We start from the raw sequence: 144,179 nt of genomic DNA on the forward strand, positions 1-144,179 counted from the left end.
ATGCATATATTAAGAAAAAAAACAAAGCTAAAAAACTTAACTTTGACCACTGCACCATGTAAATATGGTCAAGGTCAGGTGACACCTGCCAGTTGGAATTGTACATCTTACAATGCATCCACAAACCAAATATAGAAGACCTTTTGTTTATAGTATCTGATATATGGACTTATAAATGGCGTAATGTTTTTGAAAGTTGATGTTTTTCTTATATTGTTTAGCATTTCACAGCGGTATAATACTTTCACCTTAATTACTCATCCCTTATTTTTATTAACTTTGTATTTTATTGTATCATAGATCAAATTTATTTGTTCAGTGTATGTTCATTTGTGTTACTATGTTTTTGGATTGAGCAAAGCCATTCAAATTGATATTTTATAGTGTGTTTTTCTATGTTGTGATGTTACACTATTGTAACAGATAAGGGTGAAGGTTTGGTACCATTAAAAGATATAAACCCTGCAATTGTTTGCACCTCTCCTAAGTCAGGAATCTGATATTCAGTAGTAGTTGTTTGTTGATGTGGTTCATAAAGGCATGAGGACCTTGCAAGGTACGCACATACTAAATATTGTTATACTGGTAGTTATCCCTATTAATCATAATAAGAAAAAAATTAACATTAGAAATTATTTTTTTGCCCCACTTACGATAGTCAAGGTAGTTTCTGATGAAGTTGAAGTCCAATCGACTTCAAACTTAGTACACATGTTCCCTATGATATGATCTTTCTAATTTTAATGCCAAATTTGAGTTTTTATCCCAATGTCACGGTCCACTGAACATAGAAAATGATAGTGCGAGTGGGGCATACATGTACTGAGGACATATTCTTGTTTTTCTAGTGTCACTGGACCATGAAAATGACAATGGACATATAACATGACAGGCAGAAACTTTGTAACATAAGGCATCTACCCGGTATATACAAAGAATGAAGCATCCAGGTCTTCCACCTTCTAAAATATAGAGTTTTTAAGAAGTGAACTAATGCCACCAATGCAGCCGGAACACTATTTCTATGTCAAGCTTTCCGCGACAGAAGTTACAGGCTTGAAAAAAATCAAACACTGGCATTTTGATAAACAAGAAAACAATCTACTATCATTTTGAAGCATTTATCTGCTGAAAATATTGCACCTTTTTATCTCACGATGGAAAAAATTAAAATTACATATTTTATAACAAAGAGGAATGTTCAATAAATAAATAAATAAGTACATAACAAATATCTATACATAATGGAATGGGTTATACAAACATGAAAACATGTAGTAACACATCAACATATAATTGTTCCTCATAAGCCTGGAATCCACATCACAACAAGATTACACAAGATCACATAACCTTGACATTTATGACAACCTTCTCAAACTTCTAATCATACTTTGTGTTGATTTTATAAAAAGATTGAAAAAGACAGATCAAAATTCAAATAATTAGAGATAACGAAAAATTTAAAATATTAACAAACAAGCATTTAGACCATTCCAAATTAATGAAAGTCCTGTATATTTACTTGTGATTCTTTCAGCAAATGAAATTTTCATTAAAAATATTATTTTGATGCTTCTTACTAATAAAGCACCTAAAGATTTTTAGCTGTTTCAATGTGAAAAATAAACAAATCACTTTTTGAAAACTCTATAATACATATAACTCATCATTAAAGTTGTGTGACCTATAAGTTAGAACTGCCTCTTTCCAATTTCCTTAAACAAATATATTGCACATTTAAACTCCATATATTGCACATTTAAAAACCATAAATGGCTACATGTTATAACTAAATAATAATAAGATTAAAATAAAATGTAGGATAAAATAGTTTTCAAACTGAGACCAGTCTGAACTGATTTATCATAAAGCTATTTTCTTAATTAAATCTAAAGGAAACCAGTCCATATCTGGTTAACTGACCATCAACTTAAATGCAAGCATGTTTTTTTTGGCTCAAAATTGCAGGCATTACAAAACATGACCCTGTCCCTCCTGTTAAGGAGATATTTTTGCTGTTCCAAATAAAGCATAAAGTTACTATGTAGGATATTAAAAAAAAAACTAGAAAAACTGTTTTCTTAAAAAGTTAAAACAAATGTTAGATGATAATTGTAATACAGTCTACTTAGAAACTCACAAGTTCTATATAAAACATTAGTGTAAAAAGCACCTTTTGTTTTTTCCTCATATACACTGAAGGTTTTAGTATTTACAATGGAATGATTCATAATAAATATATAAATATATAAAACATAACAAATTACTGTATCTAACATATATATCTAAAAACACTTTTTGTGGCAATTTTTTTACTTTTATCAGGGACGTATATAGATCTAATATAAGTCCTTGCTTTTATTGAAGAGTACCGTAATAATAAAAGAGTTACTAAACAGAGATGTTGTGTTTACATCACAGCAACCAAGTCATTTAATTAGATAAATGACATCCAGGTCAAGATTAGGATATCAATTACTAATGTTCATTATATGTCAACTACAAAGTGCATCAAGTCTTGACTATTTGGAAATGAATTCAACATAAGCTGTCTAATTTTTGACCTCAATAAAAATTGCTTTATGCATAAAAAAACGACCATCGTTGGCAAATTAAGAGACAAACTTTTATAATGGTGAAATACATTATTTTGGCTCTTCATTTAGTTATGGTTATTACATATTAGCTAAAGATAAGAGTGATTTCTATGGAAACAAACGTGTTTAAGTTGACAAAAATATACTACTGTGCTAACTCTCATCATGAAACAGCTGCAAGTCTAATGCATGTATTTTATACTTTAGCTAAACATTTCCTTTTTGGCACAAGCTTTTGTGAATAAGTATTGAGCAAACATTATACGGATAATATGTTTTTTTATTGAGCAATAGGGTTGAACACTAAACCAAGCACATCATTGTAGAAAATTGGACAGCAATTGTACAGAATATACAACTTTTAAACATTAATTTTCTTATTTTGTATCTGGATCTCCAAGATCAACATTTTAAAGTAATTTTTTCAGTAACTTATGACTATGTATAGGTTTTTTATATTGTCAAAAGATGAATTTCCTTCAAAGATTTCTGGCTTTACGTCTTACAAACTTTCCACAGAATTCAGATATTTTACAAGTTATTCATGGGAAATTAGAACTCCATAAGATAGCATTCACCATTTTCTCAACCTGCCTTTTGCACCTGAATAGTTTCATCATAAATAAAGCTTTAAATTACAACATTAACGTTTATAATGTAAACAAAGTCATGATATGTATACTAAGAAATCTTCGATTTTCAATTTTGATTTTTTTGCAGCAGAAAATGAGGACTTCTATCATAATTAAACACTTTGGTCTTTTATGCATGCTTAAGACACATTAGGATACTTTGGCCTTTAAAAATGAGATATAAAGCATTCATATATAAACAATGTGTTTATGCCACTTGAATTTCTGACACGCCTAGGTTAATGCCACTTCCAGCCACCATGCCACCATTTCTATTAAAACATAATGATTGGATCTGATTTATACATTCTTCTAAATTCTCCTCATTGATTAATGTTGTATTTAAATGGGGCATGTTAATTTGGGACAACACAGATAAAATTTGTCTCTTCAAGGTTGCTAAATAGTCAGTGAGTATTGTTGATTGATCCTGAATAGCATTGTTTTCCTTCTCCTCTTGTAAGACTTGGTTCTCTAAGGTTATGACCTCTGACCTCATTTTACCTAATTCTTGATCTAATTCTAAATTATATTCTTTGATTTTTGATATGTCAATTTCCAGCTGTTGAAGCTCTTCGTCATTATGTAAATCTGAAAAAAAACCAACAACATAAATATTGAAAATAACGCAATTAAATGCTTTAAATTCAAAAGAGTTTTAAAATCTCATGTAAAAGAATAGTGCACAGCTGAAATATCTAGCCTTCTTTACTAACCATTCATTCTATGTCAAAGTCTAATAGGTAAAGAAAGGTTTTATTACAAGTATCGCATAAACTTTACATTTTAAAAGAATCATGACTATGACATCAAGGTCAGATAAATCCTGTTAGACAGGCATATAAACTTTAAAATATTCCCAATATAATTGTCACTGAAAAATGAAAATGAGTCACAAACAATGGATCCATGAGACTGAAACTTTTTGTCAAAACGTATCTGCATGAAAGGGCATGAATCATCCAGGTCATCAACGTCCCAAAATATAAACTTTATACAAAAAGGTAAAGTTGTTACTGTTACTAATCCCTAGGTATTGTATACTGTGACTTTAGTCTCAAATAGACAAACATGCTAGCCCTAACCTATATTGTTTATATCACATCATTAACTTTATGAATTTGTTTCTTCAAATTTAGATTTTTTTGGGGTCAAAATGAAGTTTTAGTAAAAAAATGTGTACCTTCACCATTCTGAAGTTTGGAATGAATAATACTCAATTCAGCAGGACTGAGTTTAGCTTTCTTCATAGCTTGTGTAGCTCTGGGACATCCAGACAGACTGCGATGTGATAAGAAACTTCCATTAGCATGACCAGAACCATCACAACCAGGGGTAGGACAGCTGGAAAATAAAACACAATATATCACAATAATTTAATTCAAAATCCTTAAAGCACTTTTGTTAAGTGTATATCATTTCCTAAATTGCGTGACAAATGAGCAGGTTAGAATGTCATACTTTAAAATATGGTATGGGTTGTTGTTCATTTATGTTAATATTTAACCTGTTTCATTTCTTAATCCTATGTTTTCAAGCACATATAAAATTTTAATATAACTAATTATTGGGTGAATAGGAAAGAGCTATTTTTGCATTTTGGTTGTACTGTACAAACAAAATGCAAATATTGCTCTTTACTATATGATTGTGTAGTCTTACACAAAGTTACAGCAAGAGAAAACTTTTGAAATAGATAAAGTCAAATCTGTTTAAAATGTATTAAAATTAATTGAACTTACACAATGCCATCCATTTTTAATGACTTGGCAAGATCTGAATCCTGACAATCTAAACTGGCCAGTAGCTGTCGTTGTAATTTGTGTTTATTGGCAAGAGGACACCCAGAGGCACTGAAATTAAATATAATTCTTAATGGTGGGAACCACAGAAATCCTAAAAGGTTATATGTTTATATTTGTGGAAAGATGAAAATGTGATTTACTTTTGAAATTAAGGAAAACATTGACATCATTTTATTTCAAAATTTAAAAAAAATTTAACTCGTGTAAATACTGTGTCTTCGTTGATATATAAAACAATTTTCTGTGGAACTATTAAAGAAGATAAATTAAAAGTTTGAAGGCAATATTTATCATTTTTTTCCAAATATTATTCTCAAAATCTTAACATTTAGTCTTATTTTGTTAACTTTTGTAATTGTATAATATTTGAAATATGTTTTAAATTGTATCTGCACTATCTGGTAAAGGTATTAGAAATTTTAATAATAGTTTTTAGGTAAAAAATATCTACATTTAATTTTGTTTTAAAAATTCACTATTTTTAAGCTGTACTATAAGCGACTGTCATATCAAAGTGACAGCATTCATTTGACCTCCATAATTTTGATTGATTTATAGTGTTGAGGTATGTATCAGTTCATTTCTTAATCATATATAAAAATTTTAGGCTCAAACTGTACAACATAAGACATGAATGCCAATACTGAACACTTTGATTCAGATTTTAATAGAGAACTCTGTATTACAAACAACATGTAAAGTGGAATAAAATATGGAATATAAACTCAATTGTTTATACTTGCCAACCATTCAATGAAATAACATGACTTTTGTTCTAAGGGAAACATGCCCAATTTGGTATGTCACTTTCAAATTTCAGAAAGAAAAGAAAAGTCTATCTCTCCAACATACCCTTACCCAAACAGTCTGTTTTATATTGATGTCTATCAGCAAAAGAAATAATAGAATCAGTTGGCAAATATATTACAAACACATAAATTTAATAAAGATTATATATGTACTGGCAAAAAAAATCTGGTGCTTCAAAAATAGTTTAAAAAGTACAATTTTTCCCTTGTTTAAGCTTATGGCAAAATAGAAAATATATCAACTGTATATCCTCATTTAAAGATTATAAAAAATATGAAGATTTGGTATACTTGACAATGAAACAACTTTCTCACAGTTACCTATGAGGATGAACATAAATAACTGTAAGTCATTAAAGGTAATTTCCTTCAAAAATGAACAAAACCCATACCCTACAGTAAGCTATAAAAGGCCCAAGCTTTCCAAAATGTTTTGTAAAATATGAACATTTATACATTGACGGATGTAACTCCCCATTAGAACAAAGGGACATACATCTTGATGGAATCTTTTTAAGACAATATAAATATTTAAATTCAATGCAAAACACAACATTTAAAAGTAAAAACAAGGACAACATAGTATTGTGTATCAAGGAACATTGATGTACCTTCGATGTGACAAATATTTTCCTGTCACATGACCTGAGCCATCACATCCTGGTATCGGACAGCTGCAAGAAATTTTATAGAATTTGTTTATTTAACAATAACATACCAGACAAGGAATTTTCAACAGCCTCCTGCAAATAAATATTGTTACAATTCTGCTTTTGTACGTTTAATTATCGTCCTTCCCAACGTCTATATCACCCTGCTCTGCGGGGCGAGGCAGTGAGTTCCTCCGTAATTCTTGTATCATGGCTTTGAGACGAGAGCATGCATTATCAGCTACTTCACAATATGGGAGCAGACGTGATTAAGCATGCTTTCGTCAGGCTGAAACTGTCTTAGAGAGAGGGAAAAGATCAGTAATAGAACGATAAACATATAATCAGGTATTCTTCATAAAGATATAAAATATCAATGTGTAGATACCCAATAATCTATACTTTTTAGTCTTTTCTAACATTGATAACTATTTCAATAACTAAGAAAGAAAGAATCAACTACTGAAATGCCATTGTTCTGTACATCTTCAAAAGTAATTACGTCCTCTGTTTTCTTGGTTGGTTATTAGACTTACCGTAAAGGTTCTTCCTCTTTCCTTTCACCATCTTTTCCCATCATCCTTTTAAGCTTCGCTGCTCTAGGACATCCAGACAAACTACGATGTGATGCATAATTGCCAGTCACATGACCAGAACCATCACAACCAGGTGTTGGACATCTGAAAATACCAGTATTTAGATACTTGTACAATAAACTGCTAATAGTGTCTCTGCAAAACTTAGTAAATTGTGCCTTTGATATCAAAAGACTAAAATATTCACGAGTTTGGAAAAGGCCACCACTAAGCTTTAATCCTTAAGGAACCTTGACACCCCAACAGTGAGAGGGAAACTTATGTTTGATAATTAATAAAAAGTTTATTACAAGAAGCAGCTTATTTTTTTTACTGCCCTAGTTTATTATGATCACCTCAGATTTTAACTATGTAGTTATTGAATACTAAAAACACATATATATATATATATATATATATAAGAACGATAAAAAAATGTACAATTGTTGCGTCAGACACTTCAAATCTAGGTACAGTAGCTTACAGTATGATTATATTTTGATAATTGATACAGATTGCTATAATTCAATTACAGTTGTATGTAACAAATACATTATTTGATAGGATTACAATTGTACTTACTTTAAATCCACTTGATTTGAAGTTGCAATGTTTCTGTCAGCCAATGGACATCCAGATACACTACGATGGGAGGTGTAGTTACCAGTCACATGACCAGACCCATCACAATTAGGTGTTGGACATTGTGAATTATCTCCCTTTCCTGAGAAGCCGTCATAAAATGGATCTCCTCTGGAATCTGTACTGAATTCACTAGGACTCCTACACCTGACAATCAAAATAACTTATAATCCTAGAACATTCTTATAAAACTAACTTTTAATCCTAGAACATTCTTATAAAACTAACTTTTAATCCTAGAACATTCTTTATATAAAACTAATAGTTTGTCATACTGTTTTAAATCAATATTTTGTTTTGTTTTGTTTCTGCATCATATATATTTACAATGTTATTTTTAAAACATTGTGCTGTTTTTGCAAATATACCTTTCATTATGTAAGAGCAGGGTTTTTCTTCTTGACAATCAGACAAACTTGTATTCAAGATTCTGGTGTGTGACCAAGTTTTCTGATCTATTATTTCAATGTGATATAACCTGATATCAATGCATATCTTAAAACTGCCATCTGAACAGTTATCTTAAGTTTGACCATTAAAAAATTCAACATTTCTGCTCAAAAATGTATACTACTGGTACACAATTTTAAAAGTCCTGTCAGGCACGGATCCAGCCATTTTAAAAAGGGGGGGTGGGGGGTTCCACCTTTATGCTCCCATTCAAATGCAAATTTTCGGCCAAAAAAAGAGGGGATTCCAACCCCCGGAACCCCCCCCTGGATCCGCCACTGTCTGTAATTGCCTAAACTGTGTTTGTCAAACTACTTCAAATTGTGAATTGTTGAAGACCATAGTGTCTTACTTCTGTTTAATCAAATATTGTAACATTTAACCATATAATGGAAGGTTTCATATAAAATGTTCTTCGTTAACAGCTTGGTAAAAGTTTCTGACAAAGTGTAAATGAAGCCTTTCTATCAAATATTTCTATAACTGACACCAATTGTAGCATGCAGACAATAACTTTATATGTAAAATAAAACTTCAGTCATCCATACCATAATAGAAAATATTATAGATCATGTGATCACTAAAAATACAAGGATGTAGGTATAAAATTAATAATTTTTTTAATTTTTTTCTAGAATTCCCTTTTTCAATTTTATCTATTGAATTACTGAGAAACATACTTTAAATATCTTATATTAACTTTATTCTTATGGTATAGATATCCTCAAAAAGCAGTGCTAAATTTTCTTTGGTTTAACATCTTATCATTCATGAATCTATTTTTATTTGTACATTTTATTTTCCTTAAACAAGTTTTTTTTTATGTACATTCTTTTTACAGGAAATAGTAAATAAATCAATATTTCTACACTTTGTAAACTTACCAATTAAAAATGTAGCACTATAAATTAATCAATTTATAACAAATAATGAGTCAATAACATATGTATCTCACTTTTTTATTTAGAAAATAAAAACAAGAGTTCAACAAGGAATAAAATCTTTAACAATATGTCACAGCTTCATTATGTAACAAAGTACTAAATAAACTACATTGATTTAACAAAATATGGCAGTATAAAATATACCAAATGCATTTCCCAATGTTATAAAAAGTACAAAATGTCTCAAAAACTGACACATTTTTTTTCTATCTTATTTAAAAAAAAAAAAAGAAGTTTGCCTTAAATATATATTTCCCAATCTTCATGTTATGTTATTACAAGAGAGTTATATTCAAATTGATATTGTTTAGTTTCCTTTCAAAAGCAATAGTCTTCATAAGACTCATCAGTGAGGCTCATTTCCAAATATTTATAAAGTCAAACAAGAACTAAGTTGAAGAGCATTTAAAATCCAAAATTCCAAAAAGTTGTGCCAAACACATCTAAGGTAATCTATGCCTGGGATAAGAAAATTCTTAGTTGTGTTGTTTTGTTTTATATTGCATGTAAACCCTAAACTTCAATTGTCTTTCTAAATTGATCGATTTAAGATTCAGAACTAATTTGAAAACTTATGTTCAAAAAAAATAAATGTGAAGTATCTTCTAATCTCTGAATAGCCCATAGTTTTTTTCCCTCCTCTGGTATTTTAATACTTTTAAACTGTTAATCATTTTGAAATTGCTGTGAAATATTTTCAAAAAGATTCCTAATATTTCATAAATAATAAAATATAGGGGACAAAATTAAAAATAGAAACAGCTCAAATAACTATTAGTCATTACAGCATGATAGAAAAAAAAGAAAGAAAAACCTGAATGAAAGGGAGACAAAAAGTAAGCAGTTACAACATCAATAAATCTTTGACAAAATTACCTCTCTGTATTTAAGTCCCCGATAGATCTGTAAAGACAAATTTACACACATTAGAACAATAGAAAAAGTAATCCTTATACCTTCAAATATTATATTCACATGAAATTTGCTTGACTTCACTTTTAGTACCAGCTATTCTTTAAACAAAAAATCTTACGAGTAAAAGTTATACTGAAAGTTATGAATTTTTTTGTAACAAAATATCATTTAAATCATAAGATTTTTAGTGAAAAGAGTAGCAGATTCTGTTAAGTCTAGAAATTATGAGTATTTACAGATCATTTTCTCACGGACTTAAATGCAGGTTACATTATTCAGAACTGTCACAATCTGTAAACTGTATTACTCTCAATAGTTTCTATAAACAATACTTCTTCATACATCAATTTTTAAGTTGTAAGATCGTCAACTGTTAAAATTAAATGACCTATCAAAAGTCTTTTCAATTCATTCTAAATAATGTATAAAAATATAATTTCAAACTATTGTTTTTCTTTTAAAAGAAAAGACTAGCTTTTGTTAAATAATCTGAAAACATCAGATTAAAAAAAAAATGTAAGCGTTCTTTCCCAGAAAGTTTTCAAATTTTTAGAAAATGAAAGAGTAAACAAATTTTAATATGAATAAAATCCTGCTTATTCAAAAGTATATAACAACTGTATATCAATTCATAACATGTTTGTCAAAAATAAAAGAGTAAAATGCTTCTACAGCTGAATCAACAGTTTCTTTCTATAAAAGTTATTAACTTGAACTTGGCTGGCCAACATTTACTATGATCAAACAATATTTTGTTACTGTAGTCATAATTGTTTACTGATCAAAATATTGTAAAATTTATGAAAATGTGTTCTTAATTCTTTAAATTCAAAATTCCAAAATTCACTGAAATGAATACCCACATTGTATAAAATAATTATGCTATCAGGAAGTTTATGCTCATTAATAACTTTCGGAAAAAGAAAAAAAAGGGTCTTAACCAAGTTCAAGCCATTTCATCTTGCTGCATACATATTAAAGTTAAAACAATAATTTCATTGTGGTAAAATAATATAACCAGGTGGTAATTTATAAGTTTGTGAACCAGATTGTAAATAAATAGTTTTGGCTTTTGAAGCAATATTTTGTTGTGATGTTAGAACAGATCCATGAATTTGTGGCTGCATACTAGATTTGGCCATTATTGGATTAGGTATTGTTACCGTAGTTACAGACCTAGTATACTCAATGTTTGCTTGTTTTTGTTGACTGAGAATGTTACTGATGGTAGATGATGTTGATGATACTGGCTGACTGACTGGTAATGTAATGCTGCTCTCTGAACTGGACGACAGACTACGTGCAAGCTTTGGCTTAAAACTAGGTCGACGTAAGATGTTAGGTCGATCACTTAAGTCTTTTCTTGGTGGAGGTTTTTGTACTGGTGTTGTTGCACTGATTCCGTTTGGATCATTAAGATTTTTAGCCATTGCTGCTAAGTCCGGTCTGCTGTATTTTTCCAGCTCTTTGGCTAGATTACCACGAGGTGTCGATGTGGATACAACAGAGTCTGTTCCCTGTAGTTCTAATTGCTTGGTGAGTATCATTGGACGAAGAATTCTATCTGATTCTAGAATGCAAAAAATAATCTCACGTCCTTAATTTTCATAATAATGTTTTGTCAAACATTCAATAAGGTTTACATTTATTAATAATGATACAAGTTATTTGATTTGGTCTTTTTTTAAACTTACAGTGATATAAATATATTCTTCAATGCAATGATAAAAGATAATTATGCATTCAATTTCCATAATAGGAAAAAAATCATTAATTCTATATTTTATTGACTGATCAAATAATCACCTGGAAATCTAATTTACAAAGATTAATTATCTATTTTGGTGACAGTATATTTATTTTTACAAGAATCTGAATTTCAACTTTTGATCACAAGTTTGAACACTGACAACTTAACAAAAATACTCGTTCTAAATAGCATATCTCATTAAAATCAGATCACTGTTTAAATATAAAAAGTTATTATCTTAAAAACTATCGACAAGAGTACAAAAAAAAAACGGAGCAAACAAAAAGCAATGTACACACCACTAGCAGGCCCTGTAGACGGGACAGATTGAGACTTCTGGGCGGCAAGACGAATCAGTTCTTTTTCATTACAAGCGGCCAATACCGCTTTACTGGGGTCATCTTCTTTAGGGAGCAGGACTAAATGCAGACCTAACAAACCAAAAAATAAAAAATAATATAACTAAATGGCAACAACATAAATAACATGCAAGGCTGAATACAAATCCACAAACAAGTGGCCGTTGACTTCTAAGTATTTTTTTATATATCATAACAATTTTAACAAAGCATATCCTTTTCTGCCATTTTTTTCTGAATTGTAAGCAAGGCCACTTGTTTTTGACTTTTTAAGGCAACTATTGTTCTTGCTATTGCATAAAACTATGTGCAATAATGATGCAAAAACTATGTATAGCTATAAGCATCAAAAATGGTCAACTGAATGAATATAAAATGTATTAAACCACAATATATTTTTATTTCACAACACATAAACATACATTGTCTACTAAATTAAACATTGTGTATCCTTAGGTTGACAATGTTTAGATTTATATAACATTGTTTTGATAGAGCTGTTCAATGCTTAAATGATATTCATAATAAAAATATATTCCTACAATGTTAAGTACAACACTGAAATCTTACCCACAGGTGTTATAGGTCCTACTATAATTTTACACTTAAAACTCAGTATTGAAATTAACATTGAATCTTAAGAAATTATAAGTTAGCCTTCTTATATAAAACAAGTATTGTGATTAATTATTTAAAGAATAACCCCTTGATTTCTGTTTAAAGCTGTTAAATAAACTTTCTCAGTATAGAAATTGTCATTAAGAATGACGAACTTAAATGAGGTAAACAGAACATTTTCCTTGAAAATAATTAACCTGCATTATTCAAAATTTGTCACTTTTGGCTTCCTTTAAAACATACATAAACAGGGGAAATTTTCTTAATAAGTCTATGATCCTTGACAAGAACTTTACCTTAAGTGGCCCATATATCCATTCCATAGTGTTTTCATAGTTATTTTGGAAAAGGTTCAGTGTAGAAAATTTTCATTGAATTTGTTAAGTGCCCATGCATATCTAATGGGCCAAATATTATTTAAAGTAAAACAAACAAAAACAAAAAATGTGTGAAGTATTAATCTTATAATTGTGCAAAAATTAAGGGGAGATAATAAAATATGTAATGAAGGCCATTCTGTGGACAGTTTATTAAACATTTCTTTCTAATCTAATATGAATAACACTGACCTGTTTTTTTGGCTTGATTTGTTGTTAAACTGACTAGTTTTCCCATGGCTGCAATAGGACATCCTGACACACTGTGTAATATAACAGTAAATCAAATGTTAAATGTAAATCTTTTGGACAAAACATTGAGAAATGTTTAAGTTGTTTTTACTGTTGACTAAAAAGTTTAATTCAAAAAGCATGCATCTTTTAATTCTAATGGGTTCTCTTGTTACAAAAGATTAAAGGTAAAAAAATAAATATAATGTCATATTTCATGATGTAATATTTCATAAAAGTATAATGCAAAGTGAAGTTTTATTGGACTTGCATGTATTTCTTTAAGTATTGTTGAATTGTAAAACAAATAAAGTTTTATCATGCGAGAAATTGACAAAAAAAAATTGTTTCAAAATTGAAATTCACTATCTATCCAGAGACAACCTGTTTTTTTTTTAAATTAATCAACTAAATTCAAAATTTTGATAACATCGTATAAAGGAGTGGGGATAGGAGGGGTCCTGATCCCGAAATCCCGGACTTAAATTTTTTTTATCCTGATGTCCCGAATTTAAATAAAGTAAATCCCGAAGTCCCGAAATCCGAACTAAAGGCTCTAAAGAGCCTGTGTCACTCACCTTGGTATATGTGAATTAAACAAAGGAAGCAGACACTTCATGACAAAATTGTGTTTAGGTGATTGTGATGTGTTTGTACATCTTACTTTACTGAACATTCTTGCTGCTTACAATTATCTCTATCTATAATGAACTTATCCGTGTAGTTTCAGTGGAAAATGTTAGTAAAAATTAACAAATTTTATGAAAATTGTTAAAAATTGATTATAAAGGACAATAAATTCTAGGGGGTCAATTGACCATTTTGGTTATTTTGACTTATTTTTGAGTCTTAAATTGCTGTACATTATTGCTGTTTACAGTTTATCTCTATCTATAATAATATTCAAGATAATAACCCAACACAGCAAAATTTCCTTAAAATTACCAATTTAGGGGCAGCAACCTAACAACGAGTTGTCAGATTCATCTACAAATTTCAGAGCAGATAGATCTTGAACAGATAAACAATTTTACCCCTTGTCAGATTTGCTCTTAATGCTTTGGTTTTTGAGTTATAAGCCAAAAACTGCATTTTACCCCTATGTTCTATTTTAAGCCCTTGCGGCCATCTTGGTTGGTTTTGTTGGGTCACAAAACACAAGTTTTAAAGTAGATAGCCTAATAATGATTCTGGCTATGTTTGGTAAAATTTGGCCCCGTAGTTTCAGAGGAGAAGATTTTTGTAAAAGTTAACTAAGATTTACGAAAAATGGTTAAAACTGACTATAAAGGGCAATAACTCTTAAAGTGGTCAACTGACCATTTTGGTCATGTTGACTTATTTGTAAATTTTACTTTGCTGAACATTATTGCTGTTTACAGTTTATCTCCATCTATAATAATATTCAAGATAATAACCAAAAACAGTAAAATTTCCTTAAAATTACCAATTTATGGGCAGCAACCCAACAATGGGTTGTCTGATTCATCTGAAAATTTCAGGGCAGATAGATCTTGACCTGATAAACAATTTTACCCTGTCAGATTTGCTCTAAATGCTTTGGTTTTTGAGTTAGAAGCCAAAAACTGCATTTTACCCCTATGTTCTATTTTTAGCCATGGCCGCCATATTTGTTGGTTTGCCCGGTCAGAAAACACAAATTTTAAACTAGATAGCCTTATAATGATTCTGGATATGTTTTGTAAAATTTGGGCCCGTAGTTTCAGAGGAGAAGATTTTTGTAAAAGTTAACCAAGATTTACGAAAAATGGTTAAAAATTTACTATAAAGGGCAATAACTCCTAAAGGGGTCAACTGACCATTTCGGTCATGTTGACTTATTTGTAAATCTTACTTTGCTGAACATTATTGCTGTTTACAGTTTATCTCCTTCTATAATAATATTCAAGATAATAACCAAAAACAGTAAAATTTCCTTATAATTACCAATTTATGGGCAGCAACCCAACAATGGGTTGTCTGATTCATCTGAAAATTTCAGGGCAGATAGATCTAGACCTGATAAACAATGTGACCCCATGTCAGATTTGCTTCTAAATGCTTTGGTTTTTGAGTTATAAGCCAAAAACTGCATTTTACCCCTATGTTCTATTTTTAGCCATGGCAGCCATGTTTTTTGATGAAATGGGAATTAAAACACAAACTTTATTCTAGATACCCTAGGAATCAATCAGATGAAGTTTGGCTTGAATTGGTTCAGTAGTTTCAGAGGAGAAGATTTGTGTAAAAGTTAACGACGACCGACGCAGGAAGACGACGACGGACGACGGACGCCAAGTGATTGGAAAAGCTCACTTGGCCCTTAGGGCCTGGTGAGCTAAAAAAAGAATTCCCGGATCCCGAAAGGGTCAATCCCTAAATCCTGAGCTTAAAATCATCCGATCCCGGAGTCCTGAAAAAGGTCTTATCCCCCATCATAAAGATCATAACAATTAATATTATTTCAAATAACCTGTATAACAATTTTGATCCTTTTATATGTTTGTCAGTTCTTTGAAACAAACAAAAAGATCTTAAAGAACATTTTTAAGAACCCAACCAACAACTTTGAACCCTATATAAAATGTTCTTACCTTCTATGTGTACTACGATTACTGTTTACATGACCTTTCCCTATACATCCTGGTGTAGGACATCTGGAAACAAAATATTTATAATAATTGTTCCATTGTACATTTTTTAAATCAGAGACAATATTGAAAGGAAAACTATACTTTGCATAGATGCCAAGCCCCTTTTGACACAATCAGTAGAAATCTATAAAATTTTCCGTGATTTTGAAAAGTTTTCAGTCATTATTCAAAAACCTGCATTTACCAAAAAAAATACTGACGAGTGGTTGCAAATTGAAGTGCACTAACATGTTATGTTAATATATGTGTTCAATTCATTAATTGTTCAGAAATAATTCTGACTCGTACATTTTCTTTTTGTTAAGGACAAGTAGAGAAAGGGGGAAAGCCACTTTTATGCAAGTTTGCCTCTTCGAAAGTCAATTAGTTACCAAACAAAAGGTCGATAACTCCTGAGAAACCGGAAGCATTACATGGGCATTTTCTAAATATCTGACCAGGCTGGAAAATTCATGATAAAAAAAATATGTTTTACAAAATTAAACGGCGATGACTGGGAATGCAACACTATAAGATCCTATAAAGCAAAAAGCATTTCCTTATATACCATACACTTACCTGGTTAAACTCTCATGTGCAGCAACAACTACAAAATAGTAATGTTTGTCAGTAAATTGTAATAGAACTACGGAAAAGTTTCAATTCATGATAACTTAAGCTCTTTAACATAAGATAACTTTAAGCACTTTAAAATGAGATAGAGAAAAAATACAAAAGAATCACTCCTGGTATTTTGTAGATGAATTCAGTGAAAACTCAATTTGATTGCAAACATTATCAGTTCAAAAAACAAAACATTAAATTATTTGTGGCAAGAAAGACCAGAGGTCATAATCTACACCAGGGCTTACTTATTAAAATATTGAAGTGGACTCATTACATTAATTTATGTTTTTTACTTACCTTCAGGAGGAGCTTGGCTTTTCTTTGGACATCCAGATAAACTTCTGTGATGTGAATATAACCCAGTTATATGACCAGTTCCATCACAACCAGGGGTAGGACATTTTACATCTGAAATTGATTAGCATTCTATGCATATATATATAACATTAAACATATCAGTTTGGTCAATGAACATCAAACTTCCTAAAAATATACCGGAACACATACATTTTGAAAAGAATTCTGCTTCAAATCAGTGCTAGGGTAAGTGTTCAACTTGCAGTGAGATGGGTTTTTTGCTTCATGTTCAGTCACTGTGACTTTGAAATAAAGAACAGTAATATACACACTAATCCTTTGCTTTTTGTGTTGGTGTATTAGATTTTCTTGTGTTGAGATTTTGTTTAATACTTTAATTGCAGAGTTATTCCCCATGATGAAACAAATGTTTACTATAAAGGACACAAAGACCTACTTGTTTAGTGTGTAAATTTTATATGCATGAGATTTTAAAAAATAATTGATTTCCTTTTCACACCAACTTGCAAAAATTTGGTGGAAAAGATTTGTGTAGATCTCTGAAAATCTGAGAATCCCTGTTCTGATGTAGGGTAATAATTAATGCATTTCAAATGTATAATACTTCAGATCTAAAGTTACCTTTATCTTTCCCATCATCCTTTCCACTGTCTTCTGGGGAAAATTTTTCTTTTTCCACAGTTTGTGTTTCTTTTTCCTCATCTGTTCTCTCCATCACTTCCATTGGAGCACTCCATTCCGCCACCACCTGGAATTCTCCCTCCTCATCTGGCTTTTCTTTCTTGATCGCATCAGATATATCTATAACATCTGATTGGTCCATATCTTCATTACCAGCCTGAGATAAATCAATATGTTCAATGATAATTTGAGATGGACCAGTCTGAACAGTTTCAACATTGTTTTGGTCAATTGGTTCCACTTGTGATTGTGCATCTCCTTCTGTTATCTGAATATTTTCTTCAGAAAACTGTGTCTGTTCAGTTTGTTGTGAGGTAGACAATTCTTCCATGCATTGTGGAGATTGTTCAGTATGTATAAAAGAGACTGATGGTTCTTCCATGGCTTGTGATGACTGTTCAGTTTGTAGGGAAATGACAGGGGATTCTTCCATGGGTTGTGAAGACTGTTCTATATGTATGGAAGTGTCTGAAGATTCTTCCATGGATGATTGTTCAACATTCTCTGTTTGGTCAGTTTGTACAACTTCTGATAAACCCTGTTCCCCTGTTGAGTGATCCATGACAAACATGTCTAATTCTATTTGATTGTCGACATTTTCTTGGATGGTTTCACACTGTTGTTGTATCTTATGTAAGTTGTCTTCATCATCGGGAGCAGACTGTTCTTTTTCATTTTCAGACTTAATTTCACATTTAACAATTTTTTCATGACTAGTTTCACTGTTGGAATCTTCTGGTGTTGGTTTTATATCCTGGTCGTCAGATAATTGTTGGATAGCTTGTTTTGTTTCCTGGAAGCATGCTTGTTCTGATGATACCTCAGGATTTTCCCCTGGAATATCTGAACATACTGGCTGTACTGGAATTTCTTCTTGTGATCCATTTTCCTCATCACCTGAACTGACAACTGAACCATCATCAAGTCTGACCTTGACACATTTAATATTCCCCTCAGCATCTGTCTTTTCTACCTGTATTGACTTAGAGGTTGGAGTTGATTTTACTGTGGTAGTTTGACTTATTTTCTTTTTGTTTGCTGCCAGTGGACAGCTTTGTAAACTGTAAAAAAAAAGTATCAATGTTTGTAAGAAGTTGTATACAAGGCCTTTTGAATTTTTTAGTTTTACTTAAGAGTTTGTTGTCTTTTGCCTTCTATTTTCTTTTCTTAAAATAAAATCCCCCAATATATTTTAAGAGGTACTTCACTTCTTTTTTTAATTAGAAATGTTGATTAAGATTTTACTGTTTCAAACTGTGGTTTGAATGGCTGTGTTTGCAGCAATACACAACACACATTTGTGTTTATAGTAAAGAATCAATCAACAAGAATACAGTATGTTTTATTCATACTTTAAATACAGAAAGTAAATTTTTGTTTTGTTATATTATTGTGAGGCAGAAGTAAAACAATTGTTTTGGACATTGCAACCTTTTGGATATTTTTCACATATACTTATTCAGTTACACTAACTATTTTAAACTGTTTGGTTCAGTAATATATATATATGTCACTAGAAAATTACAAGAAAGTAAAAGCAAATAAGTAAAATATACAAACTTACCAGCGATGCCTAGCATATTTCCCAGACACATGACCAAGTCCATTGCATCCTGGGAAAGGACAGAATCCATCAGAAACTGCATCTACAATTAAAGTAGAAAAATTTGAAGAATGTTACAGATATCTTCTTTTAATGATATAAAGTAGGGATATGGTAATATTTTGAACTGCATGGAGCTAAAAATAAAATATCTTTAAATCTTTCTCCCTCTTCTTATTTCATTTATTCATTAACATTCTTTATACATTCTTTATACAAGTATGGTTTATTCATCATTAATTTTAATAATAAGCCTTATGGTCTCTTCTTTTGAATTAAACCATGTCATTAATATGAGGCAGGCATAACCTGTGAATGGGGACGAAGTCTGTATGTATTATTTTCTTAATTCAATCATGTTGATAAAAGAAACCGAAATACCGTACGTAACGTTCCCGATTTTGGTTCTGTTGTTAGGGAACTAGCTGTGACGTTCTTTAAGTTATGACGTCATATTCGATGTAAACAAAAGAAACGCTTTCATCAGGTAACGTAACGTGTTTTTTTTCATATCAAACAATTATTAAAATTGAATTTGTATTGAGATCCAATCTTATGTTTTACTAGACTGATAAATATAAAAAAAAAAATCAAAGTCTCATGCAAACAAGACAGATTTCTGCGCAAATGCGGGAAAACCGGAACAGGAACTAGATCTGAAAAAAAATGTTAACGATTTTGAGTTCATTAGTACAATGAAAAATTCGGGAAATTTTCCCAGATTTTTTTTTTTTTTTTTTTCATTGATTTTTCTACCGTAATTGGGGACTTCGTCCCCATATTATTTCATCTTATAAAACAGTATTCCATTACAGTTCAGTAGTATGTTCCCCTTGTCTAAAAGCTACCATAATTCTATACATTATAACAAATTTATTTCATCCACTATGACTACTAAGTAAACGTACCTTGTTTTGTCTTTGATTTTTTACTTTCCAAACCTTCAGCCTATTAAAAAAAAAATCAAAAGGATTTTAATGTTAAGTTAATGTATTATATATAAGCATTAAGTTTGAATATGTAAGTCTAATTAGCTCTAAGAATTTTCTTTAATATAGGACATTTGAGTAATTAAAAGTTTGAAACAGCTCAATAGTATAACCCTTAGAGTTACACGATGATATATAAGGCCTTTGGAATGCATAGGTATTTTAAAATAGCACAAAGGGACTTGAATTAGCAATGTTTCCCTAAATATTATTGTAAAAACTATTTAGATAAGAGGCTGAGTGTTACATCATTATGTTAACATAGCACTACAATAACCTTGAGATACATGCATGTTGTTCTCTAGATGTCTTTTGGTTATTTGTGTTGTTAAGTTGCAGTCGCAATGAGGTATACTTACACATTATAAGAAGTTTTGTTTCAAAATTGGGGATCTGCAGATCTGGTAGATTAGTAAATAAACTAATCTTAAATACGAGGATTGAAACTTTGTAAGCCAGAGGCATGTTTCGTCTTCAAAAGACTGATCAGTAATGCTCGAATAAAAAAAGTTAAAGCCGAATAAGTTTGAATTTTTCTTTTTCTTTAAATATTGTACCTACCTTACTTAAATCTCTGGTATCCACAGCACCTAAAAACAAACAATATTTTCATCAGACTTTTATACAGATTTTTTGGTTTATGTTATACTGTGACATGTCACATACATGTACATAAATGATACTTCTCTCTTCAGACTTAAGTAAAGTTACTCTTCTGTATAATATATGTTTATTTGATCAAATGTTTTTAAGGATTTGTGATTCGTTGAAACTTGATCACATGTACATTTGTATTAACTCAGTTTGCACCCTAATACTTAGTATCAGACAGAAATTCTTTATATTAAAAAATAAAAATTCTAGTTGTCAATACATGTACATATTATTTTTATTATATAGTAATACATGTATCATTCAAATATGGATAAAACTTACAATTGATAAATTTTAAATTACAGATCTAAAATAATACCAACACTATCATAACAGTGCTTAGGATGAAATAGCTGATTTAAAAAAAAAAAAATCAAATTAAAAAAATATATAGGCAGAATTAAATCATCAAATTCAATACTACAATTAATAATGACCAAAATTGTAAACTTTGATAACAGCTGATTTTAAATATCTACCATCTGTCATTGACAACAAAGGTACAACATGTACCTGAGGATGACAGCTGTTACACAGGGGGTAGATAAAAACTACCTAAAGTGTGAACAACTTTATATAGTGTAACATATTGAACTTTTGTGTCACATATTGAACTTTTGTGTTGCCATTCACGCACAATTAGATTATGTATTGAAATCATAAATTATTAAAAAGCTTTGAATCATTGTGTCTGTACTACAAACTTTGTCAAATTTTTACTTCATTTCTTTTGAAAAATGTGAAAGTTTTTTTTTACAACTTTTGGCTTTCCTATGAAGATATTTTTTAAAACAAAACTTAAACCATTAGGAGCAATGAATTTACAATTAAATAGTTGATAATTTTAAATTATTTATTCTGATTACAAATCAATATTTAGAAATTTCATGTAAAGTTCAGTTTCTTTTCTGTTGTCAAAATCAAAGTTATAATAATATGATGCAACACTGCTCATACCTTATAAGGAGTTAAAAAATAATATTTTAATATAAAATAACCTTTCAATTACTTTACTTACTTTTTCTTTTGTTTGTCATCTTTTCATTTCCCTCTCCGGTTCCCCTTGATTTACCACCATCAGAATTCTACAAAGAAAAAAAATCAATTTAAAAATATTATAATCTCCCAAAGGTTAATGAATCACATCTTTCCATGATAACTAACTAGCCTTTCAACTTAATTAACTAAAGCTACATCTTCCTAAAAAATCAATATCATCATTTCAAAGATTCTTTTAAAAAAGTGTCAACTTTCTAAAAAGAATCCAGCAAAATATCAAAACCTCATAAAAAAGTGAATTACTTTGACTTTAGATTATATTTCCCTGAATAATGGTCAAATAAGAACTTTTTCCTATTACTATGATTGTCAACAAGTCTTGTCTGCAAGTTCAGCCATTTTGGTCGGTAAAGGAATCTGGAAGCTTCCTCATTAGCATAAAACTTTCCAGGAAAGTCAATTTAACTGCTTAAAACCATGTAAAACCACTTATAAGTAAAACAAATATATCTATCAACCAAACATAAATCACAATCAATTACCTTTTCATTAATCTAAGCAGTTAAATAGTACAAAAAACATATATTTTTCAAATTTCCAATACCATCATTAGATGCATAAATTATGATCAGAGTTCCAATGACTTGCATGACTTTTTAATCAAGTTTAAAATCCATTAAAACAATCAAAACTAGTATAAAAAGTACTTTTCCTGTAACATGAACTATTTTCTTACCTTCAAAACCATTTATTTTATCTTAAAAATCCTTTTTTCAATAACAAAGTTAGATGTTCAAACTCTTGGAACAATGAGTAGAAGAGATGTCATCCTTTGGAAAAATCAATTATAATAATTTTGCATCTGTCTTTCGGATTGCTGCCTTTGTCATTTGTATAAACTAATTTGATTGGCTAAGAACTATGCATACTAATGAAGGTGAAATATTAACTGTAGTATAAGGACATATAAAGGAGCAGATGTTTTAGTGGTAGTAATTGGTATAGATTTATGGCTGATGGGGTGTTACACAAAGAAAACTACCTGTAATGGACAACTTTTGTTTGTTCAGAAATGATACCGTTATAAACAAAAAACAATCAATAGTCAAATATGGATATATATCATTCAATATTTTACACTTGACAAAATTAAATCTTTCTTAATAAAATAAGATTCAGGAACTTTCTTTTTATTTATTTTTTATATCAAAGGCAAATTAATCTTTGCATAAATCAATTGGATTTGCATATTATACAATTTCTGAAGTAAGTAAGCTATTGTTCTAGTTTTCTTCTGAAGGCGGGTTAAATAAGTTTTGAAATGTTATTAAGTTCAAAAATTGATTTTTTTAATACACAGCTGAGACTATAATACAGGATAAAAGTTTTATGTATTTCCAACAAGAAGATTTAAGTAGGAAAGCAAAGAACAATATCTTTATCAATAGTGCTCAGCTCAAATATACAGGAAATTTAAATATGCCATTCAATAAATGCAGGAGTCAAAAAGTATTATTCAATGAGGGATAATACATTTATTATCTAACAATTCCTCTCATATAGCTACTAAGTCCAGAGTTCCTTAATATTACAGTCATGGCAATTACTAATCCCTCTGAAGTCTTCAGGACACATTTGAAAATGTCAGATTTTTCAGTTTGGAATCATTTATCCTGAATTTGTGAGATACTTTGATTTTAATTTGAAACATATATATTATGTATCAGGTAAAAGATAGATTAATTTTACCATTAAAGCTCAGATTATACCATTAATTGCTATACAAATACCTATCAATAAAATGATAGCTGGGAGAATTATTACCATGGCAACATAAAACAAATTATTCACCTGAGAGATCTATCGACATATACAGGTGTGCCGTATTGAAGAATTGTCACCTTTTCAATTTTTTTCTTGGAAATCATTGCCATTAAAAAACTGAATGTTCTTTTATTTCTAAATTTTTTTGTTTTATATGTAATTTTCAATTGATTTACTCATCTATATATCTTTACCTGTACACAACATTTATTTCTTTTTAAACAAAGTGCTTTTCTCTGCCTTTTCTTGTTTTTCCATTTGAATTTTCAAACTTTTTTGACATTCATAAAATAAACAAGCCTTTAGCACATGTAAAAACAAATTTCCTTTCCTTTCAGTTTTGTTTTTATAAAAGATTTAAGGACTTATTTTTCACCTAAAAAAATTCTAAAACATTTCAAAATAAACTTTCTAAATGCAACAAAAAATACTTTTACTTATTATCTTAAATAAAAGAGCATATATATATATATTCTTAAAATGTAAAAGAATAACCCAATATAAATTATATAGTTGGTGATGAAACCTGTATACAAGAAATTGTATGCTTCCAGATAACCACCACACCTCCCAAAAAACAATTCTTCCACAAAAAATACTTGTATGCAAATTTGAATATCCTCAACTTTGCCTATTTTGTGTGATTTTTGTGGATTTGCATCTTATAAGCATTCAAGAATGTATAACCTCCTTTTTCAAACCATTATCATTTAGCAAATTAACCACCACGCCCAACCCCATCCCCCTGTATTTAAAACTCACACTCACCCTATCTCTTATATCAAAAGTCTATAAATAAGCAAACAAACAAATTAAACATTAACATAAACCAACCAAATTTACATCTGCTTAATATACACTAGTCAATTTAATACAAAACTTTGGGAAAATTTATCTTTTATATGTATGATCAGCTTCAAACACTTTCCAATAAGGTACTAGTATATGAAATATCTGCAATCTCCTAAAGCAGTTTATATATTGGTCATATTGGTCATTTTGTATTTATATCTACACAGAATGATCTTTAATAAATCTTGAATAATTTAGTGTTGTAAGTATAGAAGGTTTTCAATTGACGTAATTTGAGAAATAGTGATTTTTCCTGTGATGCAATTCTAAGGGAAAAAGTAAACAAATTCCTTCATGAATCAACCAAACTCACTGCTAAACTTTAGAAAAGGTTATTAGCTAAACTTAGAATCTAATTCAAACTTTTTATAATAATCACAATCTAAAAGATGGAGCATTTATCTGACCTGCAGATATCACATGTTTTAGTCGGTGAAGTAAGAAAACCGACCAGTTTGCCCTCCAATTTAACAGCCATTTGGAAATAACTCCCTACTCAAATCACATCATTTTGAAAACTATATATGAGCCCTATTAAAAGTTTGTGCAAATATTTGATTTTCAAAATTTTGGTTTACCAAAAAATCATACCAACTAAAAATGGGTGGCAATAAAGCCTGAAAGGTGTGCCATTTGTTTTATATTTGATGTTGTGTGTGCGTCTCACTTTAATCACATGTCATGTGTGTGTCTCATTGCATTTTTCTGGTTTATATATGTGCTGTTTGTTGTCTGTATCACTGTTTCATTCTGTTGGGTGTCAGTCTCAGTGCATTTCATTTGAATTGCATGTGCTGTTGGGTGTCTGTCTAACGAATGCCAATCATAAATGTCCTTTTATTCTATGTATATTATGTAAACACATTCTTTTTTTTATCTTTTTTTCAAATCTCATTTATTTTCAATAATTAGAAATAAGTGATTTTAATAGCTACATGAATTAATCTTCACACATTTTTTACAGACCATACAGAACTTTTTTTGGCTTTTCTAGCCTTTAAATCTAATTTATACTATAATTGAATTTTTTCACTACTTGCACACAAAAGTTGTGTTTTCCTCACAAGAAACTTTGATTTTCTTCATCAACATGGCAGTATGTGATATTGATTTTACTGTCTTGTTTGAAAGTTAGAAAGAAAAATCAATAGCTTGTTGTGGAAACTCTAGAACTAATTGAGACCTCACATAAATACTTCCCTGGTAGTTATTATCTGGATCATGACTTTGCTCAAAACATTACTATATTTCTTAAACTCTCCTATTGAAGTTAAAAGCAATTTCCTCTCATTCTTGGTAACATTTTTAAATTAAGAAACCCCAAACATAAGACAATGAAACGTTAGGAAATTATATATCATCAATGTGCTTTAGTATCTTAGATCCACTTTTGTTTTCTGTATCATGAATAACAACACAACTCCAGTATCTTTAGTCCAACCCATTATCCATTTACGAAATGAGAAGGTAAAATTCAAGGTAAATTTTGCCTAAACATATTCTCATGTATTTTAAATGGCCTCTGGCTTAAAGACATAGTCAGGTGTTGAATGGACATGTGCTCAAATATAATATATCCGTTTTAGTTTTAAATACTGTTGATTCATTCATTTTCATGGATTGGGGAAAACTGAAACTAATATTTTCCCTTGGGTAAATTGCTTAAGTCTGTATAACTAAGCTTTTAAAAAAATTGTACTTCCTTGGACATCTAATTCAAAAGTAGTGTACCATAAGCAATAATATCCATGAAAATATTTAAAAAAAATAAATGGTATTCAACAAATATTATTGGATCCACAGTATACCTGGTATATTTATTGTCAATGCCTATTCAGTTATAAAAATTTGACATTAAAATCAGATAATGGCAAAATTACATCAAATTTGACTCACAAGGGCAATAAAGCCAGAGGGTGATTTACATGGGGGAGTCAACAGATATGGTTAATGCATAGACCTTTTATAGTTTCACTCCTGACATTGCCTTGTTGACTAATAATTCTTTTTAAAGTATTTGGTAGTGGCGTCATACAATGTTTATTGTTTTAGGTACCCAAAATCCTTCCTTTGTCAGGTTTTTCTACATACATCTATATATTGACCTGAAGCCCTTTGCCATTTGAATTCAGTATTTGTAATTAATAATTCAGAAATGAATGTTTGAATTATCCTTTTAATCCCTGACGACTGTAAATTAAGACAGCATATATTATTCATCAAACACCTTAGATCAATTGAAATAAATAATAAAAAATCAAATGCGAGATTATTAATGAAAATTTAAATGTGAGATTATTAATGAAAATTCAAATGTGAGATTATTGTGATTAAAGGTGACAAAACTTTCCTAACCTTGATTTACAACCATATGATATTACCTATGTTATATTACCTATGTTATATTGGCAACTTAGAGAATGATTTCCCCTTGTGTATTCTGTACTCTACAGTGTGACCTTGAGCTTTTATCTACTGAACTTAGAATCAATGGAAGTCTTGTTCTTTCTGAAGGGCTGAAAGGCCAAGCTTTAGCTCAGTTTGGCAAAGGTTTCAAATAGACATATTCTTCAAAAGATATCCTCCATAAACCCTTCTACCTAAACTTTAGTCTATCAATGGTTCCATTCTCAATTTTATCTTGTACTTAAACAAGTTCTGTATAAGATGGACATTAATTTTCATAAAATACCATCTACAAATTAAAATTTTGGCAATTTCAGTCCATCAATAGCTGCTGTAAATTTAACCTTTAACCCCTAAAGTGATAGAGGTATACCGTACCATGGGGTGCTGTCACAAACCAAGTAACAAAGTTAGACATGCAGATTAAATAATTCCACCAAGAAACTAAAATTTTACTTAATATCAGTATAACAATAAACAGCCGTGCCATGAGCGCATGATATGCCCGTTGTTTAATGCAATATTCATAAATAGCTTCTGAGATACAGCATGACATGTGAAAACACACCTTTTTTAACAAAAAACTCAATAACTTTAAAATAAAGTTTTGAATCATCAGAATCAAAAGAATACAGATCTTAAGATTAATATAACTGAGTAGGGTGTGAAGTTTTAAGTAATAATCATAAATTGTTGTTGAGATACAGTGCGACATGTGAACACCCCCCTTTTTTTTTTACAAAAAACTCAAAATCTCTAAAATAAAATTTTGGATCAAATCCAAAAAGTATACAGATCTTTAGATTAATATGACTAAGAAGTGTGTAAAGTTTTAAGCAATTATCAGAAATTGTTTTTAAGATACGACGCGACATGTAACAAAACCCTCCCCCTTTTTTTACAAAATACTCAATAACTCAAATAAAATTTTGAATCATCACCAAAAAGTATACATTTTTTTTAGATGAATATAACTGAGAAGTGTGTTAAGTTTTAATCAATTATCATAAATCGTTTTTGAGATATGGTGCGACATAGGAAAAAAACACACACCAGTTTTAGTTACAAAGACCCTTAACTCAAAAAGTTTGAATCTAATTTTCACCAAAAGGCATACAGATCATTTGACCATCATGAGAAACAATAATATGAAAATTCATGAAATTTGGATAAGTTTTTCTCAAGTTTATATGGTGAAACATTTGTGTGACGCTGGACATTTGTATACAATAATACATCCAGTCAAGTATAAAAACCCAATTACCACTAAGATCTAGACTACCTCATCATAAAGGTTTTTATCAATCCAAGTTGGCATGCAGGAACAGATCCAGAGGGGGGTTGTGGGGGCTGGAACCCCCCTTCTTTTGGGACGATCAATGCATTTGAATGGGGACATGTAGTTGGAACCCCACCCCTTTTGGTCCTGGTTTAGGACCCCCCTTTTTTAAAATGGCTGGATCGGCCCCTGGCATGTTTGGTAAAGATACTCCTTAAGGTTCCAAATATTTCGTCAATAAATAGAAATGATATTCATTGAGCATTCAGCAAATTATCAGTGAACTGGCATGAAGATGCAACAAGTTAGTCAAACTCATATAGATTGACTTTTTGGTAAATGATGCAAAAATGATGGACATGCTTTTTTAAAAAACTAATCTATTGTCGAACATAACACAAATTATGTCTCAAACATCTTTTTATTAATCCACATCACTTGACCCTAACTCCTGCAGATTGCTGTTAATAATATCCAGGACTCGTAGAACTTATTACCCAGTTGCTATTTCTTAGATAGCAATACACAGTTAGGAAAAAAACTTAAAATTGACACTCATAATTTTTAAACACCCTCTTTCCCCTCCTGTCTAACAAAGAAGGCTTTATATGTGTGATATGCATGTATATACTTATAGAAAGATAATGTTCCATAGATTTGATTTCTAATGGTCATAAGGGTGAAATATAATCCCTTTTGGGTATAACCATGGCAACAATCTGCATTTCTTAGATACAATATATAGCAAAAAAGGGGGGTGAACATGTCACAAAAGTCTCCAAAATTTGGTCTAAAGGAAAATTTCAATCAATTACAGTGATACCTTTCCAGAATCCATAGGTTTATATCTATCAAGTGGTCCAAAAAATTGAATTGAAAAGATCGAGCAGAAAATCTTTGTTGATAAACACTACAATAATTTATGGACCAACAATATATGGACATTACCGATAGGAAAATACGGACTGTCAATCATATAAATGGCCTATAAAACATGTTAAAAACAAGAATGTGTCCATAGTACACGGATGCCCCACTCGCACTATCATTTTCTATGTTCAGTGGACCTTGAAATTGGGGTCAAAACTTTAATTTGGAATTAAAATTAGAAATATCATATCATGGGGAACATGTGTACTAAGTTTCAAGTTGATTGGACTTCAACTTCATCAAAAACTACCTTGACCAAAAACTTTAACCTGAAATTCACACTATCATTTTCTATGTTCAGTGAACCATAAAATTGGGGTCAAACTGAATTTGGCATTAAAACTAGAAAGATCATATCATGGGGAACATGTGTACTAAGTTTCAAGTTGATTGGACTTCAACTTCATCAAAAACTACCTTGACCAAAAACTTTGAACCTGAAGCGAACGGACGCACAGACGGATGAACGAACGAACAGAGGCACAGACCAGAAAACATAATGCCCCTCTACTATCGTAGGTGGGCATAACAATCTAAATGTTCATATAAACCCACTAAGAAGGCTATATTATTCTTCAATTATCTAAAAATCAATTTTATTGTACAACAACTTTCATATTTAAAATATTCACAGGGGCCACAATGCGAAACTAAACTTATAACTGTGTATTGCTACCTTAGGAGCATATTATCCAAATGCTGAGAAGATTTAGTGCAAATAAAAGCAGAATGAAATAATACAAGCTTCACATGATATAATACATTACCTCATTGTCAGAATCTTCTTGAGCCATTCCATCCTGCTTCTCTTCAATAACTAGTTCAGATGAGATGCCTGAAATAAGAGCAATGTAAAGTCTAAGGTTTGTGAAAAGTTGAGGCACTATGATCATGATGATGTTGTTATCTTAAACGGTTCATATTTCTAGGTTTTCTATTAACTATTTCTGCAAACAAAGTAATTTTATAGCAAACATCTTTACATTATAATTTTGAATCAGTTTCAGGGGCAGATCCAGAATTTCAGGCATAAAAATTGTGTATAATAAGCAGTAGCAAGGAGTGGAGGAGCAAACATTTAGTTAGCTCAATCTGTTTTAATTTTCTACTCAAATTTAGAAAAAGTTACTATTGTCCTATTGTCCACATTTTAGCTTAGTTTTAGGCTTTTGTCATCTTTTATTATTGTTTATATCATTGGCGGAATTAGGGGAGGGTTCCATGGTTGGAACCCGCCTTTTTTTCGACGACGCATTTGAATGGGGACATATAGTTGGACCCCCCCTTTGTCCTGGGTTGGGAACCCCCCTTTATATTTAGGCTGGATCCACCCGCTCCCGTATATCCTATTTTAAAAACCTAAAATTCTCAGTCTAAGGCTTTTATTCTCCTCTTTAATATCCTATTTTAACATGTTTAAGAATCTTTAAATCTCAAGTCTAAGGCTTTTGTCCTCCTCTTTTATATCCTATTTTAAAAATCTTAAAATCTTAGTCTTAGGCTTTTGTCCTATTCTTCAATATCCTATTCTAAAGACCATGAATTCTCAGTTTTAGGCTTTTTTCATCTTCAAATTCTTTTTTAGTAATCTTAAAATCACAGCCAATAGATTTTTAGTGCTCTTCTAAGTATTTTCAAATCCAAATCTTGTACTGAAAAGCACATGATTTTCCCTTGTATCCAACTTAGAAAAAGTCTAAAAGAAGCAATAGCAATGCATGGATGTTCTTTAAGGTATCAGCATTTAATCCATATAATTATTATAGACTACATTCCACCTTATTATAACTAGAGATGACCACTGAAGACTGCAGTCTAATTAATCTAATGTAAACATAAATAGAAATGTATGTAGACACATGTACACAAGCACATACATGTACAATCATCTTATGATGACTTTTCTATGTCTCATTTCATGTTGTATGGGATAAAATATAATGAAATTATCATTTTATCTTTATAAGAATGATTTTGTGTGCAGTGATGAGTCAACAAAAGGGTTTTACTGATGTCTCCCTTTTTTCACATTCTTTTCTTTTTTATGAATGAACATACTGAGTTACTGACCATGGTGAAATGCCATGTCAGAGAACATACATGTACATGTACACAACCATCTGGCTATAAATTAAAGTTGTATAACCCTCATTGTACATGTTGTAGTTGTGGGATTTATATGACATGTATGAGTTGCAAGCCAATAATACTGTTTACATCAACAATTTTTTTAGCATATATTGACAAAATTGAATCAAACTGACTACTTAAACATTTAAAGCAAAATATTATTTTCACGTTCAGCTTTGATTATTAATGTTTGAAACAAAACAAAATTGTATCTTAATCATATATTATCTAATTCATGGCATATTTTTCGCAGCCATAAAAAAATTGCACTAAGCTTCTGTATTTTCATAGAGATTGAATGGTTAGTATTTCCTGGGAATAATATGTAAACAGATGCAGAATTAGATCCCAACTCTGAAATAGGGGGTCCCTATACAAAGCTTGGGACGGACAATAGATAAAACGGTTAGATGATCCATAAAGTAGCTCCATAAAGGCACCCTACCCAACTAGAACCTCTGGAAAATATAATTTAACTATTAGTCAGACTGTCCCAGATATTTGTCATGTTTGTTAACCTCAAATGACCAAATAACACTGTTAATATCCGAATAACACTTGAATTTCAATATTAGCACATATTGGTGACTTTTAAACATTGATTATTAATTAATAGTATATAATCGATGTATTTTATTACTTATAAATAATTTACAGAAAGCAGATAAGTTCATAAAAAACTTTTAAAATTTAGTGTGTACATCGAATATGGCGACCACAGAAATCACAATGGATGTACACACTTATAATCTAAAATTATCTTTATGAACTTATCTGCTTTTTGTAAATCATTTTTAAGTTATAAAATACATTGATATACATTATTATTTAATAATCAATGTTCAAAAGTCACCAATATGTGATAATATTAAAATTTCAAGTGTTATTCGGTCATTACAAGCGTTTTTTTCGGATAATAAGTGTTATTCGGTCATTTGTGTTACCTTCTCAAAGTTGTTTTACAATACAAATATTTTATTGGCACAAACACAATTACAATAATTGGCAATGGCCCATACAACTGGTATACAAATAGTAATAATGCATAGAATATCAATAGGCACATTTCGAACAATATCATGGAACAATATCAATATCATCAACAGTAAATGATTAAAAAAAAATAATACTACAGACATAACCAAACAATATTTTAATATTTTGTCTCCTTTTTTATCTTTTAATTGGTATACATATCATGACATACTCAAGTGATGTAAATTTATTTGTGAATTTGCATACATATTCTTTTATAAAAAAAAAACCAGACTTTGTTTAAAAACCGCCATTCACCTTTAATGCACTTCCATGCACTCTCTAAAATAACTTCACTATGGCGGGAGATTTTAGGTCAACTTCGCCATGTTCGTGTTTCTTGTTTATATTGAATAAAACTTCAGAATTATGGGCATTAAACAATAGGTATACGAAAACAAATTATAGTAGTTGTCAATTTCAATGTGTTGAAATCTATTTCAATGTGTATTTCAGAATGACAATGTGTACATCGTGTTGACAATGTGAACTTTATAAGGTTGACAATGTGTAAACACCATTCTGGTAATTCTGCTGTTATGTTCATGCAAACTTTGTTCAGATTTGCAAAAATATATTTTTGTGACTTATGTATACCTGTGGTTAGGTCTGTCATTTGTCTGTTTGTGTATTTGAAAACCGATTTTGCATTAAAAAGATATTCAAATTTCACTTCGCCACAACACTCGTATATCCCATAATATCCAACATGTCGTTCACGCAAACTCATTTGTGATCAAGTTTCCTGGCGGCAAATTTAAAATACGTAAGTGTTCAAACTATTATAACTTGTTGCTTTATCAATGTCAAATGTACATTTCTCAACATTTGAAATTCATGCTCCCAAGTAATTTTCGCATCTGTAATCTGTAATCTGTAATATATATTCTGCCAATGTAGGCACACCTCTTCCGAGTATTGGTTTTTCACATCATGAATAAAAATATCTTCCACCAATATCACTATACACTATTTACATTGTTCATCATATTCTTGACGATAAAATTGGACTTAATGTCAATATCATCAAATCATTAAATATTTTAAAATCTAAAAATATTTATCTAAAGATATCACTGTTTAAGAGTAGACAACCAATTGACACTTAGGATTCATAAAATGTTACTTTCTTTTCTTTTTCTTTATATCATCTAATTGCAACAGTCTATATCTTTCACAATGGAGATTGTAACATAATCGCCTACATTTTGGATCTATAATGTTCTGTATCACTTTAAAAACTTTTTCATTTCTTAACATTGTCATATAATTAAAGGGATCTATGATCAGTTGTAAAATGTCAAAATGTTCACCTTTCATATTAAAAGCAGCTAGTTCTTCACTACAGGAATTAATTAAATCTTCCAAAATTGGTTTTCTGATATCTTCTAAACTTTTACACGTTAATAAGAAATGTGGTAAAGTTTCTTCTGTTTCATTACACAGTTTGCATATAGACAGTTCTGTATTACTTTTAAACTTGGCTCTAACTGTTTGCAGAATGTAACTCCCAGTAGCTATTTTCAATTTTGTAGGAATTCTAATAATTTCCCTTGAATTCATAGTATTTGTATTTGCAATAGGATGACATTGTCCTGGTTTATATATCAACGATAAGTATCTTAAACTGGTATAAAGTTTTGCTTGATTCAGTATCTTCTCAATCCAGAATTTTTGAACTTTGGAAGTTATTTCCCTTTTCCATTGGTATTTACTAATTGGATTAACTAAGTATTGTGCAGGATCATTAAGTTCATATTTCAAAAATATTTTCCTCAGTAAATTAAACCAACTATTACTATTAATAGATTTAACATTTAATTGCCTTTCCGCTAGTTGCCATTCAATAGAATTTTTTCCTTGTCTAGTAATATTTCCATAAAAAGTTAAAATTTTTACATCTATTTGAGCTTCTACAGGTAACATCCCAGAAATCATATATATAGCAGGATCTGCTACTGTTTTTGGTAAAGATAACAATTGTTTCAAGAACTTCTTAAATTGGATATTTAAAGTTTCTAAACATCTTCCTCTAGGGATTACTATTTCCAATCCATAAAACATTATCGGTATAATATAAGTATTCATTATTGACATTGAAGTTTGTGGATCTAGTCCATTTTCGCCATAAAGTCCAACCCCCATTAAACTATATAGTGTCCTTCTTGCTTTCTTTAAATTCTCATCTATTGTTGCTTTACATGAATCATCGTCTGTACGACATATTCCTATATGTGTTGCTTTATTGGAAGTTGGAAGAACAGAATTGCCTAAATTCCAAAAATTTTCATTTACTTTCTCATGGTGACGTGATTTAGACTGTATAACACAACTTTTTGCTGGTTGTAGTAAGTATGCCTCACGTTTACTAAAATCAAAGGCCATATCAATTAAAATTTGCGTTTCATACGGACTGTTACTAAGAATGGCTAAATCATCTGCGCAAGTAGGAGCACAACAAGAAATAGATCCAATTTTGCCTCCATATCCTGAATCAGCTAAAATGTCTAAAAGTGTATTTATATAGATTTTGTACAAGTCTGCACTAAGAGTCCCTCCTTGTCTTACGCCTTGTTCTATTCTAAAAGTGTCCGATATTTGATTATTCCATTTAACACAAGAAACAGCATTTTTATATAGATTATCAATAATTAAAATTGATTGTTCCGGAATTTTCATTTGATATAATCTTCTGATAAGCCCAGCATGTTTAACAGCATCGAATGCAGATTTTGCATCAAGCATAGTTATTATTATTTGATCATTTAACTCGATACATTCCTTGTGATATTCTTCTATAATAAAAATTTTCAGTAATACTTTGGTGCTGAAACATAGCTCTACAAATGTCAATTATATCAATATATTCTTGTTCGATCTTTTGTTGATATTTGTTATCAAAATGTTCATGAATAGAATTTTTTGTTAAATTTTCAAAATGATGTTTCCATCCACTTAAAATGTTGTTTTCTGTACTATACACTGTGTCTCCTACAGATAGTTCATCTATATGATTACTTAATCTTCCCCTCTGTTTTTTAATAAGTCTATAAAATGAATTTTTGTTTTTGATATTTGCTTCCATTATTTTTTCTCTTTCATCGATTCTATTCATCGCAACTGCCTTGCGACAGTGTTTACGTAAATTATAAGTTGTCTCTTTTTTCTGAATATAAAGTTCATTCCTTGGATCTTCCGACCGCCCATTAATCTTCCATTGATAAAAAGCCTTTTTTTTCATTGCAATTGCGCCAGAAATATCTTCATTCATTACTTTTAATTTTGGTTTTCTATATCTTTTTCGAGGAGTTGGACAACAACTTTTTGCTGAATTGAAGAGTAAACTGTTCATATTTTGAAAAGCAATATCCACTTCATATTTATTTTCTAAAGATGATGAAAAATTATCTAATCCATTTTCAACTAAAGTTTTATATGCGTCTTTATCTATTTTTTTCCATGGAGTTTTTCCAGAGGGTAGAATATTTGAATTTGAACATTTCAGTTTTTCTTTAGCATTGATGATATATTTCAATTTTGCTTTAACAGGAAAATGATCAGACACGTTAGTAGCTACATTGTCCATTGTTTCCATACTGATCACATTCTCTTTAAAATCTTGTTTAAAAAGTAAAAAGTCAATAGTTGAAGTTCCTTTACCACTACAATTTACAAAAGTAATACCATTTTCTTCAGTATATAAACTATTTTCATTCAAAAAGTCTACTAAATATTTGTTTCTTCTCGTATCTATTTTACTTAAAATATTTTCGTTAAAATCGCCACCAATTATAATAGAGTGAGAGTCGCTATAACTTTGAACGATTTCATGTAGTTGGTCTATACAGTTATAAAATTCTAATGAGTCAGATGGTGTTCCTTTACATGGTAAATAAACAGATACTAGGAGTAGCTTTGAAGATCCTAAAAGTTCAACACAGCAAATTCTATCGTTTCCAATATCTAACGGATTATAAAATTGTCAAGGTCTTTTCTCCATAAAATTCCTGTTCCCCCATAACCACGAGGTAAATTGGTTGGATTTATTGGATCTTTATCATCGACCGCTTTTCCAATTCCACAAATATTTTGATGAAGTTCATTAAGTAAATTCAGTTGAAAATTAAACAGCCAATGTTCTTGAATTAAAAATATATCTGTTGATTTAAAAAGTTCATCAAAAAACATACCGCATGTTTGTATATTTTTACAATTAAAAGTTAAAATATTAAGTTCTTTCTTTTTATCATCCTCTCTACTTTCATGATTTAATTGTTCCATTATGTCGGTTGGACACTGAGGCTTGTTTTCCATAAAAAATTATTTCCATGTAAAGTTTTGGCAATGTTATTACTTTGGAAATATAAATTTTGTCCCAAATAGTCCCTAGGTTGATTACTTTGTGAATCACAATTTGTCCTTACTTGGTTGTCTGACGCTAATACATCAATAAGATTCGAATGAGTAACAGTTTGAGTATTGTCCGGAGACGTATCTTGAAACCATTGATTTTCATAATCACATCTACTTTCTGAATCACTATGACTCTCATTTACAGTTCCATAATTATTTATATAATATGAGTTGTGATGATCATAATAATATGGATATTGATGAAAATAATTTTGGTAATCCCAATTATGTTGAGAATATTGATTTTCTGAGTTATCTTTCACATTTTGTTGATAAACATGATTTTGTGTATCCTTTAATTTATCATTGCTTTCAGTAATATTGTCAGATAATTTATCCAATTCATTTTCAATCTTGTCCACAATAAATTTTGTGACTTTATTCCTTACTTGTACCAGTAAATCTTCACTATTATCCCTATGACTATTTAAATTTCCAGATTCTGATTTTTCATTACACAGGGAAGAGTTATTTTGATTTTCTTCCAATATAATAATTTTCCTATTCATTGTTTTTATGGTTTGTTCTAACTCTAAATTTCGGGCTTCAATTTGGTGAAGATAATCAAGAAGCTTGGTTTTCTCTTTAAGTTTTTCATTCACTGACAACTCTTTTAATTTCAGACTTTCTTCTTTTTTCTTTAATTTTAGTTCTAATTGACGCAATTCTTTCTGTTTCAACACACTATTTTCATTATCCTTATCTTGATTTTCTTTAGATTTATCAGTAATGTTTTTGTCTACACAGACTAAAGTTGGACGAGGTGAATTAACCTTCTTTACTGAAGTTTCAATATTCAAATGCCAATTTTCAGAATTTTGACTATGTGTTGCTTCACATCCTAGACATATTTTGTTTTCTTTTCCCATACATTTTATGTGATAAGATTGATCACAGAATTCACAAATTTGTTCATCAGTATTTAACAACTCTAAACATAAGGCACAAGACCTTGGAAATTCCTCCAATACATTGTCAAGAATCAGTCCGGTCGACATTGCGCATGCGTGAATTCAGATACCCTACATGGATACAATCGTTATATAGAAGTTGTATGGAAAATAATCTTTAACAGACGATATTCGATTTTCTTCTCAGTTCTTTTCTTCACTGTTGAGATCACCATAATCCTTAATGTGTCTTCTTTTTAATGATATAAATTATTTTAAATTAATGTTTAAACTTAATGCAACAAATTTAGATTTTTCATAAAGGGATGTCAAATGGCTTACATTTGCCGTTATTCTTGCAGAAAATGTAATTTTTAGGAAAAGTGGTCAGTTTTGAAAAAATAAATAAAATACTTTTACTGATGACATTCCTTACCTGTTGAGACCAAGAGAAAGATGGAAAGTTATAGTTTAAAGTGGTGTAGTTTATTTTTAAATTGGTTATTGTCTACTTGCACCAAATTTGATTTAAAAGTAGGCGATTTTAAGTTTTTATTCTATCAATTTCTATTTGACAACACGATACATTGTTTGTGTAAACAGATAGCAGCCTGTTACACAATCTTATTTACTAGTATACAGTCACGCTGAGACATAATAATTCATGTGATATAGTTTAAACGACGTTTTGTATTGACTATGTTTAGGGCTGAAGGAATTACAAAACACTAAATAATATGAAATTCACGTTTTTATAATTGAAGTTAATTATAATCAAAGTTTTTGTTTGTGTCTGTTTTCACGTGCTTATAACCGATATTAAATAAAGTATGAGGATCCAATCGTAATCTAAACGCATTGTATTAAAAAGATGCACGTTCAGTTGAGTGTTTTATCAATACACAATCACTTTTTTTTTAATTAATGGGATTAAATTGCTTCTATTCATATTTGGTAATAAAAAAAAAGAAGTTTAGCAGTAGCTGTATGATTGCATATTGTCAATGAGACAACTCCTCCAGTGACTATAGTTACATTTTAACTGGTCCTTTTGACTCTTTGTCGTAACAATACTTGTATAACCTTTTTAATGCTATTTTTATCACGATTTCAAAACACAATCTTAAAGGAGAACAATTCTATTTCGTCGCGATTTAACAGTGCATAAATCAGCATATAGAATGCATCTGAATTCGACTACTTGATACGGCAAGTTAAAATCAGATAACAGATCTTTCATCAAAACTAAGTTTCTGTTATTAATTTCCTAAAACCAAGGATTTGTATAGTGTAACTATACAAATCCTTGCTAAAACTAACTATACGAATAATGTGTGCCCACAATACATTAGAAAGTTAACACCTTTCAAGACACGTTTTACCATGATGATATAAAATAAAGAAACTTGTTGGTGACTTAAATAATCGAAACTAACATATATCTCTAAATACAACAGTATTCTTGTATAAATTGAAAATAAACTACTGTTTATAGAATTGCTTTGTCATTTTATTTTATCACAAGCTCTTCAACTGAATTAAAATTCATTGAACCGAAACAATATTAAATAAAGAGTCAATAATTTCATAAAAAAACCGATAACGATTGTTAGCTTTGAACAGGTACTTGCATGACACTTAACATGTCAGCTTCAGGCTATATACCTGTGGATATATGGTGGAAACGATGCTGGAAGTTTTTACTATTTTATTGAAAACAGGAAAGGGTCAATAAATATGACATTTCCGAGATTTCATTTTCAGACATAACTTTATTTAATTTTATAATTTTAACGGGATGACCTACTCTCCACCCACGAAATTCACAGGCTACTACTATATAGGGTTCTGTAAACTTTAATTGAATAATTTGGCTATCATAATGTATGAAACACTTTCTTTTCCTTCATAAATGATTTAAACAGAGCCATAGATATATGTAAACTACTTATTTATATCTCTGGTTTAACTTAGAAGTTAATACGATAATTTACAAAATAAGACGAGGTGGTATGGTTGGCAATGAGATTGGAAACGAAAAATGTGTAAAAAAGATAGACAACAATCCGACCAAAGAGCTAAAACGGCCCAAATCCACAAATTGGTCTTAAATGCAACACAAGAATATTCCGCGTGCGCTAGTTTGCCCCTATACACAAAATTGTTAACTATATTTCAGCAAAAAGAACGCCACACCAAACTCCGTAACATAAATGAACCAAAGTTTAAAAAAAAAACCTTGCACGCACGCACACACACAAGACTAACAAAGGCCAGATGTTCCTTACTTGGGACAAGCACAAAAATGCGGTGGGTTAAACGTGCTATATAACAGATCTCATGTTAAATGTCGAAACAATGGAAATAGGGGAAAACCCAATTAAACGAACTGGTATATGCTTAATCAATAACACCAAGAAAATAAATATTTCAGACAGCAAGAAACGACAACCACATAGTTACTAGTAATTTGTTCCTGGCTTTATAAAACGGAACTAGAAACCGTGATATTCAGCGGGGTTAAAATGTTTGTGAGTGCTCAAATATATATGTGGTATGAAAACACAACACACGACAAAACTGTTGAAATTAGTAGAAAAGGCTTCCTTGTCAGATTGGTATGAAACGTATGTACAGAATACAAAAGATCTAAAGTACCGATTTGAAGATAAATTATCCACCAGTACACATCCAAAAAAATATTAAAAAAAACAAAGAGATGTGGTATGATTGCCAATAAGACAACTATCCTCCAAAGTTCAAATGAAGTGGACGTATTTAATTATAGGCAACCGTACGGCCTTCAACAATGAGAAACACATACCATTTAATCGGCTATAAAAGGCCCGAACATAAAAAAATATAAAATTATTCAATTGAGAAGACTACATTCATAACAAAACAATTTACGAAAAAAAAATATGACCGACATTAACCAACAACACTTTATTTTACTCGAGGAATTGTGTTGTTATCCGCACTCAAAGTATACTGTTAAATTTAATAATTTTGAACTGTCGATGAATGTTTGAAATTAAATGAAATGAAAGACATTTCGTATTCTTGAGGTACCAGTTATAGATATAGGAAGATGTGGTATGAGTGCCAATAAGACAACTCTCCATCCAAGTCACAATTTGTATAAATAAACCTTTATAGGTCAAGGTACGGTGTTCAACACGGAGCTTAGTCTCGCACCGAACAACAAGCTATAAAGGGCCACAAAAATTACTAGTGTAAAACCAACGGTCTAATGTATATAAAAAAATAAAAACACTTGTGAATCACATAAACAAACGACAACTACTGAACATCAGATTATATGAATAAAAAAAGAATCGTAAGACAACAGCCTTTCAGCCAATTACATGTGAAATAGTTGTACTAAAATTTCAGTTACATTTCAGTCAGTTTGATGCTCAATTCATTTTAAAAAATAATATCTATTTTTTATTTATATGCATCTTACATTTACCAATTGAGATCAAACATCGTGAGACGTTTTAACTAGGACTTATAATCTTCTTTAGAAGTCCCGGGTTTCAACATAGATCGAAGGCCTTCAATCAATTTAACAAACTGCAACAAAATACAGAAAACATGATTCGAAATTATCTTAAAGATAACATCTGGTATTGGTTTTCACTGAAATTATCTTTACAAAACAGCGGGTGTTCGACCCCTCAATTGTGCGTCTTATCGCACATGTCAAATTTTCAAGTAACCTCATGTGGAGCGAGGATGGGTTATCGTCCTTGTCGATACAATTAATTGTTATCAAATTGAGTTATCTCCCTTAAACCGGACAGATTCTTGGCAATGAAAAGAGATTGAGCAAAAGTTACTTTGGGTATTACTTGATCTTTATCTATATGTTTTACTGAAGTATCGGATTCTATTCCATTTCCTTCTAAAAAAGATTCTTCATTAATCATGTTGACCAAAGGTAAGTTGATACTATCACATACTTGAGTATGAGTGGGAGAATTCACAGATAATACTTGCTTATCATCTATGGAGTCTATATCACAAATTGAACATATATAATGGTTTGTATCAGAATTATTCTCTAAAATGTTAATCATTTCACTTTTTAGTTTTTCGCAATTATAGTGTATCCAATGTTCACCCCTATTACACCAGACACTTCTAGATAAGCAATTTCTAGTACATTTAGGGCATACTTTAGGGTCCTTAATGTCATTACTACCAGCGGCAGCATTTGTAACAGCTTTAGATTGACTAATCTTTGTATTATCCACTACAACTGACGGATTATGACCGTTATTAATTGATGATAATAAAAAATCACATTGCTCTTTAATTTTGGTGTTGAGATGTTTATAGTCTACATCATTACTCATATGCGATGCAATTTTAGAAAATTCATCTATGAATGACATAAATTGTTTCCCATTCACTTCAATACGACATGTTGTATTAAAAATGTTCACCCTATATAATTGCTTTGACGGATTACTAACGTCAGCAAATGAAATTGACCTCTCAGATAATTTCTTTGATAAATCGAACCTTTCATGTACTGTTAGTTTTAAACTTTGGTTTGAGCTAAAATACTGGTCGAAGCATGTATTGAATTGCAAAAATGCAGCCGATGAAAACTGTATGATTAAATTCCCCCTTTTCAAAGTTGCTTGAATATCAATGTCTCTATTTGCAGCTTCCTTAATTTTATTCAAAGTTCTTTTCTCATTTAATACATAATTCTTAGTAGTTTGAATACTCTTGCTGGGTGTATATATTTTAGTTGGAACTAATTCTCTACTTGACCTTCTCGACATTTTGAATTTACTGTTGGTTGTATCTACTCAAAAACAGTGATTTGGAAAAAATGTTTAAATAAAACAATTGTCTTTCTTAAAACTGTTCACTATATATTAAAAGTGTTCTATGTTTAAAAGGTAAAAGGACTGTTAATTAAAAACTTCTTTAAAATTTCTTCATAAAACCAAGATGGCGACTATGAATCGGCTATTTCTTTGTCTCGTGTATCTCATTTTCTTTCGAGAAATGGCAGTAAATGTATTTTCACTTGGCGCTTGTGTCATCGATTTTTTATACGCTCGTCAAAATTTTGACGGGACGAATTATGGTATACAAATGTCCGTCGTCTGTCTGTCCGCGGTCCACATGTCGCACTGATACTTGAGAACCGCTTATCCAAATTTTATGAAACTGAACACCGTTGTTTCTTGTGATGGTCAAACGATCTGTATAATTTTTGGTGAAAATAGGATTTATACTTTTTGAGTTACGGGACTTTACAACTAAAACAGGGTGTGCATTTTTCACATGTCGCTCTGTATCTCAAAAATGATTTCTGATTATTGCTTTAAACTTCACACACTTCTTAATTATATTAATCCAAAAACTTGTATACTTTTTGGTGATGATTCAAATTGTATTTTAGAGTTATTGATTTTTTTTGTAAAAAGGGGGAGGGGGTCACATGTGCCATTATCTCATAAACGATTTAAGAGTATTGCTTAAAACTTTACAATTTTTTTAGTTATATTAATCTTAATATCTGTATACTTTTTGGTCATGACTCAAAATTCTATTTTGAAGTTATTGAGTTTTTTGTTAAAAAAGAGGGGGTGTTTCACATGTTGCATCGTATCTTAAAAACCATTAATGACTATTGCTTAAAACTTTACACAAATTTTAGTTATATCTGAGACTACTATAACACATTAGTCTCAGGTTATATTTATCTAAAGATCTGTATACTAGGATGAAAAATTGTGTCCTGCATTTTTTTTTTAGCTGTAATCTCTGTCCTGCATTTTTATTTTTCACTCTGTTCGGCCCTGCCTTTTTTTTTTAGTTTATCCTGACTTTTTTGTACCTAAATTGTCGTCCTGACTTTTTTTTTGCAAGTGTCTCATCCTGCCTTTTTTTTTCAACTCAAAACCCCTGTCCTGCCTATTTTTTTTTCAAATTTCATCCTAGCCCCCCCCCCCCCCCCTAAAAATTAAATGGTAGCTCCCTAAAACTTCTCACACAAGACAAATGGCGTATCATGCGCTCATGGTGCAGCTGCTGATTCCTATTTATAAAAAAAAACTTTTATATTCTAATAAGAAAAAATAACAGTTAAAAAAAAGGTTATACCGTTTGTTCTGATGACTCCATGATTTAATTGTCAAACTTGAAAATTGTGTTCAATTGTCCTGTGTCATTCTATTATATCATTATTTTGTATATATATATATATATATGTATTTATATGTTATTGTTTGTTGTTATTGCTTAATTCACATACCCCTGATGGGGTATTGAGAAATAAAAAGTTTTAAAAGTTTCGTTATCCACTTTTAATGTAACAGTATATTAACAAAGAAGCATGGTCTCCTTATCTAACAGTGGTTTGATTCCCCCAGTAAACAATACAAATCCTTTAATAGTGTCCTTTATCCAGAGGATGAAAATTCCTAGTCTATAGACGATATAGCTAGTCAGTTAGACCAAAATTTGAAATTGATTTTATTACACTAGTATTTTAAAAGATTCATACATAATCATTGAATGATGAAGTGTTTTAGTAAAATTGAGAAAGGAAATGGGGAATGTGTCAAAGCGACAGCAACCCAACCATAGAGCAGACCGTTGAACAGCATAAGGCCACCAATGGGTCTTAAATGTAGCGAGAATTCCAAGATACAAGACTAACAAAGGCCAGAGTACCTACTTTGAATACATGATGACACAATATAGTGCTTAATTTACGAATTATCTGTAATTTTTGAAAATTTTTCTAATCAAATCCATCAAATCTTATGCTTTTTAATTGTCATATATACTAGATTGCTGAAGGTTTTCTGTGCATTTGCGTTTTGATAGACTTTGATATAAAATTATATCTTCTATGTCAATATATATTAATCAAACTGATTCCTTGAAAACCTTGAGAGTGCCATATCCTCTGCAAATTAAATAAATTGCTTCGCTGAGCGCAGCTGGATACGACCACAGATGTCCAACCCTGAAAAGTTGGGGCCAAAATGGACACAATATTCTTCACACTTGATTTTTTTTTAAATAATAGGTTTCTGACACAGAATAACTGTAGTCAAAGAACTTCAAATTGTTATATGATTATAATTTATATTCATTTTTTTTCTGTTTGACCCCTCCCCTTTCCCCCAAAAATTGATAATTTCACACCTTTTCTTTGCTTTGAGAAATACAATATGCTGTTGAATATTAACTTCCCCAAAATATTTAAAGACTTTCTCTTTTAATTTCTGAAATCTGAAATGAGAAAAAGTGTCCCCCCTCCAATTGTTTGCACCTCCCCCTTTTCTTTATTCCAAAAATTAAAAATATCTTTCCCTCAATATATTGTCAGTACTTCAATTCAAATTTCAATTGGAGTTTTTAACCATAATTGGCCTTTTGAAAGGTGGTCAAGTTTACCCCTAAGCATCATGCCATTGTTCTCTAGTGCCAGTCCAATATCCTGCTCTTCCTTGGACTCCAACCTGGCAAAACTTTGCTATTGAGTAATTTTTATTTTATCATCCTAATAATACAAGAAATTGTCACTGGATGTTTAGCAAACAACAATCAATCAACCAATCTGTCAATTTAAAATTTTTACATCTTGAGTAGAAATAAAATCTGGTACAAAAAGATGATTTATATGTGTCGAATATTTTTTTTACTTCTCTCTCCATTGGGAAAGAGACATTTGACAACTATGCATCATGTTGGCCAAATTAGGTATTGGTTAATCATCTGGAAATAAAACATGTGTCTTTCCTGCTTAACTGAAGATTATTTTTTTTGTTGAAAATTTTAAAGTTAAAGGTTTTACTACAAGTATAACATAAAATTAACACTTTTAAAGATCCATGACAATGATGTCAAGGTAAGATAAATCCTGTAAGACAGACATGTACACATTACAATTAGCAATTTGCAAGGAACCAATATACCAAATATAGTTAACCTATTACTTAGAAGTGAAAAAATGACAAACAAATTATTTTAAAAAGTCCATGAACCATGAAAATGAAGGCACATATGACTGACATAAGCTTTGTAACATAAGTCATCTACATACGAGATATGAAGCATCCAGGTTTTCCACCTTTTCAAATGTAAGGCTTAATACAATATAAAAATACCATGCCAGTTTTTGTAGATTTCATAATTTGTAGAAAATTTAGAAAAATGTTGAAATAAATTCATGGACTTCTGGACAGAATAAAGTAAAGAAATAAATATATATACCCATGGGCTACTTTGAAGAAGAGGTGTGAAAAATCTCAGACTGAACACAAAATAATTATCATTTTAAGTTGGTTTGGGTTGTACTATTACAGGTACTTCTTTTGTTTGAAAATTTGTCTGTCTTCACTGAAACTGAAAACAATTTGTCGCAAATTATGTGTCAAAATTTAAAAATATTTTATTTCATGATTGAAAACGTGATTGTTGCATGATGCCAGAAACTTTACAAATAAATGGGGATTGTGTCCATGGGTCACAGATGATTCCCCCGCTTGCATTCAACATTGTAAAGGGACATAACTCAAGAATGGTTAAAGTGACACTACCAAAACTCAATCTTGATGTAATAAGCATTGTGTACAAGTTTTATAACATTTGTGTGATGCAAATTTAAGTTGAGCAATTTCTGCATTTGTAAAGATGCATAACTCTAAAATGGTAAGAGTGACGCCACCAAAATTCAAACCTGGTGGGTGTTTTGTTGTAATCAGCATTGTGTACAAGTTTCATTACATTTGGATGAGGCAATCTTAGAGAACAATAAACTGGAAACACAGATAGAAGCATCAACTAATTGTTATTTTGATAATGCAAAAGTTATGCAAATATTCAAAGTCAATGAACCATGACTAAAGGTACAGGGATAAACAATCCCCATGGGAATGAGATGTGCCAATGCTAATATAACTGTGTAACTGTAAAAACCACTGAAATCTCATAAATAGTTCCCTTAAAACAAACCTAAACACAAATATATATATAATATCCATGGAAAAGAAACTTGCAATACCAATACATTTGCATACCAAATACCATTGACTTAACAATTTAGTAGTTCATCTCAAACTGACCTAATCACAAACTAATACCGGTACATGTAAAGTAAGCGACAGTTTCAAAGTCAATAGACCATGACTGAGGGGGCCTGGACAAATAATCTTCATGAAAACGAGATATGCCAATGCTTATACAACTGCATACAAAATATTATTGCCCTACCACTTGTCTAGTGGTTCAACATAAACTAGATTAGACCGTTATTTTGCCCGTTTGAATGGTTTTACACTAGTAATTTTGGGGCCCTTTATAGCTTGTTGTTCGGTGTGAGCCAAGGCTCCGTGTTGAAGACCGTACTTTAACCTATAATGGTTTACTTTTTAAATTGTTATTTGGATGGAGAGTTGTCTCATTGGCACTCACACCACATCTTCCTATATCTATATAATCACATACTAATACATTGTTCAAGGCACACAGAACAGCATACCTGTGTCTTGATTTTGACTCCATCAAGGCAAGACAAAAACTAAATTTGGGATGTACATACTGAAATACACAGGGACCAGGGTAAAACATAATTGCTCCATCTGCTACGGCAGTGGCAAAAAAATCAGCCAAATATTACACCAATCGTAAATGGTTGTGGAGTAATCTGTAGTTGTACACTATAATGTCATTTCTACTTTGATCTCATCCGCAAAAATACCACATCTCTCTTTTTATAATATATATGTGTATTTTGTGTGTTTGTTAGTTTTTCACTGATAATTCTAATACTGATCTTTAATATCAATTATTGAAGTACTAAGATATTTAATAAATAACATATATATTGCACATTAACAACACCAGTGTCTATTCGTCACAACAAAATTTTGTACTTTTCAGCCCGAGGTACTCTGTTTATAACTAATCGTCCATCGTAACTCAGAGAAGCAAACACCCAGGGATCTGCCGCTGACCAGTCTACAGCATAAACACTATCTTCATGTTCTTCATACGTAGATATTATACCATCTTGTTGAGGTTCTTTAGATCTGTTGGACGATAAAAAGTTATAATAAAAACATAGAATACGGGGTATCCATTCATGACACAAAATTAGTACATGTACAGCAAAAAACACACAAAAGCAAAGGAACAGCACTTTTATTGCTATTATTCATTATACTTTATTAACTAGTACCTGCAAAATTACATAGAATACATTCATCTCATTAGTAGTTTCTTTTTAATAATTTCTTTAAAAAATGTTTGTGTTTTAAATCATTTGAATTTATAGAATATTTAAGTAAGTCTGATTAATCTACTCTCAACTATCTAGGGTTTTAGCACTTGATATATGCTATTGACACTTGTATACTGTTGAAGGAAGTTTCTTGACCTCTTACAATCTTTTCTGATTTTGCTGTGATGTTGTTTCATGGAGATTATATCCAACATATCTTTTTATTTTGATTTCAGTGTTGCTGTGCTGCCATCTTATTTAGATACAACCCACATTTCCTTATACATGTATTCTTATTTCTGTGTTGCTGGTATCTAATTCAAATACTCCAGACATCACTCCTTATATCTGGTCCCAAATTTGAAATAATATGACACAATTTTTTGGAAAACAAAAATCATGAAGAATGTAATAAATACATTATACAGGAGCATGTCTAGGATTTTGAAAAAAGGTCCCCTGACGAGACAATGTTAAGAGTGATTCTTGTAAAAAGTCTATGCATTTATCATATATAAAGCTATATAGTCCCCTTGATCCAACTCTGTCATAATTCAGATTGCATGATGATATAGGTAGAAAGCACATGAAGCTTCAACAGTCTTGCCAAAGTGCCTTACCAATGTTTCTTTAAACAAGATATATTAAAAGGTTATACGGTACCATACATTTCAAGTCACTTTTTATTGTCTCAAGCTGATTATGTTCACACTTGCGTCTAGAATTTTCACAGTCAATAAACTATTTCCCTGTAGTCCGGCACCATTGTTTTTATCTTTAAATTAAGTGCCAAATCTAGAAATTCTATATAAATCTATATAACCCCATTTAGGGTTTGTAGAAACAATCTCATCACAGTGCTAAGGTGGCATGAAAAAGAAATACAGTAAATTCATAAACTATTCCTGGATTTTTATCAATGCAATAATAATAGCTGAGATATGGGTCTGTATACAGACTTTTTTAAATTGCAATAATTGAACTCACATTTTTGTCCATTTCCATTTTAAAAAAAATCCCAATAAAAATGTATGCACTATACAGTAACCATATAGACCTGAGTTGTAACTAATAGTTGTCTTGATGCCTACCTTTCAATTTCATCATGATCATCATCACTATCACTATCATTATTATCTGCTAGATTACCATAGGGTTCAGATGACAGGGATACAACACTGTTCAAAATAACACGGCTATCGCTACTGGACGATAATATCAACTGGTCATGGAAATGATTGTATTTCACAGACCATACCCTGAAATAGAAAAAGAAACAGGTTAATCTCTGATTACTTCTAAATATTTATCATATCAAAATTTTGAGAGGAAACAAAACTGTTGAGGACTTCCTGTCTGGTTCTCACATATTACATATCACATAATTAATATGATACATGTGCAAGGTTGATTAAAACTGAAATCAATCTGATATGATTTTCATGTCTACAAATACTTAGTTTGTCAGAAATTTTATTTTAGTTTACATTTCGATTGCCAAAACTACTTTGGTAACTTTCACTGGGGTTTATTCATATGCTATACACATGCCTTGGATCTATAACTGTTATTTCTTTTGTGCAACAAAAAATAAATAATAAATTAATTTAAAGCTCTGAAAATGTATATATGAAATCAAAATAATGCAGAGAAATATAACAAATTAAAAAAATCTATAAGAACTATTTGTTATAATTACCAATGAGAATGTTGGGAGAGAACAGCCAGTGACTCTGTGGGATTTCTGATGTCCCAGAATTTGACCTTACAATCATCACCACAGCTTACTATATAATATTGTTTATTTGGATTGAAGTCCAAGTCTCGGACCAACTGACCATGTGCATTCTCTATGGTATAAACCTGTCTAATGCAAAAACAGAAGAAAAATCAAAATATAAAATATATTTAAATCTATAAGTATTTTAATCAAACTTCATAAATTGATATTCCTACTGAATATAAAACAGTCAAATTATTTGTAAGTGAGTGAGTGTCTGTACATATGCACCTTATGTTTATTTTGGTGGCTGTAGAGAAAAGTAACTTGTGTGGTTCTTATGTCCCCATCCTTATTGTAAGAAGTAAAATATATAATGGTTCTGATTACAACCCTCTTTTTATGTCATTAATGAAGACTGCATGATGACTAAACAACAGGAAAGTTGGTACCGTAATGTTATTATATGTATTTGTTAGCAATTGCAAACAATATTTCTTTATGGTTCCAATGTCCCAATATGAATGTGTCAGTAGCTGTAGATAGGTTTACTTCTATGTTCTTATCTCATCTCAAATTGCTGACAGATTTACTGCATGTAAATCTCCAAGTGAATATTCTGGTTTTCGACAAGACTTTGTGAGTCATTTATAGCGGTAAACAGACTTACTGCATACTCCTAATGTCCCATCCTCGTATGTGTGTGTCATTTGCAGTGGCTATCTGTGTACAATTGTGATGAGGATTCCATCGCCCACAGGTAAATTTGGAGTTACCTTTACTATCTAATCCTGTAGAAGCTGTCATCTGTTAACATAAAAAAAAAAATGAAAGCAATACTACAAAGTATGGAAATATATGGTTCATTTTCTTATAATCAAAATTGTACTTATTTATTTAAACATTTGCAAAGTTTGGATTACTTAAATAATCTATATTTGTTAACTGTAAAACTTAAAATCCCAAAGACTTCACATGACTACTTCTCCAATTTACAAGACAAAGGGAGATAAACCTGATCCTTTTATCCAAACAATGGTGTGATTTGTCATGATGAAAAATAAATAACAGTTGCAAAACAATATAAAAATCATGGATTATGCTGTGAATGCATAATGATGACAACAGTCTAATTTTGTATTCAAAATAGAACTGAAAATTTATTTTCCCACAACTAAAAGAAGGGTTAAAAATACTACCTTTGCAGTACTTGAAGACGTGTCAATATCCCACAATACTATATGATTATCTGCAAAGCCTATCACAGTTGAGGTGTCTCCTGTTGGATGCCATAGAACACTGTAAAAAGGAAGGACATTATTTAATTTAATGTAAGTTAACAGCTTTTCAAATTTAGCATTTGATAAGGATGCTGTTGATTCTTTAACATCCACAAGCAATCTATATGCATTTATTTAGAACGAGATATGCTGATGTGATTAGAATATTTGTTGGTATTTTAAAAGGCCTTTTTTATTTTTTTTTATTTGAGTACCTGAGATGATTCTTTGGTAGAAAAAAAAATCGTTTCTGACATATATACCTAATTTTAATCCTGGGATCTATATATATATATGAGTTTATTATACATGACAGACACACTGTTTGAACAATATTATGATTCTTATAAAATTCATAATGCCTTTTTTTTAAAAACTTTTCTGTGACTACTATTTAATACATTCATGATTTACCTCTGTTAAAAATATGCACAAAGTTATAAACTGACCTTTTCATGTCACCGTATTCTGAGTTGTTTAGATGACAGACCAATCGGACAGCTGGATGTGCTGACTGGTCATCTGCTTGACCACTATCAAAATCAGAGGGTAGTCTCCAAATAGCTGCCTTCATTTCTGTCTTTGATTCTGATGCTGCACATAAAATATATTTTAAATGTGTCATGAATATAAACACTGCTTGGTACTAGATTGAAGCACTGAACTTTTTAATTTAATTTTTAACAATAACATGCTAGTTCACAAGTCTGTAGGTAGATGTGTTATCCTACGTAGACATATTATTCTTACTCTGATAAAAAAAAAACATTATTTGCTGATACTGCTAAATGCAATATAAATTGTATTAATTTTCAAGCCTTTGATTGGACTTAGCTTGTGATTGAACCAATGATATCCCACACTCAAGACTAGAATGCTCTACTCCTAAGGTGCTTAAAACATGGAATGATGATGTACAGGTATCATTATGTTAAATATTGTTTACTCATATTTTTAATACAATTTAGTTTACTTTTCATTTGTCTGTAATTTTATAAAGGAACAAATGACTAGGTTTTCATGATGATGATTTTATAATTTTTTATTTCAGTTTATATACCAGTCCATGATCTCAAATAAGAGGCAGGATGATAAGCAATTATTTTTTTATTATCTTACTTTTTTTTCTTTACAGTCATCCTTTTTTTTATTTTAATGCATTAGGGTATACAGATCTTTGTCAATTTGATAAGATGATTGTTAATTGCCCCTTATACCCAATATACAGCATAATGTTTGTTTACTTTTATTGTAACATGTTGTCATTAAGTCTTTGTCAATTGTTGAGGCATTAATATTCCAGATCTCTCCTTCAGGATGTAGGTAAATGTTCTTGTTAATGATGTTGTTTTCATCATCAAAATCAATATGATGAATCTGGAAAATAAAATCAAATAAGAATTGTTTTTTTACCTGATGGGATATCATTTAAAACTAAATTAGAATTTTATTCATGTATAAGGTAATATTGAAAATTAGGGTTATTAATGAACATATAAATAATGATAAAATTGACAGAATCTTTAGGTATCTTATCTGTTGTTATTCTTACATATAGAATAGTAGTCTCATTTTTGGAGGCCTTATGGTTGCCTAATTTTAGTAAACACGCTATAATTGCTTACATCCACTTCATTTGAACTTTGGTTGACAGTTGTCTCATTGGAAATCATACCACATCTCCTTATTTTTATAGTGTTATTAAGTTTTAACTGATAAGCACAGATTTTATAACCTCAAGTGTACTAGAACCCATGTCATCATATTTGACCACGTAAATAATAGAAAATGAAACAGTCATAGGATAGAACAAAGGTAGTGAAAAAAAATCACGCTTATAAAAATTACTCCGTTGCCCAATCAGTATATTAAGGTTTTAATAATGATTCAGGTTTCTTGTGTACAATTTGGAAATTAGTATGGCGTTCATTATCACTAAACTAGTATATATTTGTTTAGGGGCCAGCTGAAGGACTTTCTTGCTACATTGAAGACCTGTTGGTGACCTTCTGCTGTTGTTTTTTTCTTTGGTTGGGTTGTTGTCTCTTTGACACATTCCCCATTTCCATTCTCAATTTTATTAATGAAGAATTCTGTTCCTGCTGATTTACCTGATTTTCTACTCGTAAAGACTGAGTTCCAACCAGAAACCTGATCTTATCAGTTTCTCCTGTTTGTGCAGTTAATGCTTTGGCCTGTTGAATGAGAAAAAAATATTCTATAAATAACTTAAATTAAAAGAGTTATACAAATAATAATTGTGTCACTGCGACTGCATGCTCTATTTCTTTATGTTTATTATAATAATTGTTATTAAGCTTTTACATGTTAAACATGTACTCATATCATATTTCATGTGTCATGTACTGATTATCATATTACATTGATGAATGACAACTCCAAATCAAGATCACCCCTAGTTTTTGGTAGGGTTCATGTTGTTTATTCTTTAGTTTTCTATGTTGTGTCATATATATGCAAGTGTACTATTGTTTGTCTGTTTGTCTTTTTCATTTTTAGCCATGGCTTTGTCAGTTTATTTTCGATTTATGAGTTTGACCATCTCTCTGGTATCTTTCGTCCCTCTTTTATATAGTCTCAAGGACGTTAGTCGGCTCCAGTTGCAACTAAGCAGTCCATCCATTTCGGAGGGGCAACTATTCAATTCATATTTGGGACTTGTCCAAATCATTATGACATCTTGGAGGGCTATTTTAAATTTTTGCTTAGACCCCTTCCTGTCGATGTGAGGCGTCAAAGAAAAAAATATAAATTAATTATAGCCTTTCAAGTTGTTCAAATAGTCATGATGTTTTGGAAGGCTATTTCAAATTTTTGCCTTGACGCCTTCATGCGTTGATGCTCCTAAGGCATCAAAGAAAAAATATAATATCCTACAGATGTTATAATTATTTGGACTACCTTTCATTGAGTTTCAAGATTATTTGAAGTCTAATTAAGTAATTTGTAAATGAAAATGGACTAATTTAGGACGAGTTCTAAATATGCCTAACAAAACCAATCAGTATGAGAAGGCGACATTATTATTATCTTCCAGGGAAAGCTTTTTAACAGTTTTTTATTAAAATATAACGGAGATAACCTGAAATTCTAGCCCATAAATGACAGGCGATTCGTCGTCCATAGCTGTGTGTCTGGTCCCTAATTTTTTTTCTGTAGGATGGGGGGAAATGGAAACTAGTCTCGATAACCCAGACGCACATTTAAATATAGCTCTACTTTGAAAAATAAAGCGGCTGGATGATCGAGACTAAATGGAAACCAGTAAGTCATTTTTCGGCAGTCGTAAAAAGCGAAACATAAAATTATTCAATTATCATTTTAAAACTATTAACTGTAGCTAATGCCAGACAAAATGTTATTTTATAGCAACGTAATCTGTTTCAATACTCTTTTTTTTAAATTCAGTCATAAAATCATTTTTTATGACATTCTACACATAATTTGATGACGTTTACACAGCACAGTGTCCGTTCGTCGAAAAATTAGCAGGTAGATTTTAATTTACCCTTTTCTTTTATATACTGTTTGTCCCTTACATCTATGACAGAATGTCCTGTATGCTTATCTTTTCATACCCCATTAATATTGGAGTCGGAAATAAATGACAAATAGTCTGTTTAGTGTTCGTGTTCACAGCCACAGTCACTTGTTTCTATCCATGGGCTAGTCCAAATAATTATGACGTTTGGCAAGGCTATTTTTATTTTTTTTTCTGAGACGTAGGAAGGCGTCCCAGAAAAAAAATAAAATAGCCTTGCCAGACGTCATAATTATTTGGACTATCCATGGGCATGAGAATGTATAACTTTGCTTTCGGGTCGATCCTGCACCACGTCGATCCGGCCCAAGTTGATCCGTCCCACGTTGATCTGGCCCAAATGATAAGTCGATCCGGCCCCATCAAAAAATATTTTATAAGGAACAAAAATAAAGATATGACGTTACGTGGGTACGCATGATGTTCGGACCTCAATGGAAATTCGGTGTAGTTGGCAAGATGCAGATTTTAAAATAAAAAAACATTTATCTAAAACCATTCAACATGAACAATACTCAAGAACAACCACCGTTTCCACAACCACAACAATTCAACATGAATACTAGTCAACGACAACCGTTTCCACAAACAACAACATTCAACATGAACAATAATCTACACAGGATGCCATTCCTGCAAGCACCACCAGTCAACTTACCGCCTTTGCCGTTTTATCCGTGGCCATGGGGCCCATTTAACCAACCAAGACTGTAATTTGGTGTACTTATTTGCCTGACAAGTCAAGATATGACTAAAAATCTATGTTTTTGGTTCGTTGTTGTTTTATTTGTTCTTTTCAAATATATATATATATATATATATATAAAGTATGAATATTCATAGTAATGAGAAAGAGAAAGAAAAACACCATTTTTTCATTCTATACTGTTTATAAAAGGAAAACATTTTTCTTCCCATTTTTATGTTATATACATGTATGATAAATCATAAAAATAATGAAACTTCTATTAACCATTTATAGTAAAAATCCAAAAAATGGATCATTTAATTCATTGTAATTTTAAAATTATCAATTCCTTGACAAAGGATCATCCAAAATCAACTCCAATTTTGTCCTTTTAACTTATACTTTCATTTCACTAAAATAATGCCAAAACTTAGTTCTACTGAATATAACCTTAACATTGGCATGTGGAATATTCAAGGTTTAAATTCAGAAAAAATTACTGATCATGCATTTGTAAATTTTGTATCAAAAATGCATATTATTAGTCTTGTTGAAACTTGGAGTGACAGTGGTAAACCTGTTGATAATATACCTGGATTTGATTTTATATGTAATAGTACCAGGAAAAAACATAAAAGAGCCAGACGTGGTTCTGGTGGTATTTCTCTGTATGTCAGAAGCTCTATATATAAAGGTATATCCAAATTAACTAGTACTCATAATAATGCTGTATGGGTTAAACTAGATAAACATTTTTTTAATCTTAAGAATGATATTTTTATGGCTATAGTATATTTTTCACCAGAATATTCTTCTGGTTGTACAGAAGACATAAATGAAGTTTATTCAAAGTTGCTAAGAAATATTGAGCACTATAGTCAACTTGGAGATATTGTAATTCAAGGTGATTTTAATGCATATACTAATACTATTCCTGATTTTGTTATCTCTGATGAAGCAAAATTCCCAAAATCAAAAGACAATGAGTATTCAATTGACTCACATAATTTAAGAAATAATCTTGATTCAAAATCTGCAAATAAGAGTGGAAAGTTATTAATTGATTTATGTAAAGAATCCGGACACAGAATACTGAACGGAAGAACTATTGGAGACCCTTTGGGCAAATGTACATGTATAACATATAATGGTTCCAGTCTTGTAGACTATACACTTGTGTCTTCTAATATATTACCATGCATTGGAAACTTTAAAGTCAGTGATTTTACTCCAATATCAGATCACTGTCCTATCAGTTGCTCTTTACTTACTTGCTTTCAAAAATGTAAAACTATAGAGACAAAATTAGATCCTCTCCCTGGTAAATTTTTTTGGGATAACAAAGCAATGGATTGTTATACTACAAACATTCAAAACTCACATGTAAAACAAAGACTATATGAATTTGTAAATGATAAACAGATTGATTCTAATTCAGCTGTTGAAAAATTCAACGCTATTTTGTGTGATACAGCACTTTTATCAACTAAATTTGTTCAAAAGAAAATCATGAATAGGCCTATTAAGAAAAATAAAAAACCATGGTTCTCAGACTCATGTCATGACCTCCATACTACAGTTAAAAAGTACTGTTTACTTGTAAATAAGTTTCCAGGCAACGGATCCTATAGAAAATCATTTTACTCATTCAAATCTAAACTAAGAAGAAGGTGTAAACAAGAAGAAAGAAATTACAAGAGTCAAATCTGTGACAAAATTTCACTAAATATGAAAAAAGACCCTAAGACATTTTGGAATTTACTTAACAAATTAAGTTCTCTTTCAGAAATAAAAGAGGAAAACCATTTTGATCAAGAATTATTTATAAACTACTTTAAAAAAATGAACAGTACTTCTAGTATCCAAAACGATAAATTCCATGACATAATTATTGAAAAATTAACAGCCTTAAAAAAGACACTAAATACATGCAACTCTGACAACGAATTTAATAAACAAATCCAGCCAGCTGAAATTTTAAATGCAGTTAAAACACTTAAAAATGGTAAATCATCAGCTGAAGACTTAATTTCTAATGAAATGATTAAATGTGGTATGCCAGTATTATTAGAACCCCTATTAAAACTTTTCAACCTAGTATTTATGAAAGGCAGCTTCCCAAAATTATGGAACAAAAGTCTGATTACTTTAATTCATAAAAAGGGGAACAAATCTTACCCCTCTAATTATAGAGGTATCTCATTGACTTCTAATTTGGGAAAATTATTCAATAAAATTATACACACTAGACTAATGAAGTTTATTAACACTAATAATTTGATAGTGAAAATCAGATTGGCTTCAAAGAAAAAGCTAGAACAGCAGATCATATCTTCTCATTAAAGTCTCATGTAGACAAATATAAAACTAAAAAAAAGAACATTTTTGCAGCATTTATAGATCTGCGAAAAGCCTTTGATACTGTCTGGAGGGAGGGTTTATTCTACATTCTACTCCAAAACAGACTTCCAGGCAAGCTTTTTAACGTCATCCAATCAATGTATAATGACAACAAATGCAGAATTAAATTTCAAAATGGTATGAGCCATGAATTCATATCAAATTGTGGAGTAAAACAAGGGGATGTACTTAGCCCCACTTTGTTTAATATTTATATAAATGGCCTTGTAAATGACCTTGATCATGCAAACACTCAACCAATTATTATAGGAGATGTTAAATTAACATCATTATTATATGCAGATGACATTATTATATTATCTGAAACCCAAGAAGGGCTACAAAATGCACTAAATGAGTTAACTAAATTTTGTTCCCTATGGAAACTTGATGTTAACAAACAAAAATCAAAAATTATAATATTCAATTCTAATGGAAAATCTCACTGTAATTATTTTAAAGTAGAAAAAGAAAATCTTGAGACTGTTAAATCTATTTGTTACCTTGGAATAACTATAAATTGTTCAGGAAGTTTAAGTCATTCAAAAAAAAATCTTATGGAAAAAGGAAGAAAGGCTTGGTTTAAAATTAAAAAAAACAGTCTCTTTAGATAATCCCTGCAGTATGCTTGAAAAATTATTTGATACTTTAGTTGTTCCAATAACTCTTTATGGAAGTGAAGTTTGGGGTGTAAGCCAAGTGTTCAAAGATTCGGATCCATTTGAACATTTACATATTAAATTTATTAAAGAAATTTTAGGTGTACAGTGCAAAACAACAAATGTAGCCTGTTTAACTGAGACAAACAGAATCCCTTTGTACTTTAAAATTCAGCTTTCAGCTATAAAATTTTTAAACCATATTGTAAACTGGCCTAACACTTTAGTCCATAAAATATATAATAATGTAGAGAAAACAAGTAAATGGGTTAACATTGTAAAAGACTGGTTAAATAAATTAGGGTTTGGTCATCTCACTTTTGATACTTATAATTTAAAATATCACATAAATAGTATCCAACAAAGAATCTATGACCAGGCTTATCAAATTATAAATTGTTCTATAAATAAATGTGAAAAATTAAATTTCTTTTGTCATACTAAAAGAATTAGAAAAAGGCCCCCATATATTGATATATGTAAATTCAAAACTGACCGATCAGTTTTCAGTAAATTTAAACTAAGTGCACATTCCCTAGCAATTGAAAGAGGGCGTTATACCAACATTGAAAGAAGTAAACGCATTTGCTTATCCTGTAACAGACAAGAAATTGAGGATGAATACCATTTCTTCTCAATCTGTCCATGCTATAAATCATTAAGGGATACATATATACAAAATATTAATAAAAATCTTAACTTCAATTTTATTAAATTGCAGTCCACTATAACACTTAAGCATTTGACTGTACTTTTAAATAGCAGTCTACCAGTCATTATAAAAATCACCATAAAGTATATTAATGATTGTAATTTATTAAGAACATCTGTATAACTTGTATTTCTTTTAATATGCATTGCCAACCTAATTTTTGTTTGTGTACTTTTTTCAATTGTTCATGAACATTAATAATGTGTTAACTGTTGATATTTATAGCCTTTTTTCTTCTTTGCTGTGAAAACCACTGTCACTCTAATATAATTGAAATCAATTTAACTATTGTAAGTTTATTGTCTTAATTTTGTATGCCATAACCATTTAATGTAAATGTGTTTGTGCAAATAAAATATTGTCTATTGTCTATTGTCTAAAATGAAAAAAGTTTTGCAGCGGTATAATTTCTTATTTAAATGTTAAGTTCTAATCTGTCAGTGAGCTCATTAACATTACAAAAGTTTAAATTGTTTAGCTGAACATCTACATTTTTTGTAAATTCTACATTATTGATCATGACACACACATTTGAATAATATGTTACACGTTATTATATAAACACAAAACTTTCATTTCAGTAAAGTAGATAATGGCTGATGATAATGTTGAAGAATTTTTAGAAGATGAATCTTTATCAGAAAAAGAATTCCACCTTCAGAATCCTGATGTAGTTATAAGGGGGACAACTCTGAGACACTCTGCTACTACAGATACTTTAGATTCTGTATATCTAGAACCAACAGCAGTTGAGGAAGACGTTCAAGATATTATAACAGCCATACCAGATTTAGTTAAAGGTTATATTGAATAGTAGTTAATGAGTTGAGATTTAATACTTGAAAAAAAATGAAAAAAATATTTGAATAAGCTTTCGTGGCGATATAACTTTTTTGTGCTATTACAGCGCAAAGCAATCATCGACCAATATATCAATACTAGAAAAAGAGTCTTCAAAGACAAATTGCCTACAAGTTAACTACAAGATTTAACTTCCAATTCGCATTATACATCGTACATGTTCTGAACTTTACATAATGAAATAAACATTTATCTTACCAAGACAAGTATTTTGACAGACTTGTTAAATTTACATTAACCTGAAAAGTGTCCTCATTTCATGTCACTTTAAAACAAAATTACAATTAAACAAAGTAACGTTATGCATCCATGTTTTAAATTAATTTTAACCTTTCACAACCTTAAATTTTATTAAAATCTTATGAAAATATACAGTTGTTTTATCTTCATACATTGTTACAAGGTAAGGCACATTTTCTATGGATTGGTGAATATGAATTGAAGAAGATTATCAGGTTCTGTCTTTAATGTTTTACTTTTCTTCGTTGATGCATGCATATTTTGATAATACATATATGAACCCTGTTGGAAGATTTTAAACATCAAAAGTGGATATAGTTATCCCAGTCTCTGTCGTTCAATAAATCATTCAAATTTTCCTTACAGCATGTACGTTATTGCAATATTGTTGATGTGTTTTATATGGCAAAAGTGCCAAATTAAGGTGGTACCTAACACTACAAGGAGATTACTCTGTAAAATCAGCTAAATGTTTTAATTACGTTGTGTTGTTAAGGGAATATTAAGCTTCTCAATGATCAAAATTAGTGTTTGTCAAACTGCTATATAACCAGTGTATTTTTTTTGATAAATTGGTTGTTTCAAATATTTTGATTTTTTTATATTTAATTCAAAGGGTCAAAGTAAATACTTTGTCAAAATTTTATGAAAATTAAACGAGCCAAATTAATTTTAGTGCAGGTGTTGGGTACCACCTTAATTAGAAAACATTTATTTGAAAATGGCTAGGTAGGTGATAAATGCCTCTTCTAATAAGATTGGCAATTCCTCAGCCTTTGACATGAATTATATTTTACAATGAAGACTATTTTGATATACAATATATGTGTTCATGCCTGAAATTGCCAGGGCATATAGTGTTACCCATGTTTGTACATCTGCCATTTTATTATTGCAAGGTTCTAAGATCAAACAGTTGTCAGGACTCTTTTTGTTTTACTGCCGAATAATTTCTTATATATTTTCTACTTTATACAGAATCTACAGACAGTGATTCTGCCACTGGTATTCTGGAAGAAACGATAGGGACTGTGATTGACGTGGGAAAAAAAGTGATAGATCAAATACCTGATGTGGGAAAAAAAGTGATAGATCAAATCCCTGGTCTAGTAAAGGACCTAAAAAACACAAATGAGGCTCAAGGCCAAATGAATATAAGTAGTTATTTTGCTGATCAAAACTCACTTGACGACCCTTTCAATAGCTCAGCTTTTGTAAATGTATCATCAGAAGATGCTATTCAAACAAAAGAAGAAAAGATTCTGGAAGATAATGTGTTTGACAATTTTGTTGAAGAAGAAAGCAATGTGCACCAACATTTAGAATCCAGACTCTCTCATGAAGAACCAGAAAGTGTTGACTTTCAGGTGGAAAGTGATGTAAACGTGATGGAGGCCTCATTACAATTGATTGATGACAAAGAAGATTTTGAAATGTTTACTGCAGAAAATGACCCTGACCCTGAATTCACTGAGTATGGTGTTTCTCCTGGGAGTAGTCTACTTTCAGAGAGAATACATCAGATGCACTTGTCTGAATCTGATCAGAATGAATCAGAACAATCTGGATTTGTTGGAAGTATTGACAGGCAACTGTCGTCTGCTAGTCATCATTCTGTTGGCAGTGAACCAATAATATCTCCATTACCAGTGTCACAGTTTTCGTCTAACCAGTTTTCTCCTTTTGCTACACCAACACATCAACCAGTACCACTGCCACCTGTACCAGCAAGTCAACTACCGAGTCAGCCAACACCAACACATCAAAAAGTCCATTCGCCCTTGGCTAACATCCCACCAAGTCAACCACTGAGTCAGCCAGCAGCTGAGACAAACCCATCATTTGAAACAGGTAACTGAATGTTAGCACAATAGTTGTTATGAGACAGCTTCTTTCTTACTTTCACAAGACTTGAAAGATATTTTATTCACATTTATTTTAACAAAGAGAAACGAAAAAAGGCCAGAAACAGTTTCTGCCGTGTAATGAAAAAAAAGAACAATTGATTGTTGTTTCCATCAGTTAAATGTAGTGTAAACACTAGCTAGAGGTTCAACCAAAGTAAAAAGATTTTGTTAATTATTATAAGTTTTGTGGAAAAATTTGAAGAGATACAAAGCCATTTCTACATGACTTCTGCACACAAAAAAGGGAAAAGCATAATAACTTGTAAGGTTTACCCCAATATTTTGTATAAAGAATTTTATGAAGTTTAAAGTCTTGAGTACATGAGTGTTTTCAATTTTAAAGCGACTCCAGTAATACCAACTGAAATACCCTTAAAAACACCACCTCACACCACAGCATTCTCAGATACAACCGGAGAGGATTTGTTTCTGTCAAGTATACAGATGAGTGATTCAGATCGTCAACATGATGCTTGGTTACCTGGAGATCATTCAAACTTTACACCTGTAGCAGAAAATCTTAGTACACCAGGCTTGGTAGTTAATGAACCTCAGGTAAATCTTAGTTCACATGTCTGTAGTCGAAGGACCTAGGTTAGATCTTAGTACACCTAGCTTGTCAGTCAATGAACCTCTGTTAAATCTTGGGACATCTGGCTTGGAAGTCAATGAACCTCTGCTAAATCTTGGGACATCTGGCTTGGAAGTCAATGAACCTCTGTTAAATCTTGGGACATCTGGCTTGGAAGTCAATGAACCTCTGTTAAATCTTGGGACATCTGGCTTGGAAGTCAATGAACCTCTGTTAAATCTTGGGACATCTGGCTTTGAAGTCAATGAACCTCTGTTAAATCTTGGGACATCTGGCTTGGAAGTCAATGAACCTCTGATAAATCTTGGGACATCTGGCTTGGAAGTTAATGAACCTCTGTTAAATCTTGGGACATCTGGCTTGGAAGTCAATGAACCTCTGTTAAATCTTGGGACATCTGGCTTGGATGTCAATGAACCTCTGTTAAATCTTGGGACATCTGGCTTGGATGTCAATGAACCTCTGTTAAATCTTGGGACATCTGGTTTGGATGTCAATGAACCTCTGTTAAATCTTGGGACATCTGGCTTGGAAGTCAATGAACCTCTGTTAAATCTTAGGACATCTGGCTTGGAAGTCAATGAACCTCTGTTAAATCTTGGGACATCTGGCTTGGATGTCAATGAACCTCTGTTAAATCTTGGGACATCTGGCTTGGATGCCAATGAACCTCTGTTAAATCTTGGGACATCTGGTTTGGAAGTCAATGAACCTCTGTTAAATCTTAGGACATCTGGCTTGGAAGTCAATGAACCTCTGTTAAATCTTGGGACATCTGGCTTGGATGTCAATGAACCTCTGTTAAATCTTGGGACATCTGGCTTGTCAGTCAATGAACCTCGTGTAAATCTTGAAACAAATGACTTGGTAGTCAATGCATCTTGTGTAAATCTTGATACACCTGGATTGGTAGTCAATGAACCATGTATTAATCTTAGAACATCTGACTTGGTAGTCAATGAACCCTATATAAATCCTTGAAACATCAGGTAAATATTAAATTTGCAGTACACCTGTTTTTGTCGCCAATGAATCTCAGGTAAATTTAAGTGTACCTGTCTTGGTAGTCAATGAACCTAAAGTATTTGTCAACATAACAACAGAGGATTTGGGTAGATTCAGTTAAGCTTTTTCTAATTGTTATTTGGTATATATTTGTTCTACCAGTCACTGACAACACTTTTTTCTTCAAACAATACACCTTTTTCAATTTCCTTGAAATTTTGATACATTTTTTTTATATAAACCCTGATTGCTATGATTGATGTTTATTCAGGGTGACCCAGTGAGAGATTTAGTATATCGTTATATGGGAGAACAGGAGGCTATAAAGAGACAGGTGCTGACTATAGACAGTGTTACTCAAAATATAGAAGGACTACAAAAATTGATTGTATGTATATTATTGTATCAGTGGTTAAAATGTTAAATTGTGTTAAAACTATTATGTCAAGTTAAGGCCAAAATAAAAATATGGTTTGTTTCCCCTCGCCCGACCGACTCAGAGAAATCCCGCCGACTCAAAAGTTTTTATTCCGTTTTTTTGCAACATTTTTTTTTTATTTCCGGAAATTTTTCGGGGTTGTTTCCGGTGCCGATGATCATTTTATGGTGACCAAAAATCAGCGGTATTGTTTTTGAATTTCAAACATCCTGTATTATTTTGTACACATTCCGATCACGTGATCGACTGGTTTATTTATCCGAGAGATCGTTAATTCACCCAACGATGTCAAATATCGTAGGGACCAGTTCAATAAATGATCAAAATGGCGCCATTTGCATCAGTGTTTCTATCCATTGGAAGAACCACTATCAACGTATATTTACGAGTAAATATACGTTGATAGTGGTTCTTCCAATGGATAGAAACAAGTGCCTGTGGAAGTGTTACCCCCTTCTCTGACAACGTGGTCTTGACCATTGATTGAACCATCTATGACTATATCATTACTTTTTCGCGTTTACTACCGAACTGTCAAACCTGCATTGTTTGAAGGAGGCAACCCTGTTATCAAGGGATTCATTATAAGCCTGTATATTACGATTACTTGTCCATCCGTGGCTCTTTTTCAAATGGATAAGGGAATAAGACAAAACGAAAATTTTGTGTAGATATATATGAAATATCGATATTTGTCAACCAATCATCAATATCTATTGTTTAAATTTAATGTAAACAGAGGATGGCTTGGATTAGGAATAGTATTTAATGCTAAAAAGGCCACAATTGTAAACAGGAAGTTTTGTCAGCCAGTAAGGGAGATAATTTGGGAGGGAAAGACCTAAAAGAAGTATTGTCAAATCTTGAAAAAAAAAAAAAAATGTACAACACTACCTTTTTGAATGTGACCTGTATTCAGATGCCAGAGACAGATTATTTCATCAAATATACTTCATAACAGGACAAATTCAAACAGATCTAGATAATTTATTAACAATCAATTTGCCAAATGCAGAAAATATCAATCAACTATTAGCGGAGTACATGGAGGAAACAAACCATTTCAGTGGATAATTTTTCATGCCATTTCAATAACCTAATCAACCATTTTTTAAATTTATTTCACTTCATACAATAATTCTATAATATTTTTAAAGTGCCACCTACAATATATAAGTATAAAGGAGAAACTACATTTGTGATAATTATTTTACAAGAGAGGATAATTTACAAGAGAGATTACTCTGTCATCACACCAAAGATTGAAGATTGAAGAACTTATCTGGTGGCACGTATTCAATTGTTTATTAAACATTATCAAACACAAACTCTAAAAATCAATAACAAACCAACCGCGCGACACGACAAATTGACAAAGTTACTGAGAATTGTGGAAAATCACGTGCTTACCGCAGCGCTATCCAAAAATCCTGGGGAGAACACTGGAATCTGTTTCTCAAATGTAGACAATATGCATCTTTTCCAATGATCTCCAAAAAGATGTTTTCTTTCTATGTAAAGACATTGGGCATGGTTGTCGTTGTTTTAGATGTCACAATAAGAAATTCAGAGGAAAGCAAGAAAATTTGATTTTTATTAATATTGGTGATTTCCTCAATGTCAGAAGCAAAATCTGAGTCCTGAGCTGTCAGAGGGTAAATTGTTTGATGGAACATTCTTCAGGTTGAACAACTACAGTACATGCATATATATATTTAAAACAGTTTGCTACTTAGTAGTCAGACTCACTGTCAAAGAGGGAAAAAAAATCACAGTCATGAACAATTCTGAGATACAAATCCAAATAAAATCAAATAAAATTAATGTCAAGTTGACACCTGACACAGAGAGCTACAAACATTTAGACAATTTAACACATACATTTAAGTTGCTACAGATGGCTATATATGCCAGACATACACATAATTGATTTGTTTTGCTCTGTTGGCTATTTAAAAAAATATCAAGATATAAAAAAAAAAAAAAAAAAAAACCCTACCTACCTACCCACCTACAAAAATGTGGGTAGGGGTTTGGGGAAACATACATTCTTTTAATTGTGGCCTAATTTAAATTTCATTCTCCTTCCCAATAGAGTAATCTGACTTGTTAAACACCTGCACTGTAAAATGATAAGTTTTACAATCATATGAATTCAGTTTTGTATTGGTTTACTAGTTTGTGAATAGAATTCAGATAATAAGGCCACGGTTTTTTAATTTGTTGGTTTACGGATCAGCCGACCCGATTTTGCCGATTTTCAAAATAAAAATAAAATTGACTTTCATGGTGTTTTATTCCCGCCGACCCTAACAAATGCATTATCCCTGAAAAATAATTAAAATATTTTTTTTATCAAATCAAATGCATTAATCACTAACAAAAGTTATAACACTTTCTGTTGTGAAAAAATAAAACTTCCAGTTTACGTTTCTACAAATAGACAAATCAATTATAACTGACCTTGAAATGTCGTTTGCGCAACGAATTTTGCGAAACGAATCCTGTGTTTAGAACCAATTACACCATAAGTTCGTTTTCCTTTATTTGTCACCAGTCCGTAAGATGCATCATCTCAGAGAAATAGACTTGTCCAAATATGGACAGGTGGAATTCATCAGTTAAAGTACTGAATACTAACAAATCATTTGGAATTTTCTTGTTTCATAGAAAATTAAAAAAATATTGGCCATTTGGATAAAAAACGGGAATGCATGACAACAGATTAACCCGATTTTTCTCGTTTTTCCAGTGGACAAGTCTATTACGTTTTTCGACACTTGTGTTGAAACTTATTTTCGTACCATGTTTTTACATTTTTTCTTTAACAGTTTTCGTGCTTGAAGACCATTATACACCAAGTTTTCTGGAATTGATTAAGAGTTACGCAAATTTGTTTTTCTTGTTTGTGAAATGACGATTCAATTTCGTCTTTGTCCGTGCAACTCCCCTTTTTTACGGGAAATTATTTAACAATGTCAAACGATGTTTATGACAACTGAGCAATAATATTTCATCGAACTTAAAGTTAAGAAATGTTGACAAAATAGCATAATAAACAAACATACAGTATTGTTAGAAAGGTGAAATGTATATTTATTTTGCATATTTTTCTGTCTTGAAGGATTTTTTTTTTGATTTTTTTCCCGACCGACCAACCCGACTTTTTTATGGGGAAAATCCGTAAACCAATAAATTAAAAAAACGTGGCCTAAGAAATATAAAATTGAAAATAAACACAAATTGATGTAACCAATTATAAGTCCATTTTCATGGAGAGTCATGGTTTAGGGGTTAGTACCAGGCCCTCAGCCAGGAATTTCCAAGAGGGGGTTAGTTTGACTCACAAACTCACCTTTAACAGTCACAATTCGAACAGAACATTGACTTTAACAGTGCTTATTTGTTTTCAAGGGGGGGGGAGGGGTTCGTCCGAACCCCCCGAACCCCCTCTGGCTACGGGTATGAGTACATCGGACTACTAACAAAAAGGTTCCTGGTTCAATTCCCATTCTGGGATGAAAATGTCAGGGACTGATGAATTTTCAGCTCCCCCTTGACACCATTTGCGAGTATGGTCTTGAGGAAACGACGATAGTCCATCAGAAGGGGACAATAAATGGCTGACCTGTGTTAAGAGAGAGCCATATCTATTGCATGTTAAACACACCCAAGTAGATTTAAAAAAAAGAACAGGCTAATGTCCATACAAGGCAGCACTGGCACCCGCAAAGTGGAAAGGGATTAATATAAGTTGCAAAACTTGTTTCCCAATCCACTATAAATAGATATGTTAAAACCAGAGACATATAATACAATTATTGTATTATATGTCTCTGTTAAAACTAAGTAGGAAAAAAACACCTTAAAAACATACAAGAAGTCCAAATGTTGAAACCACTAGGTATTTGTTTAAGGATACATATGTTAGTAAAGTAAAAGTTCTATTCAAAGGACAGATTGGAAACGGATGTTGAAATGGTTGAATGTTGAATGCAGGCTCAAATTATACTTAGTTTATGAATATTGGGGTAATGGTCTGTCCTTAACTCCACTGGCCTTCATGTGTCTGTGTGTCCATCTCAGGATTTTTCTTCTACAGAAACTTCAAATCAGAGTACATGTATTTAAAAAAAAAGTAACCATGCTTTACTAAGGGATGTGTTTTCACATCCATCACTTATCAACTACCTGATATACTGATATATATTTGCACTTAATGGCCATTTATGATTTTTTTTTTAGCTTTTCTCTCAAAAGCAGCAAATTGGAGTGACCTGCAATTTGGCATGCTTTAAGGTGTTCGACATTTTCATATCTATAATTTATTAACTTCTTGTTGACTGAATACTTTTCCAGAGGTATCAATAGTGAGCAATAGGTCAGTTTGTCTAAAAAAATGTCTGATGATGGAAGCGACTAAAAGCGAGTACCATCAAGAACAGGGCAACTTGTTTCGCTTTTGGGGGTCGGGAAAGCGAAGGGACGACCGGGAAAGTGACTTCTTCGCCCAAGTCGCCTGGTAGCGTGACCCCTGGACTCTTGTAATTTTCTTTTCTGTTAATGTACTTTTCAGGAAGTATATGTTGTCTGTGCCAACTTTTAACTATTGTTAATATATATTGATTGATGAATGATTCTGTGTTTTAGGCTGGAGGGTGTTACAGATCAGCAGTAGATTTAACAGGGAGGTTGTTAACAGAGACAGGACAGGGCCCAGATCAAGTGGGACAGATAACTACTCATACAACTCATTCTCTACAGGTAGGTTGTTGACAGAGACAGGACAGGGCCCAGATCAAGTGGGACAGATAACTACTCACACAACTCATTCTTTACAGGTAGATAACCTATCATTAGAAAATAAGAAAATGTGGTATGATTGATCAGTACACATTCAACATATTAAGGTATAAAGATGTCATAAACAGTATGAAAAAGCCAGACCTTGTCTCTTCCTAAGTAGGTTAGATAAATGTTGATGTAATTTTACACAAAATAAAAAATTTCAAATGTTGATCACATTTTTATCTGTACAAGATGTTTCCTTCCATAATTGACAGCTGATAAAGGCACCTTGCCTTATTTTTAAAGTTCTAACTTGTCAGTTAAATCAGTATGTTATATGTCAATTATCATAGTTGTGACTCCGTAACCTTTCCTTAACTTGAAGTTAATCAGTATATGTTCTATGTTTATAATTATAGTTATGGTTTTGTCGCTTTGCCTTGCTGATGAAGTTGAGATATTATAGTATTGCTGAATCAGAATTCCAAGCTTTCCAGAATCTAGATACTCCTGATCTCTACTATGAATATTATCCAAGGATGTATCCAGGCAGAAAAGGTAGGCAGGAAAAATAAAAGTTTGTAAATTAGAAAGAGTACATATTATCTCCTGAACACAATTTTTGGCTTATTCAGTCCAGTTGATCAGCTATTTATGGAGTATGCTAAAATATGTCTTACTTTTGAATCACAAATTGCCAAACTCTGGAACACTTACTGTGATAAAGTCAAAATAGTGTTTATTTTTAATGGCCACAACTTTCTGACTTTCAGCAAAATATAAGAACAAGCTGAAAAAACGGTTGACAACTGCTTAACTCATTAGATTTACATAAAGCACACAAAATACATCAAACAAAAAGACTTACCGCACCAAGTACCAATCGGAGAGTAATTCTTGTTACTGAATGTTTCCAAATCTTAAAATATCAGTCAGCACACAACTAATGGATTTGAGTTTAAAGACGTCATAGACAGCCAGAGAAAAATATGATCTTGTACAATGCCAAAATATAAATGTTTAGGTATATTGTAGGACCCTACATGTTCATAGCTGAATAGCAGTTGTACTTAGTTAAAGTTAGAATGTGGTATCTCAATTAGTTTTCTACAGATATGGCCAATCTTTCAACCAAACCTTTGTATCTACGAAAGAAAAAAGTTAATGTTTTAAGTAATTTGATTTTTTCAGGTTCAATGGTTCCTTTTGGTATGAGAATACTACATGCTGAACTTCCACATTATTTAGGCAGGTCACACGAAGCTTTAGATAGACTATACTATGTATTAGCTGTTGCACAAAAGGTAGGCAGAAAGTTTATTATACCCTCCACTTTCTGAAGTGGATTGTTTTAACTTGTTTATAGTCATGGGGAAAGTTTGCTCCACTTTTGTATCTACAACTGCACCTGATTGATTTGACAGAATTTTTATGACATTTTACAGAATCTTGCGTGATTTTCTTTTGCACCACCTGTTTTATTTATTCATTTGAATAATTTTTATACGACCGCAAATTTTGAAAAAATTTTCGTCGTATATTGCTATCACGTTGGCGTCGTCGTCGTCGTCGTCGTCGTCGTCGTCGTCGTCGTCGTCGGCGTCGTCGTCGTCGTCGTCGTCGTCCGAATACTTTTAGTTTTCGCACTCTAACTTTAGTAAAAGTGAATAGAAATCTATGAAATTTTAACACAAGGTTTATGACCATAAAAGGAAGGCTGGTATTGATTTTGGGAGTTTTGGTCCCAACATTTTAGGAATTAGGGGCCAAAAAGGGCCCAAATAAGCATTTTCTTGGTTTTCGCACTATAACTTTAGTTTAAGTTAATAGAAATCTATGAAATTTTGACACAAGGTTTATAACCACAAAATAAAGGTTGGGATTGATTTTGGGAGTTTTATTTTCAACAGTTTAGGAATTAGGGGCCAAAAAAGGGCCCAAATAAGCATTATTCTTGGTTTTCGCACAATAACTTTAGTTAAAGTAAATAGAAATCAATGAAATTTAAACACAATGTTTATGACCACAAAAGGAAGGTTGGTATTGATTTTGGGAGTTTCGGTCCCAACAGTTTAGGAATTAGGGGCCAAAAAGGGACCCAATAAGCTTTTTTCTTGGTTTTCGCACCATAGCGTTAGTATAAGTAAATAGAAATCTATGAAATTTAAACACAAGATTTATGACTATAAAAGGAAGGTTGGTATTGATTTTGGAAGTTTTGGTCCCAACAGTTAAGGAAAAAGGGGCCCAAAGGGTCCAAAATTAAACTTTGTTTGATTTCATCAAAATTGAATAATTGGGGTTCTTTAATATGCCGAATCTAACTGTGTATGTAGATTCTTAATTTTTGGTCCCGTTTTCAAATTGGTCTACATTAAGGTCCAAAGGGTCCAAAATTAAACTTAGTTTGATTTTAACAAAAATTGAAACCTTGGGGTTCTTTGATATGCTGAATCTAAAAATGTACTTAGATTTTTGATTATTGGCCCAGTTTTCAAGTTGGCCCAAATCGGGGTCCAAAATTAAACATTGTTTGATTTCATCAAAAATTGAATAATTGGGGTTCTTTGATATGCCAAATCTAACTGTGTATGTAGATTATTAATTTTTGGTCCAGTTTTAAAATTGGTCTAAATTAAAGTGCAAAGGGTCCAAAATTAAACTAAGTTTGATTTTAACAAAAATTAAATTCTTGGGCCTCTTTGATATGCTGAATCTAAACATGTACTTAGATTTTTGATTATGGGCCCAGTTTTCAAGTTGGTCCAAATCAGGATCTAAAATTATTATATTAAGTATTGTGCAAAAGCAAGTCTTTTCAATTGCACAGTATTGTGCAATGGCAAGAAATATCTAATTTCACAATATTGTGAAATAGCAAATTTTTTTTTAATTAAGAGTTATCTTTCTTTGTCCAGTATAGTAAGCAAGAAATATCTGCAAGAATTTTTTTTAATTGGAGTTATCTTTCTTTGTCCAGAATCAACTTAAATCTTTGTTATATACAATATACAATGTATATTCACTTTTTACTACCAACTGATAAATTTAAATAATCTTTACCATTCAGTGATAACAAGCAGTTTTTTTACATCATGTATTTAAATGAGTAGTAATTGTTGCAAACTCCATTAGAATATTTTAATTGAAATTAGTTTTGGAATAAGGGAAAGGGGGATGTGAATAAAAAATTGGGTTAAATTTTTCTCATTTGAAATTTCATAAATAAAAAGAAAATTTCTTCAAACATTTTTTTGAGAGGATTAATATTCAACAGCATAATGAATTGCTCTATTAAAGAGAAAACAAAAATTTTAAGTTCATTTGAATACATTCATTCTGTGTCAGAAACCTATGCTGTGTCAACTATTTAATCACAATCCAAATTTAGAGCGGAATCCAGCTTGAATGTTGTGTCCTTACTTGCCCCAACCGTTCAGGGTTCAACCTCTGCGGTCGTATAAAGCTACGCCCTGCGGAGCATCTGGTTGGGTTTACTATGAGATGACGGTCCTTTTTATATCTGCATGCTATGATAAACAAGTGTATCAGGTTCTCCTCCTTGACCCTTAATCTAATGAAATGAAATGTTCTCAGAATCTTTACCACATGATGCCATTGTGCTTCTGTTTTTTGTTAATTTGTTGTTGGTCTGGAATGTTTGGTTTCCCTTACAAGCTTACAGATATTCCTTTTTATCGTCAAAGTATCCATTTTGATATGACGAAATATGAGATATTATAATATTTGTTTATATATGCTGATTGGCAGTCACTGGATCATAGTTTAAATGAAGAATTAGCTTCGGTTACTTAGGTACATGTGAGATCTAAATCTATCATTAAGATTTGTTACTTTTTTAGATATTGATAAATCTTGAAGATGGTTTGGCTGAAGATGGAAGTGCAGTAGAGATTACTTCAGAAAGTAGAAAAGGTAAAGAAAATATGGACAGAATGATAAAATACTTACTTTTCTTAGAAGTAAGATATGATTGACAAAACTTAATTTATAGAATAGAACATTTTTTAGGGAACTTACAATAAAACTTTCATAGCATTTGTAAAGCAATTTATTTCAATAAAATTTTATATATTGTAAAATCCTTAAAGAAGTAAACTATTTAAATTTCTATTGTAGTTTCCAAAGAATTATGGCAGGAAAGAGAAAAACAAGTATTATATATCATAGGAAATACATTCCTGGCAATTAAGGTGAGACTTCAACGTAATTTTACTTGTGGAATCCTGAACATAATGCAGTATGAGTTGCTTAATTTCAATTTCAAAGAAAAAAAAGGGTTGAGGATAGCGCTTTTCTGCATCAGTATCTTTAGTTAGACTTTATATCTATAGGGTGTTAATTTAACAATTCCAATTTGTAAACTTAAAATATGTATTGTTACTTTGATCTCAAAAACTTTTTATAAAAAATATTGCCATTGGACATTATTAAGTAATTTATATGCAATGCATTGTAGTGCACACTCTAGTTTTGAAAATATTAAATTTTATAATGAAAGAAATGAAAACAGTTATAACATATTATATGGAAGACCATTCCTACAGATCTGTATATTTTGCAGGATTATGAAGCTGCTGTTAGTGTATATGATTCTACCCTGAGTAAAGATTGTTCTTGTAAAGCTGACCTTTTGAGTGGCATTGGGAGAATATACTTACAGGTAAAGCTGATCAGATCTTGTAATAAATAAAATTTTACATGTTTTTTTTTTATTTAGAGTAAAAAGACCTCTTCATTTTATACATCCTCCACAAAATGGCAAGGGAATTCAGTATTACATATATCTGTCATTTGAGCCTTTAAACCATAACAGCTGTTTAAACTTTTTATGTTATGCCTGCTGATATAGATATGATTTTTGATACATTGGTCTATAATGATGAATTACTGATAAGTTTGACAGACTTTGGTAGAATTACTTCCCTTGGACCTAAGAAATTTCATAAGATTGTATTTGACCGACCTTTTTTTTTGTAATGCCTGCAGACTTACAGATCTACTTTTTTGGTATAAAATCTTTCACAGTTACAAGTGTGACTGCTTTTTATGAAGCATCTTTTTGAAATAATTATGATTTTAAATAATCTTTCCTTTTGCAAGACTCTTATAAAAAACCCAGATCAAAAAGTCTTTTCAAAGTTTAAATTAGAATTTTGATATTTGCCTCAACTTTAATCAAATGAATGTCCATTGAAACTATTAAGTTAGATTTTATATGTCTTTTTAGATTGGTAATGTACCAAAAGCAAAAGACTGTTTTAAACAAGCAGAAGTACTCTCTGATAGTCAAGATAAATATGTTAAATGTAGAAATTTTATTAACAGGTAAGAGATAAAGGTAGCTTTATACAGTTAACAGACTATTATTTGAACTTGGAATTATTTTTAATTATGGAATGTGCATAATTTCTTGTGCTTGAAAATTTTTAATGAATTCCATGTTTATTCTGCATTATAATATTCTGTGCGCCACACACCACTTTCTATTACAAAAAAGATAACACATTTTCAATAGAATGAACACTATCTATTCAAAATGAATTGTGTGGAAAATATTATGCACTGCTCAAAACATAATAATACAGAACATGGAATTTATCAAAAATGTCAAACACAAGAAATTGTGCAATTCCATAATTAAAATAATTTCGAGTTCAAATAATAGCCTGTTAGTTCCTATTTGTGTTTTTCAAGTAAGATATATTTAGTTTTGCAAATTTTAATTATAGAATTTAAATATATTAGATAACGTTTTGATAACTCTGCTGACTTTGGTTATGCAAATTATTTTCATCATTGGTCTGATCATTCCTTTCTGAATTAGATTTATCATATCTATATTTTACTGATTTTCAGTCAAAACATTATACTTCAAGAATTAATTAGAAAGAAATGCACAATTGATGTATTAAAAGGTAAACAATTAAAAAGTGTTTAAATGTTGTTTTATATGGTCTTTTACAACAATTTTAAATTCACTAATTTCAGAGGTTTAGAGGGCATGTGTTTAAACAACTTTTCAGAAGCATTCCAGAATTTTAAAAGTGCTGTTGAATGTGATCCCAAAAATTCTTCAGTAAGTATTAACTAATTAGTAGTCTGTTCGGATAATGCAGCTAATCAATTGAAATAAAAAAGCAAGATTTTGGACAAGTTAATTCCTGAATTGTTTAATTTTAGATGTTTGCATTCTTAGGATGTATTTATCAAATTTAAAAAATAAAGATAAAATACTGGATGTTTTGATAATTATTGGCTCAATTTCAGTGCTCTATTTAAATTAAATGGACTTATGAGTCATAATTTCTTCTAAAGTTATCCTTGATTGTAGTAAATACTGTTGTATGTGTTTTCTCTATATTCAGACATATTTGACACGTCTTTATAAAAATTGCAAAGAATTGATCATACAAAAATGAAACTGGTTTGCCTTATTGATCCTTATTCAATGAATATTTAAACTATCATTTTCCATTTCTGAAAACATGCCCAAGTAGTGATACAGAAACAAGGATACATTTGAACCTTTCTTTTGACAGGCTGTAAATAATATGGCTGTTTGTTCCTTGTACGTTGGAAAGTTAATGGAAGCTTTAAAGAGTCTGGAAGTCTTAGTACATGAAGATCCAGAGAGGAATTTACATGAAGGAGTTTTATTTAACTTGTGTACTTTATATGAACTAGAATCATCAAGAGCTTTACATAAAAAACAAGCGTTACTGGACCTGGTCAGCAGACATAAGGGGGATGGATTTCCTGTTGCTTGTTTGAAAATGGCTTGAATATTGCTCCATATACTGACTGCTTTGTAGAATTTGAGCAGTATCTTCTGAAAAATAACTGGATATTGTTTAAAAAAACCCATTTAGACTGGAATTAAAAAAATATATTACAAATTCATTTAAGTTATCTACTTGTAAAAGATACAATTGCTTTGAGAAACAGTATTCTGTACATTTAGGTGATAAGGGACCAACTTAATCAGTATCAATACATTTCATTATAAAGTCACAGTTCTATTTGTAACTTTGATGTAGCTTCTTATATTATTTCCTAAGGTTTTAATTTGAACTGATATTGTTGTCAATATATTTTTGAAACATCTTTAAATCACCTCAACAAGTGCTGTTAGTGTAGTGTTCAAAAAATATATCTAACATTCAAAATAACCTACATTGAATTGTACAAGTGACCAAACATTTTCCCCAAATTATTGTCATAGGACCCAAATTGTTTGATGAATGATTGGAGTTGTTGAGTATTACTCAATGAAACCTATGCCTACAAACAAAACATGACCATCCTTTATTAAATGAACTGATTAGACCGTTGGTTTTCCCGTTTGAATGGTTTTACACTAGTAATTTTGGGGCCCTTTATAGATTGTTGTTCGGTGTGAGCCAAGGCTCCGTGTTGAAGGCCGTACTTTAACCTATAATGGTTTACTTTTTAAATTGTTATTTGGATGGAGAGTTGTCTCATTGGCACTCACACTACATCTTCCTATATCTATGAGACACATCATATTAATTAAAAACAACTTTGCATTTTACAGAGAGTTGCCATGGACACCTTTTATCTAACAGATATAGGTCAGAAACATTGAGATGTTTTGATGCATTTATTGTGTTTTTGGTTACTTTACTCCCTACCTTTTTATCCAAATCTATTGAAGGACAAAACATATAGAGAAGAAGGCACAGATCATAATTAACATTTAAAATCTTGTGCAATGCCCTGTTTAAATATGTGTATGTTATTCTTCAAAGTGGCAATAGGTATATTGATATTTAAGGACATGCCTAAGTATTTGAATATTAATTTGATTTTGACTATCATCATTAATAAATATGATTGTTTTGCTACATGAATATTTGAAAAGTAGTGTGGGACCACATTGTTAAAAAAATAATAATTGAATTATTTCTTTAATGAAATCAGTATATGTAAATTTAGAATAAGTTTTCAATAGGGATAGTGCAATAATTTTCTCACATTATTTTTTTTTTTTTTTTGTTTCAGTTTATTTTTCTTGTATTTTGCATTGTACGTGATAACTTGTGTGTAGTTAGAAATAAATTATTAAAGTATTTATTTTTGTTGTTTTGATGTTAGTTGGTGAGATAGCTATTACTTTAACATTTATGAGTTGAAAATAATTGAATAATAAAAAAAAGATTCAAGAAAAAGATAAGTTGTATATGTATTGTTACCAAGGTACCAAAAAGATAAAGCGAAGTGCCAGATATTTTAATACATTACAGAAAACATCAACTAACTCTTAACTTTTAAATTTGTTCCAGAATGAAAATACAAATGCAAACAGAATACAGAAAAAAACCATAACATATATTTTGACTTGATGGTGTGAATTCATATTTGTAGACATATTCTATTTCTTACTTTAACAATAATTTTGATTGTTTGTTGCTGGTTAAAAAACTATCATTTTTACTATGCAAAAAAGTGTACACACCCAATGTTACTTGCCATAAGCATCATCACTGATTCCTGAAGTTGAGCAGAAACTGCCAACCATGCAAGATCATTCACGATTTTTGTTTGGGTGACTGCTCATTTTGTTTACCGTTGTGTGAAATATTTGGTTGTCTTTTTGTCATTTTTTAGCTCACCTGGCCCGAAGGGCCAAGTGAGCTTATGCCATCACTTGGCGTCCGTCGTCGTCCATCGTCTGTCGTCGTCTGTCGTAGTAAACTATTTCAAGAATCTTCTCCTCTGAAACTACTGGGCCAAATACTTCCAAACTTTAACTGAATGTTCCTTAGGGTATCTACCGGTAGTTTATAAATTGTATCCGAGGTTTTGATCTATCAACAAACATGGTCGCCATTGCTAAAAATAGAACATAGGGGTCAAATGCAGTTTTTGGCTTATAACTCAAAACCAAAGCATTTAGAGCAAATCTGACGTGGGTAATGTTGTTTATCAGGTCAAGATCTATCTGCCCTGAAATTTTTAGATGAATCAGACAACCTATTGTTGGGTTGCTGCCCCTGAATTGGTAATTTTAAGGAAATTTTGCTGTTTTTGGTTATTATCTTGAATATTATTATAGATAGAGATAAACTGTAAAGTGAGCAATAATGTTCAGCAAAGTAAGATCTACAAATAAGTCAACATGACTGAAATGGTCAGTTGACCCCTTTAGGAGTTATTGCCCTTTATAGTCAATTTTTAACCATTTTTGGTAAATCTTAGTTATCTTTTACAAAAATCTTCTCCTCTGAAACTACTGGACCAAATACTTCCAAACTTTAACTGAATGTTCCTTAGGGTATCTAGTTTATAAATTGTATCTGAAGTTTTGATCTATCAACAAACATGGTCGCCATTACTAAAAATAGAACATAGGGGTCAAATGCAGTTTTTGGCTTATGACTCAAAAACCAAAGCATTTAGAGCAAATCTGACATGGGTTATATTGTTAATCAGGTCAAGATCTATCTGACAACCTGTTGTTGGGTTGCTGCCCCTGAATTGATAATTTTAAGGAAATTTTGCTGTTTTTGGATATTATCTTGAATATTATTATAGATAGAGATAAACTGTAAATAGCAATAATGTTCAGCAAAGTAAGATTTACTAATAAGTCAACATGACCGAAATGGTCAGTTGACCCCTTTAGGAGTAATTGCCCTTTATAGTCAATTTTTATACGACCGCAAATTTTGAAAAAATTTTCGTCGTATATTGCTATCACGTTGGCGTAGTCGTCGTCGTCCGAATACTTTTAGTTTTCGCACTCTAACTTTAGTAAAAGTGAATAGAAATCTATAAAATTTTAACACAAGGTTTATGACCATAAAAGGAAGGCTGGTATTGATTTTGGGAGTTTTGGTCCCAACATTTTAGGAATTAGGGGCCAAAAAGGGCCCAAATAAGCATTTTCTTGGTTTTCGCACTATAACTTTAGTTTAAGTTAATAGAAATCTATGAAATTTTGACACAAGGTTTATGACCACAAAAGAAAGGTTGGGATTGATTTTGGGAGTTTTGGTTTCAACAGTTTAGGAATTAGGGGCCAAAAAAGGGCCCAAATAAGCATTATTCTTGGTTTTCGCACAATAACTTTAGTTTAAGTAAATAGAAATCAATGAAATTTAAACACAATGTTTATGACCACAAAAGGAAGGTTGGTATTCATTTTGGGAGTTTCAGTCCCAACAGTTTAGGAATTAGGGGCCAAAAAGGGACCCAAATAAGCATTTTTCTTGGTTTTTGCTCCATAGCGTTAGTATAAGTAAATAGAAATCTATGAAATTTAAACACAAGGTTTATGACTATAAAAGGAAGGTTGGTATTGATTTTGGGAGTTTTGGTCCCAACAGTTAAGGGAAAAGGGGCCCAAAGGGTCCAAAATTAAACTTTGTTTGATTTCATCAAAATTGAATAATTGGGGTTCTTTAATATGCCGAATCTAACTGTGTATGTAGATTCTTAATTTTTGGTCCCGTTTTCAAATTGGTCTACATTAAGGTCCAAAGGGTCCAAAATTAAACTTAGTTTGATTTTAACAAAAATTGAAACCTTGGGGTTCTTTGATATGCTGAATCTAAAAATGTACTTAGATTTTTGATTATTGGCCCAGTTTTCAAGTTGGCCCAAATCGAGGTCCAAAATTAAACATTGTTTGATTTCATCAAAAATTGAATAATTGGGGTTCTTTGATATGCCAAATCTAACTGTGTATGTAGATTCTTAATTTTTGGTCCAGTTTTAAAATTGGTCTAAATTAAAGTGCAAAGGGTCCAAAATTAAACTAAGTTTGATTTTAACAAAAATTAAATTCTTGGGCCTCTTTGATATGCTGAATCTAAACATGTACTTAGATTTTTGATTATGAGCCCAGTTTTCAAGTTGGTCCAAATCAGGATCTAAAATTATTATATTAAGTATTGTGCAATAGCAAGTCTTTTCAATTGCACAGTATTGTGCAATGGCAAGAAATATCTAATTTCACAATATTGTGAAATAGCAAAATTTTTTTTAATTAAGAGTTATCTTTCTTTGTCCAGTATAGTAAGCAAGAAATATCTGCAAGAATTTTTTTTAATTGGAGTTATCTTTCTTTGTCCAGAATCAACTTAAATCTTTGTTATATACAATATACAATGTATATTCACTTTTTACTACCAACTGATAAATTTAAATAATCTTTACCATCCAGTGATAACAAGCAGTTTTTTTACATCTTAATATTTTATGATGTATTTTAATGAGTAGTAATTGTTGCAAACTCCATTAGAATATTTTAATTGAAATTAGTTTTGGAATAAGGGAAAGGGGGATGTGATTAAAAAATTGGGTTCAATTTTTATACGACCGCAAATTTTGAAAAAATTTTCGTCGTATATTGCTATCACGTTGGCGTCGTCGTCGTGGTCGTCGTCGTGGTCGTCCGAATACTTTTAGTTTTCGCACTCTAACTTTAGTAAAAGTGAATAGAAATCTATGAAATTTTAACACAAGGTTCATGACCATAAAAGGAAGGTTGGTATTGATTTTGGGAGTTTTGGTCCCAACATTTTAGGAATTAGGGGCCAAAAAGGGCCCAAATAAGCATTTTCTTTGTTTTTGCACTATAACTTTAGTTTAAATTAATAGAAATCTATGAAATTTTGACACAAGGTTGATGACCACAAAAGAAAGGTTGGGATTGATTTTGGGAGTTTTGGTTTTAACAGTTTAGGAATTAGGGGCCAAAAAAGGGCCCAAATAAGCATTATTCTGGGTTTTCGCACAATAACTTTAGTTTAAGTAAATAGAAATCAATGAAATTTAAACATAATGTTTATGACCACAAAAGGAAGATTGGTATTGATTTTGGGAGTGTAGGTCCCAACAGTTTAGGAATTAGGGGCCAAAAAGGGACCCAAATAAGCATTTTTCTTGGTTTTCGCACCATAACGTTAGTATAAGTAAATAGAAATCTATGAAATTTAAACACAAGGTTAATGACCATAAAAGGAAAGTTGGTATTGAGTTTGGGAGTTTTGGTCCCAACAGTTTAGGAAAAAGGGGCCCAAAGGGTCCAAAATTAAACTTTGTTTGATTTCATCAAAATTGAATAATTGGGGTTCTTTGATATGCCAAATCTAACTGTGTATGTAGATTCTTAATTTTTGGTCCAGTTTTAAAATTGGTCTAAATTAAAGTGCAAAGGGTCCAAAATTAAACTAAGTTTGATTTTAACAAAAATTAAATTCTTGGGCCTCTTTGATATGCTGAATCTAAACATGTACTTAGATTTTTGATTATGAGCCCAGTTTTCAAGTTGGTCCAAATCAGGATCTAAAATTATTATATTAAGTATTGTGCAATAGCAAGTCTTTTCAATTGCACAGTATTGTGCAATGGCAAGAAATATCTAATTTCACAATATTGTGAAATAGCAAAATTTTTTTTAATTAAGAGTTATCTTTCTTTGTCCAGTATAGTAAGCAAGAAATATCTGCAAGAATTTTTTTTAATTGGAGTTATCTTTCTTTGTCCAGAATCAACTTAAATCTTTGTTATATACAATATACAATGTATATTCACTTTTTACTACCAACTGATAAATTTAAATAATCTTTACCATCCAGTGATAACAAGCAGTTTTTTTACATCTTAATATTTTATGATGTATTTTAATGAGTAGTAATTGTTGCAAACTCCATTAGAATATTTTAATTGAAATTAGTTTTGGAATAAGGGAAAGGGGGATGTGATTAAAAAATTGGGTTCAATTTTTATACGACCGCAAATTTTGAAAAAATTTTCGTCGTATATTGCTATCACGTTGGCGTCGTCGTCGTGGTCGTCGTCGTGGTCGTCCGAATACTTTTAGTTTTCGCACTCTAACTTTAGTAAAAGTGAATAGAAATCTATGAAATTTTAACACAAGGTTCATGACCATAAAAGGAAGGTTGGTATTGATTTTGGGAGTTTTGGTCCCAACATTTTAGGAATTAGGGGCCAAAAAGGGCCCAAATAAGCATTTTCTTTGTTTTTGCACTATAACTTTAGTTTAAATTAATAGAAATCTATGAAATTTTGACACAAGGTTGATGACCACAAAAGAAAGGTTGGGATTGATTTTGGGAGTTTTGGTTTTAACAGTTTAGGAATTAGGGGCCAAAAAAGGGCCCAAATAAGCATTATTCTGGGTTTTCGCACAATAACTTTAGTTTAAGTAAATAGAAATCAATGAAATTTAAACATAATGTTTATGACCACAAAAGGAAGATTGGTATTGATTTTGGGAGTGTAGGTCCCAACAGTTTAGGAATTAGGGGCCAAAAAGGGACCCAAATAAGCATTTTTCTTGGTTTTCGCACCATAACGTTAGTATAAGTAAATAGAAATCTATGAAATTTAAACACAAGGTTAATGACCATAAAAGGAAAGTTGGTATTGAGTTTGGGAGTTTTGGTCCCAACAGTTTAGGAAAAAGGGGCCCAAAGGGTCCAAAATTAAACTTTGTTTGATTTCATCAAAATTGAATAATTGGGGTTCTTTGATATGCCGAATCTAACTGTGTATGTAGATTCTTAACTTTTGGTCCCGTTTTCAAATTGGTCTACATTAAGGTCCAAAGGGTCCAAAATTAAACTTAGTTTGATTTTAACAAAAATTGAATCCTTGGGGTTCTTTGATATGCTGAATCTAAAAATGAACTTAGATTTTTTATTATTGGCCCAGTTTTCAAGTTGGCCCAAATCGGGGTCCAAAATTAAACTTTTTTGATTTCATCAAAAATTGAATAAATGGGGTTCTTTGATATGCCAAATCTAACTGTGTATGGAGATTCTTCATTTTTGGTCCCGTTTTCAAATTGGCCTACATTAAGGTCCAAAGAGTCCAAAATTAAACTAAGTTTGATTTTAACAAAAATTAAATTCTTGGGCCTCTTTGATATGCTGAATCTAAACATGTACTTAGATTTTTGATTATGGGCCCAGTTTTCAAGTTGGTCCAAATCAGGATCTACAATTATTATATTAAGTATTGTGGAATAGCAAGTCTTTTCAATTGCTCAGTATTGTGCAATGGCAAGAAATATCTAATTTCACAATATTGTGAAATAGCAAATTTTTTTTTAATTAGAGTTATCTTTCTTTGTCCAAAATAGTAAGCAAGAAATATCTTATTGCAAGAATTTTTTTTAATTGGAGTTATCTTTCTTTGTCCAGAATCAACTTAAATCTTTGTTATATATAATATACAATGTATATTCACTTTTTACTACCAACTGATAAATTTAAATAATCTTTACCATTTAGTGATAACAAGCAGTTTTTTTACATCTTAATATTTTATGATGTATTTAAATGAGTAGTTATTGTTGCAAACTCCATTAGAATATTTTAATTGAGATTAGTTTTGGAATAAGGGAAAGGGGGATGTGATTAAAAAATTGGGTTCAATTTTTCTCATTTGAAATTTCATAAATAAAAGAAAATTTCTTCAAACATTTTTTTGAGAGGATTAATATTCAACAGCATAGTGAATTGCTCTAAGAGAAAACAAAAATTTTAAGTTCATTAGAACACATTCATTCTGTGTCAGAAACCTATGCTGTGTCAACTATTTAATCACAATCCAAATTTAGAGCTGAATCCAGCTTGAATGTTGTGTCCATACTTGCCCCAACCGTTCAGGGTTCAACCTCTGCGGTCGTATAAAGCTACGCCCTGCGAAGCATCTGGTTCTCATTTGAAATTTCATAAATAAAAAGAAAATTTCTTCAAACATTTTTTTGAGAGGATTAATATTCAACAGCATAGTGAATTGCTCTAAGAGAAAACAAAAATTTTAAGTTCATTTGAATACATTCATTCTGTGTCAGAAACCTATGCTGTGTCAACTATTTAATCACAATCCAAATTTAGAGCGGAATCCAGCTTGAATGTTGTGTCCATACTTGCCCCAACCGTTCAGGGTTCAACCTCTGCGGTCGTATAAAGCTACGCCCTGCGGAGCATCTGGGTAACAATTTTTCATAAATCTAAGTAATCTTTTACAAAAATCTTCTCCTCTGAAACTACTGGGCCAAATACTTCCAAACTTTAACTGAATGTTCCTTAGTGTATCTAGTTTATAAATTGTATCCGAAGTTTTGATCTATCAACAAACATGGTCGCCATTGCTAAAAATAGAACATAGGGGTCAAATGCAGTTGTTGGCTTATAACTCAAAAACCAAAGCATTTAGAGCAAATCTGACATGGGGTAATATTGTTTATCAGGTCAAGATCTATCTGCCCTGAAATTTTCAGATGAATCAGACAACCTGTTGTTGGGTTGCTGCCCCTGAATTGATAATTTTAAGGAAATTTTGCTGTTTTTGGTTATTATCTTGAATATTATTATAGATAGAGATAAACTGTAAAGTGAGCAATAATGTTCAGCAAAGTAAGATCTACAAATAAGTCTATCTGACCAAAATTGTCAATTGACCCCTTAAGGAGTTATTGCCCTTTAAAGACTTTTTTCACAATTTGTTCATCATGTTGACTTACTTTAAAAAATCTTCTCCTTTGAAACTGCTGTATGAATTTCAGCCAAACTTAGGCTAAATGAGTTTCATTGTATCTAGTATAAATTTTATATTTTATTTCCTTGTATGTCAAGAAACATAGCTTCTATGGCTAAAATAGAACATAGGAGAAAATGATTTTTTTTTTGCTTTTGAAGAAAATAGGACGATCCAAAAAACATTTAAATAAATTGAAAAGCCAAAATAATCATTGATGAGAGATTTAACCAAAAGAATTAAGGTGAGCGATTCAGGCTCTTGAGAGCCTCTTGTTTCTTTGGCTTGTAGTTTTCGATCGCCCTTCCCAAGTACCATTTTTCAATATTTATAATACATATTCTGTATGCCTGTCTACATATTTCTAAATTGCCATTTGAAAATAACTCTGTGGTTTTTATACGACCGCAAAATTTGAAAAATTTTCGTCGTATATTAGTATCACGTTGGCGTCGTCGTCTGTGTCGTCGTCCTCCGAATACTTTTAGTTTTCGCACTCTAACTTATGTAAAAGTGAATATAAATCTATGAAATTTTAACACAAGGTTTATGACCACAAAAGGAAGGTTGGGATTGATTTTAGGAGTTTTGATCCCAACATTTTAGGAATTAGGGACCAAAAAGGGCCCAAATAAGCATTTTTTTGTTTTTCGCACAGTAATTTTATCAGAGAAATCTATGAAATTTTGACACAAAGTTTATGACCACAAAACGAAGGTTGGGATTGATATTTTGGAGTTTTGGTTCTTACAGTTTAGGAAATAGGGGCCAAAAAGGGGTCCAAATAAGCATTTTTTCTTGATTTTTGCACCAGAACTTTAGTATAAGTTAATAGAAATCTATGAAATTTAAACACAAAGTTTATGACCATAAAAGGAAGGTTGGTATTGATTTTGGGAGTTTTGGTCCTAACAGTTTAAGAAAAAGGGGCCCAAAGGGTCCAAAATTAAACTTTGTTTGATTTCATCCAGAATTGAATAATTGGGGTTCTTTGATATGCCGAATCTAACTGTGTATGTAGATTCTTAATTTTTGGTCCCGTTTTCAAATTTGTCTACATTCAGGTCCAAAGGGTCCAAAATTAAACTTAGTTTGATTTTGACAAAAATTGAATCCTTGGGGTACTTTGGTATGCTGAATCTAAAAATGTACTTAGATTTTTTATTATTGGCCCAGTTTTCAAGTTGGTCCAACTCGGGGTCCAAAATCGAACTTTGTTTAATTTCATCAAAAATTGAATAAATGGGGTTCTTTGATATGCAAAATCTAACTGTGTATGTAGATTCTTAATTTTTGGTCCTGTTTTCAAATTGGTCTACATTAAAGTTCAAAGGGTCCAAAATTAAACTTAGTTTGATTTTAACAATAATTGAATTCTTGGGGTTCTTTGATATTCTGAATCCAAACATGTACTTAGATTTTTGATTATGGGCCCATTTTTCAAGTTGGTCCAAATCAGGATCTCAAATAAGTAAGTATTGTGCAATAGCAAGAAATTTACCATTGCATGGTATTGCGCAATAGCAAGAAATCTTCCAATTGCACAGTATGATGCAATAGCAAGTCTTTTCAATTGCACAGTATTGCGCAATAGCAAGAAATATCTAATTGCACAATATTGTGCAATAGCAAGAAATTTTTTAATTGGAGTTATCTTTCTTTGTCCAGAATCAACTTAAATCTTTGTTATATACAATATACAATGTATATTCACTTTTTACTACCAACTGATAAATTAAAACAATCTTTACCATTCAGTGATAACGAGCATTTTTTTTACATCTTAATATTCTATGAAGTATTTAAATAAGTAGTTATTGTTGCAAACTCCATTAGAAATTTTAATTAAGATCAGTTTTGGAATAAGGGAAAGGGGGATGTGAAAAAAAAAAATGGGTGGGGGGGGGACCATTTTTTTTCATTTGAAATTTCATAAATAAAAAGAAAATTTCTTCAAACATTTTTTTGAGAGGATTAATATTCAACAGCATAGTGAATTGCTCTAAGAGAAAACAAAATTTTTAAGTTCATTAGAACACATTCATTTTGTGTCAGAAACCTATGCTGTGTCAACTATTTAATCACAATCCAAATTTAGAGCTGGATTCAGCTTGAATGTTGTATCCATACTTGCCCCAACTGTTCAGGGTTCAACCTCTGCGGTCGTACAAAGCTGCGCCCTGCGGAGCATCTGGTTCTTCAGATGTTATTTTGTCCCCAATTTTATTGATTTTGGGCTTAATCCATCCAGATTTAAACTAATTTGAGAGTGGCATTCATTTCGTTTGATTTATTACCCAGCAATGTTGAAAGACCTGTCAAGAATCTTTTTTTATAGAACAATTCAGTTAAAAGGTTAACTAGTGTAATGTTTGTAAATTATTTTGTTTTCAAATTATGCCTAGTTCAGTTGTGTCCAAGTTAAGATTGTAAATGCTGATACGAAGATCATGATTTTGAAATTCCAATATTAACGATATGTGATCGTTGTAGCACTCGTGTACCATGCATAATTTTACAAAGCAATGGCGATAAAATGGAGTTAAATCTATCAAAGTGTCAGAACTTTAATAATGATAAATGTCATAGTTAACAAATTCACCTTGAGATATTATAAGTGCATCTTGGTGTACTACCCAAAGTAATCGGTGATGTGCATAGTTAGGTCGTCAATTTAAGTTTGAGTGTGCAACAATGACAATTTATTGAAGCAATGTCATCAGATCGTTAATACAACAATAATTTTAGATTTATACTTCATACTTCATTTCTCTAAATAAAATTCATCCATCCGATTTGAAGACGTTAACAGTAAATAAGCCTAAGGAATTATGGACGTTTCAGAATAAAAAAACCCAAATCATCTTGTTTTATAAAGTGTTGAGATTTTCTGCATATAACCTTCTAAACATTTGCAAACAGGAACATTTTTCTTGGTAGTTTCTCTATCAACAGATGTTGGCCATACATCAGTTTCCTTATTGTCGTTATGATATGCTACTTGATCCAACAATCGTGCTCAATTGTATAATGATGAAGAAATAAGTTGGTTAGCATGTTAAAAAAGGCAAAAACTTTGACCCAAATAAAAAAAAACCTGTCAAATATTTTGTCAGGTTGGTGTTTTCTTATTATAATCCGTTCATGAATTGAATTTATCATAGCTTTTGAAACTACAGAGAGCTTATTGGAGCTCATATTTCATTGTTATTGGGCTGATATATATATATAGAATAGGGAATGAGAAAATGGGGTCAACAAACCAACACAAGAACAAAAAGCCGCCCCATAACCACCAACGGGTACTCAACGCAGTTAGAAAGACCAGCACCCGGATGTGGGCTTCAGCTGTCCCCGAAACAATTATGTATACTAGTTCAGCGAAATGGACGCCCCATTAACCGCCTGTATACACACAACGCGAAAAAAAACTTTCGTTCAAAAATGCACAAGGTTAGAGGTTCCCGACCCAGGACAGGTTTGAGACTACTGTACTAGTCTCAGGGACAGGTGCACAATGGGACAGAGTTAAACGGGTTTTTAGATCTAAATCCTCCCTGATAACTAAAGTCAACACAGCGAAGTGCACAGTAAAACTGCGGATGAACATAATTTAACAAAAGGTTACTAGCAGTTACTGACATGCCAGCTCCAGACTCCTATATATATACCTTTTTCAAATTAGACTTGATTATATTTTTTCGTTTTAGGCTTGTATTATATTTGCCTTGGGTTTAAATATTACGTTCATCCTATTGTGTATATTCAAAGGTCTATCCTAAATCGAGGTAAATATGGCATTCCAAATTCCAAATACCAGTTCGTTTCTGACATCACTGGATTTGAAAATGCTAAGGTCTATCCTTAATTGAGGTAAATTATATGGCATTCTAAATACCAGCTCGTTTCTGACATCACTGAATTTGAAAATTCAAAAGTCTATCCTTAATTGAGGTAAAATATATGGCATTCTAAATACCAGTTCGTTTCTGACATCACTGAATTTGAAAATTCAAAAGTCTTTCCTTAATTGAGGTAAATTATATGGCATTCCAAATACCAGTTCGTTTCTAACATCACTGAATTTGAAAATTCAAAGGTCTATCCTTAATTGAGGTAAATTATATGGCATTCCAAATACCAGTTCTTTTCTGACATCACTGAATTTGAAAATTCAAAGGTCTATCCTAAATCGAGGTAAATTATATGGCATTCAAAATACCAGTTCGTTTCTGACATCACTGAAGACATTACTTGTCGAAATGCGGATATGGTGTACCAATTTTTGCACCTCATGTTTGCTGTATATATCTCATCTTTTCCGTAAGATTATAGTTTTCTGTTAGGTATATTAAATTAATAACCAATTTTGTTACATCTGGCGATCCGTTTATTTGGCAATCGCCATGGCAGCCAGTACCGTTTAAGAACATCCGTTGTTCGAACTACTAGTCAAATGCGTTTTTTCAGAATATGTTTTTTTTTGGGGTTTGTTTTTTTTAACTTTTTGCCTTTTGGAAAAAGCTGGTTTGTGCTGTTTTTGACCACTCTACCAAGGAATTTGTTTTGCATTTGTCATAATAGCTTGCAATATGTGATATTGGTTTTATCCATTATTCTCATTTCGCCTTAGCTGTCAAAATTTATTTATAAAATTAATCCCAGTTTGCCTTAGTACAAATTTTCAGGTACACACAAATTAACTAAGGCGAAATGGGAGCTTCTGTAAACAATAAAATTAAGTTATGTTTTGTTTGTATTGCAATTAGTTGATATTTGTTATTTTGATGTCAAATTCTACCATTAAATACTTTTTAAAGGAATGATATATTTTTTTTTTCATTTTTGGTGTCCCACTTTTTATAGTTGCTCTTTTTCCCCCTGAAAGTGTTTTTTTTTTACTTATGTGTTATATTTTGGAAATAAAGTCTTATTAGAATGACAAATTGGATATGAACATTTCATATTTTAATGAATAAATAAAGACAATTATCATGCAAGTAAAAGGGACTGATATACACATTTGAAAATTATCGCAAACTCTTCGGAGAAACAATACAAAAAACTTAAGATAAAGCAATTATTGCTCAAAGAAAGAAAATGGCAAAAAAAAAATAAACACATTGAGATCCAATAACTCAAAAGAGTATTGGAAATTACTTAACAGTAGAAAAAAGAGAGCCCAACCTGACATCCCTATCAACAAATTATTCGATTTTTCAAAAATCTGAACGCCGCCCAAGAAATTGAGGAAAATACAAATATTCCAACTGTAAACCGGAATGATGTCGATAGGCCTAATGAAGATCTAAACAGAAGAATTTCTAAAGACGAAATTCTTAAGAGCATCAACAACCTAAAAAATGATAAAGCATTTGGGGATGATCCTATAATAAATGAATATATCAAGTCTACAGCTAGTTTATTCATTGAATTTTACGAAAAAATATTTAACGTTATATTTCGCACTGGTATTATACCTGACAGTTGGCTAGTTGGTTACATTAAGCCTGTTTATAAAAATAAAGGTAACAAGTTGGACCCCAAACATTTTAGACCAATTACCATTTTGAGTTGTATGGGGAAACTTTTCACCGCAATTTTAAGCGAGAGACTAAATCTTTTATCTGAAGAATTCATGATTTTAAACGAAAACCAATGTGGTTTTAGAAAGGGTTATTCAACAACCGATAATTTATTTGTGATATATAATTAGCACAGTTTTGGAGATTTTTTAATATTTTTTTTTATTAAAGTTTATGTTATGTAATTAAACAAGTCTGTGAGAAAATATATTTTTTGCTTTCTATTAAACTTTTTGTGTTGCATAATGTGAAGGATAATTAAATTATTTTGATTTTTCTAACTGCATGAATTAAAAAAAAATGCAAACAATATTTCAAAAGAAGCAACTTTCCAACTACATTTATTTTCTTGTAGATTTTTCCTGATTTCACAACTGTTGAAATCACTTAATTTATTTAAAAAAAATAATTAAAGAGAAACAAATCCCTAACTACATGTTGTTCAAATTGCTATAAAAACACAAAGATTTAATTTGTTTATTTAATATTTTTATCTAAATTCACATTTCGCCTTAGTTCAATTCCCATCTGGCCTTAGTATATTTTATACCTTTTTTACCTGGAATTCACAGCTAAGGCGAAATGGGAACACACCCTTCTGACCTGTCATCTATTTCAAAAATAGCAAACGCTTCGGACTTATGCCCCTGTCAAATATGATATTAAATAGCTTATGAAGTATACCAGATAAAATATGATATGAGTGCTTTAAACACTCATTTAGATTGAGATCACCATCATATCGTTTATGACGCTTTAATTTTTTATCTGCCTTGGCTTTTGAATTTTATTAGTAAATATAAGTTCAATTAACCCAATATTTAATCCAGTACCTACTATACTTCGTTTTGGTTTCATACACTTGCATCGTTTTCATTTGCAATACCAGCATTTCATGTTTTAAAATTGTTTGTAAATATATTCATAGGTATATAGTAGTTTGAGGGGGATTTTTCTTTCTCTTCAATAATTATTTTTAAAGATTTGTTCACCTGATATTATGTTGACACTGACTCAACAAATGAATCATATTCCACACTGTAAATTGTAATGAATAGATCGAAACTAACACCCTCTTATATAATTTGGGTTTTATTTATTACCTTTTCCGTGAAAGAATATTGCTGATATTTATAAACATGGTAACTTGATAAACCCACTGATGTAAGTTAACATTACTTTACCACGAATGCATCCCGGCTTTGTGTCGCCGTATTCCAAAATGAAAAAAAAATGATAATATGTATCTTTATTGCATCTTTGAAGACAAAAAAATATCTGGGTTTAAAGTATTTATTGCTTATTAAAACGAAATCGACTATGTACCGAACATCTTTTTTCAGTCATCAAAAGTATACCTTACTTGGATGGAGAGTTGTCTCATTGGCACTCACACCACATCTTCCTATATCTACTTACTGTTAGGAAACGTGAGTGCTGTTAGATTACAACTAACGTTTATAGCATTTCTTTGTTCTTTATGTACCATTATTCTATGTAGTGTTTTGTATAATTTCATCTTTTCTTTGACATTTTTGACAAACTTCAATGTTCCATAAATTTGTTCTTTCAATCACGTTTGGTTCAGTACTTCTTGTATTTGTTCTTTCTATCACGTTTGGTTTCTGCTTGCATTTAGTTTTTTTTTTGTATTTGTTTAATTGCCACATTTAGTAACTATCACCCGTTCTACACTTTGGGGTTATTTTTTACTTTGTCCATAAACTGGCAAACAAAGAAATCTGCATAATATTTTATTCATCGATGTAAGTTCACTGACAAATTCAACCGAAAGTCACGCTATTCATCCTAATATAAAGATATTTTGATTTATGTAACACATTACAAGTTTTATCTGAATACATAAATATGTCAGTGAACTTACAAAGACATTGTTAGTTTTGGTTATATTTTGTTACATTTCAAGGCTACCAGAGCGACTTACATGAACACCCCTTTTAAACTGCAACTGATTTCTGTTTTGATCATTTGATCATATATGGTTCTATTTGTTAATGTTTCTATGAAGTTTGAAAAATCGTACAAAGATTGAAAATGCACCCAAGAAATTAATCAGATATGTATTATGATGTATGTTCTCTTTCTTATTAAGAAATCAATGTTTCGACTATATACAATACTTGATAATTTTATTTAAGAAATAATTGATGCAAGCTATACCTTATTGTAGTTTTAACATGACTAGGCATTATATGCGTGATTTTTTTTGCGCGAGCGATAGTGAGGTCAAATATGTCAATTTCGGAATGCAACACATTACAGTCATAATAAATGAATAAGTAACATCATGTGCACCATTTAAGTGTTTGAAAGTGTTTTAAAGTTAAGGAAATATATTAAGTGCATGATAATTTGAAAATAAAATCATTATTCTGAAGAAGTCAATATACGCATGTGCAAACAAGATTTAGATTTAGAGCATGGGTTTGTTCACAAAGCGAAAGAACCACCGTCATATTAGAATATACAACAGAACAAAACACTTACAGCCATGGTATTTATGTGTACACTACCAGCTCAAAGCACGAGACAAATCAAAACATTTACATATAGTTCAGTCAATCTAGCATAAATTTGACCTTAGCCTAAAAGTAATTGCAACAGAAGATTTTTAAGTTTTAATCTTTAGCTTTATACTTCAAATTTACACAGAAAAAAGTCCCATAAAATCTAACTTGAGGAAGACTAAAACAAGGATGTGTCCAAAGTACACGGATGCCCCACTGGCACTTTCATTTTCCATGTTTCATGGACCGTTAAAATGGGTCAAAAGCCTAATTCGGCTTTAAAATCTAAAAGGTCATATCATAAGCATCAAGTGTACTAAGTTTCAAGTTGATTGGACTTCAGCTTCATCAAAAACTACCTTGACCAAAAACTTTAACCTGAAACTCCCACTTTCATTTTCTATGTTCAGTGGACCGTGAAATTGAGGCCAAAAGTCCGATTTGGTTTTAAAATTAGAAAGATTATATCAAAAGCATCAAGCGTACTAAGTTTCAAGTTGATTGGACTTCAGCTTCATCAAAAACTACCTTGACCAAAAACTTTAACCTGAAACTCCCACTTTCATTTTCTATGTTCAGTTGACCGTGATATTGGGGTCAAAAGTCTAATATGGCTTTAAAATAAGAAAGATCATATCATAAGCAACAACTGTACTAAGTTTCAAGTTGATTGTACTTCGGCTTCATCAAAAACTACCTTGACCAAAAACTTTAACCTGCGGACGAACAAACGAACGAACAAACGGACGGACGGACAGACGGACGAACGAACGAACGAACGGAGCCACAGACCAGAAAACATAATGCCCCTCTACTATCGTAGGTGGGACATAAAAATCACCATTTAAAATTCCTATGGAGATTTGTATTGAAAAGGGAGATAACTCTTGCAAAAAAGGCAAAAATACCAATGAAAATTGATACAAAATTATAACTTTACCGCTTCTATTCATCAGAATGTATTAATTCTTGATTTTTTAGCGGTCTTGACAGTATAATAAACAACTCTTAAGGTGTTTTCATATATTTTATCAAGCTAGTATCTAGATTTCGTAATTCATTAGTTGACCATTTATTAAATTTTTCAACACGTCAAGGTAAAGAATCTCAAATTTAATAAAAATAATTAAGCATGTATTCTTCTTTTTGTGGTTTAAAGTTTCTTTAGATAAGTGAGTTGCTGAAGTTATATACAGATATAAACATTACCTTTTCACATTATTTTTTCAAAATGGTTACAAAGCTTCAAATTTGCAAACTCTTTAATGATAAATGCACGAAGAAAAAAACCCTACCCATACCACTTCGGTTTTGTACATTTCATGAGCAGGAGATTATATATTTCAGTCAAATACAAACTTATAACCCCATCAAAATATCATACTGTACATAAATTTCAAGAAAAACAACCAAAAACTGACCAAAAAAGGCTCATTTTTGTGAGAGTTATCTCCCCTTCCAATGTTAATTTCCATAGGAAATTAAAAGTGCTAATTTTGAGTTTTCCTCAAGTTAGAATTTATGGGACTTTTTTTCTGTGTATATAAAGGGCATAATTCTATAGATTAAAACTAAAACACTTTCTGTTGCAATTAGTTTGAGGTTAAATCTTAGTTTGACTAGACTAATAGTTCACATACATAACATGCCGCTACGGTTTAAACCTTTATCTTACCATGGAAGTATTATATTGAATATGAATATAATACTTCCATGATCTCCCATGCCAAAAGTGTCATTCCCTCATTGCGTAACTTTGGATCAGAGATGATTTTGAAAGTTAAAAACTTCAAAACTAGTTATGTGTTAATAAATGATAGGTATAATTATTATAGTCCGATTTTTTAAATCCACACCAGTGTAACAAGTCTAAGGGGACTGTAAACCAACGATTATATTACAAAATAAGTAGATTACAAAATAAGTTTTTGGTATGGCACAACTGTAAAGATAAACAAGAAATGCACGCAGACAGTATATATAATTCTAATTTCCTTATTATAATTCCTTTATTCTACATTAATGCTAAAATAACTAAATGACCAAAACATTTCATTTGCATCTCGGTCTTATAAGTAATTCTGTTGTTATGATGTTTCATCCGATACTGAATATCTTTATCTACATCATTTCCACAATGTTTCATGTTTCAGCTTTTAATGGAAATTCATTGTACTTAAAGACTGAGACCATGTATATATATATATTTACAAAATCCCAGATAAAATTAACCAATGACTAAACATGACTTTTTGTTTTAATATCGCTGTGAAGTCATGAATCCTTCCCATTACAGAATCCTTTTAAGGGTTAAGGGTCCTGAAAGCACTTTATACCTGAGAGTATTTGATGTGAAATCTTTGAAAGTTTACGTATCTGGCGCCGGATCACACTGCAGTATGTCAATCACAAACTGGATTTTCTCGGCTCCCTCTATAAACTCATCTAGGCTTATCTGATTGTCCGAATTTTTATCAAGAACATTAAAAATGTTTTTGGTCATATTTTCTATTGATGTAAATTCTTCAGGTAAACGACTGTTTGTCATTTTGCATACAGCCTACCAATGATAAAAAGCAAAACATTATAACGTTATATTTTAATGATCGTAATAAAACTAATCTTAATTATTTACATATGATAAAATCATAATATAATTTTGCAGTAAAATCGATTAATAACTAAGGTACATGCATATATCCGTCCCTTCTCTTATAGTGGACCATAGTGGTTAATATAAGCACCATTTACATATTTCTTCGATTAGACACGTTTATCAAATTTTGGGTCTCAAGCGCACCTGCAGAGGTTATTTTGACACCTTGCGCACTTGTATCTGTGTCATACTTTGTTTTATAGTTCAGTCCGCGACTACTATATCTATTGTTATCAGATTTTATAGCTACTGTATTAATGTTTATGTAATATAATAGTTGCCTTTATAGTTTTTAAAGGCCGGAGATGACATAGTTTCTTTTTTTTTGGCGGGATGAAACCACATTGTCGCAACCGATCAACAGTGCAGATTACACCACTTCATTCTATAGCTCTTTAAAAAATAACCGAAATCAATACAATAACAAATACATTAAGACTCAGAAATTAAACAAAACATCTATAGAAAATAGCAAAATAACATGAATACATTGCACCGACAATGCATCACATGCGTGTTAAAGGGACAACTGTATGTGTAAAGACTAATACAAAATGTATACAAATTTCATGTGAGAACTTCCAATTGTTAATTGAAAAAAAAACCATCATTACGTAAAACATTTGCATATCAATCAGCTTATTAATAAAAGTATAATGACTTACATTGAGAATATGGTTCATTTCATCCTGAGAGATATAGCCATTTTGATCAATGTCATACATACTAAAAGCCCATTTCAGTTTTACACCGGGGTCTGTACTTCCAGACATACACAATCCCAGAATAAACTCCTTAAAATCAACCATATTATTATTGTCTACATCGAAGGTACGAAATACTTGTCCAGCAAATATTGAAGCATCACCATCAAACAAGCTGTTATAGACTCTAATGAATGCTGTCCTTGAAAGAGCAGTTTCACCTTGGCCAAGATGTTTCTCGAAGTCTTTGTACCAATCTTGAATTTCATCCTTTGTAAAGTCTACATCAATGTGATGTTGGAGTTCGTTGATAGTTTTAGGTTGCAGCTTCTTTGAGGATATTTTGGCGCCCATTTTGGAACTTTTTCTGCAACAATGAAAAACACATGTAGATGAACTCTGTCAGAGTTTCGTGCTTTTAGACATTTTCTCATATAAATTGAAATATTTTCTCAGTCCTTATATTCACTATAAAGAAGAAATTGCGACTTAGTTTTACGTGGAATTAATCAGTCTACTCTAATTCCATTTCCAGAATTGTACAACAAGTTAAAAAACGAATATTTGAGTTCAAAACAGCGCCAATCAATCATATTTCTGGCATCTTAGCTCAATTGCATGCTGGGAACCTATAAAGTCAAATAATCAAACCAGTAAGCTCAGAGCAAATTTGCATGATTTTATGATTTTGGGGGTTTTTCTTATATATATACATACGTCATCTTACTTTAAAAAGACCCGGAAACATTTCATTTTATTCAGTTTAAAATTTGATAATATTCTTGTAAAACTTAATAGAAGAAACCATATCTTGGCTGAAACGTATGAGTTATCATTACCATTTACACCATGTGCATATAAACTTATGCTTACCTGATGTAAACTGTTTATGAATTTAGACGAACTGACGACAGTAACTCTTCTAGCTTACTTTAAATAATACAAAAATCGGAAATTCAATATGTGGGAAAACCTACTCTATTTTAGGGAATAATAGCACTTTCTTAAGTTACAACCATTGTTAAAGTTGTAAAGGGGTGTAATCTATGGGATGACTGAACGCCTCAGAAATTGTATCCGCTTCATTATTTGGTAGATATTATCGATTAAAAAAAATATCCTACGCCTTCAAATTACGCCATCAATTATACAAATAGAAGATTTAAACCATTTTATGTTCATGCTGTGTGAAATTATTCATTGAAGTTTTCGCAATATATCATTATGAGATTTACAGATTTCATAAGACGAATGAACTTAACTATATATATATAGCACATGGTCTCACAAGACGAAAATTATTTTACACGGGTATAACTGACAATTTTTTCACAGTCGACCAGAGGGCAATCAGAGTATGCATGCGGATATACTTTAATTATTATACTTACCCTCCCATTTCCGGAGATACTGACAGCATATCCGTTTTTCTTGGAACTCATTTTGACAACCGATCTTTGTGGAACATCACAACTATTAAAGTTGTTACAGACACATTTTGAAATAAGATTGATTGGTGATCGCTTTACGCATCACATATTAAAGGCTTATATATCGCAGCGATCGGAATATTAAAGACATCAAGTGTACACAAACGTAGATAGATTCTGAATGATTATTCTGCTCTCAGATAATGAGGAAATATATTCATTAACATAAACAAAGTTCAACAAGCAGATATATTTGATGGACAATTCCTTAATTTGCGAGCTTTTTGAAAATTGCATTAAATATATATAGTGAAATGTCACTTTTTATAGAATTCCTTCGAGTTTAGTTATACTCTCTCAAACAGACTATATTTCTAACAAATAAAAGAAAGTAAATGTTTTATCAATCTATGATAATACTAGCGTGTACCTCTTCTGTAACGGAATTTTAATGATGCAATCCGATAAGTCACTTTAAAGCCCGCGTCACACTGTCCCGATTTTTATATACGATGGACACCCGAATGCGAAAATTGCAAGTTCGCACGAAGTTGGTCCCGATCTCGTTAAAATACAAAAAAGTGACCGAAGCAATTACGATGAATAACGAAGTCTATACGATGGTGCCGAAATTATATACGATAGCAAAAGATGGACATACGAAGGTTAACCGAAGACCGGTATTTAAGCTTCATATCTCAGCCGAAGCCTAAACGATGGATCACGAAGGCTACACGATGGATAACGATGATGGCGCGATGGCCATACGATGTCTAAAATGCGTTCTACCAGTTTTGAACTTGTTTATGATACGAACAGAATTTCGACAACATATCGTTTCTGTACAAGTCTGCCGTGCATGGCGGGAAATCGATCTTTAACCTAATTCTTATAAAACTTAGTTTATTATCCCCTCACCTACTCAATGTAAGTTGCGTGTAAATAAAATTGTTATGGGTACTCTAGAACCAAAATGCTCAAAATTTGGTATGGTGTTACTTGTTAAGAACATCTTAAGCGCTATTGACTTTAAAGTTCAAAGGTCAAGGTCACAGTGGCAGTTGTAATACAAGGCAATATCACCCTTGTGTACACTCTAACACCAATATGATTAAAAAGATTTTAACCATATTTGGTATATTGTTGCTCCTTTTAATGATCTGACATTTTTTACGTTCAAGGCCAAAGGTCAAGGTCATGCAGATGGACTTGTTTTTCTCCTTGAAATAGCGTAATACACAGGAAATTGGTTGCTTAATTTTTTACCTGCTTGTTAAAAAGACAATGTTAAAGGTATTTCCAGTTACTGATTGTTTTGGTTGATTTCCAAAAAAAATAGTTTATGTATCAAATATGCATATTCAATTTACCATTTTCTGCATGTTTCATATACAAATATAGTGTTCATATTTGTCCCCAATATGTTACATACGAGTGGGTCTCATTGGGGTCTAAGTGTGACGCGGGATTGCCGATTTTTTGTAAGCGTGACACGTGAAAGTCAAATTGTTGTGTCGTGAAAACGGGAAATGAGGTCTTGCATGACCCGGGAAATGACAAAAAAATGAGAATTGCTTACGTATATAGTGTAAGTGGGATACGGGAATCTGACAAAACAGTAATCGGGATCCGGGATCGGAACCCCCCAATGAGACCCCCATTTGAGGGGATGCCATGCTCGGCATTGTCTTGTTTGAACTGTAAAATATGTGGACTAGTCTGAATAATAACCCATAATTATGCCCATGTTTAGGGTGCAATCAACAGTTTTTTTCTATGACGTCATATTTTGAGGGACCATCTATAATTGACCCTTAGTGGTGCTAATGTTAATGAAGATACTTGTATAAAACTAGATATCATTAGAACCAGAATTTTCTCTAGTTTATAATGAAATAAAAATAAATTGTACTTTTAATAGTACCAAAAAGTTTTATCCAGAGAAAATGGGAAAAACATTGCCTAATCTATGCATAAAAAACATGAAATCAGGCCATGTGCACACACATGCAGACATGATACATGCACATTTTTTATATTCAAAACTGTATGAATTTCATAGGTTTTTACCTGGTCTTTCTAAACATTTATGCTTCAGGCTACGTTCGCCTGCTCCAAAAAGAGCTACAGTGGGTGTAAATAAGTTTTGCACTTTTCACTGCCAAAAAAACAGGATGTTTACAGTTTGTCTCCCCTTAAAACATGTGTATTTAATCTAATTTTTAAAAATTATTTTAATCATTCAACCTGTTTTAATTGAAGCTAATTAACTTATTTTTACAATCAAATATAAAAAACATGATACTTTTTTACCAACTGTGTTGATAAAAAGGGACTTCCCTTCAAGTCTATTTTTAGTCGGGGAATAACCCCTAGTTTTTTATACGAAACTGTTTATAGCACCCTTACTGGTCTATCTTATAGGTAAGGTAATGGGTTCGTTGATCCCTTTTATTCAAAAAGAGCTCTTTCCAGGAGAATATCATAATAATATAGACAAAAGGAAGGATGTGGAGAAAGCAACAAATGCGGCAAAATATGACATATAGAAAACAAAATGGTTATGGAGTAGACATTCGTGTGACAACAACTCAGACGATACATAAAAAAATCAGAATAATGAAGAAAAAGTTGGCTTCCCTATATACGTGAACCTGCAGTGTTGTTGTACGAGGCGCGTTTATGATTTTCATTATGTAACTTGATATGAAAAATTGACAAAAATAATATTTGACTTGTAAAAGTAAATCCGGAGCCTGTAATAGCTGCTCTTCTTGATCCATTTGAATTAGTAGAAACAACGCTGTCGCCTTTCTTGATCTCATAGAATCATATGATATGAGCATCATGTTTTGTGAACGCTTTACTTAACTGTCGTATTAGACTGGCCAGTGCATATCGCGCAAGGCACTTTAAATGTATTTTAGCGCGAAAATTAACTTACATTTAGCTGGATTTATTGCCGTCGTAGTTCCGTCTTGTCGCCTTCGTACTTTTATTCGATGGCAACACGACGGGATTACGAGGTCTTCACGTAGTCGTGTTGCCATCGTAAGAACTTCGGGTAGCTTCGTGATTCATTCGTGTAGACATCGTAATGTCAAAACTGCCCGATGGAAACGATGGAAACACGAATGCAATACGATGTTCAAAGATGCATTCCCGGTGACATTACGATGGTGAGGAAGGTGATACGAACTCAATACGAAACCTCAACATCGGACGCACCTTCGGGGATTTTTTAACATGTTAAAAAAATTAGAACCCTTCCTGAAATTGTGCCCGAAGGTTAGAAAAAGTGGCCGATGGTTAAAGATCGATATGGATACGATCAGTCCCGATTTGGAAATTTCCATAATCGCGTTGCCATCGGTGTTAAAATCGGGACAGTGTGACGCGGGCATAAACACGCGCATATCGAATCAACTGAGAAATTTATAGTACTCAATAAGCAGGAGCCAACGGTACATAACCATCGAGGAAAGGTTTATGTCGTCCCGTTTATTGTAAATTGTTGTATGGATTTTGCCATATTGAATTCTAAAATCAATATCTAAATAAGGATATCAGTCGCCATAATTGGTTGTTCCTGAAACGCGTATCGCGCGTTCTGAAATATATGTGATACAATTGAAGGTCTGAAAGGTCAGCATCCCTGCTGATGACCTACCAGTTGCCTATGATACCATTCTTGGATAGCTAATGCTTCTGTTGTTCGCATCCGCTTACTCCTATTAAAAAAATCAAAAAAATCGCGTATGAGATAAGCCGGTGACTTTTAAGTACCTAAAATCAAGCATTTAAATTTTTAGTTTTCATATCTTCTAAAAAGTTAAATAACAAGGAAATGCATGATTCATGGAGTATTAGTTATTGGTCCTTTTATAAATTTCCCAGTAATACAAAGTTACTTTTAAGAAGGCGGCAATTATGTGTATTTTAGCAAACCGCGCACCATTAGACAGAAAGTCATACAAACTGTACCTAAAGATTTTAAAATTCAATTTAATTTTTATTAATCTGCATTTTGAAATTTAGATATTTTATTACACTTTTTTTCTTTAAATTACAAATGTTACTTTGATTTGATTGGAAGTGTAAACATTAGTAAACGGTAATTACAACGTACCACAATGCTTTATGATTGTTGGTTGTGGTTACAATGCTTTAGGTTTCACGAAAAAAGTGTGTTTCACAATGCTTTAAGTTTTATGATACCTTGTTGTTCACAATGCTTTAAGTGTGGTTACGATGCTTTAAATTTCATGATACAGTATGTTTCTCAATGCTTAAGTGGTTACGATGCTTTAATCTTACATCATACCTTGTGGTTTGCAATGTCATAGTTTCTTTGTATTAATTAATCGTTTTTGATTCACAATGCTTTAAGATTACTAATGTATAAAGGCAAACAGTTTTTATTATATTGGTTTAAATTTAAACATCTAGTGCTTTTCGTTTTCTGTTTTCTGTTTTCACTTTTCAAATTTAATAGAATTGGTTTTACACAAAAATAAAATGTTGAATTGTTAAGATTGTGTGTGTATTACATGGGGTGGTGATGGTGGTGTTCGGGGGATTTAGGGGCGCATTTCCCGATTTAAACCTTCAAGAATGCGCAGATAACGATCTATCGTCTTGTGTATGTGTAAAGTAAGGAGTATAGGGAATAGCATCTGAAAAGCCGGTATGCGAATCTAATTATATTTAAAAATGGTTGCGGTTGATACTGCCACATCTTTTTTTACGGAATTTAACTAGCAGTTTTCTTTAAAAGTTTGGCTAGTGCATGCTTTAATTTACTAACTTTGATTGTTATAAATGTTATTTGTACTGATAAAATCATTCACAGATGCTTCCTGTTTTTGTATTACCTTTTTATTACTTTTGTAATTTTATTTACATTTAAACAGAACTGCTAACAATTGGTTGTATAAGTATTATTTAAAAATATTATTATGCAACTTGCGTGACTTGATATTTGATACTTTTTCTTCAACTCACAAAAGTTAATTTAACTTGTTTTGAAGTTTTGATAAAAGATAACATTGTGACTTCAATCAAATGTGCAATGATTTGGGTTCGTCGATGGTTATATTTTTCTTTAATAAAGGGTTTACATTCGTCACTTTACTAGCATTTCTTACATCACATCCTTAATATGCTCATAACACGTTAGATTTCGACTGAAGGTTACGATATGGAGACAGGTTATTGTTTAAAAAACGTATTCGATCCTGCCCTAATCAATTATGTTTTTTAATGTTGTATAGTCAACGTTGTATATCCTACTTTGTAAAGAATCACTCTGATTCAAACAAAAAATTCTCTGAAACCGACATTATCCAGATGCTTGATTTCTTGATTGACAACATATTTGTAACGTTTGGAGGACGTGTTTTTCAACAGACTGTCGAAATTCCAATGGGATCCAATTGTACCCCTCTTCTTACAGACTTGTTTCTGTATTATTATGAGCCTGACATCATAGAGAAACTTCTTATGAATAAAGATAAGAAATTAGCAATATCCTTTAACTTGGCGTTCCGCTATGTAGATGATGTTCTCTCACTAAATAATACAAAATTTAGTGACTGTTGAACGAATCTATCCCATCGAACTGGGGATAAAGATACAGTTAAGTCTGCCTCATATCTTGACTTACATCTAGAAATTGACAATGAGGGTCGGTTGAAAACAAAACTTTACGAGAAAAGAGATGATTTCAGCTTCCCATTTGTGAACTTTATATGTAGCAACATACCAGCAGCGCCTGCATACGGGGTATATATCTACCAATTGGTACGATATACCCGAGCTTGTATTTCCTTGATAGAGGATTGCTGCTCACAAGAGAGCCATTAAACCAAGAGTTCCAAATGGTGAAAATTAAATCATCCCTACGTAAGTTTTACGGACGCCATCACGAGTTGGTTGACCGTTACGTAATAACCGTTTCACAGATGATATCGGATATGTCGTAACTACAATACCCTTCCATTTTCACGAATGTGATGTACCGAATTAGACTATTTACCGGATGTGTAATAACAAGCAACACGACGGGAAGCACCTGACATCACACCCAGTTTTTATTGGGGATCGTGTCGCTTAGTCTTCAGTTTTCTATGTTGTGTCTTCTGTACTTTTATTTTTCTGTTTGTCTTTTTATTTTCAGCCATGGCGTTGTTAGTTTATTTTCGATTTATGACTTTGACTGTTGCTCTGGTATCTTTCGTTCCCCCTTTTTAGCTCACCTGGCCCGAAGGGCCAAGTGAGCTTTTCCCATCACTTTGCGTCCGGCGTCCGTCGTCGTCCGTCGTCCGCCGTCCGTCGTCGTTGTTAACTTTTACAAAAATCTTCTCCTCTGAAACTACTGGGCCAAATTGAACCAAACTTGGCCACAATCATCATTGGGGTATCTAATTTAAAAAATGTGTATCGTGACCCGGTCAACCAACCAAGATGGCCGCCACGGCTAAAAATAGAACATAGGGGTAAAATGCAGTTTTTGGCTTATAACTCAAAAACCAAAGCATTAAGAGGAAATCTGACATGGGGTAAAATTGTTGATCAGGTCAAGATCTATCTGCCCTGAAATTTTCAGATAAATCAGTCAACCCGTTGTTGGGTTGCTGCCCCTGAATTGGTAATTTTGTGGAAATTTTGCTGTTTTTGGTTATTATCTTGAATATTATTATAGATAGAGATAAACTGTAAACAGCAATAATGTTCAGCAAAGTAGGATTTACAAATAAGTCAACATGACCGAAATGGTCAGTTGACCCCTTTAGGAGTTATTGCCCTTTATAGTCAATTTTTAACCATTTTTCGTAAATCTTAGTTATCGTTTACAAAAATCTTCTCCTCTGAAACTACTAAGCCAAATTGAACCAAACTTGGCCACAATCATCATTGGGGTATCTAGTTTAAAAAATGTGTGGCGTGACCCGGTCAACCAACAAAGATGGCCGCCACGGCTAAAAATAGAACATAGGGGTAAAATGCAGTTTTTGGCTTATAACTCAAAAACCAAAGCAGTTAGAGGAAATCTGACAAGGGGTAAAAATGTTTAACAGTTCAAGATCTATCTGCCCTGAAATTTTCAGATGAATCAATCAACCCGTTGTTGGGTTGCTGCCCCTGAATTGATAATTTTGTGGAAATTTTGCTGTTTTTGGTTATCTTGAATATTATTATAGATAGAGATAAACTGTAAACAGCAATAATGTTAAGCAAAGTAGGATTTACAAATAAGTCAAAATGACCGAAATGGTCAGTTGACCCCTTTAGGAGTTATTGCCCTTTATAGTCAATTTTTGACCATTTTTCGTAAATCTTAGTTATCTTTTACAAAAATCTTCTCTTCTGAAACTACTAGGCCAAATTAATCCAAACTTGACAACAATCATCTTTGGGGTATCTTGTTTTAAAAATGTGTCCGGTGACCCGACCATCAAATCAAGATGGCTGCCACAGCTAAAATAGAACATAGGGTAAAAGGCAGTTTTTGGCTTATACCTCAAAAACCAAAGCATTTAGAGCAAATCTGACAGGTGGTAAAACTGTTTATCAGATCAAGATCTATCTGCCCTTTAATTTTCAGATAAATCTGACAACCCATTGTTGGGTTGCTGCCCCTGAATTGGTAATTTTAGGGAAATTTTGCTGTTTTTGGTTATTATCTTGAATATTATTATAGATACAGATAAACTGTAAACAGCAATTATGTTCAGCAAAGTAAGATTTACAAATAAGTCAACATGACCGAAATGGTCAATTGACCCCCTAAGGAGTTATTGTCCTTTATAGTCAATTTTTAACAATTTTCATAAAATTTGTAAATTTTTATTAACATTTTCCACTGAAACTACTGGGCCAAGTTCATTATAGATAGAGATAAATGTAAGCAGCAAGACTGTTTAGTAAAGTAAGATTTACAAACACATCACCATCACCAAAACACAATTTTGTCATGAATCCATCTGCTTCCTTTGTTTGATATTCACATAGACCAAGGTGAGCGACACAGGCTCTTTGGAGCCTCTAGTTAAAATTGTGACATAATTGAAATGAAGTGTCATACCTAATGCATTACGTATAAATGTACTAATGATGACGTTATATCTTGGATGTGTTCTATAACTATACGTAAAAGTTTTCAATATGATATTTTTTATAAAAGAGAGGCGAAAGATACCAAAGGGTCATTCAAACTATTCAAGTCGAACTTAAACTGACCTTGACATGGCAAAAGCAGAAAATGACCCAAAACACAAACACAAGTACAAAAAACAAGCTCCTGGTGTTGCACCCGTCGTGTTACTCATGTATATACAACCTGGTGATAAGTCCAATTTGGTAGGTCACGTTCGGAGAAAAGAAGTACTAGTGGGATTGTGGTTATGACGATTGGAACATACTCTTCGGCGTCATCAGTGAAGAGATATCCCATAACGGTCAACCAATTCGTGATAGCGTCGGTAAAGTTATCATTGATTATGAAGAAACCGGCATTTAACTTCGACCGAGTTTTGCCTCTCAAGAATTTTGCAAGAGGCGTTTTTAACGTGAAGAGAGTGTGTCAATCTACATGAGGAATCGAACTTAAAGGTCATTATTATGACTGGATATATAGATACGCAGCCACCAATGGCACCATATACTTAATTATATGGAAGTTTTCACTTATCATTACTATATTGTTAGTAGGCGATTGTATAAATTTGTTAGGAAATTTGTTTCGTAGAAAACCTGCATACTCTAAAAACTGCTACAGAGTTTATTTACACGATGAAGGAGTATTTTCTGGTGAAAAATAAATAAAAAAATAAAACTATAAAAAGTTTGATATCAAATGTACATGTCAAGTCTGAAGTACTAGTAGTATCTTTTACTTTAAAATATAGTTTGCCAATTTACGACAGACTTTCACGCAAATCATTTGTTAAGATTGCATGTGTGTACAATTTAAATACCTTTATTTTTTTTCTAATTGAATTAAATTACACTAGAAAGGAACTAAATAGATATTTAATATTGTGCACCAGTAAGGCGTAAACTCGTTCTTATGCATATACGTATTAACACAGTTCTTCTATTACAAAAATGTACATTTCCATGGGAAACAATCGTGAAAATTCATAGGTATTCCCTTTTATATTCAAATTCATTGTCATTTGTATCTGTTTCCGCGTTTTACAAAAAAAAAATGATTATGTGTAATATTTGATTATAAAATAATTAGATTTGGTATAAATAGCAAATGTGAATAAACCGGAATTATGAATAAATAAGTGTTTGAATTGAAATATTATAACCTCCTTGACAAAACTAATTCTGATTGCGTTATTTCTTTAATTCATGTATATACATAAGAGTTTTATCCGTTTTCATTAATTTCATATATCTTATTCCATATAGTTTTCCGTATATATGGTTAATTTTGATATATTAAACATGTAGCCTACTTTAATGTCTATTTCACAATGATTAACACTTTAACTTGTGGAGCAGGATCTGCTTACCGTCTGGAGCGCTGTTTATATCTGGGCGTTTAGTTTGGATTATTGATTTCCAGCACTATGTTGGTGCTACTTAATGTTTGTCTCCTTTTACCGTCGAGTCATATCGTGAGCTAAGAAATAAAATCGATATTATGTAATATGACTTTATTTGAACTAAAAGGTAAAATATTCACTTTACGAATTAAGATTTATCATACATTATTAAATCACATAAAGAGAAAATTGTACTTTTCTTTTTCATTCGATACCCGAAAAGCAATAAGTATTTTGCTTAAACCATAAAATGTATGCTTTTATGTGACTATAATTGTCGAGATTACGCAATTACTGTATATATTAATAGATACAGTTATTGATAAATTTTATTTAAAAGTGACACTCCCTTCATAGTTTTCATTTAACTAGTCCTCTATCCGGAAGCTGATAAGGACCATTGCAAAATATAAAAAAGAATGTTTTTCTGTAAGTCAAAAACCAGGGGTGGATCCAAGATTTGAAGAAGGGCGTTATTCAATAAAAGTGAAGAAATACCGCCATCCGAATCCTCCAACGAAAATAAAGGCGAGAAGCCTTATTCTCTGAAAAATTTCTTTATTACTTCGAAAAAAGATTTCAATGTAAGTAAAAAAGAAACAAAACAAATAGTTCTCTCGCCCCCTCCACACACACAACATATTTACACCGATGGCTGAATGATGATTTCATGAGAAGCGCAAATATTATCAAAAGGACGAATCAGAAAAATATGATGCCAAGTGTTCCATAGAAAAACATTCGCCATGTGCAATATACATTTTTAACATTTAAAAAAACAGTGCCGAGTGGCATTTTAGCCATAATTGGTTTGAAATACTAGAACTTCAATGTTTATGTATTGATATTACGATTGATTGATATATTCTACTTTTCAATATCATAATTATATTGATAATGGCGGAAGCTTTTGAAAAATCAGACTCTATTTCTTAGGCAGCTTTAAGGAATATTCTTTTCTGTGAACTTGAATACCAATGTCCTTGTTGAATCGACATAATGTGTCAATAAAGATAATAAAGGATAGGAATACACCCTGTTCTTTAACTGGAATGATAATTAACTAGTGTGTTTAGATCCATGTGAAGTAATAGAAGACATGTTTAATAATTTGTTTATTCAGTTTATGTCAATATTTAGTCTAAACACCTTCAATATGAAATTAGGAGATGTGGTATGACACACAAGGCTTTATTTTATAAAACTGCGTAAATGGTCATTAATGTGTATTCAAAGATTAATGTCGACGCAAATTTAAAGTTGAAGTACCTATACAATTTCTGATGGACGTATTTCCAAATAAAAAAAAGGAAATGTGTTCTTTTAATGTAGTTGAAAACAATTTATCCTTTGACTTGAACAGACAGTGAATAACAGACTTTTGGCAGATCCCCTGAAAATACTGTTATGGGGGAAATTGACTACGAGGTCATTATTTCATATCTTTTAAATAGCTTAATACTGATGGCCAAGTTCAATGTTTTTATGTTAAAAGATGGTGTTTTCTCGGCAATTTTTGTCCACATATGTACATTTGAGATTAACTTTGATAAAACATTGAAAACATCACATTTCTGTTAAAGGATATTCAATTGCAACATGACAATAATTCCAGTAGTTAAAAGCTTATACAATGATCGACTCAGGATTCTTCATAAATAAACCATCATTTACTTAAATAGTTCTGTTGCTCCGTCGTGAGCTTCTTACACACTATTTTTGTCACAAAACATCCCTCGTAAAATGAAAAATACTATCTTGCAATGTTTAGAAAATGTCTGAAAGTCCTCCTGAGTTCTGCACAATACGGTGACCTATAGTTGTAAATTTTTGTGTCATTTGATCTCTTGTTGAGAGTTGTTTCATTGGCAAACATACCACATCTTCTTTTTAATATTTACATATATTTTTCAAAGTTTCAAATTACGAACGCCTCCAAGTAGGCATCAGTCGGTGACATAACTTTGTTTGCATGAGCCAAAAGTCTTTTTCAACAATTCATGATAATTTCTGACAAGCAAAGTTGGCTTGATGGGTAAAAGCTTCGAAATCTGCTCGGTCTGAGTTATATTCAGTGATAATCTACATTATCCCTTTCAAACGTTTTAGCGTCATCATCTACAGATGAATGAATTCAGGAGCGTGTCACCATGAAACGTTTCGTTTTACAATTAAAAAAAAATGATTGTAGAATGTCAAAGCAAATGAAGTGAACAATGTTTGAATGTAGCAAGTTGTCAGAACGTCTGATGAAACTTTATCTCTCTCACCTGATTATTACTGGAGTATAATTGGTTTGTCAGTTCAAACCATTTACGATCAGTTAGAACTATTGTCATGTTAACCGTCTTGATTACACAGTTTATTAATGCTACAATGCACTGTACATTGTAAATGTTTAGTGAAAACAGGCACGTACCAATACAAACTTTGCAGATTTTCTTTATGTCAAATGACCTCGTTTTGTATATTCCGTATACCGCCTTTTACCATACCTGATTAAAACTTTCAGTAAGTCTTAGTCAACTAATTAATGTATCGAAATATATTTTCGACCACAAATCGCACTTAGAAATTTTTGAAGTTGTGTTAAATTACAAATCATGCTATCAAGTTTCTTTATGAAGAAACACGCAATAAATATAAAACAAAACTTTGGCCTTGGAAATTTTCAAAGAGTTATTTCATCTTTGAAATCAAAGATAAAAAAATGAAGTCTTAGTTCCGTACACTGTATTCTAGTTTTCACAATTCCTGCATCGATATGAAAACAAACAAAGTATGATACACCATGAACATGTGTTATATTTCAATTTACCTTTTAATTGAAATGGCTGTTTACCGATAATAAGACTACTTACATTATACTATAAAGCCAAGGTCAGGTGTGAAATCATTACCAAAAAACAGTACAGCAAAGATCGCGTTTGAAAACATGACAAAGACAACAACAAAAACAAAGATCATGTACAAAATATGACCAAGACAAAACAAAAACAAAGATCATGTACAAAAACATGACCAAAACAACAAAGCAAAGGACATGTGTGGAAACATGACCAAGACAACAAATCAAAGATCACGTGCAAAAACAAGACCAAGACAACAAAGCAAAGATCAGGTGTGAAAACAAGATCAAGACAACAAAGCAAATACCTTGATAAAAAACAAGATCAAGACAACAAAGCAAAGATCACGTGTGAAAACAAGACCAAGACAATAAAGCAAAGATCATGTGCGAAAACAAGATCACGACAACAAAGCAAATACCTTGATAAAAATCAAGGTCAAGACAACAAAGCAAAGATCACGTGTGAAAACAAGACCAAGACAATAAAGCAAAGACAATGTGCGAAAACAAGTTCAAGACAACAAAGCAAAGATCACGTATGAAAACAAGACCAAGACAATAAAGCTACATGTGCGAAAACAAGATCAACACAACAAAGCAAAGATCGCGTGTAAATACAAGACCAAGACAATAAAACAAAGATTACGTGTGAAAAGAAGACCAAGACAAGACGACACTTTTTGCTTAACAACCAAATAATGCTGGAAACCAGAAGTCTACACAACTGAAGACTAAACAACAACAACAACTTAAAAGAAAGCGATTATCCGAATAGTTGAATGGAGTGTGAGTCTCAAATGCACAAAACATTTGAAAAATGGTGGGCATATTTTTGTATTCTCTGTTATGCGAATTCAAAATAGGTCAATCAACTATTTTTTAAAAAGAGGGAGGGACTCTGGAATTTTGCCAAATTGTTTTTTTATTTTTTTGTAGCCACTTGAAACAGTTATTTGTGTTCACATTTCCAACAACAAATCTGTGTTTGTGCGAACGAAGTATGTTTATCTAGTTAAAATAACGAAACGGGGGGAAAGACTTGCAGTAAACAAGAAATTGTATGATAAGATCTTTTGTCAACCAATCGTATATTGGTCATTTAAACAAAATATGTGTAAATATTTTGGCCACAATAACTTGAAAGTCCATTTCACCTAATTAAAGTCCTCTATTTTTAATATTAACGTTATCTATCATAGAGACATAAACCGTTTATTGGGTCCTCTATGTGAATAGCCTATATATGATGTAAAGATAACTGTACAGCATATTATGGATACCACTATAATTATGAATATTTAAATATTGCGCTTTCTATGATTTAAACATGAGATAGCAACCAATTACCATCAAAACACAACAGCAGAAGAACAAGGGGAGGATTAATGATTTACAAAACAATGTCTGATTTAAGTTGGGTTGGGACTATTGCACTGCTCAAATTTCACGGGAGTAAGACCCACCCCATGCACGAAGTTATCAGTAGCTTCTTGATTGATATGTGAATTAATAATGTTATAATGTATAACAAGTTTTTTTGTATGATTAACATGATCCAATTATCCAGTAGAAACTAAAGGGAAACGAAAATCACCAACGAAATATGAAAAAAACAATTTCACAAAATATTGTTCAACTATATCAATTGTTATTTAAGGTACCAGGCTTATAACTTGATCCGCAAGACGCGCGTGTTTCTACATTAGACTCATCAGTGACGCTCAAATCAAAAAAGGTAGAAAGCCAAACAAATATAAAGTTGAAGAGCATTGAGGACCGAAAAAGTTGTTCTAAATACGGCTAAGGTAATCTATGGCTAGGATAAGAAAATCCGGAAGTGCTGACTACTGAGCTGGTGATACCCGCGGGGACGAAACGTCCACCAGCAGTGATATTAACCAAGTGGTGTAAATAGTTATCAAAGGTACAAGGCTTATAATTTGATACGTCAGACGCGCGTTTCATCTATACCGCGGATAAGATAAGAAAATCCTTAGTATTTCGAATAATTTATACCTTTGCAAACAGTTAATTATAAAAAAAAAAACCCAGATAATTGATATTCATGTCAACAACGAAGTTTTGAGCTCTGGGCTGGTGATAACCTCGGGGACATAACGTCCACCAGCAATATCATCGACCCAGTATTGTAAATAGTTATCAAAGGTACCAGGCTTGTAATTTGATACGGCAGACGCACTTATCGTTTACATTATGATGGCGTCACACATATACGTATATCCTGACATGCACCAGACGCAGGGGTGGATCCAGCCATTTTTAAAAAGGGGGGTTCCCAACCCAGGACAAAGGGGGAGGGGGTTCCAACTATATGTCCCCATTCACATGCATTGATCGGCCAAAGATAAGGGGGTTCCAACCCCCAGACCCCCCCCCCCTCCCTGGATCTGCAAATGAGACGGACAGAGAAAATTTGATATTACGTATACGTCAGGTGCATGCAAGAGAAACATTAAGCAATCGTTAGATGCGCATTGTATAAGTTTGAAGTACGTCGAAATACAGAGGTATACGCTTGATGAACGCTACAACTCCTTATGTAGTATAAACAACTTCATCTTGCTGTAGCGTTTGTCAGGTTAAACCTGTTCACTACACACAAGTACTGTATACGTTACAAGCGCGTTGCAAAATGCTACAGATACGTTTGAGACACGTTTAGGGCACTGTGTATAAGTACGGTGGCAGAATGCGGCCATGAATGAAAAAAAAAATGTTGTTCCCTCAAGATGCATTGTCGTTCCCACAAGATAATTATGTCGTTCCCTCAAGACAGTATCTCGTTCCCTCAATATGCTATGTCTCCTACAAGAAACTATGTCGTTCCCTCAAGATGATATGTCGTTCCCTCAAGATATTATGTCGTTCCCTCAAGGTACTATGTTGTTCCCTGAAGATGATATGTCGTTCCCTCAAGATGTTATGTCGTTCCCTCAAGATGCTTTGTCGTTCCCTCAAGATACTATGTTGTTCCCTCATATTAATATAATTTTATTGCTATTTTGAGGGAACGAGATAACTATCTTGATGGAACAACATAGCATCTTGAGGGAACGACATATTATATTGAGGGGAAAACATAGTATCTTGAGGGAACGACATAATATCTTGAGGGACCGACATGATATCTTGAGGGAACGACATATCATCTTGAGGGAACGCGATAACTATCTTGTGTGAACGACATAGGATTTTGAAGGAACGAGATAACTATCTTGAGGGAACAACATAACATCTTGAGGGAACAACATAAAATCTTGAGGGAACGAATTAGCATCTTGAGGGAACGAGATGACTATCCTGTGGGAACGACAAAGTATCTTGAGGGAACGAGAAAACTATCTTGTGGGAACGACATAGCATATTGAGGGAACGACATAGTTTCTTGAGGGAACAACATATTTTTTTTTCTTTCATGGCCGCATTCTGCCACCGTAGTATAAGGCTTAAGATCGTTTGGACTTTTAATTGGATGTTTAAGAGACGTGTTTGTAAATTAAAATACGCCTGCAGAAGTTTCAGCGCTCCGTCAACGTACAAAAACACACGTGGCTTATCAAACACGTATCCTGACTTTCAACAAAATTTTCTCTGACATTTATAGTGGCATATGTCAGTAAATTTGCACGATTATTGTATCCACAAACTCCCCATAATTAATCCACAAAACCCCCATTAACGTCCAAAATACGTTGTAGGCACAGACAGTCGTCCAAGGTACGACGGGGACCCGTTTCAAACACGACGTTATATACCTTCGTAACGTGCATTTCCTCTGCGTTAGACAAACCCAACACACACGCCAACATACGTTACTTTAACCCGATAAACGCTTTTGTACGCTTCTTATACTCCCTAAACATGTTTAAAGCACGATACATATTAGATTGACAAGTTGGCTGAGTCCAAAATACAAACGTAACGGCAGCGTACATGTTTTTTTTACCACATCCAGCGTCCGTCGGTGCTAAACGCTGATGTATGATGCCGGTATAAGACTTACAAGCGACGCTCAGATTAAAAAGTTAGAAAGCCAAACAAGTATTAAGTTCAATAGCATCGAGGAACCAAAATAAAAAAAAAAGTTGTACCAAATATGCTTAGGATAAGAACATCTTTATTATAACGAATAATTCATACGTTTGCAAACAGTTAATTTATAAAAATGACCATATAATTGATACGCATGTCAACACCGAAGTGTGGAGTACTAAGCTGGTGACACTTGTCAGGTCTACAAGCAGTGGCATCGACCCATGATGTAAATACTAGTAGTTATCAAATGTACCAGGCTTATGATTTGACACGCCATACACGCGTTTCGTTTACACAAGACTAATCAGAAACAATCAGATCAAAATAGTAAGAAATACAAACAATAAAATTGAGAATGGTAATGGGGAATGTGTCAAAGAGACAACAACCCGACCAAATAAAAAAAACACAACAGCAGAAGGTCACCAACAGGTCTTCAATGTAGCGAGAAATTCATCACCCGGAGGCGTCCTTCAGCTGGCCCCAAAACAAATATATACTAGTTCAGTGATAATGAACGCCATACTAATTTCCAAATTGTACACAAGAAACTAAAATTAAAATAATACAAGACTAACAATGGCCAGAGGCTCCTGACTTAGGACAGGCGCAAAAATGCGGCGGGGTTAAACATGTTTGTGAGATCTCAACCCTCCCCCTATACCTCTTACCAATATAGAAAAGTAAACGCATAACAATACGCACATTAAAATTCAGTTCAAGACAAGTCCGAGTCTGATGTCAGAAGATGTAACCAAAGAAAATAAACAAAATGACAATAATACATAAATAACAACAGACTACTAGCAGTTAACTGACATGCCAGCTCCAGACTTCAATTAAACTGACTGAAAGATTATGATTTCATCATATGAACATCAGGCACAATCCTTCCCGTTAGGGGTTTAGTATCATACCATCATAACATATATGAGAAGAACATAACCCGTGTCATGCCAACAACTGTTTTTAGAACAAATGTGTTTAGTTCCGACGCAAAGACCTTATCAGTGACTCAATATTAACGCCAAAATATGCAATCTTTAAGGACTTGACAACAGTATCGTAATTATATCCCTTTTTAATAAGGCTATTCAAAGGTTTTGTAAGTTTATGAGGTGAATACTGACACCTTTGTGCTTTATAAAGAATATTTCACTAAAAAATTGGATATGAAATACCTGAACGTATAAGAAGTCTGCATGTTGAGCTATATTTACGAATTATGTCTTTATACCGATGATAAAATTTAGTAAATGTTTTGACTAGTTTTTTCCTAGGTATTCCCTTTTATATTCAAATTCATTGTCATTTGTATCTGTTTCCGCGTTTTACAAAAAAAAATGATTATGTGTAATATTTGATTATAAAATAATTAGATTTGGTATAAATAGCAAATGTGAATAAACCGGAATTATGAATAAATAAGTGTTTGAATTGAAATATTATAACCTCCTTGACAAAACTAATTCTGATTGCGTTATTTCTTTAATTCATGTATATACATAAGAGTTTTATCCGTTTTCATTAATTTCATATATCTTATTCCATATAGTTTTCCGTATATATGGTTAATTTTGATATATTAAACATGTAGCCTACTTTAATGTCTATTTCACAATGATTAACACTTTAACTTGTGGAGCAGGATCTGCTTACCGTCTGGAGCGCTGTTTATATCTGGGCGTTTAGTTTGGATTATTGATTTCCAGCACTATGTTGGTGCTACTTAATGTTTGTCTCCTTTTACCGTCGAGTCATATCGTGAGCTAAGAAATAAAATCGATATTATGTAATATGACTTTATTTGAACTAAAAGGTAAAATATTCACTTTACGAATTAAGATTTATCATACATTATTAAATCACATAAAGAGAAAATTGTACTTTTCTTTTTCATTCGATACCCGAAAAGCAATAAGTATTTTGCTTAAACCATAAAATGTATGCTTTTATGTGACTATAATTGTCGAGATTACGCAATTACTGTATATATTAATAGATACAGTTATTGATAAATTTTATTTAAAAGTGACACTCCCTTCATAGTTTTCATTTAACTAGTCCTCTATCCGGAAGCTGATAAGGACCATTGCAAAATATAAAAAAGAATGTTTTTCTGTAAGTCAAAAACCAGGGGTGGATCCAAGATTTGAAGAAGGGCGTTATTCAATAAAAGTGAAGAAATACCGCCATCCGAATCCTCCAACGAAAATAAAGGCGAGAAGCCTTATTCTCTGAAAAATTTCTTTATTACTTCGAAAAAAGATTTCAATGTAAGTAAAAAAGAAACAAAACAAATAGTTCTCTCGCCCCCTCCACACACACAACATATTTACACCGATGGCTGAATGATGATTTCATGAGAAGCGCAAATATTATCAAAAGGACGAATCAGAAAAATATGATGCCAAGTGTTCCATAGAAAAACATTCGCCATGTGCAATATACATTTTTAACATTTAAAAAAACAGTGCCGAGTGGCATTTTAGCCATAATTGGTTTGAAATACTAGAACTTCAATGTTTATGTATTGATATTACGATTGATTGATATATTCTACTTTTCAATATCATAATTATATTGATAATGGCGGAAGCTTTTGAAAAATCAGACTCTATTTCTTAGGCAGCTTTAAGGAATATTCTTTTCTGTGAACTTGAATACCAATGTCCTTGTTGAATCGACATAATGTGTCAATAAAGATAATAAAGGATAGGAATACACCCTGTTCTTTAACTGGAATGATAATTAACTAGTGTGTTTAGATCCATGTGAAGTAATAGAAGACATGTTTAATAATTTGTTTATTCAGTTTATGTCAATATTTAGTCTAAACACCTTCAATATGAAATTAGGAGATGTTGTATGACACACAAGGCTTTATTTTATAAAACTGCGTAAATGGTCATTAATGTGTATTCAAAGATTAATGTCGACGCAAATTTAAAGTTGAAGTACCTATACAATTTCTGATGGACGTATTTCCAAATAAAAAAAAGGAAATGTGTTCTTTTAATGTAGTTGAAAACAATTTATCCTTTGACTTGAACAGACAGTGAATAACAGACTTTTGGCAGATCCCCTGAAAATACTGTTATGGGGGAAATTGACTACGAGGTCATTATTTCATATCTTTTAAATAGCTTAATACTGATGGCCAAGTTCAATGTTTTTATGTTAAAAGATGGTGTTTTCTCGGCAATTTTTGTCCACATATGTACATTTGAGATTAACTTTGATAAAACATTGAAAACATCACATTTCTGTTAAATGATATTCAATTGCAACATGACAATAATTCCAGTAGTTAAAAGCTTATACAATGATCGACTCAGGATTCTTCATAAATAAACCATCATTTACTTAAATAGTTCTGTTGCTCCGTCGTGAGCTTCTTACACACTATTTTTGTCACAAAACATCCCTCGTAAAATGAAAAATACTATCTTGCAATGTTTAGAAAATGTCTGAAAGTCCTCCTGAGTTCTGCACAATACGGTGACCTATAGTTGTAAATTTTTGTGTCATTTGATCTCTTGTTGAGAGTTGTTTCATTGGCAAACATACCACATCTTCTTTTTAATATTTACATATATTTTTCAAAGTTTCAAATTACGAACGCCTCCAAGTAGGCATCAGTCGGTGACATAACTTTGTTTGCATGAGCCAAAAGTCTTTTTCAACAATTCATGATAATTTCTGACAAGCAAAGTTGGCTTGATGGGTAAAAGCTTCGAAATCTGCTCGGTCTGAGTTATATTCAGTGATAATCTACATTATCCCTTTCAAACGTTTTAGCGTCATCATCTACAGATGAATGAATTCAGGAGCGTGTCACCATGAAACGTTTCGTTTTACAATAAAAAAAAAATGATTGTAGAATGTCAAAGCAAATGAAGTGAACAATGTTTGAATGTAGCAAGTTGTCAGAACGTCTGATGAAACTTTATCTCTCTCACCTGATTATTACTGGAGTATAATTGGTTTGTCAGTTCAAACCATTTACGATCAGTTAGAACTATTGTCATGTTAACCGTCTTGATTACACAGTTTATTAATGCTACAATGCACTGTACATTGTAAATGTTTAGTGAAAACAGGCACGTACCAATACAAACTTTGCAGATTTTCTTTATGTCAAATGACCTCGTTTTGTATATTCCGTATACCGCCTTTTACCATACCTGATTAAAACTTTCAGTAAGTCTTAGTCAACTAATTAATGTATCGAAATATATTTTCGACCACAAATCGCACTTAGAAATTTTTGAAGTTGTGTTAAATTACAAATCATGCTATCAAGTTTCTTTATGAAGAAACACGCAATAAATATAAAACAAAACTTTGGCCTTGGAAATTTTCAAAGAGTTATTTCATCTTTGAAATCAAAGATAAAAAAATGAAGTCTTAGTTCCGTACACTGTATTCTAGTTTTCACAATTCCTGCATCGATATGAAAACAAACAAAGTATGATACACCATGAACATGTGTTATATTTCAATTTACCTTTTAATTGAAATGGCTGTTTACCGATAATAAGACTACTTACATTATACTATAAAGCCAAGGTCAGGTGTGAAATCATTACCAAAAAACAGTACAGCAAAGATCGCGTTTGAAAACATGACAAAGACAACAACAAAAACAAAGATCATGTACAAAATATGACTAAGACAAAACAAAAACAAAGATCATGTACAAAAACATGACCAAAACAACAAAGCAAAGGACATGTGTGGAAACATGACCAAGACAACAAATCAAAGATCACGTGCAAAAACAAGACCAAGACAACAAAGCAAAGATCAGGTGTGAAAACAAGATCAAGACAACAAAGCAAATACCTTGATAAAAAACAAGATCAAGACAACAAAGCAAAGATCACGTGTGAAAACAAGACCAAGACAATAAAGCAAAGATCATGTGCGAAAACAAGATCACGACAACAAAGCAAATACCTTGATAAAAATCAAGGTCAAGACAACAAAGCAAAGATCACGTGTGAAAACAAGACCAAGACAATAAAGCAAAGACAATGTGCGAAAACAAGTTCAAGACAACAAAGCAAAGATCACGTATGAAAACAAGACCAAGACAATAAAGCTACATGTGCGAAAACAAGATCAACACAACAAAGCAAAGATCGCGTGTAAATACAAGACCAAGACAATAAAACAAAGATTACGTGTGAAAAGAAGACCAAGACAAGACGACACTTTTTGCTTAACAACCAAATAATGCTGGAAACCAGAAGTCTACACAACTGAAGACTAAACAACAACAACAACTTAAAAGAAAGCGATTATCCGAATAGTTGAATGGAGTGTGAGTCTCAAATGCACAAAACATTTGAAAAATGGTGGGCATATTTTTGTATTCTCTGTTATGCGAATTCAAAATAGGTCAATCAACTATTTTTTAAAAAGAGGGAGGGACTCTGGAATTTTGCCAAATTGTTTTTTTATTTTTTTGTAGCCACTTGAAACAGTTATTTGTGTTCACATTTCCAACAACAAATCTGTGTTTGTGCGAACGAAGTATGTTTATCTAGTTAAAATAACGAAACGGGGGGAAAGACTTGCAGTAAACAAGAAATTGTATGATAAGATCTTTTGTCAACCAATCGTATATTGGTCATTTAAACAAAATATGTGTAAATATTTTGGCCACAATAACTTGAAAGTCCATTTCACCTAATTAAAGTCCTCTATTTTTAATATTAACGTTATCTATCATAGAGACATAAACCGTTTATTGGGTCCTCTATGTGAATAGCCTATATATGATGTAAAGATAACTGTACAGCATATTATGGATACCACTATAATTATGAATATTTAAATATTGCGCTTTCTATGATTTAAACATGAGATAGCAACCAATTACCATCAAAACACAACAGCAGAAGAACAAGGGGAGGATTAATGATTTACAAAACAATGTCTGATTTAAGTTGGGTTGGGACTATTGCACTGCTCAAATTTCACGGGAGTAAGACCCACCCCATGCACGAAGTTATCAGTAGCTTCTTGATTGATATGTGAATTAATAATGTTATAATGTATAACAAGTTTTTTTGTATGATTAACATGATCCAATTATCCAGTAGAAACTAAAGGGAAACGAAAATCACCAACGAAATATGAAAAAAACAATTTCACAAAATATTGTTCAACTATATCAATTGTTATTTAAGGTACCAGGCTTATAACTTGATCCGCAAGACGCGCGTGTTTCTACATTAGACTCATCAGTGACGCTCAAATCAAAAAAGGTAGAAAGCCAAACAAATATAAAGTTGAAGAGCATTGAGGACCGAAAAAGTTGTTCTAAATACGGCTAAGGTAATCTATGGCTAGGATAAGAAAATCCGGAAGTGCTGACTACTGAGCTGGTGATACCCGCGGGGACGAAACGTCCACCAGCAGTGATATTAACCAAGTGGTGTAAATAGTTATCAAAGGTACAAGGCTTATAATTTGATACGTCAGACGCGCGTTTCATCTATACCGCGGATAAGATAAGAAAATCCTTAGTATTTCGAATAATTTATACCTTTGCAAACAGTTAATTATAAAAAAAAAAACCCAGATAATTGATATTCATGTCAACAACGAAGTTTTGAGCTCTGGGCTGGTGATAACCTCGGGGACATAACGTCCACCAGCAATATCATCGACCCAGTATTGTAAATAGTTATCAAAGGTACCAGGCTTGTAATTTGATACGGCAGACGCACTTATCGTTTACATTATGATGGCGTCACACATATACGTATATCCTGACATGCACCAGACGCAGGGGTGGATCCAGCCATTTTTAAAAAGGGGGGTTCCCAACCCAGGACAAAGGGGGAGGGGGTTCCAACTATATGTCCCCATTCACATGCATTGATCGGCCAAAGATAAGGGGGTTCCAACCCCCAGACCCCCCCCCCCCTCCCTGGATCCGCAAATGAGACGGACAGAGAAAATTTGATATTACGTATACGTCAGGTGCATGCAAGAGAAACATTAAGCAATCGTTAGATGCGCATTGTATAAGTTTGAAGTACGTCGAAATACAGAGGTATACGCTTGATGAACGCTACAACTCCTTATGTAGTATAAACAACTTCATCTTGCTGTAGCGTTTGTCAGGTTAAACCTGTTCACTACACACAAGTACTGTATACGTTACAAGCGCGTTGCAAAATGCTACAGATACGTTTGAGACACGTTTAGGGCACTGTGTATAAGTACGGTGGCAGAATGCGGCCATGAATGAAAAAAAAAATGTTGTTCCCTCAAGATGCATTGTCGTTCCCACAAGATAATTATGTCGTTCCCTCAAGACAGTATCTCGTTCCCTCAATATGCTATGTCTCCTACAAGAAACTATGTCGTTCCCTCAAGATGATATGTCGTTCCCTCAAGATATTATGTCGTTCCCTCAAGGTACTATGTTGTTCCCTGAAGATGATATGTCGTTCCCTCAAGATGTTATGTCGTTCCCTCAAGATGCTTTGTCGTTCCCTCAAGATACTATGTTGTTCCCTCATATTAATATAATTTTATTGCTATTTTGAGGGAACGAGATAACTATCTTGATGGAACAACATAGCATCTTGAGGGAACGACATATTATATTGAGGGGAAAACATAGTATCTTGAGGGAACGACATAATATCTTGAGGGACCGACATGATATCTTGAGGGAACGACATATCATCTTGAGGGAACGCGATAACTATCTTGTGTGAACGACATAGGATTTTGAAGGAACGAGATAACTATCTTGAGGGAACAACATAACATCTTGAGGGAACAACATAAAATCTTGAGGGAACGAATTAGCATCTTGAGGGAACGAGATGACTATCCTGTGGGAACGACAAAGTATCTTGAGGGAACGAGAAAACTATCTTGTGGGAACGACATAGCATATTGAGGGAACGACATAGTTTCTTGAGGGAACAACATATTTTTTTTTCTTTCATGGCCGCATTCTGCCACCGTAGTATAAGGCTTAAGATCGTTTGGACTTTTAATTGGATGTTTAAGAGACGTGTTTGTAAATTAAAATACGCCTGCAGAAGTTTCAGCGCTCCGTCAACGTACAAAAACACACGTGGCTTATCAAACACGTATCCTGACTTTCAACAAAATTTTCTCTGACATTTATAGTGGCATATGTCAGTAAATTTGCACGATTATTGTATCCACAAACTCCCCATAATTAATCCACAAAACCCCCATTAACGTCCAAAATACGTTGTAGGCACAGACAGTCGTCCAAGGTACGACGGGGACCCGTTTCAAACACGACGTTATATACCTTCGTAACGTGCATTTCCTCTGCGTTAGACAAACCCAACACACACGCCAACATACGTTACTTTAACCCGATAAACGCTTTTGTACGCTTCTTATACTCCCTAAACATGTTTAAAGCACGATACATATTAGATTGACAAGTTGGCTGAGTCCAAAATACAAACGTAACGGCAGCGTACATGTTTTTTTTACCACATCCAGCGTCCGTCGGTGCTAAACGCTGATGTATGATGCCGGTATAAGACTTACAAGCGACGCTCAGATTAAAAAGTTAGAAAGCCAAACAAGTATTAAGTTCAATAGCATCGAGGAACCAAAATAAAAAAAAAAGTTGTACCAAATATGCTTAGGATAAGAACATCTTTATTATAACGAATAATTCATACGTTTGCAAACAGTTAATTTATAAAAATGACCATATAATTGATACGCATGTCAACACCGAAGTGTGGAGTACTAAGCTGGTGACACTTGTCAGGTCTACAAGCAGTGGCATCGACCCATGATGTAAATACTAGTAGTTATCAAATGTACCAGGCTTATGATTTGACACGCCATACACGCGTTTCGTTTACACAAGACTAATCAGAAACAATCAGATCAAAATAGTAAGAAATACAAACAATAAAATTGAGAATGGTAATGGGGAATGTGTCAAAGAGACAACAACCCGACCAAATAAAAAAAACACAACAGCAGAAGGTCACCAACAGGTCTTCAATGTAGCGAGAAATTCATCACCCGGAGGCGTCCTTCAGCTGGCCCCAAAACAAATATATACTAGTTCAGTGATAATGAACGCCATACTAATTTCCAAATTGTACACAAGAAACTAAAATTAAAATAATACAAGACTAACAATGGCCAGAGGCTCCTGACTTGGGACAGGCGCAAAAATGCGGCGGGGTTAAACATGTTTGTGAGATCTCAACCCTCCCCCTATACCTCTTACCAATATAGAAAAGTAAACGCATAACAATACGCACATTAAAATTCAGTTCAAGACAAGTCCGAGTCTGATGTCAGAAGATGTAACCAAAGAAAATAAACAAAATGACAATAATACATAAATAACAACAGACTACTAGCAGTTAACTGACATGCCAGCTCCAGACTTCAATTAAACTGACTGAAAGATTATGATTTCATCATATGAACATCAGGCACAATCCTTCCCGTTAGGGGTTTAGTATCATACCATCATAACATATATGAGAAGAACATAACCCGTGTCATGCCAACAACTGTTTTTAGAACAAATGTGTTTAGTTCCGACGCAAAGACCTTATCAGTGACTCAATATTAACGCCAAAATATGCAATCTTTAATGACTTGACAACAGTATCGTAATTATATCCCTTTTTAATAAGGCTATTCAAAGGTTTTGTAAGTTTATGAGGTGAATACTGACACCTTTGTGCTTTATAAAGAATATTTCACTAAAAAATTGGATATGAAATACCTGAACGTATAAGAAGTCTGCATGTTGAGCTATATTTACGAATTATGTCTTTATACCGATGATAAAATTTAGTAAATGTTTTGACTAGTTTGTGATATCGAAAACCCTGGTGTAATAATTTTGCAGTAATACATAAATTTCTCTCGTTAAAATCTAAAACATTGTTACATACACGAGCGAATCGTACAAGTTGAGATATATAAACACCGTAAGATGGTGACAAGGGAACGTCACCATCTAAAAACAGATAATTAACGATAGGAAATGAAAAATCATCCCTTTTATCATAAATTTTAGTATTCAGCTTTCCGTTAGTGATATAGATATCAAGATCGAGGAAAGGGCAGTGGTCATTGTTAGTATTAGCTTTATTTAAAGTAAGTTCACCAGGATAAATTTCATTAATATACATACTGAAGTCGTCATTATTGAGAGCCAAAATATCACTTAAATATCTAAAAGCATTATTAAATTTGTTTATCAGATGTATAAGTTGAACAGCATTGAGGACCCAAAATTCCAAAACGTTGTGCCAAATACGACTAAGATAGTCCTTAGGTTTTCGAATTATTCATACTTTTGTTTTTAACAGTTAATTCATAAAAATGATCATGTAATTGATATTCGTGTAAAACAAGAAAACGTGATTCAACTACGAACCACAAAATAAAATACTCGAATTTAGAAACTATTGGTCACCATACAGACTCCAACAAAGAGCAAAATCCACATCGTATTGTAAGCCATAAAAGGCCCCCGAGGTAAGACATGTTTTATATTCATTTGATAACATTTACTGTTTGCAATAGCTTTAATTGTTCTAATAGTGCGGTGACAGAAGTGTAAAAAGTCGTCTAGATCGCGAGTTTAATCTCCCCAAATAACACACGGCTAAAAATGGTCTTAACTTAAAGACAAATATGTCTTCTTAAGTTTTTGCCCTGTCGTCAGAATTTCGTACGGTCACATTTTTCTAAAAATTCGTTTTAATGACTAGTAGTATATTGGAGAGTTTCAACCCCCCTTTTTCAAAATGAAAAATTGTGTATGTTTACTTACATTTAACTGAATCAGTTTTTCCTGAAGCTATTTTCATATATCGAAATATTCTATTTAGTATTTCATATTCTTATACTCTATAAAATTTGCGAAGTTAAGACTGTTAAAATTGAGGTATTTTTAATTGCAAATTCAGACACAAACTTTAGTTTCTTCTTCATAGTAGCAATACAAATTATTCCATAATATTTTTAGCATATAGTACTTCATAAAACTAATCAGTGATAAAAATTTCGGAACCAAAATATGAAAAAAACCTTAAGAAATCAATGGAAAAAGAATGGAATAAAAAACTTCAATTTCAACACGGAACTTAATCACTTGCCTTCCGTCACATTTTGTATATTAGTCAATAATTTGCTCTAAACTGATATATGATATTACTACCTCTTCGCTAGTATATACACATATTTGCACTGATATATGCTACATTCTTTGTTTGTATGTGTTTATATTCTCTGTTTTTTGGTTATAAAACATTAAATATACTTTGTCAGAAAAGTCTAATTGTAAAATCAAAATAATTGACGTATAGTTTCAGTAAATATTCCGTGATATGTCAAGTATGTTTCAACTTGCTCCATTAAGTCCAAAGAAAAGACAAAAGTTGTTAAATTTTATGCAGTGCTTAATTAATTTGCAAAGAAAAGAAAAAATGGAATGAAATTTTGAGGCAATTTCCCAGTATAGGACGGTCGATTTTTGTATCTGTATTGAATAAAAGATGAGATGAGGTGAACATCAAACTGTTTCATGCGAAAGCTGTTAATTTACAGAACTCCGTGCAGGCTGTGTATCATTGTTCATGCTTCAAAAGTTACACAAGAAAACATATTTGTCCCACTTTTAGAGCGAGGGAGCTTCTAATCTGATATTTAATGACGACATACAATTATCGGACTGTTGTCCCTCAGTTTCGGGTATGTGTACGCGTTCAAGAATGCAGTCGTTCAACTGGAGCGCTTGTATATTTTGTTGCAACAAAACATTTTAGAAAGATAAAAAAACTACTCAATTTTGAATCAGATGAGCGTATTAAGAATGTTTAAACCGTGTCAGATAAAGTTAAAGTTGAAATAGTTTCCCGTCCATCTTTTAAACTTCTTGAGCACTCTGTCATTTTGGTTGCATTACAAATTATTTGCTAAAAACGAAAAAAAAGCAGATATCTCAGATCACGATACTGCTTTTACTAATCTTCTTTTGGCAATTGACAACGATGTAATGGTCATTCCTCATGACACCGTTACTAGATAAATATACGACTTAGTAGTAGATCTTTTCTTCCAGCTGATTCTAATTTAAAATATTCTACTTAAAATGCAGTCTTAACTCATTGATTTCTATAGAAATTCAGTTGGCAAACAACTTCAACAAGTTCAAGGCAAATATAACAATATTTTGTAGCAAAATAACTATTTGAGATGCCATATCAGCTGTTAGTCGATTGAAAACTAAACTCAAAATTTTAATGTCATATGTAATAGACACAAATAACGGACAGATATGTCATTCCACTGCAAGTATACAATAGAAAAGACAGCTCTACAAACTCTACAGAAGTATACCCAACTTCGGATGAATTGTCTCTTTCTTCTTCAATTCAGTCAATGCCTTCGTCTTTATTGCAATTCATTTTATGGTAACTCGATGAAACTGCATAGCCAAGACTATTCTCAGGAAATGGCATCACAGAAATTGCGTAATTGCTTAAGCAATTGTTGGGTCAACCGTTTGTGTGACCATTTTTTTTTACTCCTTTTCATTTAGGATTGGCTTTACAAATGTACCATGATTTTGGTTCGAAACACCTTGTTGAAATATTGAATGCCAATGGATTTTATGCTTCTTAAAGTAGAGTGCGACGCTACATCTAATGTGTTGCCAACCATGAAATTGAGCGAAATCAAGATAGTGTGTATGTCTCATGCATAATGTTTCCCCGTCATCTTTGCAGACAAGCATAATATGGATGTCATCTTAACCCCATTTTAGATCTTTGTTAAATCTTCAAAGTTGGATGAATTGAAAGGGATGGTTTGAAGCTGGTATTTCTTTGGGAACAAATGTCTTCGGACTTCCTACAATACCTTGTCTGTACTTGTAAAGAAAAACTCAAAACAACGTGTTTACTTTGAGCAGAACCTTTCATGTGCATACCTGTGGCCATGAGTGAAATGTATAGAAATATAAAAAACATGTCTTGTGACGGTTGGTGAAAATGAAGATGATGGAAATAACGGTTATTAGGTACAGAGCTTGATGAAATGAAACACACGGTCCCAGCCCCCGGGTTTGGGGAGTGTTGGCGTGCCCTTCAAAAGTCAAACACCGCCACATTCTGTTTGTGTCTGTTTCAAGTCACGAGACGGTAATGCAGTGTTTGTCGTATGTTTCTATATACTATATTTTTCTTGTTTCCTATTCATTTTGTACATCAATCAGGTCGAGAGATTTTTCGTTTGTTTTACAATATTCATTTCGTGAATTGAAGACTATGCAGTATAAATTTTACTCATTGTTGAAGCCCGTACTGGACGTATTGGTAATCTATGTCTCATTTGGAGGGTTGCCTCATTTGCAATCATATCACATCTTTTTTTTATATGGAATACTTTTGAAGTTTGTGGTACGTTGCAAGGGAAAAAAGGGGGGGGTATAGTTACAAAACTTATAATGTAATAGATATTAACCAGAGTAAAATACGCAACAACATATAAAACTATATGGAAGCAGTAATAATAGTGAAAAAAACCCAAAAGCAACAAATAGTCTGTAATAAAACCTGAAGTATCCGCAATTCAATTTGAGGTCATATTTGACTGTAGTGTTCTATTGCTTTGATTTGATACCTCACCCAATATGATAGTTTAAAAAATAATTTGAAAGTATTGTCCTGCATGGCAATTGATTTTTACCTGAAATTGAAATTTTTCAAAAGGTTAAGGTGCTCTAAACATTTTATAGGTTAAAAACTTAATTTTTGAAATTTTGTTTATAAAACGTCGTTTTAGGATTTTTTCGATAAAATACATCTTAATGATTAAGGTTTATGTATAATAACAAACATTAATAAAGCCAAAACAGTATCGTTTGTATTTATGTAGAGTTTAGAAATAGAAAAAAATGTCAAAATTGAAACCCTCCAAAATTTTAACAGATTTTCACATATGACCTTTGACCTCAATTTAAAAAAATTGTGACCATACCAAGTCCTGATGACAGGCATATTATTATAGTAAACGATTTCTTCTTTCCATTGATATATTATATAGGTGTGTGTTCGGTGGGGAGATTAAATTAAAAAAAATCTACCTTCAGTCACCGCACTATAAATAATAAGGATGTTCGTATCCCAAGCATAAAAACATAGCCGTATTTGACACAACCTTTTTTAACTTTTGATCTTCAGTGCTGTACAGCTTTGTACTTTTTTTCACTTTCGATCTTTTATATCTGGGCGTCTTGTGTCGTCTAGTCTTGTGTGGACGAGGCGCGTTTTTGGCGTATTGAATTTGAAACCTGATGCTTTTTATTATCTATTAATCATGTGTTTCTTTGTCTAATATTTTCTCCTGTTTATTTGTATTGTAGTCCTGTTATACTATGTTGTCATTTCAATGTTATATTTAACATTGCCATTAAAGTGCGAGGTTTGGCATGCCACAAAACCAGGTTCAACCCACCATTTTTTCCTTTAAAAATGTCCTGTACCAAGTCAGGAAGATGGCCATTGCTATATTATTGTTCGTTTCTGTGTGTGTTACATTTTAACGTTGCGTCGTTTGTTATCTCTTATTTTTAAGTGTAAATTCACATTGCGATAAGACGTGTCACGGTACTTGTCTATCCCAAATTCATATATTTGGTTTTGATGTTATATTTGTTATTCTCGTGGGATTTTGTCTATGCTTGGTCCGTTTCTGTGTGTGTTACATTTCAGTTTTGTGTCGTTGTTCTCCTCTTATATTTAATGTGTTTCCCTCGGTTTTAGTTTGTTAGCTCGATTTTGTTTTTTGTCCATGGATTTATGAGTTTTGAACAGCGGTATACTACTGTGTTGCCTTTATGTATCAATTTCGGCTTTTTGTTTCAAACAAAAGATTCTTTCGCACTACGATTTAATACAATTGAATTAAAACATTTATTCGATTCATATCCTTGTTTATCGACAATGTGGTCCTATGGGAGTATATCTATCCTGTATATTTAACACTATCGTTGGAATGTATTATTGACGGAACAAAATTTTGCTTTGTCATTTTCAATAGAAATTCACACGGACATTTTCTTGTAAAAACAATAAAAACTTGAATTATATGAAATAAGATAGCCGATACTTCCTTGTTGTCTGTATAGACAAGGTTAAATAAGTAGTCAAGGTTAAAGAATTTCTCACCTATATTCATGTGTAATAACAACATTTAAAAAATTCTATTGTAACTGATACGTCCTTTTTCAGTTGATTGACTCAATATAATTAAAAGAACTATGTTTTAATATGGATATTCTGCTCTTTTGAAAAACACATTCTATGATTGGCATAGAATTCGTACACGATTTTTTATGTGCGATTTTTTAATCACAGGGACTTTTTTAGGCTTACTTTTTTTCAAACTTTTAAATTGGTCAAGCTATATATCCAGTAAATTAAGAACGAAATATTTCATTTGTATTGTCAAATGATATTTAGCTAGTTTTAAGTCAGGCACACTTCCAATATCCTTTCACATGAAATAATTCGTTGGCTTGCACCTAAATATATATCCGAGTTATTCAATTTCAATATTATAATAAACAAGCCAGTGGCGAGTTTATAATAATATTGTTGAATTTAGATAAGGAGAGCAGGTATCATGTGCGATCTCATATTCTTATGAAAGAGGACGAAAGATACCAGAGGGACAGTCAAACACATGGATTGAAAATAAATTGACAACGCCATGGATAAAAATTAAAAGACAAACAGACAAAAAATAGTAAAGAAGACACAAAATAGAAACCAAAGACTAAGCAACACGATCTCCGCAAAAAACTGAGTCAGATCTTAGGTGCTCCAGAAGGGTAAGAAGACCCTGCTAATCTTATGATTTGTTTAATCTATTTCTCTCTGAAATTTATCTCCTGGTAAACAGACTTTTGTAAAAAGAAAAAGGAGCAACCTGTTGTGACCTGTATGAATCACAAATGACATATCAAAGAACCAATGCAAATGTTGCAATTTCGTGACACACAATCACCATGGTAAACGTATTTTCGTACTATACGTTACTCGTATCACACCCTGGTCAGTGTGATACGAGAAATATCTGTCCGCAAGGGAAATACATGGATAACAGGTCACAACCATCAGAAAATTTCATGTTTATCAAAAATCTCTCCAATTCAGACAGTTGAATGAAAACTTGACGAGGCATTTCTGGTTTTAGTCATAATATTATAGATATAAATCCACATGGCTGGTGTGTCGAGCGACATTGTTATAAGAAAATGGCTATTGTTATATTATAGTTTGTTTCTGTGTGTGTTACTTTCAAGTGTTTTGTTTCTGTTGTATCGTGGTTCTCCTCTTATATTTGATGCGTTTCCCTCAGTTTTAGTTTGTAACCCGTTTTTTTTTTCTAAATCGATTTATGAATTCCGAACAGCGGTATTTTACTGTTGCCTTTATTTATAGAAAACGTAGAAATCGGAAAGCATGCCATCTATTCTTTTGAGTTATTTATTATTTAAATGTAATCGTCAACTCCCTGAGAGTATCACCAGCCCAGTAGTCAACACTTCGCCGTTGACATGAATATCAATAATGTGGTAATTTTTATAAATCCTGGTTTTTTCGAAAAGCTAAGGATTTTCTTATCCCAGGCAAATTTTTGGAATTTTGGATCCTCAATTTTGTACTTGTTTGGCTTTATTAATATTTCCATATGAACGTCACTGGTGAGTCTTATGTAGACGAAACGCGCGTTTGGCGTACTAAATTATAATCCTGGTACCTTTGATAATTATTTACACCACTGGGTCGATGCCACTGCTGGTGGACGTTTCGTCCCCGAGGGTATCACCAGCCCAGAAGTCAGCACTTCGGTGTTGACATGAATATCAATTATGATGTCATTTTTATAAATTTCCTGTTTACAAAAGTTGAATTTTTCAAAAAAACTAAGGATTTTCTTATCCAAGGCATACATTTCCTTAGCTGTATTTGGCACAACTTTTTGGAATTTTAAACCCTTAATGCTGTTCAATTTTGTACTTGTTTGGCTTTATTAACATTTCGATATGAGCGTCACTGATGAGTCTTATGTAGACGAAACGCGCGTTTGGCGTACTAAATTATAATCATGGTACCTTTAATAACTATATATTCTTGTACTTGAAGAATAACACCCACTTTGTGTCTTTTTTTTTTTCCAAATTATATTTCCTAATTATATATTCGCACTGCGGTCCCTGTACACATTTTTAATGACCATGATAATTGTGATCTATTTCTCCTAATATGCTTTCTTTATACAATTGACCCCTATTGAATATTAGATGTAGCATATAAAAGTTTTTATTGAAGTAAACTCCTGTTTCAGCGGTGTTGTGTGTGGTAATTTGTGTTTTAGTAAACCTATAATAAACTTTGCCCTTGGTCTTGGGAATAAACTCTATCAATCGTATTACTTATGACATCTCTATATAGATTACGCAATGTGTTTATCAATTTGAACCCATCGTCGGACACAAATAAATAGCATAAACCATTTCAAATGAGAGATAATATTTTCAACAATTGCTCAAGAAATAAGACCAGTTAAACAGAAATAAAAGTAGCAGAACGTTAGCCCTTTACCAAACATTATGTCATCTCTTAAAACTTGATCTCTCAAATTGCAATCAGATTTTATATCTTATGATTATTTATTGCAGCTGAAGTAAGCTATTATTTTAAACAGACAAAGGGGTAAATTTCAATCTCAAGTTTTGATAAAAAAAAAAAAATTCAAAAGCATCAGGTTTTTATATTGACAAATAGCATGCAATAAAATCACATCTGTCGTTTAAACGTTCTGAATAAATTTAAGGTAATTTATAAGTACCATGATATATATTGGCAGTAAGACGTGCTTCATTTACCGTTTCCCCAAATCATGAAATAGAAAAAAGAAGACTGTCGTAAACATGTATAACGTTTTTCCCGTTTGAATGGTTTTACACTAGTAAGTTTGGGACCGTTTATAGCTTGTTGTTCGGTGTGAGCCAAGTTTCCGTGTTGAAGGCCGTACATTGACCTATAATGTTTACTTTTTAATTTTTTTATATGGATGGAGAGTTGTCTCATTGGCACTCACACCACATTTTCTTATATCTAATAAGTACAATTGTTTTAACTGTTTTGACCTTATTTTCATTTACTTTACGATTTGAATATCTATATTATGCTGCACTTTGCAATACGAGTACGATTTGAATAATACTGTATTTAAAAATAAAAAGCTTTTATATCTGTAGCAACATTTGCGTTGAGTACCGATAAAGCACTAACGATACTTTGCTTTCACTGTGTATTAGCCTATTAGCCTATTAGTCAATTGTACGGACATATAATAAGTGATCGGGAATATGTTGACTAACTTCTTATATTTTTATATTATATAGGAGTACTACCTTCATAGTCAATAATCAATTCTTACACTAAGGTGACATTAGTTTATCAACGCCTCTTAAACGAACAAGAAAAGACATATCACACTTATTAAAATTGTCACCAAAAAAATTATAGGACACATTCGTTTAATTTACTGATCAGTTGTATATAAAACAAAAACAAAATACTTATATCTAAAAACATAATACCGCGAAAACATGTCTTTAGTTAGTTCAGACTGACACATTGTTAGTGGGGTTCGTGTTGCTTAATCTTTAGTTTTTGATGTTGTGTCATATGTTCTATTATTTGTCTGTTGTCTGTTTCATTTTTAGCCTTGGCGTTGTCAGTTTATTTTTGATCTATGAATTTGACTGTCCCTCTAGTACCGTTCGCACTTCTTTTGTATCGTTTAATAAAATCGTAACCGTAAATCTAGTTAAAGTCGATTTTATACTATCTTTTCTTATAACTCTGTTTAGCAGGTTTTGTACAAAGATCAAATTCGTATGATATGAACATGCACGAGTGTAACGTTTTTAAAACTGACATTTTAATATCATACGATAGGGTAGAAGATACCGTGTTTCTGCTGAACAATGGGACGCTTCCAATTGGAATGTTGAAATCGTTACGCTCGTTTGAAGTCGGCCATTGGTGTCAATATTGAGGAAGAGATCAAGAAATGAAGTCTTTGAAAAAGTTCTGAATGAATTCTGCTTTAAACGGGCTGACAAAAACAAGCAGAATTCATTGAGAACCTTTTCAAAAGTAATGCATCTCTGCAAAGTTGATTTGTCGAACCAATAACATGCTATGTTTTTAGAAAAAGCTCTGTTTAATGAAACAGAATCAGGACAACTCGGAACAAAGACAAATCGGACAATGACCGTTTTAAAGACAACTTGTTTGAAACACTTTTCATACCAGTGGCTTTAAGTGTCTTTCAGTAAGATTTTGATTGTTCTTGTCTTGATTTTATAAAAATAAATGTATAACATAGAAACTAAATCGAACATTTTAAAATAAAGACCCTAAGCATTCGTTTAAATATTCATAAAACCATTAGGTTACTTTTTAAAGTACAAAGATGTATGTGAATCCCATTTTTGATTTAATTCAATTATAACCATTTTTAGACGATCAATCAAAATTTTCAGGTTTCTTTAAAATGTAGTAGTTATATGTTACCAATAAAATTACATTACATCTTCCGCTTTCCTTTTATAGATATTTGAATGAACACGGATATCTATTGGATCCAAATTGTAATCAAATAAAAGCAACAGTAGCATGCCGCTGTTCGATGGGATAGCCCATCATATATAACCAATTATTTCTATTGCTAGCTGATATTCTAAACAATCGTCAATGCGTTATTAACTACACATATACCGTATCAAAAACCTCTGATGGTCACATATAAAGTGAGAATTAAAAGAAAACACTAATCTTCGTATTTTCAGTTTTACTTTGTTAATAAGACAGATGAAATGAACAAAAAATAATCCATATGACTCTTTTCCAATTACATATTTTAATCAATGCTTTTGTTAAACCTTTTCCCCACCTTTTTTGCGACTGTACTCTTTACATAAAAGTTGAATTGTGTACTTTCATGTGATAAAATCGCATCATTAATACAGGATGTTGCATACATTAAGCGCGACCTAAAAATTTAACAATCTAATTAAAGAGAGGTAGGTTTAATCGTCTAATAATACAACAAATCAAATAGATGATTTAAAACTCATTATAAGTCAGTAAAACATTCAGAATCCAAATACTTTTACCGATCGGTTCATAATGAATAATCTTTCACTGTATAAATTATAGTTAACTCATCATAAAGCAATGACGATATCATATACTCAGCAAAGAGCAGCATCCAAACCTAAACACATAAACATACGCAATCATTTCAGAGGTTTAACCTTCTCCCAATACCGTTTGTCAAATTGCCCTGATGATCACATTTTTACTCTATTTTTCGAGAAAAGTTGTTAACTATAATTAGCACTTGAGCAATACTCGATATGTTGATTTAAACGTTAAATTTATCGTTAAGTAAAACTAGCCAGTTTAACAATTCATGTTAGTTTATTCATATTACCATATTAAGAGATTCACACAGAAGATCCGTTGTTTATTTTACATTTAAATTTCTTTTGACATGAAATTGATTATAAGCCTATTTGTAAATGCATACGGACATTGACAACTTTCTATTAACGACAATCATTTTATTCCAAAATATGGGAAACCAATCATCGAAAAAACAAATAAATCCTAAAACCATTGCAGACCTTCGGAGTCATATTGATGTTGAGTTTTCGAAAGAAGAAATTCAAGACTGGTACAAGGATTTCAGACAGTATCTTCGTCATGGAGAGACAGAACTCGATAAAACTGCATTCATAAAAGTATACAACAGTTTGTTTTATGGTGATGCCTCTGAATTCGCAGAGCAAGTTTTTAGAACATTTGATCATGATGGAAATAACTCTGTGGATTTTAAAGAATTTATTTTAGGACTTTGCTTATCTGGAAGTGAAAATGCAGAGAAAAAAATAAAATGGGCTTTCAATATGTACGACATTGATCAGGACGGCTATATAACAAAAGAGGAGATGACACATATTCTAAAGGCAAGTTTTGCTAAAGATGTTAATGTAATAAATGAAATAGTTATACATTAAACATTTTTAAAATTGAAAATACAGAAAGTATGTTGCTTCTGTAAATTTACTACATAATAGAATCGAAAACTTTCCAAAATACGCAGAAAAATCAATAACATATCAAGTCATTTGAAAGTATAAAGCCTTATTTAATACATTGTGATTCGTCATAGAATATACAAGAACGGTTATATCTACTCACATTGTTCATTTTTTTTCAATAAGATTTATGTTTACAAAAGTGTATGCTGAAAATAATTTCGTTTTCATTAATATTCGTGTTTTGAGTAGTTTCAGTAAGTGTAAATATATCTTAATCATAAAAGTTCAAGTTAAGTAATGTACACGATTTGACATTGTTTCTTAAAATGTCTTGTACTAAGTTGTTACCAAATAATAGAAGTTCTTTTCTATGCATGTTGACGTTTGTTTTTGTTGTAATTCAGTGTTCCTGTTTCTTTGTTCACTTGTTGTGGTTAATGTGTTTCCTTAGGGTTTAGTTTGTAACCCTTATTTGTTTTCCTGTTGTAGTTAATGTGTTTCCTCGGGGTTTAGTTTCAAACTCTTATTTGTTTTCTCTCAATCGATTGATGACTTTTGAAAACCGGTATACTACTGTTGCCCTTATTGCATATGACCTTTTAAAGCCTGAATGCCAAAATATAGGTTCTAGAGCTACGCTATATTATTTGCAACTAGCAAATATATGCTTATTTGATAAACAGTTTCATAACAACAACCATATGCATATAAAGCTTGACAACGTAAAATTGCTTTTTCCCACTATTTCTCTTGAAGATGACCTTACCAAAGATATAACGGGTAATTATTATTTTAAATGCATATATTATTTTAATGCTGAGTTTGTTTTTACATTATTCTAAATCCTCTTACACACTGAAATAAGCAGTGACCATATAAAAACTGACATAATATAGAGTGATAAAAAAGGATAGCTGTAACATGTATATTTATTTTCAGGCTATATGTAAAATGACGGGCAGCAAAATACCACCCGAATTTAAATCTCCAGAGGACATGACAGAGAAAATCTTTAAAATTCTGGACAATAATTCAGACAATCGTATAAGTCAACAAGAGTTCATAGAGGGAGCAGATAAAGTACAGATTCTAGTGAATATTCTACAATGTAATCCTGATTCTTGAAGAAACATGGAATGAATATGTCTCGGTATCTTGAATAATCTTGATCTAGATGATGTCCTTGCTGACTTGAATTGAATGTTATAATAGAGGTCTCACAAATGAATTATACAATAAAGCATATCCATCATATTTGACACCTAAATCAATTTATTTTAGTTCAAGGTACAGTCAAATTTTCCTTATACGAAATTATGTTACTGCAAATTTAAGAAATTGTTGGTAGATTTAACACGCTTTATGTGATGAGCTTCTATTTACAAAGAATAAATTTAGTAATATTTTAGAAAAAGAAAGAGATAAAAGCATATATTTCGGTTTTTAGTTAAAGTTCAACGAGCCAAAAGTAAATACACAATTTTAGCAAAATCCATGACATGGGTTATTTACTGTACATTGATATTAATGTAAGATCAAATTAGTCAAGTAAATTGTGTTTAATGTGCATAATTATAACAGTTATACTTTGAAAAAAAATAATCACCTTTAATTATCAAGTATATTTATATACAACATTGTATGCAATGCACAAGTTGGAAGTTATTAATGCAATTACGATTTAAAGCTGTTTTATTACGATGTATAATATTGTAGTTTTTGAACTAATTTGTAGGTACACGATCTCTCTTGGAGACATTTTTTTTCTACTTCCTTTTAATTTTGTTTATCGTATCAGATCCATTTGATTATTGATCCTCATATTAAAGAGAAGGTCTTGTTCGACGGAATAAATACACATACAAGACATGAACAGAAAATGAAAGAAGAGCTATACACCCATGTACTACTTTTACACATGTTGCAATTCGAAATGCTATATAAAAGCACTCTACCATTTTGCTAATCATTTTAAATTCAATATATCTCCGTTATTCAAAACTCCGATTTCTTGTCTGTATTTAGCTATACTTGAGGTCCATTTTGGTTTCATTAGCACTTCAATTTTTGTATAATGGTTTAGATTTCTAAATATTTTGGAGCATTATTGACGAGAAACATATTATTGAAGGCGCATCTGATGCAGTAAAATTGCCATTGTTGTAATCATAAATATTAGACAAAAGCAGATATGAGAAGAAAACAATTCATAATAATCGACCAAAGGGAAATAACTGTATAGAATTTAGTAATTCCTCGTCCTAAATCACTAGTTCTTTGTGAAAAAATCCCGAACAAACTGCTCATCATCAAATAAAATAATATATGCATATATTTTGCCAAATACAAATATAAAATACTTCACAGATAAATTCAAATAATCAATTTAATAAAATAGTTGATTTTTATTAACAGGAAGATTGAAACACCTATTCATTATAAAGCTACGTAGATATTTCGTAAGACTCTCCTGCAAGCAGAAACATAAAAAAGAAACAAACATTATCTTATGGTTTGTAAAGATCTAGAAATACCTTTTAATTTACACTGATATTGAAATAATTAATACCATATAGAAAATAAAGGCAACAGTAATATACCGCTGATTTCAAACTAAAACCGAGGGAAAACAACTTTAAAAGGAAAACAACAGAACAACAGAAGCACTGAACTGCAACAAAAACTAACACCGAAATAAATAGACACTCGACTTTTTCTGATAACAACTGCCCTAAGCCTGACTTGGTATATGCCATTTTAAGAAATAATGGTGGATTGAACCTGGCTTTATGGTTATCCAAACTAACCGCTTATATGACAATGTTAAAAATATTGATCAAAGAAAATCACAACGTGATAGCAAAAACAAACACACAGAACACTCAGCACTGATAAATGCACAAATCAGTGAAAAGTCACACTTAGGTATGCATTCTATCTTTACTTTCACTTGGAAATGATAGTGAATAAGTATAGACTTTTTTTTTACAAAAAAATATGATCTCAATACCCTCTTGCGAAAGTGTCTTCTTAATTTATTCAGTATTATTTTTACAGTCTTGTATATGACTTATATTACCTACTATTTGATGACGTATATTTTGTATCAGACGTTCATTGATTGATAGTTGCTGCTTTTAAGACTTTTATAACTTTGTATTTGATTTGGATTTCCACGCTTTGAGTATTGATGCGTTTTGTGTAAACGAAATTGTCGTGTCTGGCTTAGCAAATTCTAGGTTAAGCATGATATCTTTGAAGGACCGTCACTTAGAATTACTTGATGATTGTAAAATGTAAAAGCACATCATGAACAGCATAACGGGTTCTGCTACTGTGACATTAGCTGCTTAAACCTCTGGAGCACCTGATGTTTCCCAATTTTTATTGGGTTCTTGTTTGTCAATTCTAAGTTATGTGTGTATTATTGTTGTTTAAGATGACATATTTTGATCTCTTTGAATTTATCTATTGACAATTGTGCTTTTTGCAAAACAAAATACCCTGCATTTTAGCATCTCATAAATTATGTTTGTGAAATATTATTACTAGTAATTTCATCTTATTCTACCTAAAATGAACTGAGTACGTGGAATTTATTTGTAAAGTTAAAAAGACCAGTTGCCAACATGGAACACATATTGTACTCTGTGTTTCATTTATGACATTGAAAGTAACGAATCATAAAGCAAACATAGCTGCTAACAAGTCCTACACATTGTCGAAATCCGTGAATCGATTTTCCTAAGAGCTGAACAGAAACAATTTAAATCACAAAAATACCGCACTCCGAGGAAAATTCAAAACGAAAATTTCCCAATTAAATTGCAAAATTCTAAAGCTCAAACACATTAAACGAATGGATAACAAATGAATTTAGCGAATGAATGTACTATCATACAAATACACCAAGCGTCATATGAATCATACGTAGTAAGTCAAATATTCAGAAAGCCGAAATTTCATAGCATTACTCAGTTCAAACAATCAATGTTTTGTGTCCTTAGAAAGAATAAAAAATGAAAAGAAAATCGTTACATCAATAACTACAATAAATCTTAAGGTTTAATTTATTTTCAATATTGTGTAATTATTATCAATAACGATATTGGTATATTTCTCAGTAAACCATTATTGATAATGACAAACGAATTCCCAGAAATGTTTTTAACAATACTTTATTTGAGGAGAAAATCGACATGTTTGTTTAAAGTGGACCACAAAACTTTATACCTGTCTATTGAACAATTTAACAATTTAGCTGACTTTTTCTAATAACATAAAATTCAGATACACAAGTGTACTAATTATTTTACGTTTAAATCTTTTTAATGACACGTTCATTTTAGTTTAATACGTAACTGTATACGGACTTGGGAAATTTTATATCAAGCAACCAATAGTTAATCCCAAAAATGGGAAACAAATCATCGAAAAAACAAATCACCCCAAAAACTATGGAAGAACTTCGGAGTCATATTGATGTTGAGTTTTCAACAGAAGAGATCCAAGACTGGTATAAGGATTTCAGAAAAGACCTCCGTCATGGGGAAACAGAACTCAATAAAACTGCATTCATTAAAGTATACAACAGTTTGTTTTCTGGTGATGCCTCCGAATTTGCAGAACAAGTTTTTAGGACGTTTGATCGTGACGGAAATCACTCTGTGGATTTTAAAGAATTCATTTTAGGACTTTGCTTATCAGGAAGTGAAAATGCAGAGAAAAAATTAAAATGGGCCTTCAATATGTACGACATTGATCAAAATGGTTATATAACAAAAGAGGAGATGGCCCACATTTTTAAGGTAAGATATGCCAAGCGTCGAGTTGAAGTTAGTAGCATTGCATACTTCTTTATGAGGATATGTGTTATATTCTACTCATTTGAATAATTTAAACTATAGATTTTTTATAAGAATATATGTACTTTCGATATTCAATTTGAGTCGAACTACGAGTATCTCAAAATATTTATTGTAGTTATATATGTTAAACGTATTACTCATACCCCATCCGTCATATTCGTATTAAGCAAACACAAAACTATAAATTATAACACATAATAAAGCCGGATATTGAAAGACAAAGATGTAAATGAACCGAAACTTTTAAAGAGCTATCTGAACAAAAAGAACATATAAATAATAGCCAAATCCATCTAAGGTCACCTTTATAATTACGAAATTTATAAACCGACCGACAATCTTAGAATGGTTTGTTATAAATCATGTTTGTACAGATAAAACCGAATTAATAAAATAGGTTGTTTTATCTGACATTGAAAAATGATTAGATCTTCTCTCATTATATTCTTTTTTGGTTTGAAATTAAATGTTAAAGAAGTAGAAATTAAAAACTAGTTAGTCCACTATCTAACTCACTCAGGCAAAGTTCATCTTCGGTTGATTTTGGTAATTATTTTTAGGCCAGTTTGGTCATATAAGTTAAACTCACTTAGCACTAGTATTAAAGTATTTCTACATTTTCGACTTTCAAACTTTTAAGTATTGGCGTTCATGATGATGATACATTGAGAAAAAGCTCTGCTGAGGTACCAATTCCATTTATAATCTTAATTTCAATTAACTAGTACTGAGACTGCTAGACCCCTATGGTAACACGAGTTCTGTTGTCTGTACTAACATGGCTTTTAACATACCTTTATTTAATTCATCGTTGATAAGGTAAGAAATGATTCAGAAACGATGGTTCTTATTCCATGAAACAAAGTTGGTTTTATGGATTTGGCTATTCTATTCTGCCCATTTAGTCATTTAGGATCCCAAATATTTAAGTATTTATACATGCTTGGCTTTTAAATGTTTTGATTCAACGATCTTGTCGAAGGACAATCCAGAAAACTACCAAGATATAATAGGCAAATCCTTTCAGATTTCGGGTTCACAATATCTTCAACTTGGGCATTTTAACTTTTTTAATTCGAGCGTCAATGATGATTTTTTTTTTAAGTACACAATTTTAGTCCTGGTATCTATGACGAGTTTCTTTCGGTCGCACCAAATTAGAAAGAGTGTATTTAATTTGCATATGCCAAAAAAAAAGAAAGATATGAATATAAAACAGCATAAAATAAGAGCGAGACTATGTGCGTCAACAGGATAAACGTATGTTATTGATTCATCACTCGTCAGACATAAAGGCTGATAGATATATGTGTTAAGGAATCTGGTACAATCGATGAAATCCGACAAGTCAAAGTGATAAATAGTGAATCTACGACTATGATTGCATGTTTGTTTGTCAACTGTCGGGGGCAGTATTTTAAAAGTGGTATAATATTAAGGTTAAGGTGATATCTTTCCGACTTACAAATAAATGGAAGATTTAACGTCTTAATCGGATATTTCGTCTGAAAATAACTAAACGATGTCAGAATAAATTGATTGGATCTAATTCTAATACTTTGTCTTTAATGTATTTCAATGATGATATTTCATGTTTCCTGAATAATGTAAAAGAAAAACTGAAAACACCTTATATGTAAAATATGATATGCTCTTGGTTTAAAAAAAGTAGTTCATAACATTTTTGTCTTTTAGGCTATATGTAAAATGACGGGCAAAGTACCACAAGAATTCGAATCACCAGAAGACATGGCGGAGAAAATCTTCACTATGCTAGACAAAAACTCCGACAGTGCTATTAGTCAACAAGAGTTTATAGAGGGAGCTGATAAGGTACAGATCCTTGTGGATTTTCTAAGTTGTGACCCTGACTCGTGAAGAATTTTTGGCCGAGAAATATCTCAACCTTAACTAGACGATGTGCTTGATAAAGTAATTTTATGTTATCAGTGTTTACATTTCACAATAAAACATATACATGGTATTTATACTTTATAGACATTATCACATATTTAGACACTAACAACAAAGAAAAAAATAATCAAAACAAATGATCTGCGCACATAAGATCAACAACTAAGTATTGCGAACACATTGGAAAATAAAGTCATTCAACAGCGTCAAATATATTTTGATATGCATGCTACCCAGATCCTAACTAGATGCATGCTCGGTCAAAAAGGTACTACGTCTGGCGTATATACTTAATTTAGTCCTGGTATCTATGATGAGTTTATTTACTTAGAAATGAGTATTCTCAGTTACACCTGTTTGCTCAGTATTGAGATACACAGTATTACCATTCATAATATCATCGTTTATTGCACATGGCCGTCGCACTTCCTTATTTGATGATGACGTATTTTCTGATAACGGTGCGTTCCTATGTACAATCAATTTAAGCGTTCTTTTATTTAATACAAAACTTATGAAGATAAATAAACCCTGGAAAGAGTTGAGAACACTGATAACATACGAAAACATAGATAAATCCAAAAAGGCATCTAAAATCTGAAAACCCCATAAGCCACCACTTATTGCAAATAGCTTAAAGAATATGAACAAATTGTTTCTTTCCTGATTTGACGACGACACTTTCCTGGTAGACATGATTCGGTACATTGATAATGCAAGAAATAATGAGTCAAGAAACATTGTGAGGAGGATAGGAAATATGAATGCACTCCATCTTAAATACTCATGAGAAATAAAACACATTTGCCCCCCATATCCCATATCGTCATAGATTAACAAGGACGTCACTATGGAAAGTCCTATTATTCCAACGGGAACACTGTAGATAAAGATGATATACTTAATGAATGTCCGGAGTGGAAATGTTTGTCTACATTGCATTGTATTGAATACTCTAAACATATGAAAGCAGGTTACTATGAAAGAAAATAGCATGGCAAGCCAAAACAGGTGCTGTAATACTCCAATTATTTTGCATAATGATTGATTCTCTATCATGTTATTTCCCATTATAAAGATAAACTGAGCCACGAATAAATTAAAAACAAGCGCCATCAAGTTTTTCCCTGGTAATGTTCGAAGTATGGCGAACTTACAGTATGTCATAAATGTTAAACACAGACACACCAAAGATGTCAAACTACAAATAAGAGTAAGCATGCGCAAGGTTTTATCCACGGGTTGGTTAACAGAAGGCACATTGAAAGAGTATGCGAGGAGACGATCGAGACAGAAGCTTACAGTATCGCCTCTTCGTATCAAATACATTCCTGGGTAAAGTGTCATTGAAGGTGAACGAATACTAAGTATCCCATTTTGTTCATCAACGATACATTCTTTCATTGTAAATTCAACATGACGACATGTGAGTTGTTCTGTTATATAGGTAATTGGAGTGTGAAAGGAAAGTCGTTTGCTCTCATGTTCATATCTGCAAAAAGACATGTGTGTTAATGCTAAAAACTTCTTTGACGAGTATTCTACGGAATATAAAGGAACGTTTTCTAGACACTTTTCATTTTGTCCACATAAAGTGAATACAGTTTTATTTAGAATTTTGTTATTAATCGATATTAGTTCATTTTCTAATCGACCTTTTAATGTGTAAATTATGTCAAGTGGTGAAATAGTTATCTTTGTGAAAATCGTGTAGTTGACGATAGTATCTGAAGCCTTACTGTAAACCGACTTACAAGCAACGTCTGAGTACATTCTTATTTCTCTTAAAAAATATCTTTCATTTCTTAAGAATACCGCCATCTCGTTTCTAAAAAATATTTCTAATGTTGATAGAATTTTAGATCCGTAGTTGTTCTTGTTGATGACTCTGCCTACTGTTTTCACCATGAATACGTATTCTCCTACTTTCTCCATCATGTCACGTACCTTACATCCATCCGGTGTTAACATGCGTCCAGGAAAACATGTAATGGATCGATATTTATGCTGAAAAATACAAAAATGTAGGAGCAATTGTTGATACGATTAATGATATATTTGTGATATTATTCTTATATTATATATAAAGCTTTTGTGACATTGAATCGTATGAAGAAATTACTTCCACTTACAACACTTGTGAAGCTTTCTTGTTACAGTAAACATATATCAACGAAATTTTTTAAATATATTTTTTTTACTCGAAAGGCAAGTTTTACTAATAATTTGATACCTAAGCACACAGAAAACATTTGTTCGTCGTGAAGTTAGTCACCAGACACCCATTTCAAATTTATAGCTTTCACAGATTGAAGCAGACCTAATTGCATCTGAAGTTTATTTGAAGATTAATGAAATAGATACGATCACAACAGTGAGAAAGAAATCCGATAATTTTAAAGTATTTACTGAATACCCATATTTACTCATAATTGTGAATTATATGTAAATAGAGGTTACATATTTTCAATAACACAGAGTGTTTTGAAGAATTTCTCATTCGATAGACTTAAACGTCATTTCTAAA

At 31.8% G+C, this 144,179-nt stretch overlaps 8 protein-coding genes across 13 annotated transcripts in view; 4 read left to right on the plus strand and 4 right to left on the minus strand.

Annotated features, from left to right (window-relative positions):
* Nucleotides 1–1,111: 1,111 nt before the first annotated feature.
* Nucleotides 1,112–33,068, minus strand: LOC134693212 (myelin transcription factor 1-like). 5 transcript variants are annotated; one of them, XM_063553951.1, is made up of 20 exons: nt 32,915–33,068; nt 29,920–29,987; nt 21,881–21,947; nt 20,770–20,798; nt 20,128–20,167; nt 19,181–19,262; nt 17,557–18,677; nt 16,915–17,025; nt 16,570–16,597; nt 15,952–16,014; nt 13,319–13,389; nt 12,072–12,203; nt 11,199–11,592; nt 9,984–10,010; nt 7,654–7,860; nt 7,033–7,176; nt 6,458–6,520; nt 4,975–5,085; nt 4,416–4,576; nt 1,112–3,823 (listed from the first exon to the last, which is right to left on the minus strand). In XM_063553951.1, exons 1-20 carry the CDS (start codon nt 33,045–33,047, stop codon nt 3,441–3,443), a joined length of 3,435 nt encoding a protein of 1,144 aa, XP_063410021.1. In that variant the 5' UTR covers nt 33,048–33,068; the 3' UTR covers nt 1,112–3,440. The 5 variants fall into 5 exon arrangements, with proteins under 5 accessions (XP_063410021.1, XP_063410029.1, XP_063410036.1 ...); XM_063553959.1 differs by lacking the exon at nt 9,984–10,010; XM_063553966.1 differs by lacking the exon at nt 6,458–6,520.
* Nucleotides 33,069–47,452: 14,384 nt separating this feature from the next.
* LOC134693244 (EARP and GARP complex-interacting protein 1-like) lies at nt 47,453–54,078 on the minus strand. Its single transcript, XM_063553991.1, has 9 exons — nt 53,991–54,078; nt 52,999–53,082; nt 52,132–52,264; nt 51,337–51,481; nt 50,807–50,906; nt 50,278–50,414; nt 49,587–49,754; nt 48,979–49,146; nt 47,453–47,696 (listed from the first exon to the last, which is right to left on the minus strand). Exons 1-9 carry the CDS (start codon nt 54,030–54,032, stop codon nt 47,522–47,524), a joined length of 1,152 nt encoding a protein of 383 aa, XP_063410061.1. The 5' UTR covers nt 54,033–54,078; the 3' UTR covers nt 47,453–47,521.
* A 175-nt stretch (nt 54,079–54,253) lies between these two features.
* On the plus strand, nt 54,254–76,760 carry LOC134693290 (trafficking protein particle complex subunit 12-like). 2 transcript variants are annotated; one of them, XM_063554048.1, is made up of 15 exons: nt 54,254–54,400; nt 59,490–59,708; nt 60,988–61,860; nt 62,260–62,471; nt 63,785–63,901; nt 68,603–68,643; nt 68,721–68,793; nt 69,160–69,298; nt 69,932–70,044; nt 72,604–72,676; nt 72,881–72,954; nt 73,326–73,424; nt 73,992–74,089; nt 74,753–74,840; nt 75,304–76,760. In XM_063554048.1, exons 2-15 carry the CDS (start codon nt 59,501–59,503, stop codon nt 75,544–75,546), a joined length of 2,451 nt encoding a protein of 816 aa, XP_063410118.1. In that variant the 5' UTR covers nt 54,254–54,400; nt 59,490–59,500; the 3' UTR covers nt 75,547–76,760. The 2 variants fall into 2 exon arrangements, with proteins under 2 accessions (XP_063410118.1, XP_063410110.1); XM_063554040.1 differs by lacking the exon at nt 68,721–68,793 and having other exon boundaries at nt 68,603–68,716.
* LOC134705199 (uncharacterized) lies at nt 55,669–57,480 on the plus strand. Its single transcript, XM_063563962.1, has one exon. It carries the CDS (start codon nt 55,669–55,671, stop codon nt 57,478–57,480), a length of 1,812 nt encoding a protein of 603 aa, XP_063420032.1.
* Nucleotides 76,761–94,404: 17,644 nt separating the features above from the next.
* Nucleotides 94,405–96,673, minus strand: LOC134693254 (neurocalcin-delta B-like). The gene is made up of 3 exons (XM_063554001.1): nt 96,648–96,673; nt 95,736–96,141; nt 94,405–94,974 (listed from the first exon to the last, which is right to left on the minus strand). The coding sequence occupies exons 2-3, from the start codon at nt 96,126–96,128 to the stop codon at nt 94,783–94,785; spliced, it is 585 nt and encodes a 194-aa protein (XP_063410071.1). The 5' UTR covers nt 96,129–96,141; nt 96,648–96,673; the 3' UTR covers nt 94,405–94,782.
* A 37,580-nt stretch (nt 96,674–134,253) lies between these two features.
* LOC134711378 (neurocalcin homolog) lies at nt 134,254–136,124 on the plus strand. Its single transcript, XM_063571940.1, has 2 exons — nt 134,254–134,795; nt 135,810–136,124. Exons 1-2 carry the CDS (start codon nt 134,349–134,351, stop codon nt 135,993–135,995), a joined length of 633 nt encoding a protein of 210 aa, XP_063428010.1. The 5' UTR covers nt 134,254–134,348; the 3' UTR covers nt 135,996–136,124.
* Nucleotides 136,125–139,062: 2,938 nt separating this feature from the next.
* LOC134711387 (neurocalcin homolog) lies at nt 139,063–141,722 on the plus strand. Its single transcript, XM_063571951.1, has 2 exons — nt 139,063–139,678; nt 141,434–141,722. Exons 1-2 carry the CDS (start codon nt 139,286–139,288, stop codon nt 141,614–141,616), a joined length of 576 nt encoding a protein of 191 aa, XP_063428021.1. The 5' UTR covers nt 139,063–139,285; the 3' UTR covers nt 141,617–141,722.
* Nucleotides 141,723–141,758: 36 nt separating this feature from the next.
* Nucleotides 141,759–144,179, minus strand: part of LOC134705207 (uncharacterized) — a 59,234-nt gene continuing 56,813 nt past the window's right edge. The window contains exon 2 of the mRNA XM_063563972.1: nt 141,759–143,659. Coding sequence (XP_063420042.1) covers nt 141,980–143,659 — 1,680 coding nt within the window. The 3' untranslated portion in view covers nt 141,759–141,979. The remainder of the gene's footprint in view (nt 143,660–144,179) is intronic.

This window comes from Mytilus trossulus, chromosome 1 (assembly GCF_036588685.1).
Source record: "Mytilus trossulus isolate FHL-02 chromosome 1, PNRI_Mtr1.1.1.hap1, whole genome shotgun sequence".
Classification (NCBI taxonomy): Eukaryota; Metazoa; Mollusca; class Bivalvia; order Mytilida; family Mytilidae; genus Mytilus; species Mytilus trossulus.

Bases quoted from the DNA above. Each gene is read 5' to 3' on its own strand.
- LOC134693212 (XM_063553951.1), bottom strand. From the start codon at position 33,047: ATGAGTTTGCGTGAACGACATGTTGGATATTATGGGATATACGAGTGT. The intron at 19,263-20,127 runs GTACGTTTACTT...CTTTAATTGTAG, and splicing joins AAAATCAAAGACAAAACAAG to ATGCAGTTTCTGATGGATTC. The intron at 5,086-6,457 runs GTACATCAATGT...ATTTAATTTCAG, and splicing joins AAATATTTGTCACATCGAAG to TGCCTCTGGGTGTCCTCTTG.
- LOC134693244 (XM_063553991.1), bottom strand. From the start codon at position 54,032: ATGGACGACGAATCGCCTGTCATTTATGGGCTAGAATTTCAG. The intron at 50,907-51,336 runs GTCAGTTTATAA...TCCTTTTTACAG, and splicing joins GAATACGGTGACATGAAAAG to TGTTCTATGGCATCCAACAG. The intron at 49,147-49,586 runs GTAATTATAACA...TTTCTATTTCAG, and splicing joins CTCTCCCAACATTCTCATTG to GGTATGGTCTGTGAAATACA.
- LOC134705199 (XM_063563962.1), top strand. From the start codon at position 55,669: ATGCATATTATTAGTCTTGTTGAAACTTGGAGTGACAGTGGTAAACCT.
- LOC134693290 (XM_063554040.1), top strand. From the start codon at position 59,501: ATGGCTGATGATAATGTTGAAGAATTTTTAGAAGATGAATCTTTATCA. The intron at 61,861-62,259 runs GTAACTGAATGT...TCAATTTTAAAG, and splicing joins AAACCCATCATTTGAAACAG to CGACTCCAGTAATACCAACT. The intron at 63,902-68,602 runs GTATGTATATTA...TCTGTGTTTTAG, and splicing joins AAGGACTACAAAAATTGATT to GCTGGAGGGTGTTACAGATC.
- LOC134693254 (XM_063554001.1), bottom strand. From the start codon at position 96,128: ATGGGCGCCAAAATATCCTCAAAGAAGCTGCAACCTAAAACTATCAAC. The intron at 94,975-95,735 runs GTAAGTCATTAT...TATCATTGGTAG, and splicing joins AAATGAACCATATTCTCAAT to GCTGTATGCAAAATGACAAA.
- LOC134711378 (XM_063571940.1), top strand. From the start codon at position 134,349: ATGCATACGGACATTGACAACTTTCTATTAACGACAATCATTTTATTC. The intron at 134,796-135,809 runs GCAAGTTTTGCT...ATTTATTTTCAG, and splicing joins AGATGACACATATTCTAAAG to GCTATATGTAAAATGACGGG.
- LOC134711387 (XM_063571951.1), top strand. From the start codon at position 139,286: ATGGGAAACAAATCATCGAAAAAACAAATCACCCCAAAAACTATGGAA. The intron at 139,679-141,433 runs GTAAGATATGCC...TTTGTCTTTTAG, and splicing joins AGATGGCCCACATTTTTAAG to GCTATATGTAAAATGACGGG.